Consider the following 137,347-nt stretch of genomic DNA (forward strand, 5'->3'; position numbering starts at 1 on the left):
CTTTCTCCGAAGAATAGTTTGCCAAGTCCCATTCTCAGTAAGAAGCTTAAAAAGCCATTTACCCAGCAAAGCAAAATTCTTAACCTCCAAGTCCGCCTTGATCTTTGGGACTACACACTATACTCCATTTAACCAATCGATATTTCTTTTTCTCGCTGTCCCCTTGCCAAAAGAATCTGGATCGATAATAATCGAGTTTATGCAGAATTCCTTTTGGCAGAAGAAAGAATGATAACATATACAGTACCATATTTGTTAGTACCGAGTTGATGAGTACCAATCTTCCTCCTAGGGACAACAATTTACCTTTCCAACTACTAAGGCGTTTCTGTAATCTTTCTTCCACAATCTTCCATTCAGCAAGTGTAAGTCTCCGATAGTGAATCGGAATACCCAAATACCGAATAGGAAAATGGCCTTGCCCGCAACCAAACAACTCTGTATACTGAGTCATATCGTTTTGGGCATCGCCGAAACAGAACAATTCACTTTTATGGAAGTTAATTTTCAATCCCGACAATTGCTCAAAAGCTGCTAAAATTAATTTGAGATTACGAGCTTTTTCGAGATCATGATCCATAAAAAGAATTGTGTCATCGGCATATTGAAGGATAGATAAACCCCCATCAACCAAATGTGGGATCACACCCTCAATTTGACCATCAGACTTGGCACGCTCTATGAGTATTGCCAGCATATCTGCTACAATGTTGAATAACATTGGTGATAGCGGATCTCCTTGGCGTAACCCTTTGCGTGTCTGGAAATAGTGGCCGGTGTCATCATTGACCCTAATTGCCACGCTACCTCCATACACAAAATCGTAAATTAGAGCACGCCACTCAGGAGAAAAACCTTTCATCCTGAGTGTCTGTTGTAGGAAAGACCATTTGACCTTATCATATGCCTTTTCGAAATCTAATTTTAAAATGACCCCATTAAGTTTCTTGGAATGCATCTCATGTACCGTCTCATGCAGAACTGCCATTCCATCAAGGATGTTCCTTCCTTGCATGAAAGCAGTCTGAGAAGGTTGGACAACATGATCCGCAACCGTATTAAGTCTAATGGTGGCCACTTTCGTGAAAATCTTGAAACTGACGTTTAAGAGGCAAATAGGTCTATATTGTTGAATCCTTTCTGCCTCATTAACCTTCGGCAACAAAATTACTTCACCAAAATTTAGACGAAATAGTTCTAGTTGTCCTGTGTGAAGATCACTGAACAAATCTAGAAGATCCAATTTAATAGTATCCCAAAAAGTTTGATAAAACTCCGCTGGGAAACCATCTGGACCCGGTGCTTTATTGCATTCCATTTGGAAAATTGCCTTCTTAACCTCATCCTCAGAATAAGGTGCAGTTAAGAGGCCATTTTCCTCTGGAGAAACTTGGGGTATATCATCCGTTCAGTCCTCATTAAGGGAGAAAGAACTTTCCTCCGAAGGCTCAAACAGATCCTTATAATAATTAGTAATGTATGATTTGAGTTGCTCATGCCCTTCAATAACCCCTTCATCTTGGATGAGAGAATGAATACGTTTTTTTCCGATGCCTTCCATTGGCTAGGCCATGAAAATATCGTGTATTCGAATCTCCTAAAATGAATTGGGCCTTGGATCGTTGATACCATTTAAGTTCCTCTTCACGAAGAAGGCTCGCCATCTGCGCATTGGATTGATTCTTAAGGTCAATCTCTTGCATGGATAACGGTCTCACTTCCGCTAGGGCCTCTTTTAACATCCCAAATTTCAATAAAAGAAAGTTAGAAGAATTCCAGAGAGCAAAATTTCAAACCAACAAAAACTTTTTAAATTTGCATATAGTGTTATGCATAGGACTTGTGCATTTGATTGATATGCCATGATGATTGTTATTAGGTGTATAAGCTAAACCCTAAAACCCTAATGTGATCATGAGAAGATCACAAACCAATTAAATCACAAAGAGTAAGAAAATCAAATAAATGCAAAACCCTAAAAACCCTCACATATGCCCTATGGCATTTTTATAAATTTTGACCCTAGATCAATTTGTTCTTCACCATTAGTTGAATAATGTTACTAAACACTTATTACAACTTTTGGAATCAAAGAATCACAAATCAAATGGATTTCAAATACAAAACTTGCTCACATATGATAATGGTCAAAACTGCCAATTATAGTCTGATCACTACTTTGAGCCATTGCTATTCAATTTTCTCAAACCAAACCTTGCTAACTCTTTGCACCACATCCAAGTCAACATCAAGGTGAACATTTTTTGTAAAGATCACCATGCAAAATTCTTTCTTGATCCAGTGCTATGCTCAACCAAAGTTGCAACATTTTAACATATGCAACAATCTCACACTTAGCCATTTTCGCAAAACTTTGAATTCAACAATGCCACCACCACACCTCACCACCTCTGATCATTTCTAACTCAATGAGACACCCACAATTCAAAACTTGCCACCATTTTGAATTAAATCAATTTTGGACAAAAATAAAAAAATGGCATCTATGTGACTATTTGACACTATTTGCTATAGTGATCTACCCATCTAATCTACATCAAACCTAGCCCAATTGGTCCCCTGGTTCCCTCTAACCACCAATACCACATAGTAAACCTAGGGAGGCAAACCCTAGCATGCATGACATGGCCATGCCGGCCATGTCGAGCCACCCCTCTCTCCCTTCACTCACCACGCTGGCCACCTTGCCCTAGCTCGCCACCTCGCTCGTCTACGTCGTCTAGCACCAACAGAAGCAAGGTAGATGCCCTAGCTACGCCGGAGGACGCGCTCCCAAAACCGCCAGTATGCCGCTCGCGTCGCGACCATGCGCGCCGTGGACGCACACTGGCCACGCGCCACCCCGCCAGTACACGCACGCCCTGGACCCCCTGCAAGCACGTTGAGCATCACCGTGCTACCACGACGCCGCCAGACACGCGCGTAGCCCAGACCCGTGACCGCCGGTGCCGGAGACGACGACCTGCTTCCGTGAACGCCGCGGCAGTAGTGGAAGCAACGCGACCAATCCAGCCACCGCCCGACCACGCTGTCGCCGCCAAACACTTCGCCAGGAACCGCAGAACAGTGCCACGCCCTCGCCTAGCTCGCTAGCTCGCCGGAGAAGCCGTGAGCATGTCGACTTCTTCCCTGTCCCGCAGCACCCTCTCGCGCTTATAAATAGAGACCCCCTGGACAGAACCAAGCACACCATCACGATCACCACTCACCACCGCTTCGCCCAGCACCAGTAGCTACCTCAATCGTCGCCGGAGCAAGGCCAATCGGAAGATCACCGCCGCGGAAGCCCTTCAGCAATCGCCGACGATCCCGACCACCCCAGGCGACGCCACTGCTACCAGGAGACTCGCCGTCGTCCACAACCTCATCGCGCACACTGCCAACCCTTGCTGGAGCCGCCGTAAGCTCTCCGACCCCCTACCCTCGCCGCCAGACCCTCGGCATCTCGCCGGAGAAGACGATGGCCCTGTGTCGTCCGATTCGCTTCTAATCCAACGCGCCAGATTAACCATACCGTTTCGGCGTTTAAATGTCGCTGACGGGTGGAGCCCCTTGTCAGGCAGCCCACGTCTGTGCTGGCCTTGGGCCGTTTTAAATCATTTAGGCCCAGTTAGTTTTCCCGCCGGCCTTTTTAATTCAAACTTCGTTTAATAAATTTAATTCGAATTCAATACTGAACCCAAGTTTGGAAATTCATAGAATCTGTTTGGCTTGGCCAAATTTAGCAAATTTGATATTGTTGGAAAGCCACTAAAAAGATCTACAGAATGCCACTGGTCCCATGACCAGATTAGTTGTAGAATTAATCTGATAAAAAGAAGAAGGCAGGGACTTTTCTATATTCAAACAATTATTAAAAATCAACCAAAATAGATATTAAGATAATTCCAACTCTAATAGCTCACCTTTGACTTACACTAATTGTTTATGCAATAAAATGGTGTGGTCACTTTGCATGATCATGCCCTAGTTTAATTAATGGACAATATGGCTAGTTTATGTAGATGATATTGTCCAAAACTATTAAGTAAATCATATGAAGTATTATACTTCATTTAAACCTTGTCTCAAATGAATTCATGTGATGTTTGGATCCCTGGCCAAACTCACTTATATGAATTACTTGGATATTTAAATCATATGTAGCATTATTAAATGGTATGAGGTGGTCTACCTCATTTAAATCATTTTCTCAAATGATGGTGATGAATATTTGACTTAGGTCAATATAAGTTCACATATGATTGTTTGAGAAATTAAATCTTAAGAAGATTTCAATGAGAGGAAATTATTTCTCAATAACCCTATGGAAACTATCATTTACATATTAAATAAAAGGAAGTGAATTCTCCTCAAGCAACACAACCCATGCACCCTAATTAGATTATTTGTGTGCATAGAATAGTTTGTGTGTTTATATGTGATGCATGGAATAGCCATTGAATTAGTGAGTAATTATACTCGTATTCAAATTTAGACGCTAGCACCGGAGAGTACACGGAAGAAGAAGGTTGCTACCAAGAGGAGGAGGAGGAGAATTTTGAGAACTACCAAGGCAAGCTAATATTCTTGCAAAGTGCAAAGCCCCTTTGGGGCAAGGCACCATAAATCTTATCTTTTCTTACATAAGCCTATCCCAAGTTTATACTTTACAAGTTTTACTTGTTGTTTTCCAAGAGTTACTTTTATAGTTAACTTTGGTCAAAGTAAAGGATGGTTACTAGAGTAGTGAAGTAGTCTCAATCAAGCAAAGCAAGATAGCACCCCTCATGATTTAGAGCTAGTGCTAATGAATAAAACTTGACTACTCTAGATGGGAACAATGTGACTTGAAATGAATTTGAAACCTTGGAATGATGATGCATTCCATTGAATGATTTTTGAAGGTGAATATGACAAAGAGAAGATGGTGATTTTTGATAAGCATGATATTGGTTTGAATGCGATACCTTTCCAATATTAAGTACCCCCACAATACCTGATTATGGGTAGGGCTTAACTGGAAGTTTATGCATCTTAGTATGGGTTCCCTCTGAACACACGTCATAGGGGTTACGCCTGAGGCTGCCTCCGTTGTTGAGAAATCATGTGAAATTGATGTGAATTGTACGGCCAAGCCCTGTGCAGTTCCCAGGTTGACAGTTGGTCTTCACTGGGAGGCCAAGCTCATGGGGAGAGGTGCTCATACTAGGATTTGTAAGTGAAAGGTTATGGTTGATGATCCGCGTACTGTGTTACGATGATTCGGGGTAATCCCGACGGATGAAATCAAATGTTGTGGCACAAGTGTGCAACCTCTGCAGAGTGTAAATCTATTCGAATAGCCGCGTCCACGGTTACGGACGGTTGGAAAGGCCATACAGTTTCTGATGTCATATCTTTGAAAATGATGTTGAAAGAAGATGGTGAAATGACTTGTGGTGAATTGAATTGAAATCACCACTGGAATGGTGGGAATGACACTAATGTTCCCACTTGAGTTAGTTAGCATTTGAATAAGCTTTTCTGAAATACTTGTGAACTAAAATTGGCTTTATGCAAATAAACTAGAGATTAGCAAACCATACTAGAAATGTATAGCACTTACATTAGTATTAGTTTGCGAGTACTTGAAGTACTCACGGCTTTGTCCCTGGCTATTCAAATGGCAAGAGTTTGAAGATGAACAAGGAGATGACCAGCAGGACGCCTACGACAACTAGGAGTCTTCCGACGTCAAGCGTTGGCCTGTGGACTAGAGAGTCCTTGTATCTTACGCTTCCGCTATGAACTTGTGTTTGTTCGTTGATCAATAGATCAACTATTTGTGTAATATGGATGATGTGATTCCAAGTTGTAAGACATTATGGTTTGTAATGAATGATGACTGTGATACTTAACTATTATGCCTCGCAACAACAATATTCCTGGGATTGCGATGTATGACATAATAGGTATTCGGACTTAAAAATCCGGGTGTTGACACCTCTAGATCATCGATCACTTGTGAAAGGCGAATCTTTTCTTTTTTTAAAATACCAGCCGTATGGGCAGCCCAACCCGCGAGATGTTTACGCATAGCACACATTTTGTTATTCCATCTCGAAATCGGATTGTTGCCCCCGACTGGTCTTTCCCAAACTCTCTTAACCATCTCATGAAATCCATCTCGTTGTAACCAACCTAGTTCAAATTTGAACGGCCGCTTACAAACATGACGCGGATTCCCAGTGGATAGGAGGATAGGAGCATGGTCAGACAGTTTTTCAATACGCTCTAGAGCGCGGACAGACACCATGGGATATTGATTCTCCCATTCGGTATCCATCAACACACGATCTAGTTTCTCGTATGTGGGTTCATGCAAGCTGTTGGCCCAAGTAAACTGTCAACCAGACATAAATACCTCTCTTAAGTCTAAGCTATCAATGATAGCATTAAACAAGAAAGGCCAATGTCCATCAAAAGGGCCTTTGCTCTTCTCATGAGGAAATCTCATCAAATTGAAATCCCCTCCGATTAAAATCGGATGCGGATTATCCTTTGCGAGATTTACTAACTCACGTAGAAAGTCGGCCTTAAAAGCGTCTTAGGCAGCACCATACACAGCAACCAGACTCCAAATGAAACCGTCTACTTTGTTCTGGATATCGAGTTTGATGTGATACTCTCCATCTGAACTAGCAAGAACAGTCATTATGTCTATGCGGACGCCAAGTAAAATGCCCCCAGACCTACCACAAGGCGGACGAGAAAACCACTGAAAGTTAATCCCGCCTGACAATCGGTCGAGGAAACTTTGTGAGAATTTTCGCCTACCCGTCTCTGATATTGCAATAAAATCTAAATCATAGTCTCTACAACCATCGGCAATGTGAGAATGCTTAGCCAAGTCTCCAAGACCTCTGCTATTCCAAAACATGCCAATCATCGAGAAACTTTTGTAGATTTAGTATTTTTGCCATATCTACGAGACTTCTTACCAGCAGACGATCGGGAACCACGTGCAGAAGCTTTTAGATCATAGATTGAACTAAGCTCCGAGTGTTCCAAATCGACCTCTGTAAGAGTACCAATAATAGACGAGAGGAGCTGACCATCTAAGATGTCATCCGCTCCATCATCGTCATCAACAGGAGTCTCAAGCCCAGTGGAGTCATTCGGAACAACCGTTAAACGGTCAAGCTCCGTCTGTCTCAACACATTGGCAGAAACCGATACCTCATCAGGCCTAGTACCCAACGAAACTCCTAAACTGATCAAATTAGAAGAAATGCGAGAATCTGAAAAAGAAGTGAAAGACTTGGATGTTTGTCTCGTACCTGCCGTGTCCAAGTTCTTCTCCGCCTTGCGTCGCATGGCTCTCTGCATGGCGTCCTCATCGGTAGGTCCCGCCCCATCCTCCGTAAGCGCGTACCTCCCACTCCTCCTCAAAGTCGGCTGAACGACCGGAGGAGGGGCGGTAGGGGGAGGATGCTGCGGAGCGGGGACCGGTGTAGTAGAACTCGGAGCGGGGACCGGTGTAGTAGAACTCGGGCGCGGTGAAGAAGTGGGAGAAGCAGGAGCGATCGACGAAGCGGGTGAAGAGGTGGGTGATGCAAGGGTAAGTGGCGATGAAGCCCCCCGCACCGACCCCGGCCTCGACAACCCACCCGCTCCCGGTGTAGAAGGCGTAGACGACGGGGCGTCAGCCGACCCCAAAGGGTCCAGGCCACGCCCCAGCCCCGCCGTCCCCACCGCCTGTGGAGATGGAGCTGTCTCCCGAGGTGCGCCCGAGGCCCGCTACCCGTCGACGGTAGCCACGCCACTGCGCAGCTATGCGTCCACAGAAGGCGAGGCAGCCGCAGCGACAGGGACAGGCGCACCCCTCCCGGCGTCTGGGCCGCGCGTCGGACGAGGCGGCGTGACGATGATGGGCGCGAATGGCTCGGCCTCGGTGGAGGCCACGTCCCGCCGCGCCTCGTCATGGCGGCACTGCAGCGCGGTGTCGCCCGCCGCCTCCTCCTCCAGAACCGCACCACGTGGCTGTAGACCGCTAGGTGGTGGTGCCGACGACGGAGCCCCCGAAGCCAGCTCCACCGCCACCACCCTCGAAGCTGAAGATGGCTGCGTTGCCCCCGGTGGAGTGATACTCGACGACGGAGAGGAAGCCAGCCTAGTTCGACCCTGCATAAAAGTCCGAACACGTGAAGGTGAAGGAGTCCGTGACGCCACTGGTGAAGAAGCAACTAGATGCGGTGTCTGGGACCGTGCCCTTGCCACTATTTCTCTCCCTCTAGCGGTCACCGGTGAGTGACTAAAAGGAGTCAGCGCCAGCTGTGCACCCGTCGCCGAAGTTGCACCAGAAGGATGCGTAGGAGGGCAGGTATCCACCTCCATGTTTGCCGCCCCTGGTGCAACCTCCGCTGAACCATCCTCTAGTCGCTCCTCCTCCGCACCATGGGAACCATCAGTATCCTCCCCATCTTTCCAGAAAAAAGGCCGAAAACGTGAGTCAGGCTTGAACCCATCCGCCTCCTTCCGAAACCAAAACCTGTAGCCATTGAGGTGTAGCAAAGCAACCACCTCCAAATAGCCACGTTTATCTCTCGAGAGCGCCGATACGTCCCGCATAGCCACCAAAATACGAACAATCCCCTGGCTGCGAAGAGTATATAAATCCACATCAAGAGTAGAACCAATGAGAGTCCCAACAGCCCACAGTCCAAGAAAGTGCTTCACAGAATCCGGCACACCATCGACATGCACCCAAACTGGCTTCATAACAAAGGCCGGAGCAATATCCTGATGTTCCCAAGAAGAGACAAGCACCTGTGCCTGAACCTTGGGTACACTCATCTGCATACCGTCGATCCTCGCCAAATCATCATGTGTAGGAACCCCAACAAGAAAGGCCTTATCCCCATGTGGAGACGCCCCCCATCTCCAGGTGGGATTCCCAGGACACATACGTGCAAGGAGGCTCTGGATATTCGCCGCCGTGACTGTCCCCTCACTAGACACCTGTACCAAAGCAGTGGGTGCTCCAGAGGCAATCAACTGAGGCTTGTAAACCGAGTCAGGGAGCTGCAGGTCAAGAGTGGCATCATTACCGCAACCAACAAAAAAACTCATGGGCTTCGGAACCTTCAGAATTGGGCATCTAATAGTCGGATGATCCCCAGAATCACAAACCAAGCAATAATGCAGGACCTTGCAGTTCTTAGTAGCATGAGTATTCACATCACATTTCCAACAACGTCCCACCTTCTTCTGTTTCACGGGTGCAACAGGAGTTGGAGCATCTGTAAGAATCTGCTGAGGTGCGGCAGTCATATCCTGCGTAGCTATCACAGATGGCTGTCCCATAGCCTCCGGGATGGGCTGCCCAAGAGGAGGAGCAACTGGCCGGACCCCCGCCTCCGAACCCGCAATGGCCACCGCCTTCTTCTTCCGCCTTTTCTTCCCTTGACCAGGCTGAGCAAGCGGTTGCTGTTGAGCTGGTGGCTGCTGAGTCTGCGGCTGCGGAGGGGCGACTTGTGGTAGAGGTACCTGCGGCATGTACTGCTGCCCCGCATGCGGATACTGATAAAACTGACCAGGATACTGCTGATAAGTTTGCTACGGAGGTATGTATTGCATCGGTGGAGCGGGTGCACGGGCGGGCGGACGAAACCCCGAGCTAGGGCGCGGCGCAGGAGCAAGCTGCGACGGCATAGGGGCGCCGGCAGGCCACCCTTGGAACCCTGGTGGGCCGAGAAACGGCGCAGCGTTGGCAACTGGGGGCGCCCCTGGCCGCACCGCAGCAGGCGCGGACACCGTTGCCCCTGGAGCAGGCGCCGTCGCCCCTGGCGGCACCGTCGGCCGCGACGGAGCAGACATGGTGGCGCGGACGTGGACCCCCGCTACCACCTGCGCGAAGGAGGGACGAGCCGGGCGCGAGGATGGTAGCAGCGAGGGCCGATCGCTCGGTGACGAAGGGCGATGAAGAGAGTTGGCGGCGGCAGCGACGTGATGGTGAGGCGCGGCGGCGATGAAGGAAGATTGGCATGATGAAGAGTGCACGCGATCGTCAACTCCTCCAGAAATTCTCGCCGCGCGCTGTAGGTCCATAATCGCATGTCCAAATCGAGCCCACATCTGCTGGGGCCCACCTGCATGAACCGAAAAACCCACCTCAGGAGGTTTGAAGCGCGGCGTGATCTCCGCCGTGGCCATGGGCTACACCGACGAGGTCGCCTCCTCCGACGGCGTCCCCATCTCCTGCCGCCCAACCTCGATCCACTCGTCGGCCGCTGGAGAAGCACCCCTCTCGCCCGACGACGACGCGACGAAGAAATCCCCCAAAACCGCCGGTGGCGTGACCCGTCTCGGCGGCAGAGGGCCCTTCCATGTCTTCAGCCGCATCGGGGGTTTGGGCATCCGCAGCCCCGTCGGAGATGAAGACGCCGGTCGACGACCCTCCTCCCGAACGGAAGACCTTGGCGGCGAGGAAGATCTTGCCCTCAATGCGGCCGACCTTGCCGCGGAGGCCTGCTTCTCCCAAACTCTGGACTCCGCCGATGGATAACCAATCCGAGACCAAAAATCAGCGAGCAGCCCATCGCCGTTGAGGCCAGCAGCGCGATCCGGCGGTGGAACCCGTGGTTCATCAGCCAGACCTCGCCATGCCACCTCCTCCGCCACCGATATCTCCTCCTCACCTCCCGAGATCTCGCCGAGAAGACCAAAACGCGAGCCTGGACTCGACGAGCCAGCCGACGGCAGACCTGCCGGCGTTTTCCCTAGGCCAATTGGCTGCAGGAGCAGTGGTCGTATTGTCCACAACAAGCACCCGTGAGGCACCCTAGCAGACATGCTTAGACAAAAGGAAAGTGGCAGGGAAGAAGTGGAGTTTTGATCAGTGGCAGATCGCAAGAAGATGGCCAGCTCACCTAAAAGAAACATATTGTGCTCCACCATTCATGACAAAAAATTGCCGAAGGAATAATCTATAAGGCCAATTGACTGTAAACATTGAAGTTCTATACATATATATAATGTTCATGATTACAATACAATACAATAGTTCAACACGTGAAAAGACTCTTACATGATAAAATATAGCTTAAATGGAAAACTACATCACTTGGATTTCTTCACTCTACGGTCCCCATTCCAGGAAAATTTCAATGATGCCATCTTCACTTATTTTCATGATTACATATCCTTGATAAATGAACTAAGCAATGGTTCAAGATCTCATCACCCATATTATTTCTCAACTTATTTTTAACTAGCAAGACTCATTGCAGAAAACATTATTTTAACACTCGAGGTCACCACCAGTAGGAGCAATATCAATTTGAGAAGCATGTAAACTAAATCATAAACAACATGTTTTTGTTTTGTTTCAAACAACATAATAGAGAGCTCACCAAGATGATGGAAACATTTGAACCTATCATCTTTTCACATATCATCAATATATATTTCAAGTTGGAGTTCAAGTCTTATCAATCCGAGCTTGATATATCATTGGGGTAGAATTCGGCGAGTCTCGTTACCTTTTGTGCACATAAGAAAGAAATGAATCCTAATGATTCAAAGCCGAAATGAAATAAGTAACTCCATGTCATTTTTTGGATTTCATAATACGATGTGATCTTTCATGAGCCACATAATTTTCCTCCTGCCACCATTACCTTAGTAGTTGAAATCTCTAACTTATGTGTGTTTGCCCATTACTTCTACTCATCTACGCAGTCATGACATCTAGCCATTGGAACTAAGATATCCTCGTCGTTTGACCTACTCAAGTAGGCTTTCTATTGAATATGCACCCGTGGTAATTACTTGACTCATAGAAGCACCAAGATTTGGTACTATAGGTGTACTCGAGATCATGTTGAGTAGCTTGATCGTCTCCTTTCTTTGGCTAGCATTCGGGTGAGGAACTTTGTTGACACGTTTGTTGCAAACAATGTCACATTTGCAAGAAATCATTCTCAACCATGAGAAATCATACGTTGCATTTTATCCTTTGTCAATCCAACAAGCGCCATATGACCTTGTGGATGGTTCTTGGGGTGATGGTGGATGTGGTGTTGCATCTTTACTTTCAATCTCACTCTCGGTATCGGATTGTACCGGAGGCGCGGAATCAACGTACATCAATAAAAGCACATTGTCGCCGGTTTTATCATCATCTACCACCAACGGTGAAGAACAGTGTGCAATCTTATTTGATTCATGTTGCCAAAAAAGTGCCTTAATGTGTTTATCCCCTGTGATATCCACATGCCTCTTCATAACCAACTCTACAGTTACAATAGAAACATATAAACAGCATATATTCTCAATACTAAACTCCATTTATAAACATAAATCCTCAATTATAAACATAAATACCCACATAAATATCAATACCAATAAATGTGAATCCTAAAATACAAAAATGGATACAAATAGACAGTACCTTCTACTACTAGCCTTCTGTTGTTTGCCATGCTGGCCTAGCATGGTCCTCTAGCTGAGCGGCCAAGGGCGCCTGCGAAGGCCCTGCGACTCTACCTGAGTAGCAAGAACAATGGGAAGCGTCGCAGCGGCCAGGTAGGAGTGGGGGGATAACGACATGTCGGTGGCTAGTGTCAGAAGTCGTGGAGGAGGCGATCCCACGAGGTAGGACCGTGATTAGCCACCCTTTTCTACTGATGCGGTCCAGGTCATTCGGTGTCGTGTCCATGTTGCTTTCGGGCTCTAGGGCCACGGCGGATTACAAACTTAAATGCATATGGAGGACCTATCCCGAACAGCAGCTATCAAGGTAGATCAAGCCTGAAATGGTCGGGCGGTGATGGAGAGGCTTGTCCCACCATTGATGCATCCCAAAGAGGGAGTGTATGCCACGTAGAGCCACACGGCCAGTTCCAGGGGACAATGCTACCATGTTGGGAGATCTCCACCGACACTGACGATGTTGTAGGAGGAATTGTTCGTCATCTCCGTCCTACAGCTCCACTGTCTGCTCACCAATGAGTTCGTTGAAGTGGGCTCTCCTACTCACGGTAGGGAAGGGGAGAAAATGCAGGTTCATGAATCTTTGTGGCACACACACTAATAGGGAAAGGCTCTTCAGTGCATAGCGCACCAAAAATAGTATTTTGTGGGGCATGAGCAGTGCGCCACAGAATTCACGCCACTAAAATGGTAATTCTGTGGCGCACCAGCCCACGCCACAGAAACTATGTTTAGTGATACATGAGTATGTGATGCGCCACAGAAATAGGTGCACCACAGAATTTTTTATAGACACGCCACATAATTAGTTACATGTATATACGATTTGTGTACTGCCTGCTGTAGAAATACAGATTTTATACATAAATTATACAAGTATAATATAAACAACAATTACACATACACATTACTATATCATCACATTACTTGCAGCCCGAGATATATATAGTGCCAAGTGTCAAATTTCTACACAAGTTTTAATTGATACAAAGTTCATCATCTCTAGTTACAAATAGACGAGAGTCACTACGAGCATCATCGTGATGAAAGTGGTCTTCATTCGGTTCCTCCTCCGCTCCCTCTTCTCTCCCGCCAGGCTCGCTTACACCACCCTCGAGTGTTGTGACAAAAATGGAAGAAATACCAAAGTAGCAAAGAATCCCAACTCAAATACGAGCCAAGTAGTATCAACTAGATAGCATGCCTCATACTTTGTTGGTCGAAACAAATATTAGTATTCAGGGATGGTGTAAGTGATGCCAGGTAGGATGCACAAGAGATTGATATTTATGCCATCCCACCAGGCTCACTTCAACCACCTTCCGAGTGTAGTGACCAAACAATTTTATCATCGGCGCTAAAATGGAAGAAAGACCAAAGTGAACGAAGAATGCCAACTCAAATACGAACCAAATAGTATCAATTACATACTTTGTTGGTCGAAACAAATATTAGTATTCAGGGACGGTGTAAGTGATGCCAGGTAGGATGCACAAGAGATTGATATTTATGCCATCCCACCAGGCTCACTTCAACCACCTTCCGAGTGTAGTGACCAAACATTTTAATCATCGGCGCTAAAATGGAAGAAAGACCAAAGTGAACGAAGAATGCCAACTCAAATACGAACCAAATAGTATCAACTACATACTTTGTTGGTCGAAACAAATATTAGTATTCAGGGACGGTGTAAGTGATGCCAGGTAGGATGCACAAGAGATTGATATTTATGCCATCCCACCAGGCTCACTTCAACCACCTTCCGAGTGTAATGACCAAACATTTTAATCATCGGCGCTAAAATGGAAGAAAGACCAAAGTGAACGAAGAATGCCAACTCAAATACGAACCAAATAGTATCAACTACATACTTTGTTGGTCGAAACTAATATTAACATTCAGGGACGGTGTAAACGAGGCCAAGTAGGATGCACAAGAGATTGATATTTATGCCATCACACCAGGCTCACTTCAACCACCTTCCGAGTGTAGTGACTAAACATTTTAATCATCGGCACTAAAATGGAAGAAAGACCAAAGTGAACGAAGAATGCCAACTCAAATACGAACCAAATAGTATCAACTAAATAGCATGTCGCATACTTTGTTGGTCGAAACAAATATTAACATTCAGGGATGGTGTAAATGAGGCCAGGTAGGATGTACAAGAGATTAATGTTTGTGCTATCACACCAGGCTCACTTGCACCGCCCCAGAGTGTAGTGACCAACCATTTTAATCATCGGCATTAAAATGGAAGAAAAAACAAAGTAAATAAAAAATGCCAACTCAAATACGATCGCCAGAGAGTTTGAAAAACCCTACTCGTCCAGTTATTTTTTTATTATTGCATAATATCTAAGATGGGATCTTTTTGTTTTTTACATTCTTTAGGGTATTTTTTACTCCCTCCAATCCACACTTATCATGGACTGGAGGGAGTAGAATTTTTTTTTTTTTTGTTTCTTAGGTGTTGTATATGAATGATGAAGTGGATAATGTCACATCGAGCCCACGAGCGACTCTGTAAGGCCGGGTTTAGTCGGGATGGGCCCAGACGTTTTCGATTGATCACGATTTGTACCAGCCCGGACCACCGCAGGTTGCCTACGTTGCCCTTCTCCTACCCACTCGCTGCAGGCCCTGTACCAACCGAGAGGAGAGGAAATGGCGATGGCGGCGGCGAGGAGAGCCCTCCTGAATCACCTCCGCGTGCCGGTGGCGCGCCCGGCGACTGCAGCGGCGGTGGCGGCAGCGGGAAGCGTCCCTGTTGCCAGGCTCCTGTCTTCGACCACGGAGGTGGAGAAGGGGTCGTTCCTCGACAAGGGCGAGGTCGCCGACCGCGTTGTCTCCGTCATCAAGAACTTCCAGAAGATCGAGCCCTCCAAGGTAACCGCGAAACAGTGCGCTCGTGTGGCCCGTACGTTTGGTAGATGGATACATGGGTATGGATCTCCTACCGTTTAGGCATGTATTTAGGGTTTTTGGCTCCAATCGCGGTATGTTTGCTTCGTGAACTGGATCTCCCAGCAAGAATTGGCCATAAAGTAGGTGGTTTTTCGGAGTTTTGCGCAGTACAAGGCGTAGCTTTTACAAATCGCCCATTTTTTTGGAGGTTCGAAGAGAAGGGGCAGAGGGAACTGTGGCGTTTTTGCTACAGTATTTATTGACCATTACACAGTATAGTTAAGAAAATACATACGGAGACCTCTGATTAGTGGCTGATTTGTCCAAACTGGACACTGGCCGCCCCTGCAACGATCTAGTTCCACATCGACTTGTGGAGATCTATTGACTGTTGGATGCCTTCAGTATCAATTTCACTGCATTCTGTTCTTGCTTGTTAGTTACCATTAGGGGATATTTGTTTTCTGTTGTCTCCTCTAGTTTCATACTATTAATTTAATACTGTTTCTTCGTTTCTCTTATCTATACATATATCATGACTGTGAAGTGGAAAAAATGTTGATTTACCCCGTGATAAGTAATAGACCAGTATCGATGAGCCAAATATGTATTCCTAGGACCTGATTTGTTGTGTATGTATGCATATTTGAAATTAGGACTATGTGTGCCATGCAGATATGTTGGAAAAATTATTTGGTGTCTTATGTCAGTGGATCCATCTTATTTGCAGCTTTCTGTTTATTTGCTCTGTAAACATCCTTACTATTCATTGCCGTATGAAGTGTCTCTGTGAAGTATTTGAGCATGAATTTTTGGTGTGAATTGCACAAAAACTCTAGTATATGAAATATGTGGAAATGATGTCAGTGCTAGCGGGCACAGATAAAGTCATTACTCAATAATGCTAAGTTCACCCCAAAATAACAGCATGGCATACTGATATCTTTTCTGTTTACCTTCAGCCTTGCTGCATTCCTTTGAGCTAAGCTTGAGCATGTCAAGCATGCTAACTAAGTTCATATAAGCAGTTTCGTCAAGCTTAGTGTTGTAGTTTAACTAATCATGACTGCACTGTTGATAGGGTCGTTTCAAACCATTGCTTTGGGTCCTAAACATGACTACACTCGACAGGTAGCTCAAAAATGTGCCAAGTTTGGCCATTGGATGCAGAGCTAGTATTTTGTGAATACTGGAAACTCTGTGGTTGCCTACAAATTGCTTTTGCTGGACTGAGAAACAATTACGGGTTTTTCTTACTGTCAAGAATTCTAAGGTAGAGATTGGCGTGGTAGTCTGCCTGCACGCTGACATTTTCTGGTCCACTTTTCCAGGCATTTTGTGTTTAATTGTTGTTTTGGTAAACAGTGGTACTTTTATTGCCCATCTGCATTTGCATTAGTTCTCTATAAACCGAACCTGACTAGTATGAAGTGGTGTTTCGAACATTTGTATTAGTTCTCTATAAACCGAACCTGACTAGTATGAAGTGGTGTTTCTAATTTTCTGTGATGTTTGTTAAGAGAAGATTAATTCGTACTATGCAGATGCTTTAAACTGCCATTAATCCGCTCTCATGTTCCTGCGAAACCTTTGCAGGTGACTCCTAATGCTCATTTTCAGAAGGACCTCGGGCTGGACAGCCTGGACACGGTCGAGATCGTCATGGCCTTTGAGGAGGAATTCTGCTTGGAGATCCCTGACAATGAGGCGGAGAAGATCGATTCCATCAAGACGGCGGTCGACTTCATCGCCTCGCATCCTCAAGCGAAATAAGGATGCTTTCTTGCAGCATTTCTCGGTTCCCACCTTGGACGTGCTCTGTCTCTGGGAAGGACAGTTTTTTTTTTTTTTTTGGTCGTAGTTTCCCGTTAGGTGGAACTATGTGAGGATTACTCTGCTGATTTTGTGCCTGCTCACTAGCAAGCCTATGTTAGTTCCTTTTCTGTATCTGCTGGAATAAATAATGCACTGCACCATTTGTTGGCGATGGTAGCTTCTTTTGCAGCAAAAGTTGCGTTGCTGGCTCACACTAAGTCATATGTAATGAGAAATTGTAGCCTCAGATGGAATTCGTCAGTTTTTGCCTCGGTTGACGTTCACGCTACACTAGCCATCGCCAGTTAGTCTTTAGTTAGCAGTTAGATCCTGGCCTCTGATTGCACAATCATGAGTACAGTATTTGTTGTGAATCCAAGTGTTCAAAAGAAATCCCACTCTCATGCTAAATCCTTAGCCGTACACAAAGGAGACCGAGAGTCCAACACGCCCCAAATTTAAGGTTTAGATTCTGCGACGTACAGGCGCACGCGCAGTGTGAGGCACACACAGTGACACACGAACAGGCGTCACCACATTTGATCTGCCATGTGCACGAACGCTCACATGGGCAGGGCAAAAGGGCTCGTTCTGTTATTGGTCCCCTTTGCTCCTAGCATCTCCATACGTACTGCGAATGAAGCTTTACACTTGTTAGCAAAATCAAGCTGTGAAATAAGAGTTGTAATGTTGGCCACGGTGTAGCACCGGCTTTAATTGTATTCCAGTTGAACTTGGACTTTGTGGGTTAATATAAATCGCAGTGATAGATTCTCAAAAAAAGTGGGGTTTGGATATAACCGTACAAGGCTAGAAGAGTACATTTGACAAAAAAACATCGACTGGACGATAATCACAAGGAAAATACGACCTGAAATTACCAGAATATTAGGAATAAATTACAATAATATGACCCAAAAAAATAAATGGCACTATAATAATATTAGGATTAGGAATGTCTTGCATCGCAGTTACGTTTAACAGCCTGTTATTAGCAGAATAAATTACAAGGATTGCATAGTTTCCGCACAAAGTAACATGGAGTCTTTTGGGCAAAATATAGCTGCTACTCGGGTTGCAAGTGGACGCCCCGCACAAGCCTGCATAAACAGGGGTTAATTCAAACTAGACTAAGTTGCCAAAAGATACTACAACTAGCCTAACATTTCGACTACGAAGCAGGCTGGATCCAGGCGCCGGTCCGCATCCCTAGTCAACAATTCCAGACAACAAGTAAAACAAAGCTCATCTACGGAAGCCCTAGGATCTCAACAACAACTTAGAAGTTCTTGACGACAAACACATGACAAGTGTTCCATCTAGAGCCTCCTTGCACCATCTTAACCTGAACGGCAAAAAAGAAGAGTCAGCCAATTTCATTAAACCAATGGTCTCCAATAATTGAATTTCGCATGAGTCCTCTCTTCATGGACAACTAGTATTGGTTTCTGGTAATTTGCATCTAACCATGTTTTGAATTTAATCAGTGTTTGAACACTAAATATCGACATGTCATTACCAGGACAGAAAAAAGCAGGAAAAATATAACCATAAACCATACTTGTAAACCACTGTACAGCCAATCTGCTTAATCAATATGAACAAAAATAGCTAGGATCAGCTGCTTGCTGCCATTGGCAGAAAAACTTAAAAAATATCATGTGAGAATTAGATAACTTCATTAGCTAACTATCACTACCTAATGTGCAAATTATAAGCTCATGTCCAATTTATATCTACCTAATTAGCAACATAGATAAATTCAAGAGGCTAGCTCTCGCTACAACTACCCTCTAATGCAACACTCAGATTAAGAAGTAATTGATACTACAATGAATGAACTAGCGCATGCAGAGATATAGTACTGACAATATTAATCAGATCTAGACGAAGAATTAAGCACCAGATATTACACATATATATTAAGTTTTCACATCAAAATCCAAGGAACTAGTACATTTTTCAAATGACAGTATAAACAACCATCCTGAGAACTATACGGAAATAATAACAATATATGATGCGTGCCTCAGCAAATAGAAGACGTACCTTCACACCACTTGTGACAGCTTGGCCACTGCCTTCCTTAACCAAAGCAGAGCCACTCGGGGGTCATCTTCTTTTGAGCTCAAGAAGATTTCTCTGTTATCTGGATCCTTGAATACATCAGCTGCTGTGACCTTCTCATCGGTTGACAATGCCATTGTCATCATTTCAGAGATGCATCTCTTGATCGAGTAATCTCCAGCTTGAGCAACCTTATTTTTACTAGCCAACTGAGCAGATTCTATCTCAATTTGTTTTTCCCTCATAAAAATGTATCTCTCCATACTTCCTGCAATGTCATTGGAACTCTGCTTCTTTGGCTTCTTACCCTCTTTCTCTTTCTTGTTCCTTGCTGTAGTAGGAGCTCTCTTATTTATCCTCTGCAAAGTCCTTGCCACACTTTCATCTTCATCATCGATAGTAATGTGGTCTTTTAAATTTGCATCTTCTTGTACATTGTAAGCCCAACTCTCTTCAAAGCCTGGAAATGTACCCTCGCTGTGACTGAGCTCATCTCTATTATCAACTTGTGTAAGATCTCGATGTTGTGGTGGCTGGGTAGAATTGACATTGTAGGTTCGTTCAGCTATTTGCCCATCGTACAACTCTCCCAATGCATCAAACAGAGGGAAGGACTTAGTTTTGAACTTCTTGATTTTTGGGAATGAAATGACTAGGTTGTCCCAAAGAGCATCTTCTGCTTCAAGCATAGACCTTGTATCATTCCATCCTACTCCACTTTGCATCCTTGCATCTTTGAGCATTTTATATTGTCTTTTCAGCTCCTTCTCTTTTTCTTTGATTTGGCTCTTTGTGTAAGACACATACGTATTTTTTTCATGAAACTCCTTGAGAATTTTGCTCCAAGCTTCAGAAGACCATCCAATCTGACCCCTGTAGCGAGCGTTGTTGTGTTCATGTAGCAGATCAACAAGAGACTTCTCTAAGTGCGAGTTCCAAGCGGCTCTTTCGTTTTCTATATAAGACAAGGTCACATAATGGTTATAGCAGAATGGAGATGTAACGAAATAAAATAAGAACTATCTAAGAGATGCAAAAGGTAATACTACAACTATGAAACAAATAGAACAATGAGTTCAACAAAAAAACCAGTTACCTAGATTGTTAGCCTCTTTTGACGAGCCAACTTTAGGAGATATGTTTTTGCTTTCAGCTGCCTTCTTCACGTTCAAGTTGTATCTGGGGGAAACTCTTGGAGCCATTGACCAAGCTACTCCTACAATTTTTAACAACCGGTAAATAATTATCTGAATGTTAATTATTTCATAACTAACATGTCTGGTCACGAATCTGAACTAACCCATATCCTTCCTTACAAATTATTTCTCCTATTTTTCCCGACACAATTAAATACAATAGTCACGCCAATTGAACATTGTAAGTGACATGATAAGATATGTACTTGCTTCTGTTTTTATTCGAGAAGAGGATCATTTTTCCAAACTTCAGGATACTAGTTACTATCAGGAGATGGTAGCATTGTGTAGTGCTCCTGAACTCATGTGCCGATTGGGTTGATCTTTCCTTTACCAGATTGATACAAATTGAGCATTCATAGAGAGATTAAAATACTATTTCAAGCATGAAACTAAAGGGCAGAAGCTTTGACGTTCTCCTTGATCAGTAAAGAAGAAACAATTGCAAGGGCTAGCACAACAGGGTCAACAGCTATACTTCCACGGATACATCATCACTGGCATAATTATTTAAGAACAGGGACAGGAAAACGAAAAGAAAACCGGAGCCCCAAATTGGAACCACTATAACCCCCCAAATCCACAAGAGGAAGAGGAGGAGACGAGCTTTACCGGCGAGAGCAGAGGTGGCCGTCGAGCCGTCTTCGCTGCTGATGTCGCCTTCTACTCCGCCGCACCGGTAGCCTCTCTCCGCCCCGCTGCACCGCCTGCCCGCGTAGCCTCCGTTTTCCTCGCCCGCCGCGGCGTCGCCCTCGTATTTCCTCTCCCCATTCCACGCCGGATCGCCTCCACCCTGCTGAGCTCGATATTTCTATGGGCCCCTGCAAAAGAGTGGGTTTCCATGGGGTGCACCGGGAAAGAATACCCACCGGGCCTAACTGAAGCCCGAAATTTGTTGGGCCTGGAAGGTACAGCTGGGCATGGGCAGCCCGGCCCGGACGGCCCGACCCGACCCGGCCCGTCCCAAAAATCCTAGGCCGAATCGGGCTTGCATGTCGGATCTGATATTGGAGCCCAAATGTCGGGCCAGGCTTGGGCTTGCAGAAAACAAGATTTAGGCTTAGACCGGGCTGGGCCAGGCTTTCCGTTCGGGTTTGGTTTATAAGCCCGAAGGCCGGGCTGGGCCGGGCCCTGAAATTTAGGTTCGGGCCTGGCCTGACACCTAGCCCGGCCCAAGAAATGCCCAGGTGTACTGGAACGAAACTACGTCGGTAAATTTGACGGGTATTGGACCTCGGCCAACCCCCGCCTAACCCGGGCAATTTGAGTGGACAATCTACAAATGTCAGCTAAGCTAAAAAAAACCTACAAATGTGAGTGGAAAAAATGTCCATCTCCTGTGTCGTTTGATCCGAATTTTTAAGAATGAATTCTACTTTTTACCTCATAGTTGTTATTTGTGACACATGTTACCCTATTTAGTGAAAATTCATCTATGATACCCTCCTAAGAAGCTTCCAAACCTCAACTTTTGATGTGTGTTCTTTGAGAAAGGTGTGAAGTGATGCAGCGACAGAATGATGATAAGGAGTGGAACAAATTGAGATGATAAATATGAACATGATCGTCGCTGCCGGCCTTCGATCTTTACACATCTTGTCATGCCACATGTACGTAACATGCCACTCCTATCTAACCAAACAAGAAAAATGCTAAAGTAGGATAAAACCATGTTTAAGGTCTCCTAATTGAGATATTTCGGTAGAAGTTCCACTAAATGGGGTAATATGTGTCAAAAATGCATACTTACAGGATAAAAAGTGGAATTTGCAATCTACACAAATTCCTATATTTTATGTGTTATTGTTTGTCCTAAGCAACATGGCAACAATATTTTTTGAACGTGCAAAAGTGTTACACAAATTCAAACATATACTTATTCATATGCATGCAACATGCCCTTTTTTGTCGCACTAAGCCAGCAGGAAAATGAGTGCAGCATAGAGGCCAATGTATTCAACATGAACAAAAATATGTCTGCATCATGAGATCAACGTTCGAAGCATACACTCAAGCACATCACATGTGTATATCCATCGTTAGATCTGGCAAAGCACCTTTTTCGCTAGTTGGATGACTTGAACTATTTTAGCCTCCAGCTCAGGCTCCCACTCTGATGTACGTGGGTTTGAGGCCGCGATATCCAATTCATGGTGGATGAGGGGAAGAACCGACATCAGAGAAGAAAACTCACATGGAGTATTGAAGGAAGAGAACCATGTTTTCGAGGTAGAGTAAGAGGATGAAGATATATAAGAGAGGAAGTGTTTGCAAGGGTGTGTATTTGTGTGTGCGCTCCATAGGAGGTCCTTGTGTGGAGCAGGATAATGTGTTTATATTTTTGTTTCTACGGGAAATACTCATGTTAAGTATTAACCAAGGTGCTCGGAAAAGTGTGCTAGCAATCATATCCGTAAATGATATCGGAACAATGGTCATCCCATAGAAACATTTGAATAATCACCACAATGTGCCAAACTGTGTCGTACCTTAATACAACATTGAAGGCAAAAGTGAGTAGAATGATTTGATACCATGAGATGACGACGAGGGGAAATATCAAGACTTGTTATGCTGAAAATGGATTCTCGTACGTGGTCCATGATGTGATGCTCTGTCTTGTCCTCACGATGCCTCTCCATCTCCATCTAGTTTCCTTTCCAATCTCCATAGGTTGTGCTCCTGCACCTAACACTACCTTATCTCTCCCAAATAAACTCCAGCGACTGTCGATGTCCCATCCATTTTTCAGCGAAGGTTAGAAACACTAGGGTTGAGGATGCACATGGTGGATGACCATGGAATGCTACCGCTATTTTTCTTATGAGTTTATATCCATGACAACACCTCAAGGATGGATGTAGGTACGAGGGAACTAGTGTGGGCACACCCGATCCGCCAACCTTGCAATTACACCGAGCTAAATCCATGGCAACAAGCGCAAAAAGGCGAAGGCTAGCGCCTCAATTGCTAATGGTAGAGGTTAGCGATTTATTTGGGAATTTCTTGTACTGCAAAGGCTATTTTGACATGCTGCAAACGTGTATGCCGTTTGTTGACGTGTTGCAAATATTCTAGGTGTATGCTTAAATGGTTTTTTTCTCATGTTGCAGATGTATTTCCTCGCTGTTGTTTGCGTTTGTCACATATGTTGCATTTCTCATGTTTCATATGTTGCAACACATTTTTCAATGCCTTATTGCAACCAATGTGGATTTGTTGCTGAAAGAACATCTCTCACATTATGTTTTGTGTGTTTGATGTCAATATATGTGATACACTAATGTTTGTTTAAGTGGTACAGGGATTACATAGTTATTTATTCATGTGTGTTGGATTTGATCGTCTGTCAAAAGAAATCAGAAAAAGTTGGCCAGGCCGGATAATCCGGGCCGGATATTGTTGAAATATCCGGCCCCCTGTTTTTGGCTAAGTCTTCGAGGAAAAGCAACAAAGATGGGGGCCGGACATTTGCCGGATAATGTCCCGGTATTGTACAGGGCCGGAATATCCGGGCCGGATATTTTGGAAATATCCGGCCCCCCCGTTTTTGGCTAAGGACTGGAAGAAAAGCTTCTCTGGCATAGGGCCAGACATTTGGCCGGATAATTTCACTGTTTTGTTCCGTGGGCCGGATTATCCGGGGGGGCGGATTATCTGGCCCTTACTTAGGCCGGAATATCCGGCCCCCCGGAAGCTGCAACGGCTCAATTTTGAGGGGAGGTATAAATACCCCCCCTTCTTCTACCTTGGTTGCTTGCTCAATCATTACACAAGAAATCTGCCAAGCCACCTCCATTAGAGCCACCTCAAGAAACTCAAGATTTGCAAGATCTCCTTCCTCCCCCAACCAAATCTCTTGATCTTTGGGGATTCGAAGGAGAAGACACCGATCTACATCCTCACCGAAGCGTTCTTCATTTCCCCCTCTCTTGTTTGAGGGATCTCATGCTAGTGTTCCTATTTGGTTCCCTAGTTGATTTGTGTTGATGTATTGTTGTTGATTGTTGTGTTGTAACAGATTTGGGAGCCTCCAATTTGGTTGTGGATGTGTGCCCCAAGAACCTTGTAAAGGCCCGGTTTCCGCCTCGAGGAAATCCCTTAGTGGAAGTGGGCTAGGCCTTCGTGGCGTTGCTCACCGGAGATCTGAGTGAAGCCTTCGTGGCTGTTGGTTTGGCTTTCGTAGCAACCACACTCCTCCAAACGTAGACGTACCTTCTTGCAAAGGAAGGGAACTACGGGAATCATCTCCGTGTCATCGCGTGCTCCACTCTCGGTTACCTCTATCCTATTCTATCTCTATATTGCTTAGATATATCTTGCTTAGTTGTTAGCCTTGTCATATAGGTAAATTCACTTAGTTGCATATCTAGAGAATTTACCTTTTGTGTCAAGCCTAAATTGAAAAAGAACTAAAAATTGGTTAGCACCTATTCACCCCCCCTCTAGGTGCGGCATACGATCCTTTCAATTGGTATCAGAGCCTCGGCTCTTATTTCGGGCTTAACCGCCTAAGAGTATGCCGGACGAGGAGTCCTCGGAAGGGGCCGCCAAGATGGTCTCCGTGGAAGACTTCAATTCGTTGAAGTCCTCCGTGGAAGCCCAAATGGAAAGCATGAAAAAGATGATTGCCGAGCTTTTGGCTCCGGCCCTTCCCAAGGCTCCTAGTGTAGAGGTAAAAGACACGGGTGCGTTAGATGAGGGAGAGGCTTCGGACTTACCCTCATCTACCAAACCCATGGAAGGTGATAACTTAAACACTATCAATTCTCCCATTGCATCTCCTAAGGGAACTAATGGGAGTGAGAGCTACAATCGAGTACCTCCACCTTTCCAATCACCCGATATACCGGTTCCCCATCCCCATTTGAACATTTGGGGCGACCCACCTAAGTTTTCTATTGAAAATTTCGATACTTGGCAATTTGAGTTCCGCTCTCATGTTTGTAGTGCCTCCAATGAATTATGGAGAATCATCTTGGAGGGCTTCAAGCCATACAACCCCGACAATTTGACTAGAAGAGAAGCGGTTGATAGTCAACTCAACAACACCGTCTTGCACATGATTCAAACTAGTGTGGGGACAAAGGAATTGCATCGTGTCCGGAACTACACCACCGCCAAGGAAGCTTGGGATGGTTTGACCGCTAGTTGCATTGGAAGTGAGAGCACAAGGAGGAACAAGTATAATGCTCTCAAGAATAAAGCTGAAGGGTTCATGAGGCTACCGGATGAAGATCATGAAGACATGTATGGAAGACTTCTCACCGTTGCCGATGCCTTCCGGCTTATTGGTGCCACCCACATCAATGACTCTTGGATCAAGGAGAAGTACATTGAATGCATGATGCCATTTGTACCCATTGATGTCAAGACTCTTGTGGGAAGGGAATGCTATTCCTCTCTCACCTCTCAACAAGTCGTGCACGAGATGCAAGCTCTCAAGGTGCTTGAGGAAACCTCTCATGATTCTCGCAATCGTGCTCTTGGGATGGCAAAAGGTTCCAACCTTGCCTTGGTGGTCAACTCCGTTGAAGAAGTGATTCCTCAAGAATCTTACAGGGCATCTTGGAGTATGACCTATCCGGAAGATTTGCAATGCCACTACCATGATCACATGGCCTTCCATGCAAAATCCTTTTGGGTTGATCCCTCCAAGGCCAAGGAAGACAACATCAAGAGGAACAACAAAAGTGGGTTCACTAGCTTTGGTCCAAAGACAAGATCATGCTACAATTGTGATGACAAGCGCCACTTCATTGCCGAATGCCCCTATGAGAATAGAGAGCTTCATAATGGGAGGCTCATTCCCAAGGACAAGAGCAAAGACTCAAAGGGCAAATATTCAAAGCCCCTCAACAAGAAGTTCTACAACAACAAGACCAAGAAGGGCAAGAGGCCCTCAAGAGTTGTGCTAGTAACAAGGGAAGAATATTCTTCCGATGAAGTTGAAAGTTCTAGTGGTGATGAAGATGAAGAAAGCTCAAAGGAATTGGCCGCCATCGTCACCACCAACACACCCTCTTCATCTCTCTTTGAATCTCCCAATGAGAACCCTCATATCAAGAATGCACATTGCTTCATGGCAAGGTCCTCCTTGGACACACCTATTGTGCTATCAACTCAAGAAGAGTATACCTCCGGAGATGATGATGTTGATGATGAAGAAGATGCAACCTCTAATGGATTGGTCGCTCTTGCCTCCCTCTCCACTAACTCTTCATCACCAAGTGAATCCCCCAATGAGGTCATTCATGTGGAGGAAGAAAGTTGCCTTATGGCTAAATCTTCCGAGGTATCATCTCCTAACCCCTCTATGCCTAACATTGCTAATGATCTAGGGGTTGACCCCGCTAGTCTAAAAGTGAAACAAGAGATGCTAGAGTTTGATGAGTTCATTAGTAACCTACAAGGTAACACTAAGAAGCATGTTTCAAGCATCATGGTTCGTATAGCTCAACAAAGTGATATGCTTGAGAAAAAGGGTCAAATAGAGAGAGAAGACTCTCTTGAAATCCATGCCCTTAAAAATGCTCTTGAGGAAAGTCAAGAAACTATAGCTTCTCTTGAGGAGAGGCTAGAGACTCTTGAAGAGCCTCAAGATAAAATTAACAAGCTCACTAAAGCTAGAGATCTTGCTAGAGCTAAGACTAAAGTGCTTATAAAGGAAAAGGCCAAATTTGGTGTTGATCATGAGAAACTTGTGAAGGATCTAGATGAACTAGACAAGGCTCACAAAGCCTTGAAGAGTGAATACTCTCTCCTCTCCGAGTCTTATGAGCAACTTCAAATTAGGCTTGCTTCATATGACATACCTAGTACCTCTACCCCTTCATGTGATCATGCAAATATAATTGAGGAAAATGCTAGGTTGAAAGATGAACTTGCTAGGACCTCCTCTCCCCAAAGTAAACTTTCCTTGGATGATCTTTTGAGTAAGCAAAGGTCAAACAATGGGAAGGAGGGACTTGGTTTTAATACCAAGGCTAAAAAGGCAAACAAGAAAAAGACCAAGCCCGCACATGAGAAAGCTAATGGTGAACCCCGAAAGGGCAACACCATTAATGATGATGGTGCGGGAATAGATAACCCTCACTATGTTCTCTTTAAAGATTATTATGGTGATGTTTATGCTAAATATGTTGGTCCATATGATGGTTATGTTGCTTGGTCTATTTGGGTTCCAAAGACCCTTGTTGCTAACAAAAGAGGACCCATTGAAAAATGGGTACCTAAATCCAAGAATTGATCTCATGTAGGACTATGCCTTGGGAGGTTCAAAATGGGTACTTGATAGTGGATGTACAAGTCATATGACCGGCGGCAAGAACCTCGTCAAGGAGTTGAGGCCTAACATAAATGATATCACCGTCTCCTTTGGCGATAATTCTACATCCGAGGTATTGGGTTTTGGCAAGGTTGTGGTTGCACACAACATTACTCTTGTGGATGTCATGCTTGTCAAAACCCTTGGTTACAATTTGCTTTCCGTTTCCGCCCTTGGCAAGATGGGTTTCGCCGTCTTTATTGATAATGATATTGTGGTCCTCTTGTGGAGCAAGACTCTAAAAGTCGCATTCGTTGGGTATCGCGAACACAACTTGTATGTGGTGGACTTTTCGGGGACCACCACGTCAAGTGCGATGTGCCTATTCGGAAAGGCGGACGTGGGTTGGTTGTGGCATCGCCGCCTAGCCCATGTCAACATGAGAACTTTGCAAAGTCTTCACAAGGGGAACCATATTGTGGGACTAATGGAAAATGTGTCTTTTGCCAAAGATCGTGTTTGTAGGGCTTGTGTTGAAGGCAAAATGCATGACTCTACGCATCCAAGCAAGACCATCATCTCTTCCAAGAGGATCTTGGAGCTCCTTCATGTGGATCTCTTTGGTCCCGTTACTCATGCAAGTCTTGGTGCGAAGAAACATTGCTTGGTGATTGTCGATGACTACTCAAGATACACTTGGGTCTACTTTCTCAAGACGAAAGATGAGACTCAACAAATATTCATTGACTTTGCTACCGAGGTGCAACGCCAACACAACCTCCTCATTATGGCAATAAGAAGTGACAACGGCTCCGAGTTCAAGAACTACACACTCAATGATTTTCTTAGTGATGAGGGGATTCGTCATCAATATTCCGCTGCTTACACCCCCCAACAAAATGGTGTTGCGGAGAGGAAGAACCGGACTCTTATGGATATGGCAAGGTCTATGATGGCGGAGTATAAATCCCGCTATAACTTTTGGGCCGAAGCCATCTCCACCGCTTGTCACTCCTCCAACCGGCTCTATCTCCGCAATGGCTTGAACAAGACTCCATATGAAATACTCACCGGGAACAAGCCTAATATCTCATACTTCAAGGTGTTCGGGTGTAAGTGTTTCTACAAAATCAAAGGGGTTCGTTTGTCTAAATTTGCTCCTAAAGCTTTGGAGGGTATATTAGTTGGTTACGGTGCCGAATCTCACACTTATAGAATCTTTGATGTATCCTCCGGGATTATCATTGAATCTTGTAGTGTGAAGTTCGAAGAAAATGATGGCTCCCAAATGGGGCAAGTTGATGTTTGTGCAGGTGATGAAATACCTCAAGATGCCATAGTAAGAATGGGTGTGGGATTTTTCCGCCCCATTGAGGGACACGGTGTGGCGTCTCGGGAAGGACTATGCTCTACCACGGTGGAGCCCTCATCTTCTCAACATCAACAAACCCCATCAAGTGAAGCAAATGATGCACCAACCCAAGAACAAGAACAACACCCTCTCTCTAGTGTGCAAGATCAAGGTCATGATCAACCAAGAATTCATGATGGTTCCGACGAGTATCCATTTGATATTTGCTCCGCACCAAATGATGTCCAAGATCAAGCACATGATGTTGAGCACTCACAAGAAATAGTGGTTGCTCAAGTGGAAGGTCAAGACGGGGACCCAAATGATCAAGTTGATCAAGTGACACCTCCAAGGCCAAGAAGAACCAAGGAGGAGATCGAGGCCCGTCGTCTAGCAAGAAGAGAAAGGCAACTTGAGCGTCTTGAACACACACACGACAAGGTTCGTGGTGATGTAAGGGCAAAGGTTTCCACAAGAAGGCAATTGGCTAATTTTATCAACCATCATGCTTATATCTCCTTAGTGGAACCCAAGAAAGTATTTGAAGCCCTTGAAGATTCGGATTGGTTGGAAGCTATGCACGAAGAACTCAACAACTTCAAGCGTAACAAAGTGTGGACTTTAGTAGAGAAGCCAAAGGGGTGCCGCAATGTTATTGGCACTAAATGGATATTCAAGAACAAGCAAGATGAGTTTGGGAATGTTGTGAGGAACAAGGCAAGATTAGTGGCTCAAGGGTTCTCTCAAGTTGAGGGAATTGACTTTGGAGAAACCTATGCTCCCGTGGCTCGTCTTGAGTCCATCCGTATCCTTCTTGCTTATGCATCGCATCATAACTTTAAGTTACAACAAATGGATGTGAAAAGTGCATTTCTTAATGGTCCTATTCATGAAGAGGTTTATGTTAAGCAACCCCCGGGGTTCGAGGATCTCAACTTCCCTAACCATGTCTACAAGCTCGATAAAGCTCTTTATGGTCTCAAACAAGCTCCTAGAGCTTGGTATGAGCACCTTAAGGAATTATTGGTAGACCGTGGGTTTGATGTTGGGCTAATCGATCCCACTCTTTTTACTAAGAGGGTCAATGGGGAGCTTTTCATTTGCCAATTATATGTTGATGATATTATCTTTGGCTCTACTAACAAAGCTTTCAATGATGAATTCTCAAAGCTTATGATCGATAGGTTTGAGATGTCTATGATGGGAGAGATGAAGTTCTTCCTTGGTTTTGAGATCAAGCAATTGAGAGGAGGAACCTTCATCAACCAAGCAAAATATCTCCAAGACATGCTCAAGAGGTTCAAGATGACCGAGATGAAAGGTGTTGCCACTCCTATGGTTACCAAATGTCATCTTGCACTTGATCCCAATGGTAAAGAGGTGGATCAAAAGGTATATCGCTCCATGATTGGATCCTTGCCTTACCTTTGTGCATCTAGACCGGACATAGTGTTGAGTGTTGGTGTGTGTGCAAGGTATCAAGCTTCTCCTAAGGAGAGCCACATGATAGCTCTCAAGAGAATCTTTCGATATTTGGTTGATACCCCAAGATATGGTATTTGGTACCCCAAAGGCTCAAGTTTTATTCTCAATGGGTACACCGATGCGGATTGGGCGGGAGACAAGGATGATAGGAAATCAACCTCCGGGGCTTGCCAATTTCTTGGTAGGTCCTTGGTGTGTTGGTCATCTAAGAAGCAAAATTGTATATCTCTCTCCACCGCCGAAGCCGAATATGTTGCCGCCGCAAGTGGATGCACTCAATTGTTATGGATGAGGCAAACTTTAAAGGAATACGGTGTCATTTGTGACAAAGTGCCTCTATTATGTGACAATGAAAGTGCTATCAAGATTGCCTATAATCCGGTGCAACACTCAAGAACGTAGCATATTGAGATCCGGAATCATTTCATTAGGGATCATGTTGCCCGTGGTGATATTGAGCTCATCTATGTTCCTACCAAAGATCAACTTGCCGATATATTCACGAAGCGTCTTGATGAAGCAAGGTTCACTTATTTGAGGAATGAGCTAAATATCATCGATTCAAGGAGTATAGCTTGACCATCTTGCAAACACACCTTCGTCTCAAAACTTTATTTGGTTTAGATGTGGGTATGGAAATAGGGGGAGTGCGGTTTAAATTATTGAGCTATCCCTCCCCCCATAATGCCAACATTAAAGATTTCATTCTCGTTATATCATATGTTGATATGTGAGCTTAAATGATGAGTATTGGTTTGGACCCAAGATATATCTTCGCGGTGCCATACCATAACACTCATATATGGTGGCCTAGGCCACCACACTCTTCTTCGTGAAGAGTTGGAGTTGTTTGGATTTTCATTGGATTTTATTGACATCTCCATGTTCTTATGGGAAATCACTCTAGTTTGGCCTTATTTGCTCATATCTTGCAAACTTGAGTGACCATGTACCATTAACAGTTTGTATCTTCTAAAACCTAAGCCTACTCTCTCCTATAAGCCACTTCCATCTTGCTCATTTGTCATGTTTGGTAAAAACTTGGAGTTTGAGGTTTTTCGGTCGGATGATCTAGGTTGCTCCATCTTATTGGTAAATTTGCACCTTATATGTGACGTGATACATTATTGCATCGCATATGGGTCATGCAAATAACCAACGAAAGATGGGCCGGATTCACGGCGATTCTGGAATTTTCCAGAACCCCGGATAATCCGGCCCCAGGAGACCCCGGAAAATCCGGCCCGGCCGGATTATCCGCCCTAAGCTAGGGCCGGATTATCCGGCCTGGGCAGATCTTGAAAGGGTTGAGGTCGAGGCCGCGGGGGGCCAAACGGTTCACACCCCCCCCCCACGCGCCTCTCTCCTCTTTCTCCTCTCAAGACCGCCGGATCTCCTCCTCCTCGCCGGAGACGCTCCGTCCGCCCCCTCTCGGAGTTCTTGGGTGGATCGGGTGCATCTCCTCCCTAGCCACCTTCTCCTCCAAGCGGTTTCCACAATGGATGTGGGTATGATTCACAATCTCTAACCCTAGATGTTGTGTTTTATATGTGCTATTTTCTTGGTGGAATTGGTGTCTAGTTGTTCCAAATCACGTGTAGTGTACTCCTCTTGCATGCTATGAGGCCGATCTAGTCTTAGACAAATTTTTGATTGAAAAACTACACATCTCGCAGGGCCGGATTATCCGCCCCCCGAGCAGGCCGGATTATCCGCCCCCAGGGGACACCGGATTATCCGGCCTGGAGCTTCATCGCCGCTGCAGTTTTTGCTTCAATCTATCATGTCTAGATTTGTACCGACTTATAGCATGTTTCTCGAGTATATTACTATATCTTACATGACTTATGAGCATTACCTTCTCTTTGCTACCCGCCTTTGCTTCTCACAGGTGGTGCTTCTCGGGGTGGTCGGAGACGCTCAAGGCATGATCGATCTAGTGACGAGTTTACACCCAATGCACCTCGCAAGTCCGTCACTTCAAGGCGGAAGAACAAGGAAGTGAGGGAGAACTACAAGGCCATGGATCCAGTCTCTTATTCCGCTATTCGCTTGAAGAACTGGTATGAAGATGTTCCAAGGGATGAAGAGATAGAGGACAGGAGATTCTGGTGCATGGAGCAGGAGTTCATCTACAAGGATGTCTATGAGCCCATGAAGAATCTGAGACCCATGCAAGCTATCGATGTGGACATTCTGGCAGTCAACAATCACTTTGAAGATGCAATCTGGGTAGCTGGAAGGCTGGGCTTGCATGATATCATGAAGATTCAATGTGACTATAGCCCAGATTTGGTGAAGCAATTCTTTGCCACTTTGGCAATCAAGAAAGATGAGGAACGCACTATGGAATGGATGACTGGCTCCACTCACCGCGATTGCCACTGCGCCGATTCTTTGGTATTCTTGGAGTTCTGTTGATGAGGGTCGTCGCCTTCATGGACCACACTGCAGATAAGAATGCTCTTGTGCATCTCTATACTGCAGCGGGAAAAGTTGGCTTTACTAAGGGGCTGCTTTCCATATACAGTCAGTTGCTCCGGTTCTTTCGGGCAACCATTTGCCCAAGTGGTGGTAACAATGACGCTCTCCGGGGAGCCCTTGTGGACCTTATGCACCTCAGCTATAAGTGTGCTCGTGAGCCTAATGAGGATCGGGACTTCACTCTTGATATCATGGACTTTATCTTCCATGAGATCCATGATGCCATGGTCTCCCGGACCACCATACCCTATGCACCTTACATTCAGCTTCTCATCAACAACTCTGTGGCTGTGACTGATGAAGATTTGAGTGGGTATCCTCTTGTGAAGCACCATGTCAAGAAGGCCTACAAGCTTAAGCCAGTCTCTTCAGCTGTACCTGCACCTGACACTTTCATGGGTGCTGCTCGTTCTAGTGGTTTTGCTCCTGCTCGTCTCCCTGATGTCCCGGCTATGAGGAAGCAAGTGACCCGGCTTAGTTGGTTTCAGCGTCACATCCTGTGCATGAACATTGAGATCCATAAGGAGAACTATGCAGCTAGCCGAGAGCGTTCTGAGATTAAGCATACTCAGGCGGTTATTCTACACAAGCTCAGTGGTGATCAAGGTCCCCCGCCTCAGCCTCCAGCTCACCAGGGTTACGGTGGATGGCACTCTTGCACTGTTCCTTGGAGTGATCTTGATGATTGCCTTCAAAGGTCCAACACCTCTCGTCGTTCTCCGGATGCACCTGACACTGATGAAGAAGAAGAAGAAGAAGAAGAAGAGGCGCAAGAGTCCGATGATGATTATGCCTCCGAGTGATTCCCATGGGACGTGTAGCATCGCGCTTGTCCCCTTTTTGGCGTCTCGATGCCAAAGGGGGAGAAGTGTTCTATTAGGATTCTCGGGGATTTGCATGGTTTGGGCACAAGCATATGCGTTTATCATTCTTATATTGCTTGTGTTCCCTCTTATTTGAACTATTTGGTTTGTTTGTGTGCCGTTCAAAACTATGTGCTATGTGGTGTGAGACATTGTTATGGTTTTCGGATTTCTATTTGTTGAGATCAAGGATATTATATTATGTGTGATGCTACATCTCCGCATTATATATCTACACATGGGTATGATTTCTTGCATCCTATCTCAACTTCATATGTGTCAATGTCTTTTGTTAGAGCTCATGTTGGATATCTCTTGTGTTGAGGCACCATACTCCTATGTGTTGTGTATTTGTATTCAAATGCAAATTACTCATATGCACACATGTAGGGGGAGTGCCTCTATGTTTTGCCATCATGCTTGTCTCTATAGTGATTCCCTTGCAAATCCGTATATTGTCATCAAACACCAAAAAGGGGGAGATTGAAAGAACATCTCTCACATTATGTTTTGTGTGTTTGATGTCAATATATGTGATACACTAATGTTTGTTTAAGTGGTACAGGGATTACATAGTTATTTATTCATGTGTGTTGGATTTGATCGTCTGTCAAAAGAAATCGGAAAAAGTTGGCCAGGCCGGATAATCCGGGCCGGATATTGTTGAAATATCCGTCCCCCTGTTTTTGGCTAAGTCTTCGAGGAAAAGCTGATGAAGATGGGGCCGGACATTTGCCCGGATATTGTCCCGGTATTGTACCAGGGCCGGAATATCCGGGCCGGATATTTTGGAAATATCCGGCCCCCCCGTTTTTGGCTAAGGACTGGAAGAAAAGCTTCTCTGGCATAGGGCCAGACATTTGGCCGGATAATTTCACTGTTTTGTTCCGTGGGCCGGATTATCCGGGGGGCGGATTATCTGGCCCTTACTTAGGCCGGAATATCCGGCCCCCCGGAAGCTGCAACGGCTCAATTTTGAGGGGAGGTATAAATACCCCCCCTTCTTCTACCTTGGTTGCTTGCTCAATCATTACACAAGAAATCTGCCAAGCCACCTCCATTAGAGCCACCTCAAGAAACTCAAGATTTGCAAGATCTCCTTCCTCCCCCAACCAAATCTCTTGATCTTTGGGGATTCGAAGGAGAAGACACCGATCTACATCCTCACCGAAGCGTTCTTCATTTCCCCCTCTCTTGTTTGAGGGATCTCATGCTAGTGTTCCTATTTGGTTCCCTAGTTGATTTGTGTTGATGTATTGCTGTTGATTGTTGTGTTGTAACAGATTTGGGAGCCTCCAATTTGGTTGTGGATGTGTGCCCCAAGAACCTTGTAAAGGCCCGGTTTCCGCCTCGAGGAAATCCCTTAGTGGAAGTGGGCTAGGCCTTCGTGGCGTTGCTCACCGGAGATCTGAGTGAAGCCTTCGTGGCTGTTGGTTTGGCTTTCGTAGCAACCACACTCCTCCAAACGTAGACGTACCTTCTTGCAAAGGAAGGGAACTACGGGAATCATCTCCGTGTCATCGCGTGCTCCACTCTCGGTTACCTCTATCCTATTCTATCTCTATATTGCTTAGATATATCTTGCTTAGTTGTTAGCCTTGTCATATAGGTAAATTCACTTAGTTGCATATCTAGAGAATTTACCTTTTGTGTCAAGCCTAAATTGAAAAAGAACTAAAAATTGGTTAGCACCTATTCACCCCCCCTCTAGGTGCGGCATACGATCCTTTCAGTTGCATATGAGGAATCTATCATTGCATGGATGCTACAATGATTTTGGATGACCTTTTACATGACTTTGGGGAGATTTGTTGCAACACCGTTGCAAGAGAATTAAAAAATACCGTAAGATTGAGTTTTACCTTTCAATAATCAAAATTCACAATTTTAAATAGATTGGACGGTCAAAGTCGAGGTTGGGGTCGAGTGGACGGCTGAGCTGAGTTATTTTTTAGGTAGGTGTAACGTGTAAGTAGTTTTTTTGGAGATATTTTTTAGAATTAGGAAGGAGTAATAATAAGTAAATGGCCGACCTGATTATTGTTTCCAGCACCCAGCCCAACTTGAGCTTTGCACAATTTGGCCTTTCACTGCATCAATAGTCGGCGTATTCTCTTTTCTTTTCGTTCCCGCGCGTAAAACCCCCGCCAAAACTCCAAATTCACGCCGCCCACCCGCCACCCCCTAAATTCCCACCCCAGTCAGCCATAGCTGCAAGCGCCTTATTCGAGGTTCCAGTCCCCGCTGACTCCGCGAACCATCCGAGCAAGTGGATCACCAGATGGGGAGACCACGGAAGACGAAGGCGAAGGCCGCCGCCGAGGCCGAGGCCTCCTCCCCCGCCGCATTCTCCATCGGTACGCGCAACCCTGCTCCCCCACGCAACGATTCCCCATTGTCAGCCGGCAGATCGTGTCTCACAGGGCAGAGCAAACCGCCCCCTTCCGCAGGCAACTGCAAGGTGGAGATCCACGGGAGCGGCCTAAGGTGCGCGTCCACGGAGCGGAACCTCACCATCTCCGGGACCAATGGCGCCAAGATCGTAATCGCTGGTAATATGCCGCGAGGAGAGTCCCCTCTCTCCTGCATTTTCCATTCTTCTGCTCTCTGTCATAGATGATGCTACCCCTTTTGTTAATGATCGATCTTTGCGCAGTCGATGGAGCCAAGACTTCTTCAGATGGGATCGGTCAGTGTGAGATTATCCGAATTGTTTTTTTTTCTTTCTCGGTTGGGTTATGGGAGGAGATAGCTGAGGGAGTTGGACCAGTGGTGGTTCTGTTCATTCGTACGATGTATTAATACTTGTACTACATGTAGGTGATGGCTCTGATTTCATCCTTCTGAACCCCAATGATATCGATAGCCGAAGCAAATCTCTACTTCAGGTAATATAGCTTATATTTCAATCAACGTCTGTATTTTAGCTTTTCGTTGCTCCAAGGGAAAATGAATTATATCTTATCGCAGTTTTACATTTTCTATTTTGATGGAGCACTTGGTTGTAGACCCAAAAGATTTACTCTTGTTTTCTCAATAAATAAATGAAAGGTTTTTTTGCGGAGAAAATAAATGAAAGGTTTACATGGACGCATATTGGTTATGCACGCTTGTACAATTAGGCAAGGCATTATCATACATGTAGCTCTAGTAGCAACATTCGTTGAATTGTAGTAACTGCAACGTTAGGTTTCTCAAAGCTACACATCAGATAGTAATTGCGCAATATCATATTGCAGGGATATTCTACGATGACAGAGCTTTGATGATTGTTATTGTGGTTACTGATGTGCATTTTTCTCTTAATTTTTTAGGATGTACTAATGCTCTATAAGAATGAACTGCCAACTATGGATTATGCTGCTAACACTGGGAAAAAGTCAGGATTTCTCGAAAAATGCGTAATGGGCGGGTAAATTTTTTATCCTGTTTATTTCTTCTCTACCAATTGTGATCGATGACAGCGACAAAATTCTTGCTATTTTTTGCATCCACGTCATACTATTTTGGTTTGTTTGCAAGAGCAGAGTAAATATTATTACTATCATATTGTTCGTAAGAGTAGAAAGAGCTAACATTTGGGTTTCATATTTTTCCTTCTCAGGAAGTACAAGACTCTAATTCTGAGGTCTACCTCACTTGCAGGGCTTGAAGAGGTAAGCATTAAATAATAAACTAAAATAAGAGTTCATCCGTACTTATTAAAACTGGACCAGACTAGCCGTTCAATCAGAAAAAACCTGGAACCATAGCCTCAGCTGGTCTGGTTTCCTTACTGGATTGTCTATGTTCCTGAGCCACTTGACGGGTGATTCCGTAGTTTTACTGTCCAGTTGTTTGCGTGAATTGCTAGAATGCCATTATGATTTGGGCAGACATCAGCTATGTGCATGACTGTCGTGTTGTATTAGGAATAGAAGCTTCAAGAGACACATCTGACCAACCAAAGATTTTTGCTGGTCGTGATGGTTGCCACTAGTAATCTACTATTGCCTTATATTGAACTGGTGGTCCACCCTGCGAAATGTTGGCTGGACTGACAAACCAGCGAACCTGATAATCAACCGGTTTGATGATTGGTCCAGTTTCAGTAACTATGTGTTCACCATTCACTACAATCACCTGAAGGTTGGTGTCCAATTGATAATTTGACATAGCAAATTTTGAATTCAAATTCAGTTAACCTCCATTTCCCCATGGGTATATCACTTTTTTGTATCACTTCTAAATAAAACGTTGACCAACGGGGAATGATCCCTCCCTTGGCTATACGCTGTTAGGTAGGATGAGACTCTCCCCGCGGATGGATGATAACCCGGTTTATTCGCCCCTCCTGCGAAATTACCGCGGATGGGGATTCGAACCCGGGTGGGCTGGCTGCGCACTCGCTTGCCTTGCCACTGAGCTAGAACTCAGTTCTCGTATCACTTCTAAATAATTTGAGCTTTTCAAGAAATGTGTGTACTAGTGTGCACTATCATTAGTGGCCAGTGAAAACAGATAAATGACCTTAAAGAACTGCAGATACAGGTGAAGTTGATTTACCGTGAATTTTCTATGTATAATAGAAATGTCTACTTGCTTTTACAAGTAAAAAACCATACCGAGTTTGGTTGAAGTTGAAATCTAACCACTCTTATCACACAGATCATAGCTGCTGTTTCATATCAGATAGTGCCAGCTGACACACAATATGCTGAAATACCCCTGACAGTTGTTACATCAGCTTTTCAACGTGTGGTATGTCATTCCTAAATTCTTTTGAACTTCAGAACTAGCATCCATTTTGCAAGATTCATTCCAATCTCATGTTACTAAAGATGAATTATCTCTGCATGCCTTCTTGGTACATTTCTTTTTCTTACTGGTTCCTACTGGTTATTTATTACATGTGTACTGTCATCACTCAATGAAATTACTTACATTCTACAAAAAATTATATGATGCTTACAATTCATCTAATCCAAAACACTTTTTACCCTGACCAATCTTGGATTACAAGGGAACACTATATTACTAAAAGGTAAACAAGTCACCTGAAATGCTTATTGTTCTTCCCAGACTGCACTTAGGCCTTTTGTAGTATGCAAATAAGCAAATCATTCAATTCTATTTGTCTGACATTCTCAGTCCAAACTAGAAAGATACTGCCAACTAATTATAAACCCATTATGCTGTTCTTGGTAAATGCCATTGCTGCATTCTAAAGTGTGCATGATGAATCATATGTACACAATTGTCTATTTTTTCCCAAAGTTTCATAACCAATGTAGTTCTAATATTTATCTCAGGGTTTTGGTCATCTCTTGTATAAGGAACTTAGCCAGCGTCTTCAAAATGTTGGTGTCACAACTATATTCTGCTGGGCAGATAAGGACTCCGAAGGATTTTGGTTTAACCAGGCAAGTGAAAATGGAAATCTGGCAACACTGTTTTTTTCAGCTTTCTTTTACATTATAATTACATCTTAATATTAAGTTTGGAATATGATATATAGTTTAGCAATCTAGTGCTTGTGTTACTGGTTAAAGAAATAGGCAGCAAACAGAAATGAAGATACACAGGAGGAACTATATGTTCTGTTAATGGAGCAGGCAATGACCCTGAATTCAAGCCAAGAGGACATGATCCTCTACCTGTCACACAGGCAATAAAAGACTACCCTACGAGGGGAGTCACAACACACAAAGAGAAAACCTTGGTGGTGAAAACTATGGGTGCTCACAAGGTGAATATTGTATGAGCAGAGAAAAGTATGCTTATTGCAAGGAGGCTCGCTATTTTTTTTCTCTTCAATCCCTTCTAAATGGGCTATATAGGGGTATAAAATGACTTCGTGTAGGAGGCTAGGAGCATAACTTAAGTTGTAAAAGAAACAAACCAGACGTTAATGCGGGTTACAAATAAGAATAACGCCGCTTTGATGATTATACGTTGCAAATAAAAATCTATTATTGATTTCTCATTTAGTGTTCTTACATAACTTGGTGATTTGTTGGAGAAAAAATGCTTGACTTGTTATACTTTTTGTATTTTGACAGTCCTTAGTATCTTGAGTCTTATGCTCCTGATAGGAGTTATATTAAACTAATATAATTGCTCAATGCCATTAGCAAACCTTAGCTACTTTTAAGTAGACCTGATCATGGGTGTCCCAGCTTGTTTTTTGGCCTGAAATCCCCTAAAAGACTGAGTAGTTCATGGGAAAATAACTAGTAGTTTGCTGAGAGTGATTAGAATATTGTATTTATAATCCGCAGAGGCTAGTTTTATGTGTGTTGGCATTGTCTAGTTGGCCTCTTCAAACCTTGACCAAAGCCCAGCTGGGCTCAGGTTTTAAGCAGGTCTACTTATAAGGAAACAGATAATTTTCAGTTCAGAGTAATTGAACTTTCTTTGCTCTTATTAAGTCATTGTTCTGTTAGAACATTTTCGTTGCACAAGATCCTCCTGTACCTTGTCCTACTTTAACAACATGGTTACCTAATAAAAAACTACAAGGATCTAATGATATGACTGCTTTGTACTCCTGAGTGCATTACAGGGTTTTGTATCTGTTGGAGAGGTGGACACTAAAGGTAAAATGCGCAGAATTCCAGTAAGAGCTGATATCAAGAGAACATTATGCTTTCCAGGAAGTTCAACACTTATGGTTACACATCTTAAGAAGGTTTTGCCAACTGTGCCAAAAAATTCAGTGGGAGAACTGCAAACTTCTCAGCTCCACCCTGTGGTACCAGATAGTAAGTCTTCATGAACCCATAGGTGTTTAAATTTGTTAGGTTCAGATATATCTCGAACCCACCAATTCCAGTAGAATTGATGTTTCCATGCAAATATAGCTGTAAAAGAATTTACATGTAGAGATCTCTTACATGTAATATGCTAGCTGAGAGGGTTAAGCAGATAAGATATCCTTATTTTGTATAACATTACTTGATATGTAAGCTGTATAATTAAGAACTTCACTAAGAACTTCTCCAAAGGAAGTGGACCCATGAAATGCTGTGGCTATGCAGATCCTCTCTCCTTGGCGTCATGCCATTATCTATCCAATGTGATGGGCCATTTGTTTGTTTGAGTAAATCTTTTACCACGCAAACTGTAGTATATTAATTTTTATGAATTAACAATGAAAGTTCTGCTGTTCTGCAAAGAGTGAAAAACTGAAATATTGACCAATGATATTGCTGCAAGCAAATATTATACATTGCAATATGACCTAGAAAGTCGGTAACTTATTGGTTTATCAAGTTTGATTGCATCCAACCTTCGGAACATGGATAGTGCATCTGTCTTAGTCGTATACGCATTGGTGCATATTCCAGAAATATCAATTGTTATGTCTAATGCTGATGATTTGCTATATTTTTTTTCAGGCATGTCTCCTGGTGATACTGATAGTGCAGTACCCTCCTGTGAAAATTTGTTTTCCCCGACATCTGGATGCCACAAAGTCAGCAAGACTGCAAACATTACAAGAAGTGAAGCTTTTTCTGCTGGTGAAGGATGTTCATTCTCTGACCAACAACCAAAGAAACGGACATATCAATCCTCATCATCTTCACTGAAGTCAAAAAGAGTGAGGTGCAGCGGTCATGCTGACCATAAACAAGGCCTGGGGCGAAGTGATATCTGTGACAAATCTCTATCTGTAAATACTCCTACTATGGCAGTTCACGTTGAAAACAATGTATCAGGAGATGCTAAGGCAACTATCTGTTCCAGCGGAAGGCCTTCAGTTATGCTAATGAATATTGCAGATGAAACAAAGAAGATACGGCTTACAGAGGTAGTCTCTATATAAACTATACTCTTATCTTTGAGAAAATGTGAGTGGCATTTCTAAAATGAAGGAATGTATGAGTATATGCTTACTCAAGGAACTGACACTCTGGTGCACTGAAGCAAACTGCAGGCTACTTATTTTGCTAGCTTCTGAATGTGTTGCGACTCTTGCTGCAGGTAGTTGAAATGCTTGGGGGATTTGTTACCTCTGAAGGAAGTTCATGCACACATGTGGTAACTGGAAAAGTTCGTAGGACTATGAATTTTTGTATGGCTTTGAGCTCTGGGTTAGTTTTCATCTAAATTTTCCTTACACCCCAGTTCATCATGTTTGAAACCATAGTATGATTTCCATTCCTTGTTCTACACTGAATTAATTCAACATTTCACTTATAGATGCTGAAGCATCGTAGTCACTGTGTAGTAATAGTTTCAATTGACTAGACTATATACTGATTGCAGGGCTTGGATAGTTTCTCCAAACTGGCTAAAACAGAGCTTCCGTCAAGGGAAATTTGTAGGTGAGTCAAGCAACCAATTCTTGCCATGTGTGTCTGTACTTTTTTTTTTTGGAGGATACACCCTGGAAAAGTGTATCAACCAACCAATTCTTGCCATGTGTGTCTGTACTTTTTTTTCGAGGATACACCTTGGAAAAGTGTATCAACCAACCAATTCTTGTGATGTGTGTGAGTGTAGTCATTGTAAGCTCCTGGAGCTGTTGTTGCGATGAATTAGGTGTTTAAACCCTAGCACTTGATCCAAAATGAAAAAATGTACATGTTAGATGGTTGCTGCTCTTCCATAGTAAAAGAAACAACTTATGCTGTCTTCTCTTGCACTTCGGTTTCCAGGTGAAGCAGAACATGTTCTAGATGATGAAGAATATAAGATGGAATACAAGTTTGAAATAAGAGATGCGGTCATGAGGGCTAAAGAGAGGCCTTGCTTGTTATTTTCTGGCTACACTTTCTGTCTGACCAAGTACATCCAACCGTCTCCTGGTGTCCTCTCTCCAATTATCAAATCCTCTGGTGGCAAGGTAACTTCAGATCATCCTGCCATGCAAAACTCCTGCATTTTTTTCGATAAAGAGTATATATTAATATCGCGAAGATACGAATTACACCCAGCCTCTGCAACAACGTATTGCCCTAACGGCACTATGGATGCACACAACCAAAAAAGAAAGAAGAATTACAAAAAAGAAAAGTCCCGCTACATTTAAACAACGCTACTAACACCACCAAGACATCCTGAAGTCTAGCTTCTTCAAAAGCGGCGCCTCCAAGAAGAAAACAGTGCATACACACCGTCAACCTGATCATAGATCTTAGGTTTTCACCCTGAAGAAAATCCTCGCTCTCAACAATGTCTTCAACAAGGCCATTGGCAGGCACAACCAACTAAGCCCAGACCTTGGGTTTTCACCCTAAGAGGTAGGACATAGGTAGGACTATGACCTTCTCCCGTGCAGTCGCCCCCACTTACATGCCGCGATCACCAAGCCAATTCCTCAACACCGCACAGACTCGAACCACCATTGTCGGTCCACCGGATCATGGTCTCCATGACATTCTCCGTCAGCACCATGGAACGAGAACATGCCCCATGATATTAATAGCCGACCGAGCTTCGAAGCGCTCCCTCTGAACCTAAACGGTTAGAGAAAAACATGGGTGCGCACGACTGTCCGATCTAACAAACTCCAGGCAAGAGATGCACTGTTACATTTGCCGGTAGAGCCTTCCAAAACACGACATCTTGGCGTGAGAGAAACCTTAGGACCGCCTCCTTTATTCGACCAAGCCAGCAACCCCCACGCCACCAGCCGGAGGCATACGAGAAGATGATCCAGCCTGCCACGCCAGAACCAAGCACGCAGCTGCCTCTTAGCTGCAAGCTCAGATCGAATCCGGGCCAATCAAAACATGCATGGCCAAACTTTTTGAACAAGTTACAAATTTAGCAGAACTCTCAATACAATTTGATGGATCACTTTACAACCTGAGGGTGTTCCAACTTCTATGCTCTAACGCTAGTACTATTTTGCCAGGCATGGAGTTTTGTTATACCATCTTTCAATAGCACATGCTACTTTCGGAAATTCAATTCGGCACATGGGAGCATATGCTCTTGCCACCGGGAAAACATTTTGAAATGTTCAAAAAATTTGAACAAAAAATTTCTCGCTTACGTATCAACATGTTACATGCGCACATCAAGTCTTGCGAAAAACCGATATTTTTTGTGACTTGTGAAAAAGATAAACAAAACGTCTCGTACACAACTTTTTCTTACAGAAAATTTTGTCTTTTTTACAAATGACACTCAAAATATCGGTTTTCTGTGAAACCACTTTATGAACGTGTAGAATTTCGAGATGTATCCACTAAATTTTATGTTCAAATTTTTCAACATTTTAAAAGTGCATTTAAAATGAAGTTTAAAAACCGGGAGCATATGCTCCCGGGTGCCAAAACGCCACAGTTAAAGTTCCAAATGCAAACTTATAAACTATAGTTAGAGACATGTGATTGATGCATGAAAGTTGTTTAAAATGCTTTGGTTACATACGGATCATACATAAACTTAAGTATTGACTATATGTCATTACTAGTAAGCTGCTGAGAACAATTTTGGATCAAACTACTATTTTTTTCATGAGTCCAACATTTGAAATATCTCTAATTTTCCTACTCAGAAAACATAATTACCTGGTCTATTCTAAAGTATTTTCACATCTATTAACTTTGCAGATCATCAATAAGCTGGATGACTTAGATGAGCTCTCAGAAGATTCGGATGAGCTCTCAAAGACAATCTTCCTGGCGTGTGAAGAAGGCATGGAGCTTGCCATGGATGCAGCAAAAAGAGGCATAAGAACATTCAGCACTGACTGGCTCATGACATGTGTCATGAAGCAAGAGCTTGATCTTGAGGCGCCACAGTTTGCAGAATCTCTCTAATGAGCCCCAGTTTATAGTTTAGGGCCCCGAACTGAATAGTCACTTTTGCTAAGTTATTGCCTTGTTGGCTATTGTAAATCCTTAGTCTTGTGTCTCAAAGGTTTAGGGTTTCTGTGTAAATATGCATGCCCACCATGTGAACACATTTAGAAACTATGAAGCTAGACAACTTGATGCAGTGTTACCTTTGCATAGAACTTTGTAATCTTCTGCAAAACTAGTTGTGCTTTGTTTGAAAACCAGATTATAACCTTAACCACAAATATACTAAAGATAGATACTATACACTATTTGAAACTCTTTTTTGTGAATCATACCCCTGAAATATGCATGTGAAACTATACACTATTTTAAATATGCATGTCAATTGATAATTTCTGAAATATGATGATAAGTGAAATGAATGACAACAATGCAATAATTTCTGCCAAACATCTGCAATTCCGTCGGTGTTTCCTGTTGGATGATATCCAACGTGATTCACACACATTGTTGTCACTCCCATCACATCCATACATACTCAAGACCCTTTTTGGATTGGATTATACGAAGCGTGATACACGACGACCGGACCACCAGTAATAACCGTCAAGCATGGACGTCCAGAACCACCTCTCGATCGATCCAGCGCTGTCCTCCCCGTCTTTTGTAGCCAATGCTCTGCCTCTTGTCGTCAGCCTGCCACTCTGACTCTGACAGGCGTCGTGGCTTCATCATGTACGTGGCCTCGTCGGGGTGACGCAGTGGAGGAACACCAGCCTCACATCTGCTTCTGAAAACGCAGATGAGGGTACTACAAATACACAAGGTGCTCGATCGATCGGTGGAGCGCACATACACACTTGTCTGATTGTCTCAACACACATAGCACAGATGGCTTGCGGTGCTCAAGCGGCGAAGATGGTTGCGATGCTGGCCATCCTGCTCATCGCCATGGCCGACTCCCATCCCCAGCCGGAGGGGACCTGCAGCAGCTCCGTCGAGTGCGCCTGCGCCGAGAGGTGCGTCCGCGAGTACCCTAGCGTCGACAGCGATCCCCCTTTCAAGATCTCTCCCGTTTGCACCCATCGCACGGAGCACGAGCTCTACGCTCGCCTCTACCTACATCACGCCTATTTAGGACACCACATGAGCCAGCACAAGGTACTGTCTACTGAGTTCAAAAACGGTTTTGGATCCATGACTGTCAATGACTGGCTTGTCACCGACGGACCTAGCCGTGACACCAAGGTTGTGGCCCGTGCCAAGGGCGTCCATATCCAGGCTGGAATGGACACCCACAGCTACTACGTTTCTTTCAACATGGTGTTCGAAGAGGGCAGGTAAACGCCTCCAAGCTCTTCCATGGGTTTCCTCTCGTAGCAGATAATTCACACTTCCTCAATTCGCCCCGCCTTAATTACCATGATCTGATCGATGGCGATTTTTTTTTAAATAATACACATTTTTTTGTTTATTTTAGAAATAATACTCGGTTTTGAGATATTTCAGAAATAATACACTGTCGGGTTCAGGAAACCCGAAATTTGAAACTCGGGGTAGAGGAACCCGAAATTTCAAAAATCGGGGTAGAGGAACCCGACTAATCCTGTTTCCGCGCGAAAAAGAAGGAATTGGGGTAGAGGAACCCGAAATTTCAGAATTAGGGTAGAGGAACCCGAAATTTCAAAAATCGGGGTAGAGTAACCCGAAATATGTGGGAATCTCGGGGTCGCCTAACCCGATTCACTAATATCGGGTTTCTAAAACCCGATTCTTTCTTTTCCTTTTCTTTTTCCTTTTTCGCCCTCCCGCCAAAAGAATAAGTCGGGTTCCTCTACCCCGATTTTGAAATTTCGGGTTCCTCTACCCCGAGTTTTAAATTTCGGGTTCAACGAACCCGACGGTGTATTATTTCTGAAATATCTCAAAACCGAGTATTATTTCTGAAATAAACAAAAAAAGTATATTATTTAAAAAAATGCGCTGATCGATGCAGGTTCAAAGGCTCTACACTTCAAGTCATGGGAACCGTTGTGGAAGAAGGTGAATGGGCCATAGTTGGTGGAACTGGAGAACTTACGTTAGCTCGTGGAGTCATTTATAAACACGACTCGGAATTCGTTCGTGACGAGGGTGACTGTATTGAGCTTGACATTCATTGTCTCTACACCCCTATGGAAAGATCAAAGGTAACACAAACATTTCGTCATGGATTAACTGTGGAAACACAATTAATAATTTCTTGGGCACCGACAATAAGGTTAACCTTTCATGCATATGTCACCCTGTAGGGTACTTCTTGGACATTCGAGGCATGAGCAAACCATCTAGGTCTGGCGAGGCCCAAGGACCCTACCTGAACAATGTCCGGTGATTTAGCAATTAGCACTTACTTTTTTTGAGATGTTATTTAGCACTTCTGTTGGAATAGAAAGTTGCAAGAAACTGCCGGGAATAACCGATCTTGGTCTGTCGAAAAAATGTACAAAGCTCTCACAGAAGGCTTGTCCAGTAGATCTGCGTGTGATCTCAGGTGGGACCAACTCCCGTCAGACTTATGATGGATTGTGAGAGAACGTTATGAATACAATATTTAACTATTTCATGTCGAGATTGACTTTATAATTCTTATGTGCAATATATCTCTAGCGTGCAACTAAAAAACCCAACTTTTACAGTTTTTTCGGACATGCCACTCTGGCTAATGAGTACATATTGTTTGTAATTCAGTTTTTTTTCCAAAATGGGGATAAAAACTCCGGCTTCTGCATCATGATGATGGACATGGTCTTTCATTAAAAAGTTACAAGTACAAAGTATAGAGTTTAAAACACATCACACATCACCGAGAATTCATAGAAGAATCAACCAGCGAAAAAAAAGTATGAATACAACTGCACATCAACGTAGCCGCCTATTATGCCACCAGCCAGCCAGCCTGGCACAAGATATCGTGAGCGACCGTCTGGAGCCATGTGCATCCAGAAGCCATAACATCCCGTTGTTCCTCCGGTGATAGAAGAGCCCACAACTGAACCCAATGTGACACCATATGGATAACCTGCAAAAAGTGAAAGGATTGTTTTTTGTTAAAGATAATATCATTTCTCGCCCTCCATATAGACCAACATAAAGCAGAAACCCCAATACGGATGAATGCCTTAGATTGTCTATCAACTCCATTCAACCAATCACCGAACATATTCGTAATATTGGTTGGAGGTGGAAGATCGTATGTGAAATTAATCGTGCGCCAAAGAAGTTTAGCTAACGGGCAATTAATGACAACTCCATTCAACCAATCATCGAACATATTCGTAATATTGGTTGGAGGTGGAAGATCGTATGTGAAATTAATCGTGCGCCAAAGAAGTTTAGCTAAAGGGCAATTAATGAAGAGATGTTCAATAGTCTCCTTCTCTCCGCAAAAAAACACATTTCTTACACCCATTCCACCCTGGTTTAGCTAAATTATCTTTGGTAAGTGAAACCTTATTACTCAGACCACATAAATATTTTTATCTTAAGTGAAACTTTAACTTTCCACAAGTATTTTCTCAAAAAGAGGGTGTGATCATTCATAAGATCCTCATACATAGATTTGACCATAAACAAGCCAGTAGTTGTCAAATTCCAAACAAATCGATCCTTCTCTCCATTTAAATTAACCATCATAAGTTTTTGGCATAACTGTAACCACAAAGTTAAGGATGGCAATGGAGCGGGTTTGGACGGATATAGGAAAACCAGATCCATGCCCAAATCCATCAGCCTCGCTCTGCCCCGCCCACGAAAGTATCCGTGGGCATGGATGTCGCCCCAAATCCAAATCCGATGGATACCTGGATATCCATGGATATCCATGCCCATAAAATTTGAGTACCATTTCAGCAATATTTCACTTGCATTTCATCAATAATAAGCTAACATGAATATTTTGGCAGCATTTCGACATTATTTCAATAGCATTTCAACCGTAATTATGTCGACAATTCATAGGAATATCAAAGCAACAATATATCACATTAGTGAGGAGGCGGAGCAATCAACAAAGATCCACAGTCAATGCGGCCGGCGGAAGCCCTACCAGCACAAGGCGGTTTGTGATTATTTAGTGTGTAAAATCATTAAGGCTTAAATTAAGGGTTTGGTGATTTGGGCCTAAAAAGGACAGCCAATCGTAGGTAAAATCGCATGTGTCCCTGACATGTGGGTCCCACATGTTAGTTGGATATCCATCGAATATCCATGGAGCAAAAGCTCTGCCCGTGCCCGCTCCATGAATTATCGGATATCCGCCCCATGAAATCCATGGACACAACCAATCCTTCATACCCGTGCCCAGATCCGTGGATAAAGTGCCATCGTGACACAAAGTCCATTTGTTACCTACCAACAGCCGTCTGAAACTGATATTTAGAGGTGTTTGGGCTAACACATGAGCTACCGTCACATTCTTATGATGCACAATATTATATAAAGATGGATATTACTGAGCTAACGGTAATTTTCCTAACCAAATGTCTTCCCAAAAACGAGTAGATGCTCCATTAACAATTTTGAAAAATCCTCTAGTAAAGAAGTCGTCCTTAACCCCCATCAATCCCTTCCAGAAAGGAGAGTCTGTAGGCTTAGCTTTCACCGCAGATAAGGTCTTTTGTCTTAGATATTTATTATGTAACAATTCTTGCCACACCCCATCCTCATTAAGAAGTTTATACAACCACTTTCTCAATAAACATCTATTTTTGAGTTCGAGAACCTCAATACCTAAGCCCCCTTAATCTTTGGGTTGGCAAACAATATTCCATTTTGTAAGTCTATATTTTCTCTTATTTTCATCAGACTGCCAAAAGAATCTAGACCTATAAAAATTCAGTTGTTTCCTTACCCCAATAGGTATCTCAAGAAAAGTCAACATAAACATATGTAAGCTTGTTAAGACTGAATTGATAAGAACAAGTCTATCCTCATAGGATAGTAACTTGCCTTTTCAACATCCCAATTTACTTTCAAACCGGGTCTCCACTGGGTACCAATCAGAATTTCTGAGTTTTCTGTAATGGATAGGAATACCTAAGTATCTAAAGGGTAAGGAACCAGAGTCGCATCCAAATATCTGCTTGTACTGATCGACCTCATCCTTTGCCTTACCAAAACAAAAAATCACTTTTGTGGAATTTAATCTTAAGTCCTGAGAGATCTTCAAACATACATAGAATTAGTTTCATATTAACAGCTTTCAAGAGGTCATGCTCCAAAAAAAAATCGTACATCAGCATATTGTAGTATAGAGATACCTCCCTCAACAAGATGAGGAATAAGTCCTCCAGCTTGACCATCATTTTTTGCTCGTTCAATTATGACGGCTAGCATATCAACTACAATATTAAATAGCATTGGAGACAACGGATCTCCTTGCCTCAAACCTTTATTTGTCTGAAAATAATGACCAATATCATCATTTACCTTTACTCCGATACTCCCCCCTTGAACCAATTGTTGAACCATTGTACACCACTCTGGAGTAAACCCTTCATTCTCAAAGTCTGTTGTAAAAACGACCATTTCACTTTATGGCATGCCTTTTCAAAATCAATCTTGAACAAAACCCCATCCATTTTGAATGGTTTCATGAAGAATGACCACTCCTTATAAAATATTCCTACCCGGCATAAAGGCCGACTGAGTTGGTTTTATAACTCTTGGGGCAATCCCCGTGATGCGATTTGTACCCGCTTTAGTGAAAATGTGAAACACACATTAAGTAAACAAATTGGTCTATATTGCTGAATTTGAACTGCATCCTGTTTCTTGGGTAGTAATGTGATTACGCCAAAATTCAGTTTATAAAGAGGTAATTTCCCATTAGTGAACTGATGAAAAAGCGCCATCAAATCGTCTTTTATTACCACCCAATTTTTTTTGATAAAACTCTGTCGGGAAGCCATCAGGTCCGGGGGCTTTATTATGTTCCATTTGTGATATCGCCTCATATATCTCTTCCTCAGAAAAAGGAGCTATCAAAATCTCATTTTCAACAGCTGAAATCTATGGAATGTCTTGCACTTCCTCCTCTACTAAAGAAAAATTATTTGGCGCTGGTGCCCCAAACAATTTCTTATTGAATTTAGTAATATAAACCTTTAAATTATCTTCACCAACAATGATTCCTTCTTGTTGCTCTAACTGAATTTTTTTCTTTTTTCGATGCTTCCCATTTGCAATCAAGTGGAAGTATTTCGTATTGTTCCCCCCTTCTTGTATATGTTTAAGAGAGTGGATTCTGTGACCGGGTGTATACGTGAGCATGCATCCATTACCGTTGGATTTGCTTTAAGATGCTGGCCTCACAAACTGAGCCAAACGGCGTCAAATCTATTTTTTCTGGCTGCTGTCCACTTTTTTGACCAGGCGGGGGCAAACAAACTACTACAAGCCAAAGCACCCATCCGTGCTTGTCCGCGCTCAGGCCAGCTCCTCCGCTCGAACTCGACGAGCTCGCCGGCCGCCGCCTCTGCATCTCCGTCCGCGCCCCCTGCCGGCCGCCGCCTCTGCATCTCAGTATGGTGCTGAAGATTTCGCTATTGTGCTAGCACTGAGTTGAGCCTAAACTGACGCTTGATTTGAGCGTTCATTCAAAGAAGGAAAATCTCCAAACTAGGTTGGGGAAGTATTATCTTGTCAACTTTTCAAGCAGCAAATAGCTGCACTACCATTTAAGCGTGCTAACACAAATCTCCCAACAAAACGAACAACTTCGATCTCATCTAGTAGCAGAAGCAGTGTCAAGCAGGACGGCAGCAATGTGCCTCCAAGTAGAATCATGAAAAATGCGACAAAGACATATCGACAGTTCAAGAAGCAGATTATATCCGCAAAAGGAAAGCTATAATCCCAACGCCGCAATACCGAATTTGGGCAAGTACACCTCAAGAATCGAACATAGGAACCAAATCAATCAATCAACGGAGGAAAATCCGCGCTAACTTCCAGCCGCCTCCCGTCTTCCCGAGGCCTTCCAAGAATACGGCGCCCCTGAAGCGTGAGGCGAGCGCCAGAACGCGATCCCGAGCAGCAGCGCCGCGAGCCGCCGGAGCCCGTTCATCCTCCTCCGCCTCGCTCTCCCGAACACAGCAGCCCAGATGCCGAGCGGACAGGTCGAAGAAGTCCGGGGCCCCGCCCTTCCCCAGCGTGTACTCTGCAATTGTTGTCGGCTGCTCGTCGTAGGCGGCGCAGGCCAGCTTGCCGGCGCAGTTGCCGGTGATGCAGCGGCCAACGCCGCTGCCGTTGAAGGTGCACCCCGTGCGCGGCCACACCCTGGAGGCCGTGGTGCCGGCCGGCATGGTGAGAGGCCACGTCTGGCTCGGGTCGAGCCGCAGGCCGCCGCCCGGAAGATGGTGGCCGCGTCGGTGGCAGCGGCAGCTACCAGGAGAAGAAGAGCCATCTGTTGTAGGCGGTGGAGATGCTGGCCGCGCTCCTAGTCAGCCCCGATGTGAGCGCGTGAAGGAGGTTGGGCACCAACGGCGCATCGCTGAAGAGGGTAACCGGCGCAGAGGAAGGCGGGCGCCGTCTGCGTCACAGGAGGAATCATGTTCCTGGGCCTCCGCCGCCATGGACTGCATCCTCCGCCATGGCCCACGGGTACACCGTTCGCCTCGCAGTCGAGACACGGTCGCCGGTGGCGGCCAACCTACTCCATGCTCCTCGGCAACAGCCTTCTCCTCGCAAGCCTCTTCGGCGCGGCGCTCGTCGACATCCGCGCCGGCGGCGCTGCTTTTTGTGGATATCTTCACGCGAGACAGTGCGAGAGAGAGCGGCGATTGTGTGGCCAGGAGGTGTCGTTGGGGGATAAGGTTGGCCGGTGATTTTTTCTTTTTGAGGGAGGGCAGGCGGTTGTTGGCTGGTTGCTAGAGCGGTAGATTTTCCTGACAATTTTTTTAGTACATCAGCTCACGGAGAAATGGATGCCGTTAGACACATGTCACTTTCTGGGTGCGTGCTCACGTATACACCCGGTTACCAGGCTTCTTCCGATATGTTTAACTTTCGCTCTTTGAGCCCATTTACACTCCTCTTCTCGTCGTAGCTTATTTAGATTATCATTCACATTTTTGAGAGTTTTCCTTTCCAACAAAGTCAGGTTTATTGTTTCATCTTTCACATCTAAATGATCAATAATACCTAGTAGTTCCTCTTTCTCTTTTTTATACTTCCCACTTTGGTTTTTTGCCCATCCTTTGAGAAATTTTCGTATGTGCCTTAACTTATTCAACCAAACATCCATCGGATTCGAACCCACCATAACCGATTTCCACTCCTTTTCAATCATATAAAAAAAAACCTTCTTGTCGCAACCAATACAACTCAAATGAGAATTTTGGCTTATTACCCAAGTGTGCTTTCACCACTGAATCAATAAGAATCGGTGTATGATTCGAATCCGCCCTGAACTCAACTTCAGATGAGACAAGGTTGTGAGGAGTTTCAACTTAAATGAGGAGGACAATATCCTTTTCCGCTTCCATGAAAAAGATGATGGAGAGCAACATCTTTTGGTTGAGACCTTTCTAGGCCAATATTAATGCAATGCTAAGTGTTAGCTAGGGTACTAAGTATATTTGCTAGACTTCTAGGTTGATGCACTGCAATATGTATGGATTTGTTATAAATTTTGATGTATGCACAGCTAGATCGATGTGCATGGGTATGAATTTTGCAACTATGGCTAATGTAATGTTAATCTTGTGGACGGCTACTTTAGCTAATTTATGTATAATTTATGGAAGTTGAATCATGTGTATGTGTCATGTCTGTTGCGACTGAGTTTGAATCACTCCTATCAACTTGCCATTTTTATCTCATTTTACCTTATTTTAACTTTTGGTGACTGCTGCAAGACTGTGCAACATTCCAATTTTTCATTCGTGTATAGCATGCGAAAATACCTAAAAAAGATCATCCTACATTGCATCTTTTCTATTTTAACCTCAATTTACCATCATTGTCCTACATTTTAGATCATACATTCTAGGTACATTGTCATACATTATAGTAAAATATAATAACCACAACTGAAACATGCATAGCATAACACAAATAGATAGATAGACATGTTCATTCTTGCACCAACATGTTCATCAACGAAAAACACCCACATTTACACTCATCCTTACATAACTACACAGATATACGATATTTCACTGATCCAAGTAAAGCAACACCTACGGAGCTTATTTCTTGACTACAAGTAACACACACACTAACACAAGTACTACATCTACAATCTTCAGAAGAAGATCAACTTCATCCATCAGAGTGATGGCTTTGATATTCATCACTTGATCTTGCCATGGAGTTGTGGCTACCAGTTCCTCTGCCTTCACCTTCAATTCGAGCTTCCCGTCCTCTGCCCAGCCTAGTGCCTCTACTCCAGCTTCTCTTCTAAGATAGATATTTTCCAACATATAGATGACATAGTCCAACTCCTAGTGCGAGAAGTTGCAGCCTTGTTGTGCATTGCAAACCAAAATTTACTTAAAGACTAAACATTTCACATTCAAAATGAACTAAATTTAGTTAAGACTTAACAATTTCAGTACAATAAGCACCTCATCTGAATCAAAACAAAGAAATTTGTAGAGAAAGAGAAACGAGGAGGCACCACATGCTTCTCACACTTGAAGGACACCCACCCATCATGAGGCGATGTGCTGGAAGTGTAGCGCTTCACGACTACATTGTAGCATAGGCACGAGATGAATGGGATGTAGGGGGCACGACGACACATAGAAGAGCACGTCGAGCTTGCAGAGATCCATTGACAGCGTGCATAACTAGGGTTTCAGAGCGCGTAGGAGAAGAGGGAAAATTCTGGTCTGATTTCACACGGAGGGCAAGGACCTCTAGTAACTGTCAATGTTTTGCACTTAAACCCCTCAACGAAAGTTCAGGGACCAACGAACGAATGTCATCAAATACAACAAAATACATTGAACAACGACATTGAATGGGATATGCGTGTGTCTTTGGTGACTGTATTTCGTGTATAGGCGTGTAAGGTGATGGAGGCGCGCATAAGAGTTGAGTTTAGTGACTAATGATGTATTTTACTCTATCGAATCCCCTGCACGAAACAGGGTACAAAATGTGGGTAAAAACAATTTTAGTTGGGGTAGACAGCAAATGCCCCATCTTACGGAGGACTCGAATGCACATAAGCCACAGGATGAATCCATAAGCTGGTTTTTTTCCTGACAAGGACACAAATCTGCTCCCCGACCCTCTTCTCTCGCGAGGGCGATTCCTGCGCCGAGGCATCCACCTCTCCGCCGCCGAAATCTTCTCCTTCTTCGTCGTCAAGGTGCGCCTCTCTGTTACACCTCTCCTCTCTTCCTTCCACGAGATGTAGCAGGTCCGTTCCCTGTGCCGGAATTCAGCCTCTTCCTCCTCCTATCTTGGGAGCGATTCGTTCGAGATTTAGGTTTTCCATAACTTGCTTGGCTTGATGAGCCCTCGATTTGGAAATTGTGTTTCGTCGGGACGAAGTTTTGATGATTATCCATATATTCATCCATCTAGAGTCGAACTCTAGCCCTACCCCCGTAAGCACGTTTGTTCACTCTTCCTCCCGGGTCCCGACCTACAAAAATCTCTCCTTTAATCCACCACCGTGCACTACATCTGCCGCCGTGGCGTACCTTAGCGTCACCACCGACGCCTCAATCCCACCCGAAACACCCCCCCGCCTCTCACAGTGTGTCGCCTTAGCCATCGCCGTTTCGTTCCATCGCGTTCCTGCGGTCTCCACCACTCCCGGTCATTTGGTTCTGAGGCATGAGGTTGTTTTCCATCCATCGACTCACCACTTCTGGTGTGCCAGCACACAATCTTGCCCTCACCTGGGAGACACTGTATCAGCCTTGAACTTTGATTGATGAAATCTTCATGCTAGAGTATTACAATTAGTGTGAATCAAGCAATACCTACGTTACCCTGTGTTTTAGTTGTTCTCTGTATTGTACCGTAGAAGAGTAATTACAACAAAGAGCTTCTTCTGTTCTTAGTGTCCTAGATATTGAAGTACTAATCGAGTGACTTTTACCATTGTTTTACTAGTTACTACTGTGAGCTGAGTGAGATAAAGAGTGGAGGTCGCCAATTCAGCGTCAAGAGTGAGGGAGAGTCTCAGACTTGGGAGCCTTTTCCTTTCGACATATAGCTTGAGAGGGATCCAGGGTTAAATCTCCGTGCTTGCTGCTGAAGGAATATAGACCGGGAGTTTTCTTGGCCTGAGAACAACAAGAGAGCTGCGTAGTGATAGCATGGCTTCAAAGCTTGTGGTTAGTTGCTAATCCTTTTTTTTTATTTCATGAGATCTGTTTAGGGATGCCTTCCACCAGGAGTAACGGGGGTGACCACTTCATGCCCTTAGGTTCTTGGAATCCCCTGGGATGTCGATACCGAAGGATTAAAAGAGTACATGACCAAGTTTGGCCCCCTGGATGACTGCATCGTTATGAAGGTTTGTGACAATTCAACGTGCACAATAATTTCGATAAGAGGCAAACTCTTTCTTGCGCCATCTCTTAAGTTTCAGTACATGTGTTTAAGTAAGTCATATTTTCCATCCTGTAACATTAAAACCTGAACTCCCTCTTGTCTCATTGATAGCATGTCTTCTATCTCCCAATTGTTCTACTTCCTCTGTTCCATATGTTCGTGGTTTTAGTTCAAATTTTTGAACTAAAACCATGCCAAATATTATGGAAGGGATGGAGTACTTAATAGGGATTTTTTTGAAAGACACATTATTTTCATTCCAATCATGTTTGACTTATTTTTTTAAATCATTCTCCATTATGTTATTTGTTAAGGACAACTGCACTTTCCTTTCCTAGCTCTCAGCTACATAATTATTGTTCGTTTTCCGATGGTATTTTGTTGCTAATTTTCCAACATATTCTCTACCTATACAAAATGTCAGGATCGCTCATCTGGTCGATCTCGTGGTTTTGGATACGTGACATTTTCGTCTGTAGAGGATGCAAAGGTAATAATATGAAATCCCTTCTGTTTGTTAGGCCATTAGCAAATGGTAATGTACACTTCGACAAAGGACATATGCTTCTCTTTACATTTCATATTGCCTGACAATGTATGCAACTAAACTTCACATTGCCTTTTGCCAACATAGCTATTTTGTTTTTAGACTATCTTGTGGTTGTATATTGTACCTCTAGTTGGTCCCTACTTTGTGAGAGATTCTCCTCAGCTTGAACATTCTCTTATAGTATCTTTCATTTTGTCTTCTATAACAGAAAATTACTTTTTATAAATTGTAATGCGGCGTGCCAATCAGGATATGAATATGAAGCATTTGAATAAATGGGCAAATAGTCATTCAATACCTGCTATTGCTTCTCCCAAACCAATCATGCTTATTGCTTAATACCACAAATAAGTATAAATGGTAAATGTTAAACTATCACTATATTTGATAGGTATGGATATGATTACGTGTATTCGATTGCATTATATCGAGGTCCATATGTAACCAAGCAGTTTGTATACATGCTTTAGAAGGCGTGTTTGATAGGGCAGGCAAGCACATAAGGTGTTAACATTTTCTATAGTTGGAAGTGGTGAAGTTATTGATAGTTCTTGATCAGTGTGCTAGCCATCTACGTTATGCCTGAAGCATAGTCAGATTTATGAGTAAAGCAATAAAATTGTCTCTGTCCTTGTCATTCTCTAGTCAACTGAATGAAGAAAATTGGGAGAAAGTAACTAGGAAATGATAGAATGACATCTTTGGCTAGTTTAATTATGGATATTTTTTTCTGTCCGTTATATATGTCTCATTCTCTCTGGATGTTTTTTTAGAATGTCGTGAACTCCGAGCATATTCTTGGAGACCGAACTCTGGAAGTGAAGATAGCAACTCCCAAGGTAAATATTACAGATGACTTCAAAATTCAGACCTCATCTTCCATATGCAACATACAACAGTTCTTCAGTGCCAGGCATTAGCTTGTTTTGCCTTTTTTTGGTAATGATGTGATGAGTTCTGAACACAGGAAGAAATGCGACCTCCAGGAAACAAGAAAGCTACCAGGATATTTGTTGCTCGAATTCCACAGTCTGTGGATGAGGCAATGTTTCGCAGGTGATGTCCAGTACACATTTTTGTAGTTGTTGATTTATGCACCATTCAATATGTGATCTTGTCTAAGCGATGACATTGTTTCAACAGGCATTTTCAAACTTTTGGAGAAATAACAGATCTTTATATGCCCAAGGTGAGGAAGTTAAAACTGTTGTGAGACGACTGCATTGAGATAATATTCTGGATCTAAGTGCCGTCATCTATTTTGGTTTTGTGCTGATTTATTTACTCAATCAAACATTCAAACCTATAAAATAGTTGCAGATTGGCATCAATTTCTGCATGTTAATTTCGGTTTCTATTAAGACTTGAAACCTTTTTCTTTTATTTTTCCAGAGTGTATTAATCGTTTTAGGTAATATTTGTGAGATAGTGGAGTTTCTTAGTGAAGGATACTTTTCACAGTAAAGTTCTCCAAATACTTAGTAACTGGACATCTTTCCTGGCCATTTATGAACACTCAAATGAGGCAAATACCTAAGAACATTGGGTGTAGTTTTTTCCTGGCTGACAATTGAAGTTAATGCTGTTCAAGAATTTGACATACTTCAACAATTTTAATGCATAAACATAAACATGTTATAATATGGTCAAGCTACTTTCAATACATCCATTAAAAATAGTTTGGACACTTTGCCTTACTTTGTCAAGTTTGAACTGCTGAAGATATATTCACCCAGAACTATGGATTTTCTGGACAATTTTCTTTAGAAGTTAGAATATATTTTCTTCTATTCTTGAAACTTTGATATCTAATATAATGAAACCAAATTATTGTGGTTAATGTGGAAGAGGGATAAAACTTAAAGAATATTCTACTGCTAGACACCTGTGTACTCATACAGCCGATTAAGGAGCCTGGTCAGCTTGCTTGCACCACTCCAGTTAGAATAGGCAAGATGGTTGAAATTGGAACTGCACATTCCTAATATTTGTAGTTTTCTAGTCCCTGTACTGTTGTACATACCTGATTATTTGTGTGCTGGCTACTTGTTTGATGCAACAATTTCATGATTATTATGGCCAAATAATTCTTCAGAGAATGCAGTTTGAGTCGACATGCTTAGCTTCTGCTAATGTAGATTGTGTTCTCCCTCCTATCGCATGCAGGAATTGGGTTCAAAAGACCATCGTGGAATTGGGTTTGTCACTTTCCGGAGTGCTGGTACGTGTATAGAATCTTGTAAGAGGCGTGATATGTTGGTCAGCTCATATTAAACTAAGGATTTGGTCTTCCATGTAATGAAAACATTTGCATTCATACTACTTGCAGTATGGCGGTGGTGCTTGCAAGCCACTCAGTTTACATTTTCTAACTGGTTCTTGTCTGTGTCGTAACTGGAGTTTTGACTCAGATCTAAGATCTATCATTCTTATGCATGTGTGCTCATCTACTTTGCATGGACTAGGATTTGTTTTTAATTTTGAAATTATATTCCTAAATTATGCTTGGAACTTGCATTTGCTTTTCTACTAGTAAATATAGTATTCTTGAACAAATTGTGTACCTTTGGTTTGTAACTTTGATTTGTAATTTGTAGAATGTGTGGACAATCTTATGCAAGAAACCCATGAGTTTGATGGTACGACTGTTGTTGTTGACCGTGCAACTCCCAAGGTACATTCTATTTTTCTTAGCTCTGAATGCATGTAATATCAGTTTGTACATGCCATCTCTATTTCTCTAGTACTTGAACTAGATTCTACAAACCGAGGTTGACACCAATGGGAATACTAGGAAAGACCTGCTTTCGGGTTGAGCTGAACCAGGTTATAATATCAAATTGTGTGCACACCCCTACCAAATTACTCCCTGTAGCGCTTGAAAAATGGTTATACGGAAACAGTCTTCAAAATGCAACTTTGACTATTAAATTCTATTGCAATGTATGCACAAAGCCGAACAAAGTTAAATGTCAAGAAATTGTTTGCCAAGGCTAAGATAGGTCTATGATTTTCAATGGAAGTTATAATAGTAGAATTATGGAAGAAACTATAGCTTCTAACAACCATAAGTGATACTCCCTCCGTTCCTAGCTATAAAGTGTATAGTTTTTGGCACGGAAATTAAGAAACACATGTGGAGGGAAAATTACACAGGATTTTGGCAGGATTGACCCCGGATAATTGACATGGAGAAAATAGAGGAGTTTTCAGAAGATAAGCTAATACAATCAAATCCCTAAAAAAATGTCCACACAGGTTGCACAATACAATATACCTTATATTTTGGATTTTTTTTCTCAAAAAACTATACACGTTACATCTAGGAACGGGGGGAGTAATATTTTCAATAACAGTTCTTTTGTACTGAAAAATGGAGGCAGTATGAAATCATATAAAGTGCATAAACAGATACTAAATACTCCCTCTGTCCCAAAATGTAAGGTGCCTAAGCTTTAGCCAAAAGTCAACATCTTCTCAGTTTAACCAAGTTTATACAAAAAATATGGATATCTACAATATCAAATGGACATTTTGAGAAACTATACTTTCTGGTGAATCTATTGATATTGATTTGGCATTGTGAATGTTTATATTTTTACGTATAAATTTGGTCAAACTTAAAATATGTTGACTCTTGACTAAAGCTTAGGCGCCTTACATTTTGGGACAGAGGGAGTACTAAATTGTTTGCAAGTGTTGGTCCGCAGGATCTATGGCTTGTTGAATCCCAGACATAACCACAATAATTGCTGAACAGAGCTGTTTGAATACTGCACAGATGTACATGAATTTTCAGATAAAGTATTATTTGATTAGAGAGATAAAGGATCAGGACATTGATAACCTTGCACTAGTGTGATAATTATCCAACTTATGATCTTTCTTTTCCCCACTACGTAGCAGGATGAAGATGTGAGACACCCTCCAAGGAGAGCCGCACATGGTGATGGAAGGAGAGCCGCGCATGGTGATGGTGGTTATGGTTCATACAATGCATACATTACAGCTGCTACCAGATACGCAACTCTGGGTGTACCAACACTGTATGATCATCCTGGACCTGCTTATGGAAGTAAGTCTTAAGCTCTATTCTTTGTCTGATATTTGACTTAAAAGCAATTGATTGTGCCGGAATATTGCATCGAAATTGGCTAGGAGGGTACTTACATGAGCCCGTTGCAACAAGCAAAAAGATATTTATTGGTAGACTTCCCCAAGAAGCAAATACTGATGATTTATGGGACTACTTTGGTCGATTTGGCAGAATCGTTGATGCTTACATCCCAAAGGTAGGTTTGGCTCTGTCCATCATTGCTGGTAATGCTCTAAATGTTTTGACAGCTTACCAAACCTAGTGCTATTTGTAGGATCCTAAAAGAAGTGGCCACCGTGGTTTTGGTTTTGTTACTTTTGCTGAAGATGGTGTAGCAGATCGTGTAGCACGAAGAAGTCATGAAATTCTGGGACAGGAGGTGAGACAATTACGAGCCACTGCCTCAGCTTAATCTGTGCATATGTTCGTCCCAGCCAAAAAGTTGTACGGAAATTATTTCATTGATCTGCCTTTTTTTTCCAGGTTGCTGTAGACTCAGCTGAACCAGTTGAGGGTGGCGGCTCGAGAGGAGGCAGTTACATGGAACCGCCAGGGCCATATGGAGCTTATGGCCCAATGCTGTCTTATGGCCAGTTCTCCGGCAGTCTTGGTTATGATGTAAGTAGACACCAGTGCGAAAGCTGTTTCTGTTTTTTCTGTTTTGCTTATATATATGAAGTGGAATAGGCTTTAAAATGATGTCAGTCGGTTTTTGCGGTGATCAATCGTGAGTTATGACATCTCTAACAAATATTTCTTATGTTTCAGTATGGTTATGGTCCCAGTGGAGGCAGCGGCAGCAGCACCAGCAGGTCAAGAGTACATCCACGGTACAGACCGTACTGAGGCATCTTCTTGGAGCTTGTACCAGAGCATCGTGCGACGGGATTTTTAACGTGAAAAAATACTACTATTTATATCATACTGAGAAAAATGGGAGTGTACAAGGATATTCTGCTGTCTGGATGCTAGTAGGGTCGTGTATTGTTATGTCCACTTATCTTGCTCAGGATATTGGCAACACGTTTTCTTGGGCTTGGGAAGAAAATCCTATGAGTCCTATGCTTTCCATAGCTGGACCAAGTTATGAATTTGACACCTGGAAAAATGAATCTCAAAGCATCTGGCTACTTATTCCCTAATTCTAGTTACAAAATCCCTATTTCCGTTCCCTTCTCCAGCGTTGCTGTCTGGTTCGCGTCCTCGTCGCTCTTGCTGATGGTGTTCATGCAGATGATCTGCAGGGCCGCTGTTGTGTTGAAGGACAGGGAGCTGGCCGGAAGTTGGATCGTGTACCATACGAACTGAGAACATCTCCTTTAGTGTCCCTAGGCCAAAATTTGGTGCTATGGTGGATGAAATTTTCTGTATGGGGAGGGCTAGTTTCCCAGTGTTGAGCTCAGGGAGATGCGGTGAGAAATTTGTAATATGAACGAAATTTGAAAAAACACAACGAAATTAGCCCAGGGAGATCGGCGGGGACGATGTCGTTCTTCGAGCGCGCCATCACCGCCTTGAGGATGATGTCTTCCTCGGCATCGAGGGAGGTCGCGGGCGCGGGCTCCTTCTTTGGCTTCCGGAGGCGCCCGCCGGCGTGGCCTCCATCCTCCTCCGGCTCGCGCTTGACGCGGACGAGATGGCCGCGCGGAGGCGACGGGCGCCTCTCACGGATGATTACGCCGCCTCCTCGGTTGCGCAACGGCGAGATGGGCTCCGGCTTGACTCGGAGAAGGGTCATCAGCGTCGTAGCGGTGTAGAGCTCGTGGAACGCGAGCGGGCCACCGCCGAGGCTGAGCCGCCAGGACGTCTGCCCGCGGAAATCCGGCGGCGCCAGGTAGTTCGCGTCGTAGAGGAAGCACGCCTCCCACTCGTGCAGGGAACAGCGGCCGAAGCTGTTCGCCGCCGCGCCATCGCCAGTGAATCTCTCTACCATCTCTCGTCCGTGTTCGTGGAGGTGGGAGGCGAGGGGAGGTATGGGGGAGTGGTGCTCTATCGACGATTCGTGGAGGAAATGGGGGAATATATAGCTCTCCGGCGAGTAGTGGCCGCGTGGTGAGTAAGGTTGACTGTGCGACGTGTGTCGTTGACCGGATGGGGCCGGTTTTCTCGACGATTTGCGCCCTTGTCACTTCATCCGGCGCTCCTAGGCGCTCCCTAGGGTGGTTTGGCCTGCAATCGCCAATGAAAAATAGGTTTAATCCGGCAAAAATTAGGCTTTAAGGCTGCGGCGGAAAAATTTCATCCATCCAGCATTAAAAGTTGGTTTAGAGCATCTCCAACCGTTGGGGCTCCCCGGGCCGAAATCCGGCGCTATTTAGCGCCGGATTGGACGAAAGTTTGGCCTGGGGAGCGCCGAAGTTCCAACCGTCTCCTCGGTCGGCACCCGAGGTTCGGCGTTTTTCAGAGGAAAACGTCCCTGGATGCCAAATTTTCCGCATAATTCGGCGAATTTGACCAGTTTTGCTAACATTTATTTTTACAAATAAACGTTACAGTTCAATAAAACAAGACAAGTTTTCAAACAAATCAAATGGAAACTAGTTGGTGTTGCCTCGAAGCGTCCATATGTGCTCCACCAGATCATCATGTAGTTGTTGATGCATTGTGGAGTCTCGAATCTCCTGACGCATAGCGATGAACGCAGCCCACGATGCCGACACCTGGTCGTCGGCGAAGTAGTCGGCGTAGAGCATGCCTCGGCTTGCACTTCCGGCGACTTGGTGCCGACCCACCACGGCGACCAATGACCGACTCGGCGTACAAGCCGGACAGGCAAGCTAGGATCAGCAGGTGCTCCTCGTCTTGGGTGGCGACTGACGTTTCATCTTCAAGAAGCTCGGCGAACATCTGCTCCTCCTCCTCGTCGAAGTCCATGTTCGGCCAGGCAATTGGACGAACACTTGCCGGGTGTGTCGACGAGGAGCGACGCGAGGGAGCTGCCCGGCGGCGGAAAATAGGCAGAGGGCACGACGGGCGGCGGAATATAGGCTGCTGAGTGGAGGAACGACGGAGTTGAGGCAACCGGCCGACGGATTGGCGAGGGGTGGTGCCGACGGTGATAGAGCAATGGGAGGGGAGGAGGGATTTGCGTCGACAAAGTGGTGGGGTACGTCTGTTCTCTCGCCGACAGAGCCCGTCCCCGCTTTTCTCTCGTCCGGAGTCCTCGAGCGCACTCCCGGGGCTAGGGATGGCCTGGGCTATCCGGACGGATGAAAGGCCTAATCCGGACGAAAACGAGGAACCGGGGGCACGACTGAGCCGTTTTCGTCCATCCGGATGAAAAAAAGGCGTCCTGGGGGCCTCGCCGGGGAGACGGCTGGAGATGCTCTTAGGATGGAGGTGCCGGAAAGCCGTGTGGAGATGGTCTGAGTTCGATTCTTTTGGCAGGCGGCATCGCGGCGATGGACAGGAGGCAGACCAGACTCACAACCTCGCATCCATCCATCGATCGATCGACTCAGCGCCCACCGCCCACGTACATTTTTTTAAATAAAACATAATATATTAGGTCAGCAAGCCGCCCCATTAAAAACCTTTCAGTCTCTTTAGGTACACTGGAAGGAAAATAGTGCGTCTGAAAACTTACCGCCCCACATCAAAGTATTGTTACATTATCTAGGAGCGTTTGGAGTAGAAAACTAGGTGGTTCATCAACCCAATTACAATCATTATGGGAGATAAAACACGACCTAGCTATAGAATGAGCTTCATTGTTCATCTCTCTTGGGCAAAACTTGAACTCCACCTCCCCAATGATGCAACCTTTTTCCAGACATTCTGCATAAACTGCGGTTGCATCATTCCACATTTGGATTTCCCCAGAACAATATTGCACAACCTCCAGGCAATCATACTCGGCCTCCACATAGGAACATCCTTGCTGAATCGCCAGCTGAAGTCCCATTTGCGTATCCAAAGCTTCAGCCATGGGCGCTAACCGTACATGTGCAATAAACTTGCAAGAAGTAGCAACAAAGTTACCAAGATGGCCCCTTAAAATGGCTCCAGTCGCTGACATAGACATCCTCAATGGGTCTGCCGAAGATGGTACCCGGGATTTACTGAAGGCCCATGACTCGAAGAATACGAAGCCCGGAAGCCCAATTAACTGTCGGTATGTAAAGATAGAATTGTATTAGGAATAAAGAGATTTGTAAATTTATGGGTCGAACTCAAAGAGTCCCCCGGAATTTGTAATTTGTGTAATACGAAACCTTCAGCTCTGCCTCCTATATAAGGGGGAGTCGAGGGATGGAGAAAGGATCGAATTCATTGTCAACACAACCCTAGTTTTCTAGCAGTCGAGTACTTTTCCGGCTGAAACCCTCGAGATCAACTTGCCCTCTACTTCCACGAAAACCCTAGTCTACAATCCGTAGGCATTGACAAGTCGATACCTTGTCAATTGGCGCCGTTCGTGGGGATTAGAGGCGACAAGGAGCTGATCTCGATGGCACGTTCAACATCGTCGACATCTTCGGTGGCAAGCAATGCGATGGACGGAGGTAAACAGATCAAAACTGGTCTCGTTGATTTTGTTCCTCACCCTCCCGCCCGTTTGGATGCATATGCCTACTTGGAAGAGCCAATGGAGATAAAGTTCGGAAACTTCTACTTTTGCGTCAGGAGAGAAGGTTCACATCGTTTAGCGGCACCGATCCTGATTTCTCGGGAACATCGTCGTCAACCAAGTCAAGCACCGGCGAAACTTCGTCGACAAGCAGTATCAAGCTCGCCACCGGCGGAGATCTCGCCAATCTGTTCGGCGGGATGTCTTTCGGGTCGTTCACGGACTCTGATCTGGACAGCGACTCGGAGAGCGTCGACAACTTAAACTTCATCGAAAAATCTACCCTTATTCGGGAGGTCTTCGCCAATCGTTACGACGGTGTCACCGACCCAGAGGATGATCACTCAAGGCCAACATACCATCAAGTCTACGTGATTGGCGAGTCAAGTCGCGCGGTGGATGAAACATCAGAGGCTTTCGATGATTTGAGAAATCCATACATCGATCCTGCTGATCTTACGTGAGGTTTAGGCACCAAGTATGTCGGGACTATACCACGCCAGAGGTTGCAACTTCCGCAAGCAGCTTGGTACAGAGCGACAACAACCTTGGACGGTACAGATCCGTTGACCACCGCCGCTACGGTGGAGGAGTTGCAAGCATACCAATATAGGCTTGCGCGTGCTAGTCGAGAGCTGGAAAAACAAAGGGTGATACTTGAGCAGAGAAAAGCTGCAGCTTCCGCGTCAAGTAGGCAAAGAGCTGAGCTGAGTCGACAATCAGGAACTTCGGGAGATAGTCACAGAGCAGCTCGTAATAGAGGAAGATCTCGGATGCATCACATACCCGAGGGCGAGAGGGAGCATCTGGTCCAAAACCTCGACATGTCTTTTATGTCGATAGACACAAGAGGAAACATTATTCCTAAAACACCGGAAGCTGGATACGTGGCGACTCAGGCTTACATACTTGCATCGAGGCCACCTCCCGGAGATCCAAGAGAAGCGTTGTACAATATGGCTATGGCAGGAGTTGGAGTCACGGGAACAGCGTTCGCAGGCACAAGCACCCCTCCCGAAGGTGCTCCAAGGCAAAATAGTCCACGCCCTACTGTGGCGATGCAAGATCTCCAAGATCGGGTGGTGCGAGAGATACTGCGACACATGCACGGGTCGATAGGGCACGGTAAGAAAGGAGAGAACGTCAGCATTCACCAGAAGTAGATGAGGAAGATATGTGCGGGATCCCTTGTTTCACTCGACGAGTTCGCAAAACTCGGGTCCCATCTGGGTTTAAATTACCCGACAACTACAAGAAATTCGATGGCCTGCAAGATCCCGATGACTGGTTAGTCGACTACCTGGAGACAATAAAATTGACGGGTGGAACCAAAGCAACTGCCATGCAGAGTATTTAGGTACACATAAGTCGAGCAGCGAGGTCATGGATAAAAAAGTTACCACCTGGATCCATCGACAGCTGTGAAACTTTCGAGGACATCTTTGTGAAGAACTTCTTATCGACATGCAAGAAACCCGCGTCAATAGAGCAGCTGAGGGCCTGCAGACAGAAGTATGATGAGCCAATGAGGACGTATATCCAGAGGTGGAACATTATGAAAAATTCGGCAGAGAACATATCTGATGAAAGAGCAATAGATGCGTTTGTTGCTGGAATCCGAAGGAAGGACTTGGTCGAGGATTTGGGAAGGACCAATCCAAAAACAATAGCAACGCTCATGAAAATAGCGAATCGCTGGTCAGAAAATCGCTGAGTAGCCTCATAGTGAGGATAACAAAGGTAGTAACAGCAACCGCATGTAATGCAAACTAAACAATTTAATGGGCATGACAAGAAACTACTCCCTCTTTACCATACCATAGTGCACATTGTTTTCCGCAAAAAGTTAAATTTTACTACTCCTTATTCGCAAAAGTTAAACTTTGCTACTCCCTATGCGCATCGTTTTCCGCAAAAGTTAAACTTTGCCAGATCATGTGAGTAGCTTTGACTAAATTTATTAGAAAACATAAATACAATACTTAATGTATACCATATTAAAATATACTTTATGATGCATCTAATGGTACTGGTTAGAAATTCTAAATGTTGATATCTTTTGGTTCAAATTTGGTCAAAGTTTACATGGTTTAATTTTAAAAAAATTATGGACACAATACTTTGACATAAAAAGGATAGTAAAAAAGTACTAGGAATTTCTATGTTACTGGATCAGCATTAGAGCAATTCCAATAGTATAACCGGTTGTTGGTTATAAGCAAGATGTCATGTCATCCATAGTTAACATGTAGCCAACAAGTAAAATAGTTGGCTATAAGAATGTACTACTTTTTCAATGGATGGCCCACCTTTCATTCACACACCTCGCTAGGAAAGACGGCGTAGCATTTCTCGTAAGCTCACTTACATTCTCTCTCCTCTTCTCTCTCTTCCAACTAAGCACAAATATATTATTTTCATCTTTGTAGCCATTAGACTAGACCTTATTGTACTTGCTCTTATGCAATCTGCCCGCGGAGGGGTTAGCTGCGCAGCTTTATAGCGGCATTTTGAGAGCTGTGCCTGTTTTGTTGACGAAAATAGTTTGCTAGCTTCAGCAGCCCCACGCATGCACCCGCTCTTTTCGGCCCATCAATCCTAATCATCTCCTCGATCGTAATCATACGCCCCACAGCCTGACCCTGACCCCTATTCGCGCTCACATGATCTTCAAGCTTGTTCGTTCCATGTACCACCTTGGTTGGTATCTGCCTCTTCGTCCTATGTACCAGCTTGGTCGGTGCGTGTCTCTTCGTCTCATGTACCGGCGGTGCACGCTCTTCCTCGTCGGTGCCATGGGCGTCGTCCACGTAAGGTACGGCGAGTTCCTCAGCGGCGCCATGGCCGTCGTCCACGTAAGGTAGGGCGAGTTCGTCGGCGCGACGGCCGTCCACGTAAGGTAGGAAGATTAGCCCGAGGGCGCCCTTGGGATGATCCTTGAGTCCCTCGACTAGCTTCCGCTTCTCCTCGTCTTCAAGGACGGGCTGCCCGACCAGCCGCGGCGACCGGAACGCCCAGAGCTCCACCTCGACACGGCGGCCTTTCTTGAATGCGTCAAGCAGGTTGTGCTCCGCCACGAAGCGGCCCCACTCACCGATGAAGCGGTAGGCGAAGTTGGAGTAGAGGTACCTGAGCTTGACCTCGAACTCCATGCCACGGCCGTCGATGGCGCTGACGCGCAGCCCGGGCTCGTGCTCGTGGACCAAGTACCTGTCCCTGGGGCTCCGGGCGACGATGGCGGTGATGGGGTGTCCCTCGATGGATTTGCGCTTGCACGAGAAGAGCAGCCGGTTCTGGTACGCGTCCACGTCGCTCTTGCCGAGGGTCTTCATGCACACGAACCGCGGGGCCGTGTCCACCACGCCGAGCTCCGCCAGGCGGCGGCTCAGCTCCTCGCTGAGGCTCAGCGGCCTGGAGGGGACGAACGTGACGCCAACCCTCGGTGCCACCTTGTCTCTGTTCTTGTTCGTCGTCTTCTTCTTCGCTCGCGCCGCCCCGGCCGCGGACGTCTCTGCTCGCTCCATGCCCGCCAGGCCATGCCTCGCCGGTCGGACAGCATGCCTCCGCTCAGTATCGCGTCGTGCGTGAGTTTCTTCTGCTGCAGCTGCTGGGAGCGAAGCGGCCATAGCACATACCGTCACCGTGTCGTACTCGTTGGCTGCGCTGCCGCCATCGCTCCAGCTCTCCACCCGTCTCTTCTTCGGCGGAATCACGAACGAATCGTCGGCGCTGCTGTGGCCGCTGCTACTAGAATCGCTCGTCGCCCTCTTCTTTATCGGCAACAGCGGCTTGTCGATGCGGTCGCAGATTGGCGCCTGCTCAAGCTGCCGGCGCGAGGACATCTCCATGGTTTTCCCGGCGATGCTCCGATCTTCAGCATAGGTCGGAATTATTGGCTTCGATTGCACGGGGCCGTACCGCGAGGCGTCATCGGGTTCATGTCGGAAGCGAGGGTTTCTTCGGACCGGCGCCATTGGAGACGCGAGATTTGGAATACCTAGATGGTTTTGAGGTACATTTTGTGCAGGGTTGTGTCTCGGAGGCCACTATATGATGGCTGTAACAGGAAGGATCGGGAAGTCCGCTTCAGATACGGCAACGCGTGGTGTACCGACCGCCCTGTTGCCTTGGACAACGAGGAATACGCCCGCGGGTCCGTGTACAATATGAACTGAAGAGCCCCGCTCCAGTGCTCCTCCCTAACACCAAAGTTGAGGGATTATTTTTGTTTTTTTGTCCTACGTTCGGTCCACCGAAACTACCCATACGTAGCGTTAGAAAAGAAACACTACAGGAATCGACGTAGACACCCGACGGCCAGAGTGTACGCCGACGGTCAAATGTCGGGGCCGTCGGCGTACAGCCTCGCCGGGGCACCTCGGAACGCCGACCATCGGCGTCTACCAGGCCCTCGGCGTAGCACCAACATGGCGTCCTCCCCGCGACGCGACGCCACGGCGCGCTCACGGCGTCAGCCAAGATGCCGAGGGCCACCCTCGGCATAGGGCATTCCCCTCCTATGCCGACGGCAGCCCTCGGCATATTTTTTTTCTCTAATATTACTTTATATTATGTTTGTATTATTTATTTACTAGTATGAATTATGTAAATATGGTTCTATTTTTTAAGAATTGGTAGATGTCAGGTAGGTTCCAAGAGTGACGCTCTTCGCAGACGGGTAAACTGGAGCCAGTAGGTCCAACATCTGCTATCGATGTACATATGTCCTAAAACAAAGGAAAAAATTCCATTGCTAACCCTAGCTCCAACCCTAACCCTAACCGAGGCCATTCCCGCCCTAGGGTTTCCCGCTTCTGCGGGCCAACTTTCTATTTTGCGAATATTTTGGCAAATTAACCACCCGTTCCTCCAAGACGGGCCTACGAGTCTACGAGCCCAGGACAGGAGTACTAGACTCTTGACTCCACCAGGTGCTGCTACAGTGATAGGGCGTATAGTTCCATCAGAGCAGCAGAGACAAACTGTGATAGGGCATCCCCTTCAGGCGTGCAGGATGCACATTCATTCCTCTTCTTCCCTCCGGTCTTCACGGGGACCCAATAATAGTTCTCTCCCCCATCCCCCATCCACTTCAAATTTCGGTTCTTCCAGTCTCAGGACATGGAGACAGCAGGATTTGGGCTCCACGGAACACCTAGGCTGTGAGAATTAGGTCCCTCCCTATGGTAAAATATGTCCAACCTATGATTTCCATATACATATGTCCTAAACAAACCAAAACAATTAAAAAAGTCCATTGGTAAACCCTCGCACGAAGAAAACTGTAGGGGTAGATCTGCGGGGTCCCCGCCCTAGGGTTAATTTCCCAAGATACAGACCACCGGAGCGTCAGAATCGCTGGAAAATTTGCATCTGTCCCTAACATATGTGTACAAATGTGATGTAAGGTTTGGCTAACCTTGCATGTACCCGGCTTTGACTATTTCCGCATACATGGGCTAGCACTTGGTAAAATCCAGGATCTGTATGTGGAAACTCCCGCCACGGCTCAAACGGAGCCTATTTTATGGTAAAGTATGCCACGGTTGGTGAGGGTCTTTTATTCTTAGTATTTATTTGTCAACATGCTTCTTAATTGCATTGTGCCTTTTATTCTTAGTATCTTCATTTTATTATGTCAACATGCTTCTTAATGCATTGTGCCTTTTATTCTTAGTATCTTCATTTTATTATGTTTTTGTGCTTAACTGTTTTCTTTTTCTCAATGCAGGTGACTGAGCAATATGAGCAGCGGCAAGGAAGACTCGGAGAGCTTGCTTAGGACGATGGCGCAGGTGAAGAGGAATATTCCTAGAGCGCCTAGACGGAGTGATCGACCCACGGTGCCCAATCCGCGTTACGCCGATGGTACCGATGGATGAGGACGAGGAGGACAAGGTGGAGGACGAGGATGAGGAGGACGAGGTGGAGGACGAGGTGGCGGCGGGGTACACATGGAATTTGATGAGCCACCCTCCGCTTCTAGCGACGTGGCTCCTGAGTTGTTCCTAGAGGGTCCGTCTAGTGGGGAGGTGGAGATGGAGACGGAGTCTACACACGAGTCGGACTCTAGGGCTGAGTTGGAGGTGATGGAGGGTGGGGGTGCGCCGAAGCCCTTGAAGATTCGTGGAGAAGCTAAAGTCCCCGAGGCGAGGAAGGAGCCTAAGACCCATGATGAGAAGGCCCTTATCATTCCTTCGAGCGATGAGTAAGTGTACTACTTTAGAAATTTCGAACATGTATTTTCATCTTGGTCATAATAAACAATTTGTCATGTGTACTAATGTGTGATTTATTTGCAACAACTGGACATGGGAGGTCAAGCCCCCCCGCCTGCCTAACAGCTTGCTTGGGGCTCTGATTAAGAAGTTCTGGCCGGGCAGATACACTTCCCTTAGCACGGTCCCCGGTGGCGAGACGAAGCTAGCCACTACTTGGGAGTACTATGAGGATGCCCTTGCCGTAGGCTTCGCGACAGCTACTGAGGCTGTGACCACCAAGTTTTGGGTAAGACATATATTTCTCGAGCACCGTTCATAGTTGATGACCCTAATGTGCTAAATCATGACTTTCACAACTGATTTATGGATGATTGAAGTGCTTCTATCGTGTGGACCCGGAGCTTGATAGGCAGGCGGGTCTCACTTTGCGTGGCGCTTGTGAGAGGTTGACACCGCAGCAGTGGTACAACCAAAAGGTCACCTGCGCTAGTGCCTTCTGGGCTAACAAGGTTAAGAGGGTCAAGAAGGAGTACTATGTCGGTAACGAGCCTACGGAGGAATGGGCAATGACCATTGATGAGTACATGTCGGTGAGTAAAATTTCAATGAGATTCTACATTGCTGCTAAGTTTTCATTGGATTATCTTGAGTTGAGTATTGCGTTTTCAGGTTTGTCCCGAGTGGGCCGAGCAGCATAAGGAGGCATGGGAGGAGCTGATTAGGGCGAGGTGGCTCAAGGAGGATGAGGAGTTTGCAGCCGTGTCGAGGCGTAACATGGAGAACCGAGGCACCGGTGGCACACACTGCGCGGGAAACCGCGACTACAACTGCTACAAGGAGAAAGTGGTATGTATATACATGGAACGATCTTATTTCATTTCCCGTCATGTTACATTTGTGATACGCATAACCTTTCTTTTCGCGATGCAGGTGGCCAAGGCAGCACCTGGGGTGGTGCTTCATGATCCCGAGATATATGACATGATGCGGACGAAGAAGAAGCCCAATCCCGCATTGCCTCAGCCCCGGTACTACGGCAATGCCAAGGCCTCCAAGGAGGACTACTGCGACATTGTGTTGTCTCGTCACCCGGATGTGGATGACCCCTTGCGCATGCCGACCGACGAGGAGTCATTGGTCCTGTCGGGGCGCGGGCGTAGGCATGGCCGTTACCCCTTTCTGAATAAGGCGGTCAAGCCTACCCCAGCCACAACCTACACGCGTCTCAAGCATACCCTCACCGCCGACAGCCCCCAGCCTCGTCGCCGACCTGCTCGTCCACCCGCCTACGATGTAAGTTTTCCTCATTTTCATCCTCTTTCCGGTTTTCGTTCCTACATGGCTAAGTGTTGATGAGATTCATTGTTTCTGAAATTGTAGCCTGAGTTCGAGGCACCCTTCGAAGCCTGTAATGAAGCGTATCAGCAGGCCTCTGCGTAGTGGAATAAGAAGCATACAGCCTACATGGCGTATATAGAAGTAAGTTTGAATCTTTCTTCTCGCAAGTAGATGACAAGTCTCAGTTTGATGCTTTATTTCTGCAAAGCCTGACTTGTAACCTATCTTGCAGGCACTGATGATTTCTTTGTCTACTGGTACACAGCCACCGGCTCAAGTTCCCATGGCGGGGGAATTGCCTATCATGCCATCGAGGGAAACTTTCTCTATGACTTACTACGGATCCACACCGGTAAGTTCTTTGCCAAACCGGTAGTTACCACTTTCCTTTGTCTCGCAAGTTGCTAACATGTAGGGAACATGTAGGGAACGGGATGCTCCGGGAACCAGGCCTCGTGGGGTGGGCGCGAGGTCACACCGGTTCATGAAGGTGGTCGGTCTCCTGGGCGTACTCCCGGTGCTTCTCCGTCGACTTCTCCTGGGAGTACTCCCGGTGCCTCTCCGTCGACTTCTCCTAGGCGTACTCCCGGTGCCTCTCCGTCGACTTCTCATGAGCGTACTCCCAGTGCTTCTCTAGCTGCTTCTTCTGCATCTTCTACTGGAGCGCAACCTCGGACCCGGGCTTCTCGTTTCGCCAATGATGAGGGCGGATACACCCCGCTCGGGTCCTTCATGTAGTCGGCTCACACTATCTATGTGCTTGCTTGCTACTACTATTCCTATCATGCGCTAGCTACTACTATGTATTTGGATGACATGGCACTCTCCTCTTGTATGCTATTATGTACCCCATGTATGCTATTATGTGAATTTTATGCTATTTTGGTGAATTATGACGAATTTGGATGAATTTGGATGTATTTGGACTGCTAAACTGCTGAACTGTGAACTGTGAACTGCTGTAACGAAAAAAAAATTGTGGCCATGTCTACGCCGAGGGTAATGCCGTCGGCATAGACCCCTTCTGTGACCATATGGTCAGGTCTATGCCGAGGGCATTATCCTCAGCGTAGACCCTGGCGTACAGACAGCGCGGGCATGCGCATGGACGCCACGTCACGTGGCTATGCCGACGGCGTCTGCATGGTGGCCGTCGGCGTATGCATGGCTTGGGCGCCCCTCGGCGCGCCACGTCGCGCGCTACGCCGAGGGTAATGCCTTCGGCGTATGATGGCCGCCGTTAACAGCGACGACACGCCGTGGATGATACGCCGAGGGCTCGGATGCCGACGGGCTCGCTTGGCCGTCGGCGTAGGACGCGTACGCCGAGGGCCAGACCTATGCCGAAGGCGCAGCTGCCTATGCCGAGGGAGGTGGATGCCGAGGGAGTACGCAGAGGGCTGCCGTCGGCGTAGCCTACGCCGAGGGCCAGGCGTGGCTACGCCGAGGGCAATCGGCCGTCGGCATCTGCGTCGATTCCTGTAGTGAAAGTTCACATGACCAGTGTCGGAGCTATGAGGAAAATTATGGGCGGACCAGTGCAAGAAAAGAGCACAGAAAATTGCTCTCAAACACACCACTTTATTAAGGGATTTCTATTTTCGTGCCCTCGGTTCCTTAGTTGTGCTCAGTTTTCCCCAGCTCCTTAGTTTTTCCTCAGTTTTCTCCAAGACGTTGTCTGAAACCATCACAGGTGCTGTAACGGCCGGTTGCCCGACGGTTGACCGTTATCTTCTGACTGTGGGGCCACGTAGAGTCCGCAAAGACACGTCAGACCATCCATCTTTCTTTGACTGTAAGAATCGGTGTATCCCTGACCAAAACGCGCACGAGTGGGGCTTCGGTATATAGAATGACAAGTGGGCCATGGCGCTGATACAAGGGGCAATACACGGGTAGGAATAGATTTTTAAATGGAGCTCTACAGCGATGGCACGGAGGAGGTGGCCTGCGGGGTGCCGAGATGAGATCGACGTCCACAAAGAACTGCATGAGGCGAGACCAGACGCATTAGATAGATATGAACTAGACGCGTTTAACCATGCAAAGAAGAGAAGAAATGGTCGACGACATCGACGACTACCTCAAAACTTTGACTGACCGTGTCCGACACGAACGCGAGCAATGTAGAGAAAACTAGTGTCTCTCCTTTATGGCGTGTATAGATGGGTGCTAGAAGAGTGTGGTGGCGAAGGGAAAGACCTTGCGGTGGTCTGTGGCGTCCAGCATAGCGGGGCGGCGTGGCCGTGCCCACAGCGGCGTGCATGCATGTTCGGCATTGGTGAAAGTGCATGGAGCCCCCATGTGTGGTTTTGGTAATTAATGACAATCCCTATGGACTAATGTTTGCATTAAGTTATATTTGTAGGTGTTGTCCATAGGCAATTCTTGAACCATATGTTGGCTTCAAGGTTGCAATAAGAAGAAATTGATGAAGGATATCAAGTGTCAAGTATGTCTTGAAGATGAAGATGAAGTGAGCCCTCAAGTTACTTCAAGACATCAACATGATGACGAATGAAGAAATGAAGTGCAAGTTCAAGATGAGCCATCTCGAAGAGATCCTTTGCTTGAGTCTTGCCATCCATATGGTGATCATGGATATGTGAAGATGCGCCGAAGAAGAAGCTCTCCCATGGTGGATTATGGGGGAGCAATCCAAATGGTGGTCATGGTTACGTGAAGATGCGCCGAAGAAGAAGCTCTCCCATGATGGATTATGGGGGAGCAATCCACAAGACTTCGTCAAGCAAGCACAAGCAAGAAAGGCATTTCATCTTGTTGAGGTCAAGATCGTCGTCATCGAGCTCAAGTGGAATGCGCAAGTATAAGGTTTGCTCTTGATAGGGTTTCTTTCTCACCGGTCTCATAGTGTAGTTGGAGACCGGTTTATAGTTTAGTTGCCGTACTATCAAGAGGGCTCTCGAGTAAGTAACTCGATCGTATCATTCGGAGAGAGCTCAAACCTTTGCATCGTTGCATCATCTTTCTTGGTTGTTATTTGGACCTTATCCATGTGATGTTTTAGAGCTTGTGCTTATTCTCATGACAAGCTCTAGTTCATCGAAAACGGATTTCGCATAGATCACTTGTTGCGTTTTCGAGTTTGGTTCATCATCTTTCTTGGTTTTATTTGGATCTTATCCATGTTATGTTTTAGAGCTTGTGCTTATTCTCATGACAAGCTCTAGTTCATCGAAAATGGTTTTTGCATGGGCAACTTGTTGCATTTTCAAGATTGGAGGTTTTACCGGTATGTCTTTTTTAGATAGGTCAAACCTTTCATCATTTGTTTCTATCCTCCCTTGTTGGACTATGATGGTTTCCTGCATGATCTTTTAGAGCTTGTTCCTAGCTTTAAAACAAGCCCAAGATCATGAAAATCGGAGTCCGGATGCTCAAGTTATGCCCGTTTCTCTTTGCTGTCTCTGCGAGTTTTCAGGGGGGGGGCGGAAAATCCGGGCCGGATTTTCCGGGCCGGATTTTTTGCAAATATCCGGCCCCCCAAAATCGGCTAAGGACTTTTGGCGATGTGGCTCAGTACTACCCTAGACATGGGCCGGACTTTTGGCCGGACATTTGCCCGGAATTTCCACTGGGCCGGATTTTTTGGTGGGGGCGGATTATCCGGCCCCAACTTAGGCCGGATTATCCGGCCCTCGAAAGTCTGTAACGGCTCGATTTTCTTGGGGGGTATAAATACCCCCCTTCTTCCTCCTTGGGCTGTTGCTTCTTCTACTCTCTCTCTCCTCCATTGTTGTTCTTGAGAAGCTTGCCCTTTCTCTCTATCCCTCCATGATTCTTGCCCCATTTTGAGGGAAAAGAGAGAGGAGATCTAGATCCACACTTTGACCAAACCAAATCATCTCTTTGTGAGTGAATCTTTGGGATCTAGATCTTGGAGAATTTTGTGTTCTCCTCTTTGTTCTTCCTCTCATATCCCCCAATAGGTTTTGTAGCTTTGTTGGAATTTGAGAGAGAAGGACTTGAGCATCTTTGTGGTGTTCTTGCCATTGCATTTGGTGCATCGGTTTGAGTTCTCCACGGTGATTCGTGGTGGTGAAAGCAAGAAGGTTGTTACTCTTGGTTTCTTGGAACCCTAGACGGATTCTACGCCTTTGTGGAGATTTGTTGGGATCCTCCAATTAAGTTGTGGATGTGTGCCCCAATCTTTGTGTAAGGCCCGGTTTCCGCCTCGAAGGAAATCCCTTAGTGGAACCGTGACCTAGGCCTTTGTGGCGAGGGTCACCGGAGATTTAGGTGAGGCGCCTTCGTGGCGTTCGGTGTGTGGTGTGAGTACCGCATCTTGGGGTGAGGCCTTTGTAGCATTGGTGTGCATCGAGCAACCACACCTCAAGGTGAGCCTCTTGTGGCGTTCGGGAGCACTAAGCAACCGCACCTCTCCACCGGAGATTAGCACTCGCAAGAGTGTGAACTCCGGGATAAATCATCGTCTCCCGCGTGCCTCGGTTATCTCTATACCCGAGCTCTTTACTTATGCACTTTACCTTGTGATAGCCATCGTTCTTGAAGTTATATATATCTTGCTATCACATACTTGCTTGTATTGCTTAGCATAAGTTGTTGGTGCACATAGGTGAACCATTGCTTAGAATAAGTTGTTGGTGCACATAGGTGAACAATAGTATATAGGCTTTGGGCTTGACAAAGTAAACGCTAGTTTTATTCCGCATTTGTTAAGCCCATCTCGTAAAAGTTTTAAATCGCCTATTCACCCCCCCCCCTCTAGGCGACATCCGTGTCCTTTCAATTGGTATCAGAGCAAGGTCTCTCATTCTTAGGCTTCACCGCCTTGAGAGTAAAGATGTCGGTTAGGGGATTAGATCACAATAACTTGTTTATATTTGATGGCACAAATTATGATCTATGGAAAATTTATGTGCTTAATATTTTGCGGGGTATTTCCCCGAACATGGAGCGATTTCTTGACATGGGGTTTTCTTCTCCTAAGGATCCCCAAAATTTATCTTATGAGGAGAAGAAAAACTCTTGTCTCGATGCTCTTTCTTCTCATGTGTTTTCTATTGTTGTGAGCAATGTAGTTACTTCTTCAATCATGCCTTTTGGGAGCGCTCATGAATTATGGACAAAGCTTAAAGACAAATATGATGTGTCCAATATTATTGAGGATGATTGTATTGCTTCCACTTCCGGCCGTGATGAGTTCTCATCTCCATCCACTTCACCAAAGTGTGGTAAGACACAAGGTAATGATATGGTGAGTGGTGATGAAAATTGCAATGTTGATATTGAGCTTACTATTGATGATTCTTCATCTCTATCTCATTGCAATGCTTCATCTTTGGATTTAAACACATCTAGCACTAGAAATGATTTACATGCTTGTGTTGATAGTCCTTGCATATCATGTGTAAGTTGCTTGAATAAATCTCATAATGATATGCTTGATTTGTCTTGTGGCCATGATAAAAATGATTCTATTTCCTCTAGTTGTTGTGTGTCTAACAATGTAGAGGAAACCAAAGATTGTATTGGTCAAGATAAGATCTTGAAAGGAGCCTCAAGTAACTCCTCATCTTTATCTCACAGTCCTCATATATGCCTTATGGCCAAGGGTTCCACGGTACCTCCTACCATGGAACCTAATATGTCTCGTGGTGATAAGGATGAGGATGAATATGAAGAAGAGGATTGGGTTGTCTCTCTACGCGATAAGGGTGAGAGCGTATTCAAGGTTATTTGCAAAGATAAAATTGCTAGCACTCACTTCTTTGAAATCTTGACTACCGCTATTGAGAGCCAAAAACTTATTTGGATGCATGAGAACACCATTGATAAAAAGGGTACTCTTGAACGAGAGTATGCCAATGATGTAGCATCCTTAAAGAATGATCTTGAAGAAGAACAAGATACCGTAGCCTCTCTAGAGGAGCAACTTGAAACCCTTGAGGTGTCTCAAAATGAAATATTTGTTAAACTCACTAAAGAAAGAGACCATGCTAAAGCTAAATTAAAATTGCTTAAAAATGAAAAGTCCAAAGTTGGTGTTGGTCATGATAAACTTGTTAAGGATCTAGATGATCTAGACAAGGCCCACAAGGCCTTGGAGAGTGAACACTCTATCCTCACCAAGTCATATGAGCAACTACAAGCTTCATATTTGAAAGATCATGCTATGTTACCCTCTCTTCTTGATATGTCTTGTGATGATGCTTGTGCTACTAACTCTACTTCTTGTGAAGCATCTATCTTGAAGGAGAATGTTGAGCTAAGGGCTCAACTTGATTTGCTAACTAGCAATTATGGGAAATTGGAAGAAAATCATGGAAAGCTTGCTAGCTCCCATGAGGATCTTCTAGCCTCTCATGATAGGCTAAAGTTAGCTCATGAGGCTATCATATCTAAGGCAACACCTTGTGAGCCTCATGTGGGTACTAGCACTACTACTCAAAATGTTATATTGCCATGTGCTAGTCCTAGTAATTCATCCACTCATAATATTGCTAAATCTTGTGATGAATTATCTTCCTTGCCTTCTTTCTCTAACAATGAAGGTTCTACTTCCTCTAGTACTTGTGTTGTTACTAACCATGTAGAGGAAATCAAAGAGCTCAAGGCTCAAGTCACTTCTTTGAAGAATGACTTGGTAAAGAGTCATGAAGGGAAATGCAAACTTGACACGATATTACGTGTGCAACAATTCCCCAATGATAAGAGTGGACTTGGATTCATATCCAACAACAAGAACAAGTCCAACAACAACAACAACAAGAAGAAGGGCCAAGTACAAGTCAAAGACCCGGCCAAGATTGTTTGCTTCAAGTGCAAAATTGAAGGGCATCATGTTAGATCTTGCCCTTTGAAGAAGAAGCAAAAAGGGAAGCGGCCTCAAGCTCAAACTCATATTCAACCTCAAGTTAAAGAAATGCCACTTCCCAAGAAGAATCAAGCCAATGCTCCCATTGTGGAGAAATCTAGTGAGAAGGAGAAGAAAAGAACTTGCTACATATGCCGTGATAAGGGCCACATCTCCTCTTTTTGCACTATTGGTACCTCATCCAACTCTATCTCCATTGATGATGTTTATTCTCTTCGTAAGGATGAGGGTGGCAATGTGTTTGCCAAATATGTTGGTGCTCAAAGTGGTGTCAAGAAAAGAACCATTTGGGTTGCCAAGCCTATTGTGACTAACCTCTTAGGACCCAACTTAGTTGGGGACCAACAATCCAAAACTTGATCAATAGGTGCTTGTTGGAGGGCATTGGAGACTTGGCTACATCATGAAGAATTAAGGGATCTTCATCATTTATATTATCTCAAGCCAAGTCTTGGTTATCTTGCTTCTATCATATATTCAATGTTCCTCCTTGCGGTAACATGTGCTCAACTCTTTTATATTGAAAGTTACTCGCCCCTTTGCATGTGTTAGTTTTTGTTCCTAACATGTGTTTGTATATGTTGTGATTCCTATTTGCTTTTCTTGAGAAATCAAGTCTATGCATGTTGGGTTGCACACCATGTATTTGTGTTTGTGTTGGAGCCACTTTGCATCTTGTTGTATCTTATATGGCTCTTATGAGCGATTAATGGACTATCCCATTTTGGGGGAGTGATATTTCTTTGGGAATTTCATGATCCTAACAATGTGTGTACATGAGGAATATCACTTAGAATTGATATTGCAAGATTATCTAGTCTCTATGTGGTATGTCATCTTCATGAGAAATTCAAATTCTAATGTCCATTAATATCTCTAGTTGGATCTTATTTGCCTCTTGTGAAAATAAATTCCTTATCACATTATGGGGGAGTAATAAGCTTTGTGCATATTACAAGCCTAGAAAATGTGAACATTTGAGGTTGTGTCACATAGAATTGATATCGTAAATTATCTCTCTCCTATGTGGCATGTTTGCTCAAACAAGCTCCAATTTGCTTAAATAGCTTCATTGCTAATATCTTTGTGGATCTTATTTGTGAAAGTTTTCTTGGCATGGTTTTTCACAACGTGTCCCTCAATACATTATTGGGAAACCATGTGTTTCAAGTCATACTATTAATTGCTTTGCATGTTGGTATGAATACTATTAATTGTCTTGCATGTTGGTATGACTAAATGAAACTATCAAGAAACTATCTTTGCATGATGGTTAACTCTTATCTTTTACCATATGCTTTATTCGTTGTAAATATGATCTTATGTATACTTACAAACTACCACCGGGAAATATTTCCTAATATCTCTTGTCCTAGGACAAGTGGTAATAAATTATGAGGTAGATATTTATTGATCATATCTACATTGGCTCTTGTGTTCAAATTGCCTTATTTATTGCCATGAATTTGTTTTGCTTTGACTCCCATGTGTCTTCCTTGCATCTTATGGATCTAATTTGACTATTCAAACTTTCTTAGCATTTTAGTAGATATAGGTAGCGTGATGATCCTAGTTTTGTGCATTTTGTATTCATATGAAAAATCCTAGATAATGCACTAATCTTGGGGGAGCTCTCCTATATTTGTTAGAATGCTTAACATCTCTTGATCACTATCAAAAAATTGGTTTTGGGAGACATAAATTTTCTTTTTGGTACTTTATGCCATCATAAAAAGTTTCGAGGGTTTGGTTTATTTGTTGGAACCTTGCTCTCTTTGGAGTTGGTTATCTCATTCTTTTGTGTTTAGGTTTAATTAGCTTCTTATAATGAGATAAGTCTTGGGAGTCAATCTTGTGTTGATTTGATTCTTTGATATAATTTGGACAACCATTGTCTCTTGATTTATTTGGTGTTTTGTCCAAATTGTATCTTTCTTTGGTTCTTGAAAGTGTTGTGCATGCATATTTAATATATGTATATCTTATGGCATGTGTTACTTTCTTTGATCCAATATATAGGGTAAACTCCATCAAATCCTAATTTGGCTAAGATGTGCATGAAATTGAATTTCATATCTATATGCACATAGTATTGTGGAGTTTGTCCTATATGTTGTAGTGTGTCTAACTACTTCGGACCTAATTAGTTTGGGGACCATTTTGTACTTACCTTTGTGTTAGGTACAATGGATATGTATTGGATGCTTGTCTAACTCTTGGGAAGAAGTGGTGACTCAATGATAACTTTAGGCAAGCTAAGATGGACAATGAACACATATCTACTACATCCACACCAATGCTATCTCGGTAACAAGTATCTTCTCATGCATTTTTTCCTAGCATCCAACCATGTGGTTGCATCTTGGCATGAATCTCTTGATTTGCAAATATTGTGCTAGCTTCTTGCAAAAGTCTTAATGAAACCTCTTTATTGTGAATGTGAGTAATTTGAGATGAGGGCATTTGTTGGGAAGTATATTAAATCATGCTCATGATTCATCCATCCCAACTATGCCTATCTAGCAATTTTATTGCATATCAATTCCTCAAGGCTCTCACGTGTGCAATACGGATGAAAGTGCAAATTTAGTTATTTCTTTTGGTATCCTCGTTTGTGATACTTGTTGCCTATCTCAATGCATCCCAACTATCTTCTATCCCTTGTTGATATTTGTGATGTATTTTAGATGTTTGTGGTTGAAGTTCATGAATGTACAATAAGATAAAATTGAGCCTTTGGCCATGCTATTAAGCAAAAATTCTTATTGTTATATTGCATGACTTCATTTTGGGATATCATACTATATTTCTTGAGTATCTATTTTGTGTGTGCATGTTTCTTTGTGGATAAATATCTTTGTCATATTGCTCACTTAGAGAAACTTATACACATAAGAGATGATACATCTCCATTTGATATCTTATTTATTTGTTGCATGTTGATTGGTCATGCTAAGCAATATAATTCATTGAAGACTATGATGATACTTTTTGCTCATCCTTGTAATAGTCTTATAATATGCTTTATCATGCCTTTCACATATCCTCTTGGTTGAGCCTTTTATTATGGTTCCTCTTACTTGTTGCTCAACCATTTGTTTGTTGCAAGTGTTAAGCTTAATTTTCTATCTATAATCTATTGCAAATGTTTGTGTTTTAAATGGTAATGAGGGAGTAAGGATTCCATGTTATGCATATTGTATTCAAATGCAACATTTTAATTTATGCATGTACCTTGGGGAGCTTCCTCATTCTATTTAAGGCACTATTTTGTGGTGATCATTAGAGTCCGATTCACTTGGTATCTTTTGTTTTGAATGATACTATGGGAGTGATGATTCCATGTTTGTGCACTTTATACTCCAATGCAAATTGTCTAGTTTTGTGCACAAACCTTGGGGAGCTTCCTCATATTATTTAGAGCAATCTTCTTGATCTTATCATAATATCTATCTTTCTTTTGGTATCTTCTTTGTGGTTCATTTGGTTGCTTGCTTCATTTGTTGAAGCTTCTTAACTTTGTTATCTTTTTGCAATATTTGATCCTATCTATGGTGTGATTCCTTCCGAATATTCGTTATTGGATACGTGCATTTGATTCCACTCAAATTATGAGAAATGCATACGCTATGGAGGAACTCTCACTATATTGGCCTTCTAAAATTTTCACCCATTTCGGCAATTGGTGCCAATGGGGGAGAAGTTTGGAGGGTTTAAGGGAATTTGGTTATGTCTTTGCTTTGTGCTTAAGCATGTGCCTTTATTGCATTGCATCTTGTTGCTTTGCATAGTTGAATATTTAGAGGAAACTCCACTAGGCTTTGAATGCCAATATATGCAATGAAAGTCAAGATCATTCACACATGCATATATTATGGGGGAGTTTGCTCTATATATTCAACTTGTTTGTTACTTAAATTCCTTACATAAACCCTCTCAAAGAGATTGTCATCAATTACCAAAATGGGGGAGATTGAAAGTGCATGGAGCCCCCATGTGTGGTTTTGGTAATTAATGACAATCCCTATGGTCTAATGTTTGCATTAAGTTATATTTGTAGGTGTTGTCCATAGGCAATTCTTGAACCATATGTTGGCTTCAAGGTTGCAATAAGAAGAAATTGATGAAGGATATCAAGTGTCAAGTATGTCTTGAAGATGAAGATGAAGTGATCCCTCAAGTTACTTCAAGACATCAACATGATGAAGAATGAAGAAATGAAGTGCAAGTTCAAGATGAGCCATCTCGAAGAGATCCTTTGCTTGAGTCTTGCCATCCATATGGTGATCATGGATATGTAAAGATGCGCCGAACAAGAAGCTCTCCCATGGTGGATTATGGGGGAGCAATCCACATGGTGGTCATGGTTATGTGAAGATGCGCCGAAGAAGAAGCTCTCCCATGGTGGATTATGGGGGAGCAATCCACAAGACTTCGTCAAGCAAGCACAAGCAAGAAAGGCGTTTCATCTTGTTGAGGTCAAGATCGTCGTCATCGAGCTCAAGTGGAATGCGCAAGTATAAGGTTTGCTCTTGATAGAATTTCTTTCTCAACGGTCTCATAGTGTAGTTGGAGACCGGTTTATAGTTTAGTTGCCGTACTATCAAGAGGTCTCTCGAGTAAGTAACTCGATCGTATCGTTCGAAGAGAGCTCAAACCTTTGCATCCTTGCATCATCTTTCTTGGTTGTTATTTGGACCTTATCCATGTGATGTTTTAGAGCTTGTGCTTATTCTCATGACAAGCTCTAGTTCATCGAAAACAGATTTCGCATAGATCACTTGTTGCGTTTTCGAGTTTGGTTCATCATCTTTCTTGGTTTTATTTGGATCTTATCCATGTTATGTTTTAGAGCTTGTGCTTATTCTCATGACAAGCTCTAGTTCATCGAAAATGGTTTTTTGCATGGGCAACTTGTTGCATTTTCAAGATTGGAGGTTTTACCGGTATGTCTTTTTTAGATAGGTCAAACCTTTCATCATTTGTTTCTATCCTCCCTTGTTAGACAATGATGGTTTCCTGCATGATCTTGTAGAGCTTGTTCCTAGCTTTAAAACAAGCCCAAGATCATGAAAATCGGAGTCCGGATGCTCAAGTTATGCCCGTTTCTGTTTGCTGTCTCTACGAGTTTTCAGGGGGGACGGAAAATCCGAGCCGGATTTTCCGGGCCGGATTTTTTTGCAAATATCCGGCCCCCAAAATCGGCTAAGGACTTTTGGCGATGTGGCTCAGTACTACCCTGGACATGGGCCGGACTTTTGGCCGGACATTTGCCCGGAATTTCTACTGGGCCGGATTTTTTGGTGGGGGCGGATTATCCGGCCCCAACTTAGGCCGGATTATCCGGCCCTCGAAAGTCTGCAACGACTCGATTTTCTTGGGTGGTATAAATACCCCCCTTCTTCCTCCTTGGGCTTTTGCTTCTTCTACTCTCTCTCTCATCCATTGTTGTTCTTGAGAAGCTTGCCCTTTCTCTCTATCCCTCCATGATTCTTGCCCCATTTTGAGGGAAAAGAGAGAGGAGATCTAGATCCACACTTTGACCAAACCAAATCATCTCTTTGTGAGTGAATCTTTGGGATCTAGATCTTGGAGAATTTTGTGTTCTCCTCTTTGTTCTTCCTCTCCTATTCCCCAATAGCTTTTGTAGCTTTGTTGGAATTTGAGAGAGAAGGACTTGAGCATCTTTGTGGTGTTCTTGCCATTGCATTTGGTGCATCGGTTTGAGTTCTCCATGGTGATTCGTGGTGGTGAAAGCAAGAATGTTGTTACTCTTGGGTTCTTGGAACCCTAGACGGATTCTACGCCTTTGTGTCGATTTGTTGGGAGCCTCCAATTAAGTTGTGGATGTGTGCCCCAATCTTTGTGTAAGGCCCGGTTTCCGCCTCGAAGGAAATCCCTTAGTGGAACCGTGACCTAGGCCTTTGTGGCGAGGGTCACCAGAGATTTAGGTGAGGCGCCTTCTTGGCGTTCGGTGTGTGGTGTGAGTACCGCATCTTGGGGTGAGGCCTTTGTGGCGTTGGTGTGCATCGAGCAACCACACCTCAAGGTGAGCCTCTTGTGGCGTTCGGGAACACTAAGCAACCGCACCTCTCCACCGGAGATTAGCACTCGCAAGAGTGTGAACTCCGGGATAAATCATCGTCTCCCGCATGCCTCGGTTATCTCTATACCCGAGCTCTTTACTTATGCACTTTACCTTGTGATAGCCATCGTGTTTGAAGTTATATATATCTTGATATCACATACTTGCTTGTATTGCTTAGCATAAGTTGTTGGTGCACATAGGTGAACCATTGCTTAGAATAAGTTGTTGGTGCACATAGGTGAACAATAGTATATAGGCTTTGGGCTTGACAAAGTAAACGCTAGTTTTATTCCGCATTTGTTAAGCCCATCTAGTAAAAGTTTTAAATCGCCTATTCACCCCCCCTCTAGGCGACATCCGTGTCCTTTCAATTGGCATCAGCATGTACGTTCGGCATTGGCCTCGGCGGTATCTCTGGTGTGTCAGTGATCGAATGAGGGGACGGGATTGACGGTGCATCCCGACGGTGACCTAGCAGTGGCGGCGAGCATAGTCGTTCTAACCATGCCGATATCGGCATCGGCATCGTTTGGAGGTTGTGGTGCTCGAATCAAGGTGGAATTTGTTACTTGTACGCCAAAAGTGATTTGAAACAAGTTTCGTGTTGAAGGTTAGGTAACGAAAGTTTGTAACTAAACCCAAATATACTAGCGCCATGGTGAGGTTCTTTTTGATAGAGCTATACGGTTGGGCAAACTTTTTTGACACTTTTTAGATAGGGTTCCTTGTTGTTACACGTATGGCATCATGTATGGCAAATTTGGGGTCATTTGGAGATGTTCGAAAAAATCACTTTGCTTACGCATGCCGTTTCGTCTCACTGAAACCAGCTTTTATAACAAGCTGATTTTTTCTACATTCTCTAAATGACCTCAAATTTCATACAGCTGATCTTCTATACATAGATAGATGGGATCCCTAGATAGATAGATTGTTTCGTTTTTTACATTTTTCGAACTTTTTATTTCCCTTTATAATACCCAATTGATTTTCAGGTCAAAACCTCGAAAAACAGCATTATGTATGGCATCATTTTCGCCCTAAATTTCAAATTTTGTGAAACTTTCCCTTTTAGATATTCCTTGTTGTTATAGATATGGTATCATGTATGTCAAATTTGGTTAGGTCTCACTGAAACCAGCTTTTGTAACAAGTTAGGTTTTTTCGACCTTCTCAAAAGGGATTTTTTTCTACCTTCTCTAAATGACCTCAAAATTCATACAGACGATCTTCTATACAAAGATAGGTAGATTTTTTGCGTGAAAAGTAATGGATAAAACAAATCGGTGATGGTTTATCATTTTTTTCGTGAAAATTAATGGTTACAACAAATAGGTGATGGTTTATCATTTTTTTCGTGAAAATTAATGGCTACAACAAATAGGTGATGATTTATCATTTTTTGCGTGAAAATTAATGGCTACAACAAATCGGTGATGGTTTATCATTTTTTGCGTGAAAAGTAATGGCTACAACAAATCGGTGATGGTTTATCATTTTTTGCGTGAAAAGTAATGCCTAAAAGAGTTGCGTGAAAATGAATACAGAAAACCGCCCTTTAGCATACTTAGAGAGTGGAAGGTAACCGCCGACAGAGAGAGAGAGGGGTTATCCTGCCCGTTAGATCATACGATCAACGGTCGGCAGGCACGATCCGCGTGACATGGGCTAGACCAATCAGGGCAATGTTGCACGTCTGCGAGAATTTGTGGAGGGAGAGGGCAAAACTGAGTAGTATCAAGAAACCAAGGGCACCTGTGTAATAAACAGACTAAGGGATTCAAATATGAGATTTAAAAAATGGAAAATGCGTGTTTTGTACAATGAAACCCATCTTGGCCTACCTCAAACTATTTGCAATACAAATATACATGAGTGTGAGAATTGTGGCCTCATTTAGACAAAGTATGTTTTGGGGAAATCTGTTTTGGGAAGGGCTTATTGTGGAAAACCATGCACCTTCATAGCTACTAGGTGATTTGAGAAGGCCTTTGAGAAGTGGCAATTTGTGGTACAACTTGATTTATCTATGACTTATCTATGTTTTGAGAACTGGCAATTTATGGTAAAGACTCCATGAGTATGTGCCACTATTTTTCGGAATTTTTTGCACATTAAATGACTCATTTAACAAGTTAATCCCATTCGTTGACTGTCTGTTGACCAGCCACTTGAGGGTAAAACTGAGCATATTGCACTAGCCAGTATTAGCACTCAAGGGAAAAACTGAGCACACAAAAAATGCTAGTATATGACTCGAGGTTATACCTGAGTATATGTAAATTTCCAGGGTTAGACTCGAGGACGCGTGTTGCGGTGCAGAAATGGAAGACGTGCAATTGTTGACGCGTAGACGCGGGTCGCGGTGCAGAAGTCGAAGACGTGCAATCGTGGACGCGTGTCGCATTGCAGAAGTCCAAGACGTGCAGACGTGCAGCGGTGGATGATGACCCACAAGTATAGGGGGTGTATCGTAGTATTTTCGATAAGTAAGAATGTCGATCCCAACGAGGAGCAGAAGGTGTTGACAAGCAGTTTCGATGAAGGATTCCCTGTAAATGCTCACAGACAAGTATTCAGGAGGTTTTGATGTAACAGTTGAATAAAGTACGAGTAAGTAAAGTGCGAGAGTAACAATTGCAGCGAGTGGCCCAATCCTTTTTAGCACAAAGGACAAGCCGGTTTGTTTACTTATAATGACCAAACGTTCTCGAGGACACACGGGATTTTAGTCTAGTGCTTTCGCTACATACGGCTAAATAATCTTCATTGTTATGATAAGTGTTGTGTGGGTGAACCTATGCTAATGTACCGCCCTTCCTAGGACTAATACATACTTGTGATTATACCCCTTGCAAGCATCCGCAACTACAAGAAAGTAATTAAGAATAAATCTAACCACAGCCTTAAACTCTGAGATCCTGCTATCCCTCCTGCATCGATATACCAACGGGGGTTTAGGTTTCTGTCACTCCGGCAACCCCGCAATTGGCAAACGAGTACAAGATGCATTCCCCTAGGCCCATAAAGGTGAAGTGTCATGTAGTCGACGTTCACATGACACCACTAGAAGAATAACACCACAACTTAAATATCATACCATTGAATATTACTCAACCATAGTTCACTACTAACATTTAGACTTCACCCATGTCCTCAAGAACTAAACGAACTACTCACGAGACATCATATGGAACATGATCAGAGGTGATATGATGATGAATAACAATCTGAACATAAACTTGGTTCAATGGTTTCACTCAATAGCATCAACAACAAGTAGAAATCGATACCGGGAGAGTTTCCCCTATCAAACAATCAAGATCAAACCCAAATTGCTACGGCGGTGACGGTGTCCAACGGTGGAGACGGCGGTGATGATGATGGAGATGATGATGATGGTGATGGAGATGATGTCCAGCTCGATGACGGTGACGATGGCGTCGATTTCCCCCTCCGGGAGGGAATTTCCCCGGCGGATCTCAGCCGCCGGAGAGCTCTTTTCTCTCTGGTGTTCTCCGCCCCGCAGAGGCGGCTGTAACTCTTCGCGAGGTACCCTCTGTGGCTTAGGTCTTTGGGACGAAGGGTTTCGCGAAGAAAAGGAGGCGAAAGGGGCTGTGGGGCCCCCACACCACAAGGTGGCGCGGCCAGGCCATGGGCCGCGCCGCCCTATGGTCTGGCCCCACCTTGGGCCTTCTCAGCTCCTCCTTCTGGCTTCCTTCGTCATCTTGAAAAATAGGATTTTGGTATAATTTCCTTCCACAGTTGATCTTCCGAAATATTGCGTTCTGACGGTGCTTTTTCCAGCAGAATCCTGGCTCCGGTGTTTGATCCTCCAATAATGATGAAACATGCAAAATAGATGAAATAACATAAGTATTGTGTCCCAATATGAAATATATCAATGAATAACAGCAAATTATGATATAAAATAGTGATGCAAATTGGACGTATCAACTCCCCCCAAGCGAAACTGAACTCAGTAAACAGGACCACATGTTTATGGAGTGAAGAGTCGATAAATAAAATACGGACAAGAAGCATCATATTCATTCACACAAGACATTCTAGTAAACAACTTCCTCATATAACTCAACTTGAAACAAGTATAAAGTAATCACAAATAAAGGTGCATAAGAAATCATAGTTGGTGATGGCAAACTTCGTTCTTGGTCAGAGAACAATTAACAGATTATACTTATCTCATTGAGCAGCGCTCTCATGTTAAAGTTTATAAGGCACAACTTGCATACTCAATCATAATGGTCTCCTCATGATCATTGATAACTTGCAAAGCTATATTCATTCAGATAAAACTTGTACTAAACAAGGAAGAATAAAAGACATGATAAAGCAAATCACAATATAATGGTTTGATCACGACTACTCAAATGCTTGCTTGAGATGGAGGGAAATAGGTTTACTGACTCAACATAAAGTAAAAGACAGGCCCTTCGCAGAGGGAAGCAGGGATTAAATCATGTGCTAGAGCTTTTTCAGTTTTGAAATCATATAAAGGGAATAAAAGTAACATTTTGAGAGGTGTTTGTTGTTGTCAACGACTGGTAGCGGGTACTCTAACCCCCTTGCCAAACAAACCTTCAAAGAGCGGCTCCCATATTATTTTCATTTTATGTGGCACTCCTTCCAACCTTTCTTTCACAAACCATGGCTAACCGAATCTTCGGGTGCCTGCCAACAATCTCATACCATGAAGGAGTGCCTTTTTATTTTAGTTTTATTATGATGATGACACTCCCCCCAACCTTTGCTTACACAAGCCATGGCTAACCGAATCTTCGGGTGCCGTCCATCAATCACATACCATGGAGGAGTGTCTATTTAGTTTAATTAATTTGGGACTGGGAATCCCATTGCCGGCTCTTTTTGCAAAATTATTGGATAAGCGGATGAAGCCACTAGTCCATTGGTGAAAGTTGCCCAACAAGATTGAAAGATAAAACACCACATACTTCCTCATGAGCTATAAAACATTGACACAAATAAGAGATACTAAGTTTTGAATTGTTTAAAGGTAGCACATGAAGTATTTACTTGGAATGGCGGAAAATACCATGTAGTAGGTAGGTATGGTGGACACAAACGGCATAGGTTTGGGCTAAGGTTTGGATGCACGAGAAGTATTCCCTCTCAGTACAGGTTTTTGGCTAGCAAGGTTAATTAGCAAGCATAAGAGTTGAAGGAAACAAACAAATATACATGTGATAGAAACAATCATGCATCTTCCTTGTAAGCACAAACAATTTTAACTTCAGAATAATAAGCTATGAGCTAACAAGAAAGAAAGACAATGAAACAACTACATGTATTTCTCTTTTCTACTTAAACCTCAAAGTGTTGTTGCTATTGACCAATGCTAAGTTTGCCAAAACCAAATAGATTTATTCAATGCTCCCAAAGTGATAACAATACTAACAACAAGGTGAATCATATAATAGAGATTGCAAACTAAAATAAGATGTGCAATATGTAAATGATAAGACTTCTCATTAATATTCCATAACGATAACTCACACCAAGGGATACATAGATAACCAACTAAAGGAGAGATACTTCCAAACTGCAACCTATCTTATATGATAACTTCCCTACTCATGATATGACACTACTTGACAATAAAAAGTAAAAGGTAGTGATAATGTGATACCGCGGCACTCCCCCAAGCTTGGAACAAACCAAGGGGATGCCAATACCGATGATGAATTACTCCTTTGGCGATGATGGTGATGAACTCCTCCCACGCTTCTTACAGATCTCCTTCAGCTTCAGTTTCTCAGCTTGGCAATTCTGCACTAAGACTCGAAGAGATTCATTGTTATCTGAAGTTGGCGATGATGACCTTGTGATGTGAATCGAGTGGTATTCCAGCATTCTTCGGAGACGGCAATTCTCCTCCTGGAGTATCTCCACTTCTCTTCTTAGAGCCCGATATTGATCACAAAACTCATCGGTAGTTCGTAGAGCTTCTTCCAACACAGGGAAGGAGTCGAGGCTAAGAGCGGGTGGTAAAGGTCCCTGCAAGTTATGAGAAAAAGAACGTCGAGTGTCAACAGATCCCACCAAGATTTGCTTGCTCCCAACGGCTTGCTGCTCTTGTCTTGATGGCACCCTCTTCACTTCTTCCTCCGAAAGCCCCTTGCCCTTGTTGTTGGAGGCCATGGTGCTTCTAGACCGAAAACAGATCCTGGCAGAAACAGCTCGAAACAAAACACATCGAGAAAACGATATACGGACCTCCAGGGGTCCGGGGGATTATATAGCAAAAATTTTCACGACAAAAGGAAAGTACCAGATCGAACCAGAGTCGGAAAGGGGCGACGAGGCGGCCAAACCATAGGTCGGCGCGGGCCCAGGTCAGGCTGCGCGGGCCTATGGTGGCACGCCCTCGTGCGTCTTTTCCACTCCGTTTCGATCTCGTAATTTTTCATATTTTCCAAAAACAGCAAAAATATTGTTCGGAAAGTAAATTGCGTACTTTTCATTACCAGTACTGTTACCTATTCAAAGTCGAGTTTTGGCGGCCTGTCAATTTGCCCTTTGATGAAAGCCTCCGGTGTTTCCACTCGAATAATATCAACATCAACATTATAGGAATCACCTGAGATATAATGCTTGAGTCTTTGTCCATTCACCACTTGCGTGGCATTGCCTTGGAGAGAGCTAATTTTGATTGCTCCTGAACGATACACCTCCTCGACAACATATGGTCCTTCCCATTTCGAGAGTAATTTCCCTGCAAAGAATCTGAGACGAGACCGATACAATAGGACTTTATTCCCAATATTAAATTCTCTTTTGATAATCTTTCTATCATGCCATTTTTTAACTTTCTCTTTAAAGAGTTTAGCATTTTCATAAGCTTCACTTCTCCATTCATCTAGAGAACTCAATTGCAACAACCTCTTATTACCGGTAAGTTTAGGATCTTTATTTAATTCTCTAACTGCCCAATAAGCTTTGTGCTCTAGTTCTAAAGGTAAATGACAAGCTTTCCCGTAAACCATTTTATAAGGTGACATTCCCATGGGATTTTTATAAGCAGTTCTATAAGCCCATAGTGCATCCTTCAATTTACTAGCCCAATTCTTTCTGGTTTTATTAACGGTCTTTCCCAAAATAGATTTAATCTCTCTATTTGATAATTCTACTTGACCACTAGTTTGAGGATGATAAGCGGAAGCAATTCTATGATTAATACCATACCTAGCAAGAGTTTTTCTAAAACCTCCATGAATAAAATGAGAACCTCCATCAGTTATAATATATCTAGGCACTCCAAATCTAGGAAAAATAATGTCTAAAAGCATTCTTAAAGAGGTCTCACCATCAGCACTTTTTGTAGGTATGGCTTCCACCCATTTAGTAACATAATCAACAGCAACAAGTATATGAGTGTTACCTTCTGAAGACGGAAAAGGCCCCATGAAGTCAAATCCCCAACAATCAAATGGTTCAATAACAAGAGTATAATTCATAGGCATTTCATTACGTCTGGAGATATTACCAACCCTTTGGCATTCATCACAAGATAAAATAAACTTTCTCGCATCCTTGAAGAGAGTTGGCCAATAAAAACCTGATTGTAGAACCTTTTGCGCGGTTCTTTCTCCGGCGTGATGTCCTCCATAAGCACTACCATGACATTTACTCAATATCTCTTGTTGTTCATATTCGGGAACACATCTTCGCATAATACCATCCACTCCTTCTTTATATAAGTGTGGGTCATCCCAGAAATAATGCCTCAAGTCATAAAAGAATTTCCTCCTTTGCTGAGCTGAAAAAGTTGGAGGCAAGTACTTGGAAACAATAAAGTTAGCATAATCAGCATACCAAGGACTGTCTCGCGAGCTCACCTTTATTACAGCCAATTGTTCATTTGGAAAACTATCATTAACAGGAACAGGATCATAAGCAATATTTTCCAATCTAGACAAATTATCAAAGAACAGGATTATCAGCACCTTTCCTATCTACAATATGTAAATCAAATTCTTGCAAAAGAAGTACCCATCTAATAAGCCTCGGCTTAGCATCTTTCTTTGTCATAAGGTATCTAATTGCAGCATGATCAGTATGAATCGTAACTTTTGAATCAACAATATAAGATCTAAATTTATCACAAGCAAAGACTACAGCTAATAATTCTTTTTCAGTTGTAGCATAATTTCTTTGAGCAGCATCAAGAGTTTTACTAGCATAATGAATAACATTCAGTTTTTTATCTACTCGCTATCCAAGAACAGCGCCTACAGCAAAATCGCTAGCATCACACATAATTTTAAAAGGCAAATTCCAATCAGGAGGTTCAACTACAGGAGCAGTTGTTAAGGCTTTCTTTAGAGTTTCAAAAGCTTCTTTACAATCATCATCAAAAACAAAAGGTACGTCTTTTTGAAGAAGATTAGTAAGAGGCTTTGAAATCTTGGAGAAATCTTTAATAAATCTCCTATAAAACCCAGCATGACCAAGAACACTACGAATACCTTTAACATCCCTCGGATAGGGCATCTTCTCAATTGCTTCAACTTTAGCTCTATCAACTTCAATACCTCTCTCAGAAATTTTATGTCCCAATACAATTCCTTCATTAACCATAAAGTGGCATTTTTCCCAATTAAGAACAAGGTTAGTTTCTTCACATCTCTGCAAAACTTTATCAAGGTTTCGCAAGCAACTATCAAAAGAATTCCCATAGACGAAAAAATCATCCATGAATACCTCTACAATACTCTCGCAAAAACCATGAAAAATAGCAGACATGCATCTTTGAAAAGTAGCAGGAGCATTACATAAACCAAAAGGCATGCGCCTATAAGCATAAGTTCCATAAGGACAAGTAAAAGTGGTTTTCTCTTGATCTTTAGTTTTAACAGCAATTTGTGAAAACCCAGAATAACCATCAAGAAAGCAAAAATGAGTATTTTTAGACAATCTTTCTAGCATTTGATCAATAAATGGTAAAGGGTAATGATCTTTCTTAGTAACTTTATTAACTTTTCGAAAATCAATGCACATTCTATACCCTACAACTACTCTTTGAGGGATGAGCTCATCATTATCATTAGGCACCACAGTCATTCCTCCTTTCTTGGGAACGCAATGCACAGGACTAACCCATCTACTATCAGCAATAGGATATATAATACCAGCTTCAAGAAGTCTTAATACCTCATTCCTTACCACTTCCTTCATCTTCGGAATTAGACGACGCTGAGGTTCAACAACAGGCTTCACATCATCTTCCATATTAATAGCATGTTGGCAAATAGAAGGAGAAATCCCCTTCAAATCATCAAGAGTGTAGCCAATAGCTCCCCGGTGTTTCTTCAATATTTCCAATAACCTTTCTTCTTCAAACTCTGAAAGCTTAGAACTAATAATAACAGGATATATTTTCTTATCATCAATATGAGCATATTTAAGATTATCAGGCAAAGGCTTTAAATCAAAAACAGGATCTTCCTTTGGTGGCGGTGTTGTACCCAGATCTTCCACTGGTAAATCATGCTTAAGAATAGGTTGGCGAAGAAAAATTTCCTCAAGCTCATCTCTTTCTTTCCTAAAAACTTGATCCTCCAATAATGATGAAACATGCAAAATAGATGAAATAACATAAGTATTGTGTCCCAATATGAAATATATCAATGAATAACAGCAAGTTATGATATAAAATAGTGATGCAAATTGGACGTATCAGTGGACGCGTAGGACGAGGGTCGCATTAACCACCCCTCGCCTTTATAGACGCCTCCTCCCACTATCTCTGTCACTCTCACTCGCCCACGCAACGCCGCCTCTCTCACGTCCCATCATCTTCTCCAAAGCAAAAAACCCTCTCCCACTCCCTCTCCTCTGCCGGCGAGATGGACAAGGAGAATGCCAATCCCATCGTCGACGGCGCCATCGGCTCCAAGCGCGACGCCTCCCTCTTCGACGCCGTCCCCTCAACGGACGTCGCCGCCGCCGCCGGTGCATCAGAGGCTGCTGCCGCCGGTGGCGGTCAGATCCCGCCGGGATTTGACCCCTATGAGCCGGTGCCGTACGTCCCGCCCCCGAACCCCTACGACACCTTCCTGGAGGACCCATGGAACGAGGTAACTACGGTTTGCTTCCTTTTTTGTCCCCCATTTCTTTTTGAACCATATTTTTGCTGGTGTAGATGGATCTGTAGATGGATGAGTATTGGGCTAATATTTGCGCCGATTTTATTCCATTTTATTTTGATCACTTCTTGATTTCTTTTAAGATTTGGGGTTCGGCCGTTCGGTTAATTTATGCAAGTAATAATTGGATCTCAATGAGTCAATTTATGCAAGTAATCATGGGATCTCAATCAGTTATTTTATGCACTAATCAAAAGATATCAACCGTTTAATTTTGCAAATAATCTGGAATGTGTTCAAGTTCAGATCTGGAATCTGTTTCTTTGCCTATGATGAATCGTTGGGCACAAATTTTTACAGGGAGGTTTCAGCGAACCATTGCTATGTACAAATCTGTTGTGCATGAGTTTTGGTTCGCTAACACCTTCCCTGTAGATATATAATCATGCCCACTCTAACTGAGGCTGGCTCTGTTTTTCCTAACTTTGTTATCATGCACGTTCGTCATCGTTGCAACTCATTCACTCATAGTTTCTGTTTGATATGGATCAGCTGTCTTGCAGCGACGTCGGCAGCGACGAGGAGGAGGAGGACGTCAAGACTCGCCAGGTGCTGCGGAGGCTGCATGTCGGCCAGTACATCTCCTACTTCGCCAAGGGTGTCTACAGGTGCCCCTTCTGCACTAAGAGACTCGGCGGCACGGACTTCAACTGCCTCGTCACGCATGCCGAGAACATCAGCAACACCTTCCCCAAGGTCGGCACGACGGTGAACGTCTACTCCTTCCGCGCCAAGCACATGGCGCTCGGCATGCACCTCCGCAGCATGCAGCGGGTGGAGATCTCCGTCGGGCGCATGCCTCCGCTCAAGCCCAAGGCTCCCAAGGGGAGCAGCAACAACAAGTGGAGGGAGAGCCAGATGGGGTAGGCGGAGTCCTGGACGTGTGCTGCTGCTGCCTCCCATTTTGTTGTTGGGATCCCTTTGTTGTTAGTTAGGGATCCCTTGTTGTTATGTTGTTAGTATGATGGTGCTGTGAAGAACCTCGAACCTGTTACTATGTTGGCTGCTGTGTATGCAGCTTATTATCTATCCCTATTCTACTATATTTGTTGGCTCTACTTTGTTTTCTCGATTTACTATGACTGTGAATTTATCGTACATTACCCTGGAGATTTGCTTCTAGATTTAACTACATACATATGGACCAGAGGGAGTACTAGATTTGCTGCCATATTGGGCAACAACGAGGCCAAAAGACACAAATAATTGAAGAAATACAGAAATGCAAGCTTCTCTAGATTTGATACTATTTTGGTGAAAAGGGCAGAGAGAAAGAGGGGAAAAAGGTGCTCTTAATAATGCCAATTTGGGGCCGAGAGAGACAGAACCCAGCTCCTGCTCACGTGCAACCAAACGCGGTCTCGTCCTGTCCCACGCGGTCCCTTTCTACCAGCCCCACGCGACGCGGCCCCACACGACGCGGCCCCACACGTGACAGAACGGTCAACTAAACGGGAATCCTGCCGTCTGAGCTGCTTCTGCGGGTTTCAAACAAGGGCTTGAGGAAAACTGAGGAAAAACTAAGGAGCTGGAGAAAACTGAGTACAACTAAGTAGCCAGGGGCAGGAAAATAGAAATCTCCTTTATTAAACATGAGTGCATTGATTACAGATCAACGAGTTGTACTTATATAATATTAGTACAAGCAAAAGAAGCTACCAAAATATACTACATCCGTTTCAAGGAATAAAGCGTTCTCGTTTTACGTGTTTTTTGTTTGACTAATTACTTCAAATAGATAAAGATTGTTTGTATGAAATTAGCATAATTAAAAAGTGCTTTTCAATATAAATCTAACGATACTAATTACATATAATATAATTAAGATTTTGTTGCTCAATTTTTATGGTTAAAGTTCGTCTTGAAATACGCGTGGGCCTTATTCCTTGAAACGGAGGTAGTACTACCTAAGGAGCTAGACTACAGATGTTCAGGCCAGGCATACATACTTGATACTACAAGTCAGCTTTCCGATCTTTTTAACCACTAAAATCTGCAATGACATCTTCGTAGCTGTATGTCTCTAAAATAGCACCCACTATGTTGACTAACAGATTATTGGCAAGATAATCATCCCTTTTTCTTTTCAAAACAATACCGATCCTTAATTGTCTTCCCCATAACTGTTAAAATTTGTAAAACTGAAAACAAATTCAGAGAACAGCTATTACCACTCAGTATGAATTATTATTACAAAGAACAGTCCTTATTGCTAACTAGGGATTTGAGAAAAAAGAAAGTACCAGTACATAGAAATTGGGGAAGATCATCGGCTTGATTCAGCAGTTGGTCGCGGCAGCACCGCCTGGAAGGAGCGCCGTGCACGTGCGGCCGGGAATGTGTGCGTGACTGCGGGCTGGCGGGCTGCAGTGATGGGCGGCGGTCCGGTGCTTCTGGGGGCGGTGCTGCTGCTGCCGTGCCGCCCTGCTTCGCCTCCACCTACTTCCCCCGATTGCCCTTCTCAATTCCTCCGCCTTGCTCTGACTCGTGCTTTTCTTGGTCTAGCGAGAATGAGTTTCCCGAGTCAACGAGGCAGAGGCGTGGACGTTCTGGTCATTTGGTGGGCTGCAGTTGGGCTGGACATGGGATGCATGATACTACCTGGTTTTTTTCGGCCCAAAACCTGGACGGGCCATGGCCCGGTTCGGCCCCTACATAGCTCCGCCAGTGCACATGACCAGTTAACAATCTCGTCTGCCTAACATGAACCCGACACATTACGTCACACACACGTGACCGTATGATCACGCCACACGTACAAGAATTGCTCGTACAAAACAATGCGGGCCATACGGGCCACTACAGGACTGCATGTACATGTCAGATTTAATAATTTTACGATCGTGCCCTACTTACGAAGATATGAAAATATCTCCACCGTCCTTATTTTTTTACACGGACAAAGTTTTGCCAAGAGGGGGAGTACCAGAGCAGAAGTGACGAACTGAATTGTAGTCGGTTCTTTTGGCACGCGATGATGGACGGGATTCAGACCAAATGCTCCCAAATTTTCAGGACCTCACCTCTAGGGTATGACTGTATGAGCCAGCCCAAATATAACTTTAATTTCTCTCAATCTCTCTAAAGCGGTTTTTTTGGAACCTGGGTAGTGCGGAATCCGGTTAAACTTACCTAGAAGTTACATAGTTGCTCCGACCCCTAAATTATAGAAATTACTGTGCGAATGAGTTTCCCTTCATACTATTCATTTGAAACTTGTTATTTTTCCCCAAGCTACATATTTTTAAATTTTGGTATAAAAAATTGCACGCACATACATACGTGCATCTTGTACATGCAAAAAACTTATTTAAATTTTTTGGGGTGAGGGGGCGAAAATACGTAATTCTGACCCACACAGTGAAATAGGTTCCGGAGTACCCGGATTCCACCACGTATTTCTATGATGTCTTCTATGTCTTGAAATTTAGAATCTTGCAGAGGTAGACAATTTACAGAATACCCTTACGGAATGACGTGTAGCAAATCAAAACAATTACAGCCCTTGAATCACGGGAGGAGATTAGATTCGCACCAACCAACCACTTCCACCTAATCCCGTAAGTTTCTTTCCGTAGAAACAGTCCGTACGTTAGCATTTCCGCCATGACTGTCATCCATGCGGTGTGCAAAGAAAGATGGGTTGAACGGTTTCCACTTATTTCTCTTTTTTTTTGTACTAGCTGGGAAGTGCGAAACTGTGGATTGCATTTGAAAAAAGAAATGAACTAATTAAACAAGGAACATCCGGATTGCACGGTTTCAAGGGTTCATGCTTTTGCCTACCCCTATTTATCGATTTAATATAGCCTGCAATTTATGAGTGAGTTACTATGTAGTTTGTTTGTGCAATTTTCTGGAATCTCACTTCTCTTGCTAGCTACACATACATATACACTGAAGTGGGCCTTTGAGTCAAACTCTGTGACACACATAGGCACTACACCCACATAGCCCAAACTATTCAACACTTACTCCCCAGATGAGCGATAATTTATCATCCTTATCTTGTTACATGCCAGCATATACTCTTTAATTCTTAAACCCTTTGCTAGACAATCAACAATTTGTTTCCCATATGTTACATGCTTAACCTTAAGGTGTCTTCATCAAGACGCTCTTTGATGAAGCAAATTGATGGACACTTATAGATCTGTGGCCAAGCCTTCTGTTAAAAGTGGTGAAGCCGTTCTGTTCTGGTCTGATGAATGGGGACTTGATGGCTCTTCTGTTCCATTAAGACAGAGGTTTGCTAGGCTGTTTTCCTATGCTAAAGATGAAAAGATTTCAGTTAGAGATATGGTTATGCTTAATGATAGATCTGAGGAGTACACTTGCCTCTTTCATCTCGAGCACATGAAGAATTTCTATTGCTTCAGAATTAGTTGGATGATCTGGACATGATGGATGTGGGGCATGATGATTGAACATGCTCATGTGGGAAACAAGCCACATCAGTATTATAATTCTTTATATGATCATAACCAGGTTGAACCACAATTTAAGTGGATATGGTAGAAGAAATGTATTATGAAAATCAAGATGTTTGCATGGTTACTCTTAAATGGCAGACTTAATTAACACTAAGGATTTGCTTCAGAGAAGGCATTGGCAGGTCACAAATAGGAGATCGCGGCAGCACAGCTTGCGGCCAACACCGGCACCCTGAAGGAGATCGCGAGGTCACTGATGACTATCTCGGTGATGGTATGTGAAGCCGTCAGGTTCAGGGGCGGCGGCGGCGTGCTCACGCACGTGACGTGCAACCCTGCCCAGCGAGGGGTGCTGCCGGCGCACATGGTAGAACAGGTGAAGAACTGGAGGAAACTGTCGGTATACTGGCTCGAGGCCATTCTCTACGGACAGCCGTTCAAGCCGCCCATCGAGGCCGACGGCAGCCAACAGTACGACTACATCCCCAGCACCTGCTTGCTCCGGCCAAAATCAACTGCCAGGACCACGCCATGATGGCCCTCGGCGTCGCGCTGAACCGGCAGGAGGGAATGCAAAACAAGCATCAGGATGCGATCGACAAGCATTGGAGAGCCGTGCTCGCCCACGCTCGCAAGCTTGACAGGGAAAGAGCATCCACATCCAGCAGATGAATGGCAACAACCGGCCCGTAAGAACATGATCTTTGCTATACCTGATATATCTTGCCTTTCTTTTGGCTTGAAATGTGATCCATGTTACAGAAGTTATCCTCTGGTGATGTGCTATATCTGTATCAGCAAAAAATGGATTTACAGAACTTGTGGATTATATTATGGCGTGTCAATGTACCATCACCCATGTCTTGTAATAATACGACCTCTGATGAATGGTTCGATGTCGCCTTCCAGGACCGAGTTGAGGTCTGACAGTTGGATGCCTGTGTTTAGATCATGTACCAATTCTTGGGGGCCAAACGTATATCGTCTTGTCTCGCGGTAGTATCTTTCCTCTACAGCCTGTTTCTTGATCATCTTCGTGCCCGACGCTCCTAATTCTGTTGTTATAACGAGGAGTTTTGCTTTCAACCTGCTCATGGCTTTTAGCTTGTTTGCAAAATAGCTTCTTTCACCTGTGGAGAAACCACTCCAGTACATTTAGCCTGCCGCTATATGTGGATTTATACTTGCATCAACATTCGATATTTATTTCCAGTACCTGAGCTTTCGGCAGTAACTCCACTTGGTATGTGTTGAACTCTAACAGTAGCACTATTTCTTCGATTTCGTTTTGCACATTCATCAAGAGAAGGAGAAATCTCCAGATCATTGTCATCCAAGTGAAAATTAAGTGGTCTATCCAAGAAGAGAGGGATTATATCGACTCTAGCCGAAATTGCCTGGAAGCTTTGGTAGGTTTAGAGTTAGCCATTCTGATATAAAGGGTCAGGTAATGATCATGATAAAAAAATGTCATTCTGATAGTATCAAGCATCACAAGGAAAAAATCATGGTAAAAAGGACACTCTAATGTAAAACAGCACAAGGAGAAGGTTATGCCAAAAATTGCACACACATTTGGGCCTCCAGACCATCATACCATAGTTTCTCCATAAACGTAAATACAAAGGATTTGAATTCGGGAGTTAATATTGAAGAATCCGGAGCCCTAAGGCCACAAATGGGACTTTACAGAGTGTAAATTATGTGTGCCGATTTAGACCAACGTAACTGGGTGTAAGAAAATGCTGATTTCTGAATCAATATCTTGATAAAGTAATTTTAAATTGAGTTGAAAAAAGTTGGAATGAAGCCATGTCCTATCTTGCTCCAGTTCTTAAGGTCTTTTACTAAGTATCTGGGCGTAATTGGTATCTTCACGATATTAATATATTCCCTTTATCGAAAAAAAGGTGGCAGTTCTATATTTGGTAAGTCGCTGGCTGGCACAGTTATATTCAGTAACTGCACACAATTAAGCTCTGCTGGAATGATTTTTGAAAGTAGGGTTTTGTTGATATAAGCTTTGTGTTTAATCGCTTGGACTGAAAAACATGCTAAAGATTTGTAACAAATAGGAATAGATAATGTAATCACCTCCTCCGTGCCATATGTGTCAATGGAAGAATTGATCATTCTGTGCATTCCTTTTTCTCCAGAAAGAATTCCAAACATGTACTCTGATTCAATTTCCATTGCTGCATACTGGATATGACCACTTATTGATGCGATCTTCTCAACCAGTCCTTCTTTGCAACCTTGCCTCCGTGCCCAACATGTATACATGTCAAATAGCTTCTCTGCCCATAGCTGAAATCAGAAAACGTAACAAGATTTCAAAAAGGTGGGGATGATCAAAGTTGATGAAAGTACTACGGATAAAGCACTACTATATTATATCATTGAAGTGATGACAACTATATGGACTAAGATTTGGAAGAAATATTTATAGTGGCTATCCTTTAGATTGGTTCCTTTACTCCACCTGTTTTAAGGTATCATCATTCTTGTCTTAATATCATGTTACACAAATTCAATTAATTGACAAATTAATGAAAACTGACTTGGGTAGAAGCATTATTCAAAGTACTAAAGTAGTCTTATACTCTTATTCTACCATCATCAGGCTCTGAACACTATTTAACTTATCCAATGTCACTACAATCAACTGACCTCTGAAGCAACACCCTCTGATCCAGCAGTGACAATGACACAAGCTCCTTCCTTGTCATAGAGACCCTTAAGAAGCTTGTACATCTCGTAACGATCTAGAAATTCACTAGCATCCAAAGAGATATTGTATGCTTGCTTAAATAGCTCTCCATTTATGACATCCATCCCTGCTAGTTGACTTATCAACTTAGCCTCTTCAGCCTGCACATTGTATCTAATGAGCATCCGCGACAAAACATGCTAAATTCTAATCCAGCATTTCCACAGTTCAGAATCAAAGCACATAAAGTAAGGACACTCTAATTTATAATTCCTAATTGTTTAGTCCATCTTCCGTTTCTGAAGCATGGTCCTTGTGCCGTTTGTTAAGCATGGTCCTTGTGCCGGAACCAGCATGCTACACAAAGAGTATTTCCTTGTTCAAATTTGGGACAAAGCAAAACAGTTCACCGAACTCACATTACGCATCTAAGCAAGCACCTTATATAGAAGGTCTTTGAGATGATCAACCGCTCTGATGGCATCGGAGAGAGCAGAGAGCGCCTCATGTGACTTGGCTGGATTGTCCCACAAGCTGCGGCTTTGCAATACTTCTTCGTGTTTGATCCTCTGTGCTTCCTCCCACTTCAATGCGTTGGATGCAGTCATCTCGACCGGATAACTACATCTTCGATCCTCCTTTTCCAGGAGTACAGACCTTGATATAAACAACAAACAGATGTCAGCGTAAGATGTTGAAATCTGGCTCGTATATTTGGCACATTTAGCTTGTACATTTGGCCAAATAGAACTGTACATTAAGGAGTAAGGACTGATTGTAATCAGGAAAATTCTAGGACCATATAATCGTCAATACATTAATCTTCGCAGTAAAAAAATTTAGACTTTTGTTGATATAAAAAGGTACCCCGGGCTCGAAAAATCAAACATTTTTATAAAAAGGTTTGTTACTAGCAGCAGAACCACTACCACTGTTACGACGAGTCATCTACAAAAGCCAAGGTGACTAGGCTAGACGGATCATCACAAGATTTCGAGGCATTTCACTTATCCTCACATTACTCTTTACAATAAAAAAGAAACTGCAATGGCGAACGTACCGAGCTCTTTGTAGGTGGTGGCGCTGTCACCACGGCCGTCTGCGGGGAGGGCCGCCGGGAGAGAGAGGCGGCCAGCGCGGGAGCGGGTGGCGGACGCCCGCGAGGAAGCTGCCGGCCCCGCCGGCGGCGAGGCCGCCGTGGCCATGGGCGTGAGAATGCGAGCGGTGGCCGGGTGGGGATGACGCGCGTTTGTGATTTCAGAGAGGGGTGACCGGGGCGGTGTGTGCGGCGGAAGAAGGTGTAGCCTGGCGTGGTGTGGCTCACACGCGCCTCATCCTACGGCCAATCGGCTCACCCCAGGGCATAGCCCAAGTTTTTCGTGCTCAAACTAAAAGCCACGTCAACATGGCCATTTCCTATGATGTATGTGCATACCGCATTACCGTCACAACACAAGCCACTGATTTTTTTTGGCATGGGATATTTCATTGAATTTGCTGGCATAACTATAATTTTGATAAAATGCCACATTTTTTCGCGAGAAAACGCAAAATCTTTGTGTTCGGTGCATTCATAGAAAGAGAGGTAGAGGTCCAAAAAAAAAAAAAAGAACTCTGTAACAGGTGACACCCTAGTCACCAATGTAACACTAGGAAGTAGGAACTAGGCTTGGTCTGCAGATATCCCTCGGACCTTTCATGCCATCATTGACCCCTCAATTTGATAGACAACTTTTGGTTGCTTATTGCAAAGACTGTTGCTTTTCAATACTTTTTTATCCATCAAACCATAAGCATGAATGCATGATCATGTAAGAGGTCACATTCCGTGTCACGGTGAACTTGTGGTGAATGGCCAGCTCCTACTACTCAACAAAATCTTCTCCAACTAAGGGCAGTCGGGCAGATGATCAGATCCAGCAGAGGACCTCGTGCCACAAGGTGCGTGAGAACGAACAACCAGTGAGCAAGTGGGACGTGGTTTCGTCACACTGATAGCATATAAAACACATAAGAGCATTGGGAAGGCACGTCTAGCTATCCGTTCACAAGCCTAGTATCGGTTTTGACAAGCAAAACCAACGAAGCACAAGACATAAACAGGTTAGGACCGCCTTCACCAAGGTCATGTGGCCAACCTTAGATATCATTCTGGATTTCCAAGTAAGAAACAGGTCCCCGAGTGGGAAGGTTGAGATAGATGCACTTGTCATCAGTGTTGAAATACCTCTAGGTTGAGGTGAACATCGCTAATCTACAAGCTTCACAAATCTAATATAATGTGGTGCAACATGTAAGAAAGTATTACTGTGAAGCTTCTCCTCATAACACCATCTATATTCTGAACATTATCAAATTTTGGTATCCTCATCAACACCATAACATGCATATTCCCTTGTGTGCCCTATGGTTTTGCCTCTCTCTTCACCACCGCTTCTCCTCCCTATTATTTACATTTTTTCATCCTTGCAAACCCTAACATATATCTTCATTAAGTAAGGATGGCAATACACAATCATATGCGAACACACATGCGAAGAAAATATCATTCTTACTTCCGGGATCATCGGTAAGTACATAACTTTATCACACTCGATTTGCTGGACAACCAATCGAAGAAGAAGAACATCAATCATAAAACACATGCGTGGAATGCTAAATAGGAACAATGAAACAAAAGCACACCATTCACACATCGACCGAGGGGATTTGAGATTTTTAGGTGTAATAGATTTACATTGTCACTCTAGCACGTTAAAAACCAGAGTATTTGTCATCATCATTAGGCAGCATGAACACACAAACTCTAGTGATTCACCTAACTAGTTTTTTTTTTTTGCCTGTGTGGATCACACATACTCTAGTGATTCACTTAACTAGTTTTTTTTGGCATGTGTGCATTCTGGATGTCTAGACTTGCTCTATATGTTATTTTTTGAAAAGGCTAGGTGTAATTAGTATCATCTTAATATTAATACATTGCATTTATCGGAAAAAAACTAGGAAAGAGAATAGAAGTGCACACCCTTAGATACTGCTAAAATAGGCTTCTCTTGTACCTTGTTTCAAAAAACTCGGCCCATGAGGTGCTTTTCATGTGCAATAATAATAATTCGCTCATTCTATTCCAACCACAAGGCTTCTCGGCCATCAAAATGCCGCTGAAAAAAAAAGTGTTTTATGGTACAACCTCCAAATGGACGCAAGGAGTCTTAATGTTGTCAGCAGTAAAAAATAGTCTTTATTAAGAGAGCTTTCAAGCAACGCAGTTTGCACTTTTCTTCATCACAGTTTTCCCGTAACATGCCCCCTCTGATTTTTTTTGTGTGTATTGCCCAATTCCCAATTTGATATGCGATGTGTAGTATGGTCAATCATGGATTGGCGCTTGTCTGATCTATTTTCTGTTGTTGGATGAGACTGTTGCAGCCTGATGTCCTACTTATTGAAAGTCTTGTCTAAAAAGTAGCTACTCTCCAATCCATATTAAGTAACGTTGATTTCACTATCGAAAAAAGTAACGTTGATTTAGTAGAACAACTTTGTATTAAATCAGCGGCACTTGCTGTGCATGAAGGGATTATACTATTTTTAAAAAAAATCAGTACAAATGCAAAGGGAAGGGCCTCCGACTTCATTTTGGAATTTCTGAGAGGGAGGATTCAATCAAAAGAAACGAAGAAAGAGAAACTGTAGATTGAACTGTAGATTAGAGAGGTCCATCATCAGCCCAACAACTCAAGTCATGGACTAGTACTGTAGCCCAACAAATGCGTTAGTTAAGCAATCAGCCACGTTCTCCAAAGGTAGAGGCAAACGGACCCACTCTGGGCCGCCGGCGGCGACACCCACCACCAGGACGCAGGACGGAAGGTCCGCCACGGATCGACCGGCGTCCGGCAACGCAGGTCCCAATCTGGACCCTCGCTACACACCTTCCTCTTCATCGCCATCCTGCGTTTTTCCTTGTCACAGGTCGCGATGGTCGAGCCCACTAGTGTAATTTTCAACACAGTACGATTCATTCAAATACTCATATATGCAACGGGGTGGCCTGCCATTGACGCGCTGCTTGAAAGGTGTTTGTTCGTTTTTGCGAATGTAATTAAGAATGGCATGATGCTTAGAAACAAACAACATGCTTTGCCAAGTAGTAGGCCAGGTAGGTATGTTTCTGCGCCGCTTCGGCCGTTGATTTAGCTGGGGCCGGGCGTGGCGGCCGGCCGGCCAGCCGCCGGCGGCAACCACGTGCGTGCATATATCCAGCAGCAGGTTTAACTTGCCTTAGCTATGTACTACCGATTTTTTTGACAATTAATACCACATATATTCATAGTAACAAATAGTACATATTCTAGAAGGAGTGATAGTTTTACATGAAACAATTCATGAGATGCATAGAAAAAAACTAGATGGGGTAATTTTCAAAATTGACTTTGAAAAGGCGTATGATAAGGTTAAATGGCCGTTCTTACAACAAGTTTTACGTATGAAAGGATTTGATCCTATTTGGTGTGATAGAATAAAGCAATTTATGCAAGGTGGGAGTGTCGGGATAAGAGTTAATGATCTCATTGGGCATAATTTTCAAACTAGGAAAGGGCTACGCCAGGGAGATCCTTTGTCACCACTCACCAATACTTTTTAATATTGTTGCGGATATGTTAGCAATCATTATTGCTAGGGCTAAGGATGAAGATAAAGTCGGGAGTCTACTACCACATTTGATCGATGGTGGAATTTCCATTTTACAGTATGCAGATGATACGATTTTGTTTTTAGAACATGACATTGCTAAGGCTTTTAATATGAAATTAGACTTAAGCATTTTTGAACAATTATCGGGTTTAAAAATTAACTTCCATAAGAGTGATATATTTTCTTTTGGTAAGGCAAAGGATATGGAAGACCAATATAGGAACATATTTGGGTGTGAATCTGGAACCTTGCCATTGAGGTATTTGGGTATTTCGGTACATTACAGGACTTTGCGGAATGCGGAGTGGAATCCTATTGAAACTCGGTTTGCTTCTAAATTGGGGTGCTGGCGTAGTAAAATATTGTCGTATGGTGATAGGTTGGTCTTGATAAATTCGGTTCTTACAAGCCTCCCTATGTTTATGCTCTCTTTCTTGGAAATCCCAATTGGGGTGAGGAAGAGTTTAGATTTTTATAGATCAAATTTTTTTCTGGCAATCAGATGAACACAAAAAGAAATATAAATTATCTAAATGGAATATATTGTGTAGACCAAAGGATCAAGGTGGATTGGGTATTGAGGTTCTAGAATTAAAAAACAAATGCTTATTAAGCAAATGGCTGTTTAAACTCCTATCGGAGGAGGGTATGTGGCAGCAGCTCCTAAGTAACAAATACCTTAAAAATAAACATTATCGTAGAGGCTAAGCCGGCTGATTCACCTTTTTGGAAAGGTCTTATGCATGTGAAAGCGGATTTCTTCCAAAGAGGTTTCTTTAGAGCGAGGAATGGTACATCTGTTAGGTTCTGGGAGGATGTGTGGCTGGGCGACAGGCCATTATCTCATCAATATCCGGCATTGTAAAATATCATTCAACATAAAAACGTGTTAGTATCGACTGTATTTGCCACTGAACCTCTCAATATCTCTTTTAGAAGAGGGCTGAATGATAATAAGTGGGTACAATGGTTACATCTTTGCCAACGTTTGATTACTATTGAGTTAACTTCTGAACCTGATAAGTTTATTTGGAAGCATACAAATACCGGCATTTTTTCAGTTAACTCTATGTACCTTGATTGGATGAATGACCATACTGTCTATCTTCGCACGTATCTATGGAAGTTGAAGCTTCCGTTGAAAATAAAAAATTCATGTGGTTTCTTAGTAATAAGGTGCTTCTAACTAAGGATAATTTAGCTAAATGGAAGTGGAAGGGATGTTAAAAGTGTTGTTTTTGTGATTCCATAGAAACCATTAATCATTTGTTTATTCAATGCCCTTTTGCGAAGATAGTGTGGCGAATGATGTACCTTACTTATAATATTCTTCCGCCAGCTAATATTACTAATATGTTTGGTAGATGGCTGAATGGGGTGAGGAAAGACGATAAATTGAAAATTCGGATTGGTGTTTCAGCCTTATGTTGGGCTATATGGAGAACTAGAAATGATATTATCTTTAATAAACAATCTGGAACAATTTTTTTGCAGGTTATCCGGTGAGCTGCTCATTCAATTCAGCAATGGGTTTACCTTCTCCCAGTGGAACAACGGGAGGCTATGGTTATTGGATGCAACCGGATGTTAGCGGTTGCTCAGGACTTCTTTTTCCAGGCTACTGGGTGGCGGCATCTTAATAGGATTGCAAATGCATAGCTATTCTATTTGCCATATCTTCAGCTGGTTGATTCATGTATCGACCCTAGCTTTTCCGTGATTGTAATAAGTGATTTTGGATATGTTGTGACTTGATACTTCGTTTTTAATAAAGCAAGCCGTGTGCATCTATTGATGCAGAGGCTGGGGCTATGCTCCTTTATCGAAAAAAAGTAACAAATAGTACATGGTAGAGATACATGAACTGACCCCAACGATTACAAAATAAAGTCTAAAAGATAGTAACAAATCTTTGAGGTCTTCAATTTCTTTTTTCTTCCAGAATAAAATCTTGTACTCTTCTGATGGCAACCAAAGATAGATAACGAACCGTAGACTTGTAGATACCGACGAAAGTACTCCCATAATTTTTTGAGCCGCAATGCCAAGGTTGCACGCAACCATTAAAGCAGTCATACAACATCGGCAAGAGTACCAACACCAGTATGTCAGGAAATAATAATAACCGACTAGTTTTGTCGTCGTCGATGGAGAGCCGATAGTACGAATCACCATTATCGAGGACGTAGCAGCCGGGACAAAAACTGCGAGGGTAATCCTCCTCGCGGCAACAACGACAAAAGATCCAAAATCGATCTGGCGAAGCAAGATCTGAAGGCCCCATACCTAGAAAATTGTGATCGCTCAATACCACCATTGACGCCGGGAAGAAGATCTCGTCGCCGAACAAAAGGTCAAAGATCACTTATTGCAGATGATGCCATCTCCATTGAGCTGAAACCAACAAGAAGACGTCTACCAAAATCTTAACATAATCTAACGAAAACAATACTTTTATTGGAAACTCCACGCATAGATTGGGTTCCCCACTCCTCCCGCGACACCGGCGAAGCCGACCGAAGGAGGGGGAACCGATCTATGGAGGAGAATAAACTGGAGGCGACTAGGGTTCAGGCGGCGGCTAGGGCTGAGCTACGTACTACCACTTACTTTAAACGTGGCATTTAATAACGCAAACAAAGGCTGCCGTCAATAGGTTTTAAAGGCCCGCGCGGGCTGCGGCTGAGGTGCGGCAAATGCAAATGGTAAAATCGGATACTAATTCTATGATAGGTGACAACAGATAATAGTTTTCAAGTGCAAGCACGTCACACTAGTCTTGCTAAGCCAAAATGATCGACACCATCACGCTGATGTACGCTCAAGCACACCGTAGGCATCACCACACCGCATCTCACCAGATCATCACCACCATCACCACCATAGCTACCACCACTAACTGAAGCTCCACGAGGTCGGCGCCTGAACAATACTGAAACCATTTGGAAGAATTTGATGCCTTGCGGGCAAATCAACAAACACATGGCGGGCATCGGGGAGGCTAGGGGATGAGAGTCCATCGCAGCCGTAGGAGGGACCACCGTCGGTTCACCCACGCAAATCCTCGTTTTTGTAGGCTAGGATGCTAGTTTTTTCCTACCCCTTTATTTTTTTTAAGATCGCGCCGATGTAGCGCATCTGTCCGGATCAACTTTTTAATTCCTTTTTCGAAACTTTAAAACATCGGTTGGTTACTATTTTAAAGTATTCCAGTAGAGAACTAGATATCCTCTCTTAGCTGCTCAGTTTCTCGAGCAGTAACCATGCATGCAACGTGCCTATGCATATCGATGTAGTAGTGGCGATAAGAATGGCTAGCCGTGTCAAATGTTCATGTGCTCGTAGACTAGCTAGCATACGATCGACCGTCGCACCGAACCGTCACCCATCACACACGTTCGTGGGTACGTAAGCCAAGCGCTAGTAGCTAGGCGGCTAGGGGCGGTTTCCCCGAACCCTAGCTATACTACTCATCAGCAAGCTGCTGACGGCAAAGATGGAGTCGGTTGGTTCCTCCGTTTTGAAGCGCACATACGCTAGCTAGGTAGAGTCTCGCACGACACGATCGACTACGTATACGATACGTACCCGCCCGAATCGCGGGCGCGCGCGCGACCCCGACGCCGGCCTCTGGCGGCCTAGCTAGCTAGCGAGCTATCCGATCGAACGAACTATACCCGTCGATCGTGGAAAAGGGGAATGTGCTTATCAGTGATGTCACACTACAGGAATGGCTCGCTGCGCCGACGGCCGTGGCGTACGCCGACGGCCAAATGTCGGGGCCGTCGGTGTACGTCCGGTCCATGGCGGCGGCCCATCTAGCCCCTCGGCGTAGACATACCCTCGGCGTAGAGAGGGATACGCCGACGGCCACCCTCGGCGTACTAAAGGCCGTCGGCGTAGCACATGCTAGTGCTACGGTCCCGCTCCGGCCGTGACGGCCCGGTCACGGCGTCAGCGAGACGCCGAGGGCCACCCTCGGCATAGGGCATCACCCACCTATGCCGACGGCCACCCTCGGCATACACTTTTTTTTTCTTTTTTTCTTCTCGGTCATTAACTTTATATTATGTTTGTTTTATTTATGTACTAGTATGAATTATGTAAAAATAGTTACTTTTTTAAAGAAAAAAATGGTAGATGGCTTATGTAGATCCCACGAGTGACGCTCTTCGTAGACGGGTCGACGGGATCCAGTAGCCCCAACATCTGCTATCGATGTACATATGTCCTAAAACAAAGGAAAAAAATCCATTGCTAACCCTAACTCTAACCCTAACCCTAACCCTAGGGGTAGATTTGCGGGGTCCCCGCCCCCTAGGGTTTCCCTAGATACAAACCACCGGAGCGTCCGAATCGCTGGAAACTCCTGCTACGGCTCATCCGGGGCCTATTTCATTCCAAACCTATGGTTTCCATGTGCATATGTCCTAAACAAAGCAAAGAAATTAATAAAATCCATTGGTGAACCCTCGCACGAAAAAAGCTATAGGGGTAGATCTGCAAGGTCCCCGGCTTAGGGTTTCCCAAGATACAGATCACCGGAGCGTCGGAATCGCTTGAAAACTTGCATTTGTCCCTAACATATGTGTACAAGTGTGATGTAAGGTTTGTCTAACCTTGCATGTACCCGGCGTTGACGATTTCCGCATACATGGGTCCACACTTGGTAAAATCCAGGATTTGTATGTGGAAACTCCTGCTACGGCTCATCCGGGGCCTATTTCATTCCAAACCTATGGTTTCCATGTGCATATGTCCTAAACAAAGCAAAGCAAATAAAAAATCCATTGGTAAACCCTCGCACAGAGAAAGCTATAGGGGTAGATCTGCAGGGTCCCCGCCCTAGGGTTTCCCAAGATACAGATCACCGGAGCGTCGGAATCGCTTGAAAACTTGCATTTGTCCCTAACATATGTGTACAAGTGTGATGTAAGGTTTGTCTAACCTTGCATGTATCCGGCGTTGACGATTTCCGCATACATTGGCCTGCACTTGGTAAAATCCAGGATCTGTATGTGAAAACTCCTGCTACGGCTCATCTGTGGCCTATTTTATTCCAAACCTATGGTTTCCATGTGCATATGTCCTAAACAAAGCAAAGAAAATAAAAAATCCATTGGTAAACCCTCGCACGGAAAAAGCTATAGGGGTAGATCTCACAGGGGTCCCCGCCCTAGGGTTTCCCAAGATACAGATCACTGGAGCGTCGGAATCGCTGGAAAACTTGCATTTGTCCCTAACATATGTGTACAAGTGTGATGTAAGGTTTGTCTAACCTTGCATGTACCCGGCGTTGATGATTTCCGCATACATGGGCCCGCACTTGGAAAAATCCAGGATATGTATGTGGAAACTCCTGCTACGGCTCATCCGGGGCCTATTTCATTCCAAACCCATGTGCATATGTCCTAAACAAAGCAAAGAAAATAAAAAAATCCATTGCTAAACCCTCGCACGGAAAAAGCTATAGGGGTAGATCTGCAGGGGTCCCCGCCTAGGGTTTCCCAAGATACAGATCACCGGAGCGTCGGAATCGCTTGAAAACTTGCATTTGTCCCTAACATATGTGTACAAGTGTGATGTAAGGTTTTTCTAACCTTGCATGTACCTATGGTTTCCATGTACATATGTCCTAAACAAACCAAAGCAAGTAAAAAAGTCCATTGGTAAACCCTCACACGGAGAAAGCTATAGGGGTAGATCTGCGGGGTCCCCGCCCTAGGGTTTTTTCAAGATACAGACTATCGGATCGTCGGAATCGCTGGAAACCTTGCATATGCCCATAACATATGTGTACAAGTGTGATGTAAGGTTTGGCTAACCTTGGATGTACCCGTTGTTGACGATTTCCGCATACATGGGCTAACACTTGGTAAAATCCAGGATCTGTATGTGGAAACTCTCGCCACGGCTCAAATGGAGCCTATTTTATGGTAATGTTTTTAGGTCTAGGACGCGTCATTTTATGTGCTAAATGTTTTCCGTTTCGCGCGTTGGCGGACGGGTGCACGCGCGCGCCCGGTACGGCCATACCGCATGTCCCGGCGGCCCCGTTTTGCGCAGTTGGCAAAGCAAACGGAGCCAAAAAAATCGAGAGGAGCCGCGTGGCGTCATTTTATGTGTCCTAGTAACCACTGCAAAAGACGGAACTGGGATACGGCAATTATCTTGGAGAACCCTTCACGAACAGGGCTATCTCGTCCGGAGTTCTATGGCTTTTAGGGGAAATGAGTAGGAAACGGCCCGTTTCACCACATAGTTTGTCGGAACGAGGCCATATTTGGCACGTGCGTGGGCCTTAGGATGGGAAGCAAGGCCCCGGTCGCGGATTTCCAATCCGAACCACGGGCGACGGTTTTTCCATTTTCGGGGTGCCGGAAGGGCTTTTTTTTGTGAAGCAGCTACATGGTGCGCATTTCAGTATCGCGCGGGACCTCCGCGCGGCGGTAGGATGCCTCCTACGCACCACCTATCACATGCCATATGCGCGCGGAAGCCATCTGGGAATCCCACCCGCTTCCTGCGGTGCCCCACCGAATCCGCTGGAAACTGTCTGGATTTGAACCGCGACACTTTCCTTCGCTCAATAAATGGAGGGAAAAAAAATTTTAGGTCTAGGATGCGTCATTTTATGTGCTAAATGTTTTCCGTTTCGCGCGTTGGCGGACGGGTGCACGCGCGCGCCCGGTACGGCCATACCGCATGTCCCGGCGGCCCCGTTTTGCGCAGTTGGCAAAGCAAACGGAGCCAAAAATCGAGCGGAGCCGCGTGGCGTCATTTTATGTGTCCTAGTGACCACTGCAAAAGACGGAACTGGATACGGCAATTATCTTGGAGAACCCTTCACGAACAGGGCTATCTCGTCCGGAGTTCTATGGCTTTTAGGGGAAATGAGTAGGAAACGGCCCGTTTCACCACATAGTTTGTCGGAACGAGGCCATATTTGGCACGTGCGTGGGCCTTAGGATGGGAAGCAAGGCCCCGGTCGCGGATTTCCAATCCGAACCACGGGCGACGGTTTTTCCATTTTCGGGGTGCCGGAAGGGCTTTTTTTGTGAAGCAGCTACATGGTGCGCATTTTAGTATCACGCGGGACCTCCGCGCGGCGGTAGGATACCTCCTACGCACCACCTATCACATGCCATATGCGCGCGGAAGCCATCTGGGAATCCCACCCGCTTCCTGCGGTGCCCCGCCGAATCCGCTGGAAACTGTCCGGATTTGAACTAGGGCGGCACTTTCCTTCGCTTAAAAAATGGAGGGAAAAATGTTTTTAGGTCTAGGACGCGTCATTTTATGTGCTAAATGTTTTCCGTTTCGCGCGTTGGCGGACGGGTGCACGCGCGCGCCCGGTACGGCCATACCGCATGTCCCGGCGGCCCCGTTTTGCGCAGTTGGCAAAGCAAACGGAGCCAAAAAATCGAGCGGAGCCGCGTGGCATCATTTTATGTGTCCTAGTAACCACTGCAAAAGACGGAACTGGGATACGGCAATTATCTTGGAGAACCCTTCACGAACAGGGCTATCTCGTCCGGAGTTCTATGGCTTTTAGGGGAAATGAGTAGGAAACGGCCCGTTTCACCACATAGTTTGTCGGAACGAGGCCATATTTGGCACGTGCGTGGGCCTTAGGATGGGAAGCAAGGCCCCGGTCGCGGATTTCCAATCCGAACCACGGGCGACGGTTTTTCCATTTTCGGGTGCCTAAGGGCTTTTTGTGAAGCGACTACGTGGTGCGCATTTCGGTATCGCGCGGGACCTCCGCGCGGCGGTAGGATACCTCCTACGCACCACCTATCACATGCCATATGCGCGGAAGCCATCTGGGAATCCCACCCGCTTCCTGCGGTGCCCCGCCGAATCCGCTGGAAACTGTCCGGATTTGAACTGGGGCGACACTTTCCTTCGCTCAATAAATGGAGGGAAAAATGTTTTTAGGTCTAGGACGCGTCATTTTATGTGCTAAATGTTTTCCGTTTTACGCGTTGGCGGACGGGTGCACGCGCGCGCCCGGTACGGCCATACCGCATGTCCCGGCGGCCCCGTTTTGCGCAGTTGGCAAAGCAAACGGAGCCAAAAAATCGAGCGGAGCCGCGTGGCGTCATTTTATGTGTCCTAGTAACCACCGCAAAAGACGGAACTGGATACGGCAATTATCTTGGAGAACCCTTCACGAACAGGGCTATCTCGTCCGGAGTTCTATGGCTTTTAGGGGAAATGAGTAGGAAACGGCCCGTTTCACCACATAGTTTGTCGGAACGAGGCCATATTTGGCACGTGCGTGGGCCTTAGGATGGGAAGCAAGGCCCGTGTCGTGGATTTCCAATCCGAACCACGGCGACGGTTTTTCCATTTTCGGGGTGCCGGAAGGGCTTTTTTTGTGAAGCAGCTACATGGTGCGCATTTCGATCGCGCGGGACCTCCGCGCGGCGGTAGGATACCTCCTACGCACCACCTATCACATGCCATATGCGCGCGGAAGCCATCCGGGAATCCCACCCGCTTCTGCGGTGCCCCGCCGAATCCGCCGGAAACCGTCTGGATTTGAACCGGGGCGACACTTTCCTTCGCTCAATAAATGGAGGGAAAAATGTTTTTAGGTCTAGGACGCGTCATTTTATGTGCTAAATGTTTTCCGTTTCGCGCGTTGGCGGACGGGTGCACGCGCGCGCCCGGTCCGGCCATACCGCATGTCCCGGCGGCCCCGTTTTGCGCAGTTGGCAAAGCAAACGGAGCCAAAATATCGAGCGGAGCCGCGTGGCGTCATTTTATGTGTCCTAGTAACCACCGCAAAAGACGGAACTCGGATACGGCAATTATCTTGGAGAACCCTTCACGAACAGGGCTATCTCGTCCGGAGTTCTATGGCTTTTAGGGGAAATGAGTAGGAAACGGCCCGTTTCACCACATAGTTTGTCGGAACGAGGCCATATTTGGCACGTGCGTGGGCCTTAGGATGGGAAGCAAGGCCCCGGTCGTGGATTTCCAATCCGAACCACGGGCGACGGTTTTTCCATTTTCGGGTGCCGGAAGGTCTTTTTTGTGAAGCAGCTACATGGTGCGCATTTTAGTATCGCGGGACCTCTCCGCGGCGGTAGGATACCTCCTACGCACCACCTATCACATGCCATATGCGCGCGGAAGCCATCCGGGAATCCCACCCGCTTCTCGCGGTGCTCCGCCGAATCCGCCTGAAACCGTCCGGATTTGAACTGGGCGACACTTTCCTTCGCTCAATAAATGGAGGGAAAAATGTTTTTAGGTCTAGGATGCGTCATTTTATGTGCTAAATGTTTTCCGTTTCGCGCGTTGGCGGACGGGTGCACGCGCGCGCTGCACGGCCATACCGCATGTCCCGGCGGCCCCGTTTTGCGCAGCTTGGCAAAGCAAACGGAGCCAAAAATCGAGCGGAGCCGCGTGGCGTCATTTTATGTGTCCTAGTAACCACCGCAAAAGACGGAACTGGATACGGCAATTATCTTGGAGAACCCTTCACGAACAGGGCTATCTCGTCCGGAGTTCTATGGCTTTTAGGGAAATGAGTAGGAAACGGCCCGTTTCACCACATAGTTTGTCGGAACGAGGCCATATTTGCACGTGCGTGGGCCTTAGGATGGGAAGCAAGGCCCCGGTCGCGGATTTCCAATCCGAACCACGGGCGACGGTTTTTCCATTTTCGGGTGCCGAAGGGCTTTTTTGTGAAGCGACTACATGGTGCGCATTTCAAGATCGCGCGGGACCTCCGCGCGGCGGTAGGATACCTCCTACGCACCACCTATCACATGCCATATGCGCGCGGAAGCCATCTCGGGAATCCCACCCGCTTCTGCGGTGCTCCCGCCGAATCCGCCGGAAACCGTCCGGATTTGAACTGGGGCGACACTTTCCTTCGCTCAATAAATGGAGGGAAAAATGTTTTTAGGTCTAGGACGCGTCATTTTATGTGCTAAATGTTTTCCGTTTCGCGCGTTGGCGGACGGGTGCACGCGCGCGCCCGGTACGGCCATACCGCATGTCCCGGCGGCCCGTTTTGCGCGATTGGCAAAGCAAACGGAGCCAAAAATCGAGCGGAGCCGCGTGGCGTCATTTTATGTGTCCTAGTAACCACCGCAAAAGACGGAATCGGGATACGGCAATTATCTTGGAGAACCCTTCACGAACAGGGCTATCTCGTCCGGAGTTCTATGGCTTTTAGGGGAAATGAGTAGGAAACGGCCCGTTTCACCACATAGTTTGTCGGAACGAGGCCATATTTGGCACGTGCGTGGGCCTTAGGATGGGAAGCACGGCCCCGGTCGCGGATTTCCAATCTGAACCACGGGCGACGGTTTTTCCATTTTCGGGTGCCGGAAGGGCTTTTTTGTGAAGCAGCTACATGGTGCGCATTTCGCATCGCGCGGGACCTCCGCGCGGTGGTAGGATACCTCCTACGCACCACCTATCACATGCCATATGCGCGCGGAAGCCATCCGGGAATCCCACCCGCTTCTCGCGGTGCCCCGCCGAATCCGCCGGAAACCGTCCGGATTTGAACCGGCGACACTTTCCTTCGCTCAATAAATGGAGGGAAAAATGTTTTTAGGTCTAGGACGCGTCATTTTATGTGCTAAATGTTTTCCGTTTCGCGCGTTGGCAGACGGGTGCACGCGCGCGGGCACGGCCATACCGCATGTCCGGCGGCCCCGTTTTGCGCTTGGCAAAGCAAACGGAGCCAAAAATCGAGCGGAGCCGCGTGGCGTCATTTTATGTGTCCTAGTAACCACTGCAAAAGACGGAACTGGGATACGGCAATTATCTTGGAGAACCCTTCACGAACAGGGCTATCTCGTCCGGAGTTCTATGGCTTTTAGGGGAAATGAGTAGGAAACGGCCCGTTTCACCACATAGTATGTCGGAACGAGGCCATATTTGGCACGTGCGTGGGCCTTAGGATGGGAAGCAAGGCCCCGGTCGCGGATTTCCAATCCGAACCACGGGCGACGGTTTTTCCATTTTCGGGGTGCCGGAAGGGCTTTTTTTTGTGAAGCAGCTACATGGTGCGCATTTCAAGATCGCGCGGGACCTGCGCGCGGTAGGATACCTCCTACGCACTACCTATCACATGCCATATGCGCGCGGAAGCCATCCGGGAATCCCACCCGCTTCTGCAGTGCCCGTCGAATCCGCCGGAAACCGTCCGGATTTGAACCGGCGACACTTTCCTTCGCTCAATAAATGGAGGGAAAAATGTTTTTAGGTCTAGGACACGTCATTTTATGTGCTAAATGTTTTCCGTTTCGCGCGTTGGCGGACGGGTGCACGCGCGCGCCCGGTACGGCCATACCGCATGTCCCGGCGGCCCCGTTTTGCGCAGTTGGCAAAGCAAACGGAGCCAAAAAATCGAGCGGAGCCGCGTGGCGTCATTTTATGTGTCCTAGTAACCACTGCAAAAGACGGAACTGGGATACAGCAATTATCTTGGAGAACCCTGCACGAACAGGGCTATCTCGTCCGGAGTTCTATGGCTTTTAGGGGAATTGAGTAGGAAACGGCCCGTTTCACCACATAGTTTGTCGGAACGAGGCCATATTTGGCACGTGGGTGGGCCTTAGGATGGGAAGCAAGGCCCCGGTCGCGGATTTCCAATCCGAACCACGGGCGACGGTTTTTCCATTTTCGGGGTGCCGGAAGGGCTTTTTTTTGTGAAGCAGCTACATGGTGCGCATTTCAGTGTCACGCGGGACCTCCGCGCGGCGGTAGGATACCTCCTACGCACCACCTATCACATGCCATATGCGCGCAGAAGCCATCTGGGAATCCCACCCGCTTCCTGCGGTGCCCCGCCGAATCCGCTGGAAACTGTCCGGATTTGAACTGGGGCGACACTTTCCTTCGCTCAATAAATGGAGGGAAAAATGTTTTTAGGTCTAGGACGCGTCATTTTATGTGCTAAATGTTTTCCGTTTCGCGCGTTGGCGGACGGGTGCACGCGCGCGCCCGGTACGGCCATACCGCATGTCCCGGCGGCCCTGTTTTGCGCAGTTGGCAAAGCAAACGGAGCCAAAAAATCGAGCGGAGCCGCGTGGCGTCATTTTATGTGTCCTAAAAAGGCAGAGTAAAGTAACGGGGGCACCGCCGATGGAGGTCGGTCAAAGGGTAGACCGCGCATTCAATTCAATGTCGACGTGGTAAAAAAGGTAATCCTAGCATATTAGGTCAAAGGGTAGACCTAATATAATATATACTAGTATATTATAGTTAGAAAATAGAATGAAACAAAAAAAAATTAACAAAAAAAAATAAACTATGCCGAGGGCTGCCCTAGGCGTATGCGTAGCCCTCGGTGTAGCCAAACCCTAGCATTAACCCCAGGGTCCACCTGGTCGGCCCGGCTAAGCCGAGGGTGGCCCTCGGTGTACGACCGAGCATCTGTGTAAGCCGAGGGTGGCCCTCGGCGTAGATCCCCATCTCGTTTTTCACCTGGTTGGCTGCGCGTTTTCCTCCACCGCGCGTTCCCCCGTGCACATCTCATTTTTCTCCCGCCCGAGCCGCCGCCGCCTGAGCCCCGCGCCGCCGCCGCTCGAGCCCCGCGCCGCCCTCCTCCCGCCGCCGCTTCCTCGGCCCCGGACCCCTCCTCCCGTCGCCGCCTCCAGCCCGCCTCCTCAGGCCCCCGCCCCCTCCTCTCGTCGCCACCTCATGCCCGCCACCGCAGCCGACGCCGCCGCCTCCTGCCCGACGCCGCCCTCCTCCCGTCCCCATCCTCCTCGCCCCACCGCCCTCCTCCTGCAGCTGCCACCTGCCGCTCCTCCCTGCCCTCCTCCCGTCCCCGGCCGCCCGGCCCGCCGCTCGTCCCCCTCCTCCCTGACCTCCTCCCCTCCCCCTCCACCACGCCCCGCCGCTTCCTCCTCTGCCGCCCTCCTGCTCGCCCTAGCCTCCTCATCGCCCCGGCCATCCTCCCGTCGCCGCCATCCTCAGCACCCCTCCCAGTACCCGGGTATGGTAAGCAATTGGCTTTTTTTTCATTTTTGTATTCCTTTAATTGTTGTAATAGAAATTGAAGTAGAAACAAATAGATCTGCAAATGTGTAGTTGAAATTTGGAAAGAAATAGAACTGCAAATTGAAATTTGGAAACAAATAGAACTGCAAATTGTTGTAACAGGGACATTTGGAAAGAAATAGAAATGTGTAGTTGAAATTGAAATGCTATGTTTAATAATGTAAATAGAAATGCAAATGTGAATTTCTTCTAATAATATGTATTTGTAATAGGCCAGGCCGTGACCGCCTCGTCTTGAGCACCCCGGCGTGACGATCCCGGATCTTGACGCGCTTCTCGACGGCCGCCGACATCGACACTCGATTGTTCGACTACTTCCTCTACATCGAGGGTGAGCTAAATTTCCAACTTCTTCTCCGCATTTTATTTATGTCACTAGATTCATTTTCCAAGTCAAGTTGCGTAACCTACGTGTCACTTCCCGTCCTCAAGCGTTACGCGGATAAATATGCATTAGTGGTCGGCATATTTTCAACCGTAACGCTTGCGGCATTTACGGGACAGTCGGCGGATCCGTAGTTGGGTACGTTCTCCATGCTCTGCTCCGGTCCGAGTCAGGATTTCGGCAGCGCCTCACCGTTGTTCTCCGGATGCACATCCTCTTGTCTTTTTGGCGAGACGTGTATCGGGAGAGCAGCGGGGAGGTGCTGCGAAATTTTGACTCGGACCGGGTAGAGCATGGAGAACGTACTCAATCTACGGATCCGGCGGCTGCTAGGAGCCCACCTAGTAGAGATGTAGGTTGATGCATTCGTTTTGCCTGTTAAAAAAATTAAAATATGATGCATTTTCCTATTTGATATAAATGCTATGCTTGTCGTTTGGCTTCCAATAGAGCAGAGGATGGCTGATAATGGATGGATGTACACCGGCCGTGTTAGTGCGACTAATAAAACAGATGAGTGGATAAGGAAGACTTGGCATTTAGTGAAGGAGTTGGCGCGTGGTACAAAACAGAAGGTTCAGCCACTTTGCCCGTGCAATCGTTGCTTGAAGCATCACCGTCGTGGAAAGGATGACATGTTTAAACACCTTCTGCAATATGGGTATATGCCTCGTTACGTCACGCAGATCGACTTTGATGAGCACGAACGTGACAGAGGTGAGGTGATGCGGCAGCGGCTCAATGGCAATGAGTACGATGGGGTTAGAGACTTTCTAGATGATCTTGTCGATGCCCACATGCCAGAGTCGCCACCTTCACGGGAGGAACCGCCAGAACCGGAGGAACCTCCGTAACCGGAGGAACCGAGCGCCAGCCGCGAAGGCCGTCTAGGAGATGAGCGCCGCTGCTAAGACGCCTCAGTACGAAGGCGCCGCGCTTTCTCAGCTCGATGCCATCGCCCAATGTCTAGCCCACAAGACCCGGTACAACACCACCCGTGACGGCTTCGAAGCAAGTCTGAAAACAATCTGGTAACATGTTGCCCAAAGGGCATTGTCTCGCCTAAAAGCCCGCACGAGACGAGGCAACTCATGTCGGCGCTCAACATGGATTATCAAAGGATAGACTGTTGTGAAAAAGGCTGTGTTCTCTTCTGGAAACAGTTATGGAGGACAAGTACTGTCCCATTTGTAAGGCCTCTAGGTATGAAGAGGTAACGGGAAAGGATGGTCGTGTGAGGCAGTCAAAGATCGCAAAGTCGATTCTTCGGTATCTCCAATTCATATAAAGAATCAAGCTGCTTTACTTGTCTGATGAGACAGCCAAAGAGATGAGGTGGCACAAGATTGGGACTCGAATAAAGGACAATCGTGGGCGGACGAAGATGGGACATCCATCTCGATGGCAATGCATGGAAGAACTTTGATAGAAAATACCCCCATAGGGCAGCAGATGCTCGGAATGTCGAATTGCGATAGCTACGGATGGCTTCAATCCATATGGTATGTCGAATGCCAATTACAGCTTGTTGGCCCGTGTTTGTAATTCCGCTCAATCTCCCTCCCGGAGTCCTAATGACGAGGAAGACCATGTTTCTGTCGCCGATCATTCCAGGGCCCCATTACCCGGAAGAACTTGAGTGTCTACATGCAGCCGATTGTGGAAGATTTGAACCACTCTTGGCACCACGGGACGTTGACGTACGACCAAGCATCGAAGACAAACTTCGCATGAAAGTTTGGTTGCGTATACCATGCATGACATGCCCGGTACGCCCTAACATGCGGATGGTGTACAGCTGGTAAATGGCCATGCCCAGTGTAGGCATCGACTTGAGTTCCTTTGGCTAAATAAGGGTCGCAAGTATGTTGCGTTTGACACGAATCGGCAGTACCTCAAACGGAGGCATCCGTTCGTAGAAGACAAAAAGAACTTCAAGAAAGGCAAAGTTGTGCATGAAGTAACAGAGGTGCCAAAGTTCGATGGTATAGCTGTTGATGCCGAGCTACGTGCTCTCGTGCCACGCATCGTAAGCTGGCCATCAATTTGAGGGATATGGTGTAACGCACAACTGGACTCACGAGGCAGCCTTAACGAAGCTCGAGTATTACAAGGACCTCGAACTTCCCCATAACATCGATGTGATGCACACCGTAAAGAATGTCGCGGAGTCCTTATTTCACACGTGCCTAAACATTCCCGGGAAGTCAAAGGATAATGTCAAGGCTAGAGTCGATGTTGAGAAGCTCGTGATAGGAAGAAATTACACATGCAACGTCCTACCGGCCGTCGAAAGAATTGGTTCAAGCCGCACGCCGACTTCGCCTTGATTCCATCCAAAAGAAGGAGGCATTCAAGTGGCTAAAATACGTTGTGATGTTCCCTGATGGTTATTGTTCGAATATGAGCAAGGGAGTCAATCTTTCGACGGGAAAAGTCACCGGGCTCAAGAGTCATGACTATCATATATGGATTGAGCGGCTGATGCCGGTGATGCTTCGAGGGTATCTCCCGAGAAAATATGGCGAGTGCTCGCGGAGTTGAGCCATTTCTTCCGCACGCCTCGTGCTAAGCAGATATGTCCTAAGGTTATTGAGAAGCTGCAAGTTCAAGTGCCGGAGTTGCTATGCAATTTGGAGATGATCTTTCCGCCAGGCTTCTTTACTCCGATGGCACATCTCATTGTGCACCTCGCAAACGAGGCACTATTGGGTGGCCCAAAGTGCGATTTCGGTGGCGCTTTGTATTGAGAGAGAGTTCAAGTATATTCGGAAGATAATCGGAAACAAAGCCAAGATTGGAGCATGCATAGCTGAGGCAACGTGCCTTCGGGAGATGGCAGATGCCGCAACAACGTACTATCCTGATGAAGTTCCCACTCTGCATAACCCGGTCTCTCGTTACAATGTCGACGTGCCCATGAATGACCCCAAGCTTCAACTATTCCAATGTCCCGGTGGCAAGGCTGGTAAAGGACAAAAATATCGATTGGAGAGGGAAGAGAAGGATTGCATAATGCTCTATGTGCTTATGAACATGAAGGAAGTGGTGGGGGGGACGACGATGGCGGTCACGATTTCATTAGGTAACATGGTGTAATGCTTATTGTATCTAGTTTCGATCACCTACACTCAACTCGGTCTAATGCTTATTGTATCCTTTCAGCGAATTCACGGATGAACAGTGGTGGCTTCCGCGCGATCCCACGGGCGCGGAGTTGGAGACTCTACGGAAAGAGGGTGCTCCCGAAGTCAAAATAAACTTTGTGTCTTGGTTCATGAAAAAAGTAATGTCTAAGCTGTCCCTCTTACCTACCAATATGTGACTTGTCCCTGTTATTCCACGTAACTAATGCACACAACAAATTTGAACCGTGCTTGTAGGGAGCTGATGCAAACGTTGAGATGACAGATGAGTTGAGATGTGTTTCCCAAGGTTGTAACCGTGACGTCATGAAGTATGAAAAGTATGACGTGAATGGGTTTCGATTTCATACAGAGACACACCAGAAGGGCCGGGCGAATCCAAAAACGATAAATACTGGTGTCTTCACTAAAGGATCCGATACCTTTGATTACTACGGGAGGTTAGAGAATGTATACGAGCTGACCTTCAATCGTACAAACAAACAACTCAATCTCGTTGTGTTCAAGTGTCATTGGTTCGACCCAAGAGGTGGACAGAGAATTACCAAGTCCATTGGGTTAGTTGAAGTTAAGCCTTCCACCACCTATACCGGAGCCGATGTCTATATTGTTGCTCACCAAGCCAAGCAAGTTTATTATTTGCCGTACCCATGCCGTAAAGCGGCCCTCAACGGCTGGGAAGTCGTGTTCCGTATCGCCACATGGTAACCTACCGATTCCCTCCGAGGACGATTACAACAACATTGACCCCGTAACATACGAGGGAATTTTCTATCAAGAGGAAGAGGATTTCGGGCACTTTGAGTTAGAATGTGTTCTTGAAGAGGACCTCAGAACGATGCAAACTCGTGGTGAGTCAGTGGTGGATCTAAAGGACATAGATATGCTCGAGAAGTTACAAGTGGAAGATGATAGCGATGATGAGCCTCCACCCGTCTATCAAAATCCAACTTACTACTCAAAAGATAGTGATAGTGATAGTGGCAAGGAGAAACAAAATGAGATTGACGATGAGATTGATGACGGCTGGTGAGGGTCTTTTATGTGTTTATATTTCAACATGCTTCTTATTTGTTTAGTATCTTTATGCTTAGTATTTATATTTTTTTCAACATGCTTCTTTATTGTTTAGTATCTTTATGCTTAGTATTTATATATTTTTGAACATGCTTCTTAATTGTTTAGTGTCTTTATGCTTACTATTTATATATTTTTCAACATGCTTCTTAATTGTTTTCTCTTTCTCAATGCAGGTGATTGAACAATATGAGCGGCGGCAAGGAGGACTCGTCGAGCTTGCTTAAGAAGATGCAACAACGCAAGAACAATGTTAGAAGGAGTGAGAGGGCACCGCGTCGCAATCCGCGTTACGAGGACGGCGCGGGAGGAGGAGGAGGACGAGGACGGGGACGAGGTGGTGGAGCTGGAGGTGGCTTGGGAGGAGGTGGAGGTGGAGGTGGAGGTGGCTGGGGAGGACCGGACTTTGAGCCACCACCCTCGGCTTCAGGCGACGTTGCTTCCGGGTTCTTTTTGGAGGGGACGTCTAGAGAGGAGGCGGAGACGGAGTCTAGAGCCGAGGAGGACTCTAGCCGCGGGTTTGAGACTCCGGAGGAGGATGGGCGGCCGAAGGCACTGAAGATTCGTGGGGAAGCGAGAGTCCCCGACGAGAGGAAGGAGCCTAAGACCCATGAGGCGAAGACCCTTATTATTCCCGCTGGCCCCGAGTAAGTGTACTAATTTGGCAATTTCGATTTTCATGTACTAATGTTTGATTTTCATGTGCTAATGTTTGATTTTCATGTGCAGCAATTGGATATTTCCTCCGGGGGTCAAGGGGCGCCTGCCTAGCAGCATGATTGGAGCTTTGCTTAGGAAGTTCTGGCCGGGCAAGTACTATCCCCTCGGCACTGTCCCACTGGCGAGAAGAAGCTAGCCACTACTTGGACGGACTACGAGAGTGCCCCTGGCGTAGGCTTCCGGACGGCTGCTGAGGCCGTGATGAGAAAGTTTTGGGTAAGACATATTTTCTCGAGCTTCGTTCATATTTGATGACCCCAATGTTCTAACTCATGAATCTCACAATTGTTTTTTGCATGATTGAAGTGTTTTTATCGTGTGGCGCCCGAGGTTGAGGAGACGGCCGCGAACAGGACTTTGCGGGCGACTTGTGAGAGGTTGACACCGCAGGTGTGGTACAACCAAAGGATCACGTCCGCGGGTCACTTCTGGGCGGAGAGAGGCGAGAGGGTCCATAAGCCGGACATTGTCGGTAAGAATGCTAAGGCCGAGTACGAGATGACGGTGGAGGACTACATGTCGGTGAGTAAAATGTCAATGAGATTCTACATTGCTACTAAGTTGCGATTGCATTAGATTGAGTTGAGTATTGCATTTTCAGGTTATCCCCGATTGGGCCGAGCCGCATGCCGAGGCATGGGAGGAGATGGTTAGGACGAGGTGGCTCAAGATGGACGAGGACTTTGCAGCCGTGGCGAGGCGGAACGCGGAGAACCGAGGCGACGGTGGCACACACTGTGGGGGAAACCTCAGCTACGAGCGCTACAAGGGGAAGATGGTATGTATACATTTTATTTTCCTTCAGGTTCAAAGTTGGTACTCACAACATTTCCTTTCGCGATGCAGAGGGCCGCGTTAGGACCCGAGGAGGAGATGTCTGACCTCGAGATATACAACAAGATGCGGCTTAAGAAGCCCGATCTCTCGCAGCCTCAGCCCTCGCTCCCTGAGTACTTCGGCACCTACGCCGAGGACGTCGAGAACTACTGCGAGATGGTGAGGCATCGTCACCCGGAGGTGGATGACCCCATGAGCGCGGAGGTCGACGAGGAGTCGTTGGTCCTGTCGTCCGGAGGGTTGCCGCATGGCCGTCTCGCCATGCTGAACAAGGCCGTCAAGCATACCCTCACCACGACCTTCACGCGTCTCAAGGCGGGACTCACCAAGGACAGCCCCCCTCTCCCGTGTTTTTTGTTTGACTAATTACTTCAAATAGATAAAGATTGTTTGTATGAAATTAGCATAATTAAAAAGTGCTTTTCAATATAAATCTAACGATACTAATTACATATAATATAATTAAGATTTTGTTGCTCAATTTTTATGGTTAAAGTTCGTCTTGAAATACGCGTGGGCCTTATTCCTTGAAACGGAGGTAGTACTACCTAAGGAGCTAGACTACAGATGTTCAGGCCAGGCATACATACTTGATACTACAAGTCAGCTTTCCGATCTTTTTAACCACTAAAATCTGCAATGACATCTTCGTAGCTGTATGTCTCTAAAATAGCACCCACTATGTTGACTAACAGATTATTGGCAAGATAATCATCCCTTTTTCTTTTCAAAACAATACCGATCCTTAATTGTCTTCCCCATAACTGTTAAAATTTGTAAAACTGAAAACAAATTCAGAGAACAGCTATTACCACTCAGTATGAATTATTATTACAAAGAACAGTCCTTATTGCTAACTAGGGATTTGAGAAAAAAGAAAGTACCAGTACATAGAAATTGGGGAAGATCATCGGCTTGATTCAGCAGTTGGTCGCGGCAGCACCGCCTGGAAGGAGCGCCGTGCACGTGCGGCCGGGAATGTGTGCGTGACTGCGGGCTGGCGGGCTGCAGTGATGGGCGGCGGTCCGGTGCTTCTGGGGGCGGTGCTGCTGCTGCCGTGCCGCCCTGCTTCGCCTCCACCTACTTCCCCCGATTGCCCTTCTCAATTCCTCCGCCTTGCTCTGACTCGTGCTTTTCTTGGTCTAGCGAGAATGAGTTTCCCGAGTCAACGAGGCAGAGGCGTGGACGTTCTGGTCATTTGGTGGGCTGCAGTTGGGCTGGACATGGGATGCATGATACTACCTGGTTTTTTTCGGCCCAAAACCTGGACGGGCCATGGCCCGGTTCGGCCCCTACATAGCTCCGCCAGTGCACATGACCAGTTAACAATCTCGTCTGCCTAACATGAACCCGACACATTACGTCACACACACGTGACCGTATGATCACGCCACACGTACAAGAATTGCTCGTACAAAACAATGCGGGCCATACGGGCCACTACAGGACTGCATGTACATGTCAGATTTAATAATTTTACGATCGTGCCCTACTTACGAAGATATGAAAATATCTCCACCGTCCTTATTTTTTTACACGGACAAAGTTTTGCCAAGAGGGGGAGTACCAGAGCAGAAGTGATGAACTGAATTGTAGTCGGTTCTTTTGGCACGCGATGATGGACGGGATTCAGACCAAATGCTCCCAAATTTTCAGGACCTCACCTCTAGGGTATGACTGTATGAGCCAGCCCAAATATAACTTTAATTTCTCTCAATCTCTCTAAAGCGGTTTTTTTGGAACCTGGGTAGTGCGGAATCCGGTTAAACTTACCTAGAAGTTACATAGTTGCTCCGACCCCTAAATTATAGAAATTACTGTGCGAATGAGTTTCCCTTCATACTATTCATTTGAAACTTGTTATTTTTCCCCAAGCTACATATTTTTAAATTTTGGTATAAAAAATTGCACGCACATACATACGTGCATCTTGTACATGCAAAAAACTTATTTAAATTTTTTGGGGTGAGGGGGCGAAAATACGTAATTCTGACCCACACAGTGAAATAGGTTCCGGAGTACCCGGATTCCACCACGTATTTCTATGATGTCTTCTATGTCTTGAAATTTAGAATCTTGCAGAGGTAGACAATTTACAGAATACCCTTACGGAATGACGTGTAGCAAATCAAAACAATTACAGCCCTTGAATCACGGGAGGAGATTAGATTCGCACCAACCAACCACTTCCACCTAATCCCGTAAGTTTCTTTCCGTAGAAACAGTCCGTACGTTAGCATTTCCGCCATGACTGTCATCCATGCGGTGTGCAAAGAAAGATGGGTTGAACGGTTTCCACTTATTTCTCTTTTTTTTTGTACTAGCTGGGAAGTGCGAAACTGTGGATTGCATTTGAAAAAAGAAATGAACTAATTAAACAAGGAACATCCGGATTGCACGGTTTCAAGGGTTCATGCTTTTGCCTACCCCTATTTATCGATTTAATATAGCCTGCAATTTATGAGTGAGTTACTATGTAGTTTGTTTGTGCAATTTTCTGGAATCTCACTTCTCTTGCTAGCTACACATACATATACACTGAAGTGGGCCTTTGAGTCAAACTCTGTGACACACATAGGCACTACACCCACATAGCCCAAACTATTCAACACTTACTCCCCAGATGAGCGATAATTTATCATCCTTATCTTGTTACATGCCAGCATATACTCTTTAATTCTTAAACCCTTTGCTAGACAATCAACAATTTGTTTCCCATATGTTACATGCTTAACCTTAAGGTGTCTTCATCAAGACGCTCTTTGATGAAGCAAATTGATGGACACTTATAGATCTGTGGCCAAGCCTTCTGTTAAAAGTGGTGAAGCCGTTCTGTTCTGGTCTGATGAATGGGGACTTGATGGCTCTTCTGTTCCATTAAGACAGAGGTTTGCTAGGCTGTTTTCCTATGCTAAAGATGAAAAGATTTCAGTTAGAGATATGGTTATGCTTAATGATAGATCTGAGGAGTACACTTGCCTCTTTCATCTCGAGCACATGAAGAATTTCTATTGCTTCAGAATTAGTTGGATGATCTGGACATGATGGATGTGGGGCATGATGATTGAACATGCTCATGTGGGAAACAAGCCACATCAGTATTATAATTCTTTATATGATCATAACCAGGTTGAACCACAATTTAAGTGGATATGGTAGAAGAAATGTATTATGAAAATCAAGATGTTTGCATGGTTACTCTTAAATGGCAGACTTAATTAACACTAAGGATTTGCTTCAGAGAAGGCATTGGCAGGTCACAAATAGGAGATCGCGGCAGCACAGCTTGCGGCCAACACCGGCACCCTGAAGGAGATCGCGAGGTCACTGATGACTATCTCGGTGATGGTATGTGAAGCCGTCAGGTTCAGGGGCGGCGGCGGCGTGCTCACGCACGTGACGTGCAACCCTGCCCAGCGAGGGGTGCTGCCGGCGCACATGGTAGAACAGGTGAAGAACTGGAGGAAACTGTCGGTATACTGGCTCGAGGCCATTCTCTACGGACAGCCGTTCAAGCCGCCCATCGAGGCCGACGGCAGCCAACAGTACGACTACATCCCCAGCACCTGCTTGCTCCGGCCAAAATCAACTGCCAGGACCACGCCATGATGGCCCTCGGCGTCGCGCTGAACCGGCAGGAGGGAATGCAAAACAAGCATCAGGATGCGATCGACAAGCATTGGAGAGCCGTGCTCGCCCACGCTCGCAAGCTTGACAGGGAAAGAGCATCCACATCCAGCAGATGAATGGCAACAACCGGCCCGTAAGAACATGATCTTTGCTATACCTGATATATCTTGCCTTTCTTTTGGCTTGAAATGTGATCCATGTTACAGAAGTTATCCTCTGGTGATGTGCTATATCTGTATCAGCAAAAAATGGATTTACAGAACTTGTGGATTATATTATGGCGTGTCAATGTACCATCACCCATGTCTTGTAATAATACGACCTCTGATGAATGGTTCGATGTCGCCTTCCAGGACCGAGTTGAGGTCTGACAGTTGGATGCCTGTGTTTAGATCATGTACCAATTCTTGGGGGCCAAACGTATATCGTCTTGTCTCGCGGTAGTATCTTTCCTCTACAGCCTGTTTCTTGATCATCTTCGTGCCCGACGCTCCTAATTCTGTTGTTATAACGAGGAGTTTTGCTTTCAACCTGCTCATGGCTTTTAGCTTGTTTGCAAAATAGCTTCTTTCACCTGTGGAGAAACCACTCCAGTACATTTAGCCTGCCGCTATATGTGGATTTATACTTGCATCAACATTCGATATTTATTTCCAGTACCTGAGCTTTCGGCAGTAACTCCACTTGGTATGTGTTGAACTCTAACAGTAGCACTATTTCTTCGATTTCGTTTTGCACATTCATCAAGAGAAGGAGAAATCTCCAGATCATTGTCATCCAAGTGAAAATTAAGTGGTCTATCCAAGAAGAGAGGGATTATATCGACTCTAGCCGAAATTGCCTGGAAGCTTTGGTAGGTTTAGAGTTAGCCATTCTGATATAAAGGGTCAGGTAATGATCATGATAAAAAAATGTCATTCTGATAGTATCAAGCATCACAAGGAAAAAATCATGGTAAAAAGGACACTCTAATGTAAAACAGCACAAGGAGAAGGTTATGCCAAAAATTGCACACACATTTGGGCCTCCAGACCATCATACCATAGTTTCTCCATAAACGTAAATACAAAGGATTTGAATTCGGGAGTTAATATTGAAGAACTGGAGCCCTAAGGCCACAAATGGGACTTTACAGAGTGTAAATTATGTGTGCCGATTTAGACCAACGTAACTGGGTGTAAGAAAATGCTGATTTCTGAATCAATATCTTGATAAAGTAATTTTAAATTGAGTTGAAAAAAGTTGGAATGAAGCCATGTCCTATCTTGCTCCAGTTCTTAAGGTCTTTTACTAAGTATCTGGGCGTAATTGGTATCTTCACGATATTAATATATTCCCTTTATCGAAAAAAAGGTGGCAGTTCTATATTTGGTAAGTCGCTGGCTGGCACAGTTATATTCAGTAACTGCACACAATTAAGCTCTGCTGGAATGATTTTTGAAAGTAGGGTTTTGTTGATATAAGCTTTGTGTTTAATCGCTTGGACTGAAAAACATGCTAAAGATTTGTAACAAATAGGAATAGATAATGTAATCACCTCCTCCGTGCCATATGTGTCAATGGAAGAATTGATCATTCTGTGCATTCCTTTTTCTCCAGAAAGAATTCCAAACATGTACTCTGATTCAATTTCCATTGCTGCATACTGGATATGACCACTTATTGATGCGATCTTCTCAACCAGTCCTTCTTTGCAACCTTGCCTCCGTGCCCAACATGTATACATGTCAAATAGCTTCTCTGCCCATAGCTGAAATCAGAAAACGTAACAAGATTTCAAAAAGGTGGGGATGATCAAAGTTGATGAAAGTACTACGGATAAAGCACTACTATATTATATCATTGAAGTGATGACAACTATATGGACTAAGATTTGGAAGAAATATTTATAGTGGCTATCCTTTAGATTGGTTCCTTTACTCCACCTGTTTTAAGGTATCATCATTCTTGTCTTAATATCATGTTACACAAATTCAATTAATTGACAAATTAATGAAAACTGACTTGGGTAGAAGCATTATTCAAAGTACTAAAGTAGTCTTATACTCTTATTCTACCATCATCAGGCTCTGAACACTATTTAACTTATCCAATGTCACTACAATCAACTGACCTCTGAAGCAACACCCTCTGATCCAGCAGTGACAATGACACAAGCTCCTTCCTTGTCATAGAGACCCTTAAGAAGCTTGTACATCTCGTAACGATCTAGAAATTCACTAGCATCCAAAGAGATATTGTATGCTTGCTTAAATAGCTCTCCATTTATGACATCCATCCCTGCTAGTTGACTTATCAACTTAGCCTCTTCAGCCTGCACATTGTATCTAATGAGCATCCGCGACAAAACATGCTAAATTCTAATCCAGCATTTCCACAGTTCAGAATCAAAGCACATAAAGTAAGGACACTCTAATTTATAATTCCTAATTGTTTAGTCCATCTTCCGTTTCTGAAGCATGGTCCTTGTGCCGTTTGTTAAGCATGGTCCTTGTGCCGGAACCAGCATGCTACACAAAGAGTATTTCCTTGTTCAAATTTGGGACAAAGCAAAACAGTTCACCGAACTCACATTACGCATCTAAGCAAGCACCTTATATAGAAGGTCTTTGAGATGATCAACCGCTCTGATGGCATCGGAGAGAGCAGAGAGCGCCTCATGTGACTTGGCTGGATTGTCCCACAAGCTGCGGCTTTGCAATACTTCTTCGTGTTTGATCCTCTGTGCTTCCTCCCACTTCAATGCGTTGGATGCAGTCATCTCGACCCGGATAACTACATCTTCGATCCTCCTTTTCCAGGAGTACAGACCTTGATATAAACAACAAACAGATGTCAGCGTAAGATGTTGAAATCTGGCTCGTATATTTGGCACATTTAGCTTGTACATTTGGCCAAATAGAACTGTACATTAAGGAGTAAGGACTGATTGTAATCAGGAAAATTCTAGGACCATATAATCGTCAATACATTAATCTTCGCAGTAAAAAAATTTAGACTTTTGTTGATATAAAAAGGTACCCCGGGCTCGAAAAATCAAACATTTTTATAAAAAGGTTTGTTACTAGCAGCAGAACCACTACCACTGTTACGACGAGTCATCTACAAAAGCCAAGGTGACTAGGCTAGACGGATCATCACAAGATTTCGAGGCATTTCACTTATCCTCACATTACTCTTTACAATAAAAAAAGAAACTGCAATGGCGAACGTACCGAGCTCTTTGTAGGTGGTGGCGCTGTCACCACGGCCGTCTGCGGGGAGGGCCGCCGGGAGAGAGAGGCGGCCAGCGCGGGAGCGGGTGGCGGACGCCCGCGAGGAAGCTGCCGGCCCCGCCGGCGGCGAGGCCGCCGTGGCCATGGGCGTGAGAATGCGAGCGGTGGCCGGGTGGGGATGACGCGCGTTTGTGATTTCAGAGAGGGGTGACCGGGGCGGTGTGTGCGGCGGAAGAAGGTGTAGCCTGGCGTGGTGTGGCTCACACGCGCCTCATCCTACGGCCAATCGGCTCACCCCAGGGCATAGCCCAAGTTTTTCGTGCTCAAACTAAAAGCCACGTCAACATGGCCATTTCCTATGATGTATGTGCATACCGCATTACCGTCACAACACAAGCCACTGATTTTTTTTGGCATGGGATATTTCATTGAATTTGCTGGCATAACTATAATTTTGATAAAATGCCACATTTTTTCGCGAGAAAACGCAAAATCTTTGTGTTCGGTGCATTCATAGAAAGAGAGGTAGAGGTCCAAAAAAAAAAAAAAGAACTCTGTAACAGGTGACACCCTAGTCACCAATGTAACACTAGGAAGTAGGAACTAGGCTTGGTCTGCAGATATCCCTCGGACCTTTCATGCCATCATTGACCCCTCAATTTGATAGACAACTTTTGGTTGCTTATTGCAAAGACTGTTGCTTTTCAATACTTTTTTATCCATCAAACCATAAGCATGAATGCATGATCATGTAAGAGGTCACATTCCGTGTCACGGTGAACTTGTGGTGAATGGCCAGCTCCTACTACTCAACAAAATCTTCTCCAACTAAGGGCAGTCGGGCAGATGATCAGATCCAGCAGAGGACCTCGTGCCACAAGGTGCGTGAGAACGAACAACCAGTGAGCAAGTGGGACGTGGTTTCGTCACACTGATAGCATATAAAACACATAAGAGCATTGGGAAGGCACGTCTAGCTATCCGTTCACAAGCCTAGTATCGGTTTTGACAAGCAAAACCAACGAAGCACAAGACATAAACAGGTTAGGACCGCCTTCACCAAGGTCATGTGGCCAACCTTAGATATCATTCTGGATTTCCAAGTAAGAAACAGGTCCCCGAGTGGGAAGGTTGAGATAGATGCACTTGTCATCAGTGTTGAAATACCTCTAGGTTGAGGTGAACATCGCTAATCTACAAGCTTCACAAATCTAATATAATGTGGTGCAACATGTAAGAAAGTATTACTGTGAAGCTTCTCCTCATAACACCATCTATATTCTGAACATTATCAAATTTTGGTATCCTCATCAACACCATAACATGCATATTCCCTTGTGTGCCCTATGGTTTTGCCTCTCTCTTCACCACCGCTTCTCCTCCCTATTATTTACATTTTTTCATCCTTGCAAACCCTAACATATATCTTCATTAAGTAAGGATGGCAATACACAATCATATGCGAACATACATGCGAAGAAAATATCATTCTTACTTCCGGGATCATCGGTAAGTACATAACTTTATCACACTCGATTTGCTGGACAACCAATCGAAGAAGAAGAACATCAATCATAAAACACATGCGTGGAATGCTAAATAGGAACAATGAAACAAAAGCACACCATTCACACATCGACCGAGGGGATTTGAGATTTTTAGGTGTAATAGATTTACATTGTCACTCTAGCACGTTAAAAACCAGAGTATTTGTCATCATCATTAGGCAGCATGAACACACAAACTCTAGTGATTCACCTAACTAGTTTTTTTTTTTTTGCCTGTGTGGATCACACATACTCTAGTGATTCACTTAACTAGTTTTTTTTGGCATGTGTGCATTCTGGATGTCTAGACTTGCTCTATATGTTATTTTTTGAAAAGGCTAGGTGTAATTAGTATCATCTTAATATTAATACATTGCATTTATCGGAAAAAAACTAGGAAAGAGAATAGAAGTGCACACCCTTAGATACTGCTAAAATAGGCTTCTCTTGTACCTTGTTTCAAAAAACTCGGCCCATGAGGTGCTTTTCATGTGCAATAATAATAATTCGCTCATTCTATTCCAACCACAAGGCTTCTCGGCCATCAAAATGCCGCTGAAAAAAAAAGTGTTTTATGGTACAACCTCCAAATGGACGCAAGGAGTCTTAATGTTGTCAGCAGTAAAAAATAGTCTTTATTAAGAGAGCTTTCAAGCAACGCAGTTTGCACTTTTCTTCATCACAGTTTTCCCGTAACATGCCCCCTCTGATTTTTTTTGTGTGTATTGCCCAATTCCCAATTTGATATGCGATGTGTAGTATGGTCAATCATGGATTGGCGCTTGTCTGATCTATTTTCTGTTGTTGGATGAGACTGTTGCAGCCTGATGTCCTACTTATTGAAAGTCTTGTCTAAAAAGTAGCTACTCTCCAATCCATATTAAGTAACGTTGATTTCACTATCGAAAAAAGTAACGTTGATTTAGTAGAACAACTTTGTATTAAATCAGCGGCACTTGCTGTGCATGAAGGGATTATACTATTTTTAAAAAAAATCAGTACAAATGCAAAGGGAAGGGCCTCCGACTTCATTTTGGAATTTCTGAGAGGGAGGATTCAATCAAAAGAAACGAAGAAAGAGAAACTGTAGATTGAACTGTAGATTAGAGAGGTCCATCATCAGCCCAACAACTCAAGTCATGGACTAGTACTGTAGCCCAACAAATGCGTTAGTTAAGCAATCAGCCACGTTCTCCAAAGGTAGAGGCAAACGGACCCACTCTGGGCCGCCGGCGGCGACACCCACCACCAGGACGCAGGACGGAAGGTCCGCCACGGATCGACCGGCGTCCGGCAACGCAGGTCCCAATCTGGACCCTCGCTACACACCTTCCTCTTCATCGCCATCCTGCGTTTTTCCTTGTCACAGGTCGCGATGGTCGAGCCCACTAGTGTAATTTTCAACACAGTACGATTCATTCAAATACTCATATATGCAACGGGGTGGCCTGCCATTGACGCGCTGCTTGAAAGGTGTTTGTTCGTTTTTGCGAATGTAATTAAGAATGGCATGATGCTTAGAAACAAACAACATGCTTTGCCAAGTAGTAGGCCAGGTAGGTATGTTTCTGCGCCGCTTCGGCCGTTGATTTAGCTGGGGCCGGGCGTGGCGGCCGGCCGGCCAGCCGCCGGCGGCAACCACGTGCGTGCATATATCCAGCAGCAGGTTTAACTTGCCTTAGCTATGTACTACCGATTTTTTTGACAATTAATACCACATATATTCATAGTAACAAATAGTACATATTCTAGAAGGAGTGATAGTTTTACATGAAACAATTCATGA

General features: G+C 44.7%; 7 protein-coding genes and 3 pseudogenes across 9 annotated transcripts; 6 read left to right on the forward strand and 4 right to left on the reverse strand.

The window, feature by feature from the left end:
• Window positions 1–15,072: 15,072 nt before the first annotated feature.
• LOC127316479 (acyl carrier protein 2, mitochondrial) lies at window positions 15,073–17,446 on the forward strand. Its single transcript, XM_051346883.2, has 2 exons — window positions 15,073–15,366; window positions 16,981–17,446. The coding sequence occupies exons 1-2, from the start codon at window positions 15,145–15,147 to the stop codon at window positions 17,155–17,157; spliced, it is 399 nt and encodes a 132-aa protein (XP_051202843.1). The 5' UTR covers window positions 15,073–15,144; the 3' UTR covers window positions 17,158–17,446.
• A 609-nt stretch (window positions 17,447–18,055) lies between these two features.
• Window positions 18,056–21,293, reverse strand: LOC127316480 (uncharacterized). The gene is made up of 4 exons (XM_051346885.2): window positions 21,075–21,293; window positions 20,363–20,482; window positions 19,249–20,221; window positions 18,056–18,544 (listed from the first exon to the last, which is right to left on the reverse strand). Exons 2-3 carry the CDS (start codon window positions 20,466–20,468, stop codon window positions 19,251–19,253), a joined length of 1,077 nt encoding a protein of 358 aa, XP_051202845.1. The 5' UTR covers window positions 20,469–20,482; window positions 21,075–21,293; the 3' UTR covers window positions 18,056–18,544; window positions 19,249–19,250.
• Window positions 21,294–36,129: 14,836 nt separating this feature from the next.
• Window positions 36,130–44,908, forward strand: LOC127316487 (uncharacterized). Its single transcript, XM_051346897.2, has 14 exons — window positions 36,130–36,269; window positions 36,363–36,464; window positions 36,569–36,601; window positions 36,733–36,800; window positions 37,227–37,324; window positions 37,517–37,568; window positions 38,560–38,652; window positions 39,204–39,314; window positions 40,457–40,655; window positions 41,292–41,704; window positions 41,878–41,987; window positions 42,163–42,221; window positions 42,555–42,742; window positions 44,460–44,908. Exons 1-14 carry the CDS (start codon window positions 36,194–36,196, stop codon window positions 44,667–44,669), a joined length of 1,812 nt encoding a protein of 603 aa, XP_051202857.1. The 5' UTR covers window positions 36,130–36,193; the 3' UTR covers window positions 44,670–44,908.
• Window positions 44,909–45,512: 604 nt separating this feature from the next.
• Window positions 45,513–47,256, forward strand: LOC127316495 (dirigent protein 11). Its single transcript, XM_051346908.2, has 3 exons — window positions 45,513–45,991; window positions 46,648–46,840; window positions 46,943–47,256. Exons 1-3 carry the CDS (start codon window positions 45,543–45,545, stop codon window positions 46,967–46,969), a joined length of 669 nt encoding a protein of 222 aa, XP_051202868.1. The 5' UTR covers window positions 45,513–45,542; the 3' UTR covers window positions 46,970–47,256.
• Window positions 47,257–54,862: 7,606 nt separating this feature from the next.
• LOC127316503 (uncharacterized) lies at window positions 54,863–61,925 on the forward strand. Of its 3 annotated transcripts, none has more exons than XM_051346919.2 (14): window positions 54,863–55,014; window positions 55,770–55,993; window positions 56,086–56,175; window positions 56,638–56,703; window positions 57,537–57,602; window positions 57,731–57,819; window positions 57,907–57,952; window positions 58,930–58,984; window positions 59,361–59,437; window positions 60,667–60,838; window positions 60,922–61,055; window positions 61,134–61,238; window positions 61,343–61,477; window positions 61,628–61,925. In XM_051346919.2, the coding sequence occupies exons 2-14, from the start codon at window positions 55,976–55,978 to the stop codon at window positions 61,703–61,705; spliced, it is 1,131 nt and encodes a 376-aa protein (XP_051202879.1). In that variant the 5' UTR covers window positions 54,863–55,014; window positions 55,770–55,975; the 3' UTR covers window positions 61,706–61,925. The 3 variants fall into 3 exon arrangements, with proteins under 3 accessions (XP_051202879.1, XP_051202887.1, XP_051202894.1); XM_051346927.2 differs by having other exon boundaries at window positions 60,670–60,838; XM_051346934.2 differs by lacking the exon at window positions 55,770–55,993 and having other exon boundaries at window positions 54,899–55,014; window positions 56,038–56,175.
• Window positions 61,926–67,912: 5,987 nt separating this feature from the next.
• On the reverse strand, window positions 67,913–69,403 carry LOC127335836 (uncharacterized). The gene has a single exon (XM_051362575.2). The coding sequence runs from the start codon at window positions 69,401–69,403 to the stop codon at window positions 67,913–67,915; it is 1,491 nt and encodes a 496-aa protein (XP_051218535.2).
• A 3,711-nt stretch (window positions 69,404–73,114) lies between these two features.
• LOC127335847 (uncharacterized) lies at window positions 73,115–101,449 on the forward strand (annotated as a pseudogene).
• Window positions 101,246–104,571, reverse strand: LOC127316522 (peptide chain release factor PrfB3, chloroplastic-like; annotated as a pseudogene).
• A 16,070-nt stretch (window positions 104,572–120,641) lies between these two features.
• Window positions 120,642–131,137, forward strand: LOC127335857 (uncharacterized; annotated as a pseudogene).
• On the reverse strand, window positions 130,934–134,261 carry LOC127316532 (peptide chain release factor PrfB3, chloroplastic-like). Its single transcript, XM_051346954.2, has 6 exons — window positions 134,015–134,261; window positions 133,393–133,610; window positions 132,913–133,113; window positions 132,337–132,549; window positions 131,460–131,640; window positions 130,934–131,373 (listed from the first exon to the last, which is right to left on the reverse strand). Exons 1-6 carry the CDS (start codon window positions 134,157–134,159, stop codon window positions 131,096–131,098), a joined length of 1,236 nt encoding a protein of 411 aa, XP_051202914.1. The 5' UTR covers window positions 134,160–134,261; the 3' UTR covers window positions 130,934–131,095.
• Window positions 134,262–137,347: the final 3,086 nt, after the last annotated feature.

This window comes from Lolium perenne, chromosome 1 (genome assembly GCF_019359855.2).
Source record: "Lolium perenne isolate Kyuss_39 chromosome 1, Kyuss_2.0, whole genome shotgun sequence".
Taxonomy (NCBI): Eukaryota; Viridiplantae; Streptophyta; class Magnoliopsida; order Poales; family Poaceae; genus Lolium; species Lolium perenne.

Bases quoted from the DNA above. Each gene is read 5' to 3' on its own strand.
- LOC127316479 (XM_051346883.2), top strand. From the start codon at position 15,145: ATGGCGATGGCGGCGGCGAGGAGAGCCCTCCTGAATCACCTCCGCGTG. The intron at 15,367-16,980 runs GTAACCGCGAAA...AAACCTTTGCAG, and splicing joins AGAAGATCGAGCCCTCCAAG to GTGACTCCTAATGCTCATTT.
- LOC127316480 (XM_051346885.2), bottom strand. From the start codon at position 20,468: ATGGCTCCAAGAGTTTCCCCCAGATACAACTTGAACGTGAAGAAGGCA. The intron at 20,222-20,362 runs GTAACTGGTTTT...TGTCTTATATAG, and splicing joins AAAAGAGGCTAACAATCTAG to AAAACGAAAGAGCCGCTTGG.
- LOC127316487 (XM_051346897.2), top strand. From the start codon at position 36,194: ATGGGGAGACCACGGAAGACGAAGGCGAAGGCCGCCGCCGAGGCCGAG. The intron at 37,325-37,516 runs GTAAATTTTTTA...TTTCCTTCTCAG, and splicing joins GAAAAATGCGTAATGGGCGG to GAAGTACAAGACTCTAATTC. The intron at 41,705-41,877 runs GTAGTCTCTATA...CTCTTGCTGCAG, and splicing joins AGAAGATACGGCTTACAGAG to GTAGTTGAAATGCTTGGGGG.
- LOC127316495 (XM_051346908.2), top strand. From the start codon at position 45,543: ATGGCTTGCGGTGCTCAAGCGGCGAAGATGGTTGCGATGCTGGCCATC. The intron at 45,992-46,647 runs GTAAACGCCTCC...TGATCGATGCAG, and splicing joins ATGGTGTTCGAAGAGGGCAG to GTTCAAAGGCTCTACACTTC. The intron at 46,841-46,942 runs GTAACACAAACA...GTCACCCTGTAG, and splicing joins CCCCTATGGAAAGATCAAAG to GGTACTTCTTGGACATTCGA.
- LOC127316503 (XM_051346919.2), top strand. The intron at 56,704-57,536 runs GTAATAATATGA...ATGTTTTTTTAG, and splicing joins CGTCTGTAGAGGATGCAAAG to AATGTCGTGAACTCCGAGCA. The intron at 57,953-58,929 runs GTGAGGAAGTTA...TATCGCATGCAG, and splicing joins CAGATCTTTATATGCCCAAG to GAATTGGGTTCAAAAGACCA.
- LOC127335836 (XM_051362575.2), bottom strand. From the start codon at position 69,403: ATGGCGCCGGTCCGAAGAAACCCTCGCTTCCGACATGAACCCGATGAC.
- LOC127316532 (XM_051346954.2), bottom strand. From the start codon at position 134,159: ATGGCCACGGCGGCCTCGCCGCCGGCGGGGCCGGCAGCTTCCTCGCGG. The intron at 132,550-132,912 runs GTCAGTTGATTG...TTCTGATTTCAG, and splicing joins CAGAGGGTGTTGCTTCAGAG to CTATGGGCAGAGAAGCTATT. The intron at 131,641-132,336 runs GTGATTACATTA...CAAAGCTTCCAG, and splicing joins ACACATATGGCACGGAGGAG to GCAATTTCGGCTAGAGTCGA.